We start from the raw sequence: 144,179 nt of genomic DNA, 5'->3' as shown, positions 1-144,179 counted from the left end.
CACTGGCATAACTACCAAATCCATTCCCTTGGGTGGCATGCTACACACTCCTAATAGAACCAAAACACCAGACATGGTAACAAAAGTGAACCCAAGGCAGAGAAGGGAACTAGACAAGTTCAGTGTTCCTGACCCCCCTGCCCCCGCCAAGCCCAGGGGAACAGGTCCCCTGCTAGATCACCCTCACTTCAGCCCTATGATCCTCTGTGGGGGATGTTAGACTTTCAGAGAGGCATGTGGTGTTTTTTTGTTGTTGTTTGTTTGCTTGCTTTTTTGAGACAGAGTTTCACTCTTATCATCCAGGCTGGAGTGCAATGGTGCTGCCATCGCAGCTCACTGCAACCTCTGCCTCCTGGGTTCAAGCGATTCTCCTGCCTCAGTCTCCCAAGTAGCTGGGATTATAGGTGCCTGCCATCATGCCTGACTAATTTTTTGTCCTTTTAGTAGAGATGGAGTTTCACCATATTGGCCAGACTAGTCTCAAACTCCAATCTCAGGTGATCCGTCCACCTTGGCCTCCTAAAACGCTGGGATTATAGACGTGAGTCACCGCTCCTGGCTGCATGTGTGTTTTGAAAACAAAACATATTCAATATTATGATAAAAGTGTATAGTTGGAAAACCAAATAAAAGTGCTTATTTTGAAATTTCAAATCATTTCTTTTCGTGTTTTTTTCCCAAGGGAGGCATGGATTTTGAGACATTGAGAAATGCTATTCAGATTTTATTTTTCTTTTTGCTTCTTATGAGAATTTGCCTGATGTTCCTGACAGAGCCAAGGTCTATATTGGCAGTGGGTGTCAAAACTCACTGGAAAGTTAAAAATCACATACACTACCAGCTTCTCAGGGTGCAAGGCGGGGAACCAGTCTCCATAGGATCCATGGCCCAAGGCACAGGAGCTCATGGCATTTGCCTCCACCCTTCCCTTCCTCAGTCTGCCTGTTTATGGAAACCATAATCTCAATGCCCATGGTGGCACATGAAGCTCAAGTCATGTGCCTAGAGAGGGAGTGGAAGGAGCTCTGGATAGGTCTGGATACAAGGAGAGTTGCCATCCTGGGATGGAGTGATTTTCCACACCAATCTCCTGAGAAAGAAGAAGGAAAGAGAGGGATGAAGGGGAGGGTATACTTGGCTTACTTAAGCCTTTTGCTAAGTAAACATAGAAAAATACAGTGAAACCAGACTTCATTACTATATCCAGAAAGTATTTTACATGATTAACTGCTTTTTAGTTTCCAAATCCTGGAAGACAACGCTGCAGAATACACTAACAGTTCTCAGAAAGCCCATAAGAAAGTTAAAAGGACATATGCTAGTAATATCAGGAAATGTTAATGCATACGTGTTTTAATGGTTTTTGTTGTTTCTTAAAATTATTTAATTAATTAAAGACAGAGTCTTGTTCTGTCACCAGGTTGGAGTGCAATGGTGCAATCTTGGCTCACCACAATCTCGGGTTCAAGAGATTGTCCTGCCTCGGCTTCCCTAGAAGCTGGGGCTACAGACAGCCACCACCACACTGGGATAATTTTTTTATTTTTAGTAGAGATGGGTTTTTACCGTGTTGGGGGCCAGGCTAGTCTGGAACTTCTGACCTCAGGTGATCCACTAGCTTTGGCCTTTCAAAGTGCTGGTATTATAGGTGTGAGCCACTGCACCTGGCCAATAATTATTTTAAATTTTTTGTGGGTACATCACGTTGTAATGTTGCTCATTCCATACAGAGGAATAAAGATGGGAGTCTTAACTATCTTTATCAGAGTAATCATTTGGATTTGACAAAAAGGATAATGAATTGGCCAGTTTCTATATCTGAGATTTACTGAGTATTTGAAGTCATTATTGGAATGAATGGTGATTCCAGAGAAGTGAAGACTAAAGATTGTATGGTCTCTGCATTCTCTACTGAAAAACAGAGCACTTACTTTACGTAGACTTGTCTTTCAATGACCCTGAGGATCCCCAGCTTGAGAAAGTACAGATCTGAGGGTGGGAATCTCCCTAGCTTCTGAGTGAGGTGAGCAACAGTTCTCACCATCCTCTCCCTACTATTGCAAAACCCACAGATGCTGAAACTTTACCATAGTAAACCTCTCTGGGGAGCCAAGAGGATTGTATATCCTTTCCTCCAGCAAGTAGTCAAAGAATTTACTATAGGCACCTAGATGTTCTGCCCTGTTTGGAGCTGCTGTCAGTTTCAGGCACAACCCTTACGTATTTCTTGATCCCCTAAATGGCAGTTACACTGCTAGGTTTGTGTCAGGAATTGGGTTTGCTCTCAGCTGCTAAGGAGATAGATGTTTGTGAGGTTTTGTTTGCTCTTGACTTTTCAGCCAATCAAGAGCAGAGGAAGTATATGGAAAAAAATTACAATCAGATATATAGGCATTTTTGGCTGGACACAGTGGCTCACAACTGTAATCCCAGCACTTTGGGAGGCTGAAGCGGGCAGATAACTTGAGGTCAGGAGTTCAAGACCAGCCTGGCCAACATGGGGAAACTGCGTCTTTATGAAATATACAAAAATTAGCCAGCTGTGATGGTGCATGCCTGTAATCCCAGCTACTCAGGAGGCTGAGGCAGGAGAATAGCTTGAGGTAGGCAGAGGCTGCAGTGAGCTGAGATCGCGCCATGGCACTCCAGCCGGGGTGACAGAGACTCCGTCTCAAAAAAAGAGAAAGCGAGAGATAGGTGTTTTTTGCCTATTAGAGATACACCACTAAGAGTATCAAGATAAGGTAATGAACTGCGGAAGATACGGGAGGAGGTGATGAATTCAAACGGAATAGGATTCATTTGCACCTGTTACAGGATATCCCTGGTGGCTAGGTCAGCTATATTTGTCCCCGTACTGAAAAAATGTGTGCCTCTCAGTGCAATTGTTACATTTAGATAGTTAAGACTTGCTACCTTTCAAAATATTTTAATCTATTTTATATTTCATAGCATCCAAATGTCATTATAATATTATAATAAAGAGATTTTTAAGAATAGGTCAAAATCACACAGATTGAATTCAAGAGCAGAAAACATTCAGCAGAGACTGGAAATCAGTGATTCTAACCCCACTCTACCTTTTTCATAATGACAAAGACATTTCATACAATCTCTCTGCATTAAAAGCTACTGCTTAGAACACTTATTCTGTGCTGGATACTGTGTTAGGCATGTATTAACTCATTTAAAAATTTTCTAAAATATTCTATTTTTATACCATTTTATAGATTTAAAAAATTGATGTTTAGAATGTTTAAGAAATTTGAGCAGGACTCCCAAGCACTGCCTGGTGTTGCTATGAGCAACTGGCAAAGGCACACGCTCTCGCCAACTTTGCAGAGGGAGGCTTGGAAAAGACTACCAAAATATACCGAAATCTTAAGATGCAATAATCAGATGGATATCATTAGATCTGCCTGTGCTTTCTAATCTGGCTTATTCCCTGATGGACCTCTCTGATGAATGAGGGATGTGCTTTCTTTAGAGAGCCAGATGTAGGTTAGGCAAGCTGTAGGAAATCTTGGCTTGTTCAGATTTTCCAGGCCTGTCCATTGACCTGGCAATCTTGTAAAAATAGATTCAGACACATGATTTCACTTTTTCCATATCTGAGTCAAGTTCCAACCAAGGAGTTCAAATTTTTGTGCTTAGGAGAACATCATGGAAATAAGCCAAATGAACTGTGATACTCCCAGCTTGCACTGTTGGTCCTACTCGAATTTATGCAGCGCTGCTCCTCTCAGATTTTGTTTTCTCTTTCTTGTCTCAGGATGAAATATGCAGAAAAATCTCCATAGTAATGAAGTAAGTAGAATATACACTAAAGGTCTTGGTCCCTTCTTTTTTTTTTTTGAGACGGAGTTTCGCTGGTTACCCAGGCTTGAGTGCAATGGGGCGATCTTGGCTCACTGCAACCTCCAGCTCCTGGGTTCAGGCAATTCTCCCACCTCAGCCTCCTGAGTAGCTAGGAGTACAGGCATGTGCCACCATGCCCAGCTAATTTTTTGTATTTTTAGTAGAGACAGGGTTTCACCATGTTGACCAGGATGCTCTCGATCTCTTGACCTCGTGATCCACCTACCTCGGCCTCCCAAAGTGCTGGGATTACAGGCTTCTTTTCTCAACCATAATGGAGAGAAAAGAAATGACCCCAAGGCTTCAGAAAAGCTCCCCATTGGGGACACTTATCAGTCCAGAGGCACATCATTTACTTTCCTTGTGTTCTGGTCATTCAGGAGTATGAGAAACCACCTTTGCAAAACTGTGACTGAGACAGTGAAAGAGATCTAACCTAACTGACTCCATCTTGGTTGTAACCTTTAAGCTGTCTTTGTTACTTCCTGGGTGTAGGCTGAAGTAACTTTGGGAGGAACTTAGTTTATAGTTTAAAACAAAGACAACAACAGCCCTTTCCCAAAACAAAGCTCCTTCTTGCCTGGGAACTAGACTGCCTTGTAGGACAGTCTACAAGATTAAAAATTATGTTTAGGAGTCATGCAGCTAGAGACTACAAAATTCCAACCCTTACTAAACTGCTCCTCAAATCAATGCTTATTTTGCAAACCCTGCAGTTGATGGATCAGCTGGCACCACCAGACTGATAAACTCGTTCATCTGGACTTATGACGCCAACCCAAGAACTGACTCATCCCAAGGGGACAGCTTCAACTTCCCATGATTTCATCTGCTACATCTGCTACTCCTGGCTCACCAGCTTCCTCTCACCCATGAAGTTGTCTTTAACAACTCTGATCCCCAATGCCCCAATGCTTGGGGAGACCGATTTGAGTAATAATAAAACTCCAGTCTTCCACAAAGCTGGCTTTGTGTGAATTACTCTTTCTCTATTGCAATTCCCCTGTCTTGATAAATTGGCTCTGTTTAGGCAGTGATCAAGGTGAACACACTGGGTGGTTACACACACATGGATGCCAAGTATCTAAAAATCCAAACTCCCTATGGTTTTGGTCACAAGATCCTCCACCTACTTTCCCCCACCATTTCCATGCTCTCTTGTTTCATTGCTATCTACTTAAATCCACAGCATTTACAAAAAAGTGGCTCTCTCTTCACAAGTGTGTGGCATTCAAGGAAAGTTCTCTAATTACTTATTTGTGATTTTTATAAATAAAATAAATGCTTTTTCATTGGTGTACATTGCTATTCCAGAAATGCCTGCCATGTGAAGGGGCAATGTATACATTTATATATGTAGATATGTATAATCTACATTTATTATCTTTATAAGATACATTAAAAGTCACATGCTTCAATCTTTTTGAAACCTCATATTTCTGAAGCATATAATTTATGACAAAATCATTTTCTAATACTGAATTCAAGTTGGTAAAAACCTGTAGTGAAACAACGTGGTGATGAGATTTGAAAACCTCAAAAAACATTTTTTTATTTCTAAATATTTTTAGAACAGCATTCCTCTTAAAATAAAATATTTATTTTTCAAACACGTATCTATTCATTTAACAAATATTTATTGAGTGTTTGGTATGTAGCTTGTCCACCTACCGCCTGCCAGGCAGGATGCTATGTAATAGAAGTACAATGACAAAAAGGCAACCCCTGCCCTCATGGAGTTTAGAGTCCAAAGAATGCTGTCATGTGGCAGATCAGAATCAAAGAACCACACTGATAATTACAATTAGAAGCTAATACAGACTATGAAAAAATCTCCAACAATCACCAGTAATTCAAACCATTTAAATGTAAATCATTTTCACAATAAACTATACTAGGTTGCATATAAATTGATGGTAAGTATTCAACTTGTTATTCAATAAATCCATTTAGATGTCTAATCAGCATCTAAACTTCAGTCAGTGTGTGAAACCAAGCTTCTTTTCTCCTATCCTTTTTATCTTTTTATTTTTATTTTTATTTTTTTTAGAGACAGAGTCTCACTCTGTCACCCAGGCTGGAGTGCAGTGGTATGATCATAGCTCATTGCAGCCTCAAACTCCTGGGCTCAAGGAATCTTCCCACCTCAGAGGCACAAGTCCCAGCTACTCAGCCAAACGAATTTTGTGGCTTTTTGGAGAGACAGGGTCTTGCTATGTTGCCCAGGCTGATCTCAAACTCCTGAACTCAAGGAATCATCCCTCCTTGGCCTCCCAAAGTGTTAGGATTACAGGTGCAAACCATCACATCCGGTCTCCTCCTGTCCAATTTTATCTTTTCAGTTGGTTAGGACAAACTTCCATATCATCTTCACTTCTCCTTCTCCTTCAATCCTTACATCCAACCCTTTAGCAAATCTGTGGCTCGCTCTTCAAAATACATGCAGAATCTGACCACCTCCCACTCCCATCATTGATATCACTGAGGTTTGGATTGTCAGAACATTAATGGTGTTAACATCTTGCCTGGATTTTTGCAATAACCTAAATGGCTTGCTTGCTTGCTTCTACATATTCCATCTTAAGAGCCTGTTCCCAAAGTAGCTGATGCAGTGAGCCTGTTAACAGTTAAGTCAGAGTGTGTCACTCCTCAGCTGAAGAAGTTCCCACCTCCCTCCCTTCCACCTCCCATTAAATTCAGAGTATAGTGACCTGCGTGTTCCTCCACAAGGCCTATTCCATTCTGACTTTACCTCTTGCTCCTCTGTCTCTCGCTCCCTCTTCGCTACCATCCTAGCCTCTTTGCTGGTCCAGGGACTCACCAAGTGCATTCCTGCTTCCAAGCCTTTGCTGCCGCTGTTCTACTTGCCTGGAATAGCCTGAGATATGCTTGGCTCACTCCCTCCTCACCCAAATGACCCCTTTTCAATGATGTTCGCCCTACATTTAATGGGATGATCTCTTTCCACCCTCACTGCCCAGCTCCCTGATTCCTCTTAATTTCCTCTCCTTTTCCTTTTTCCCTGGCACTTGGCACCTGTTATCATGTATGTAATTTTATATAAAATTATATTGTTTCTTTGTCCCTTTCTCCCACTAGAATCTAAGCTTCGTAAGGGCGGGAAACTTTGTCTTCATTCACCAATGTATCTTAGGCACTTAGAACAGTTCTTGATATATATTATGTGCTCAATAAATATTTTGCAAATAGATGAATGAAAGTTGGCAGGCAGGGTAGTGGAGTGGAAGAGTGCAGGCTTTCGGTAGGCAAACCTGAGTTCAAATACTTGCTCGGTCCTCTCGAGTTGGGTGAAATTAGCTGAGTTACTACTACTCTTAAGCCTCAGTTTCCCCAATGCAAAAATGTAAACAGTAGTGTCATTGTGAGAATTACATGTGAAGCACCTGGTGTGGCACAGGCTCTACAGATGTAGTTATTACCAATATCACAATATTTTATGTGAAATAGTTAAAAAAAATGCTACATTTTTCAGAGAATATACTAGAAATCACAAACATAGTTTTAATATTTAAAAATTATTGCTCACTTTGCCACCCCAGGTACTACCCAAAACGTTAAAGCTCATTCACAGCATCAGTTCTTCTGGATTCTTCTGTGGGAACTTCAGCAGTTCAGTTAGTTTCAAGAATAGAAAGCACCCACAGAGGAAACACACAATTCTCTGACAGCCGGGGCTCTTAACATCATGAACACCTAAGGACAACAAGATGGTCTCATTAATAGTAGTCAAAATTAGAAGAATAAAAAAGACAGGCCCATTTCTTCGGGCAAATAGTGTAATATTAGCAGATGACAGAAAACAGAGCAAAACATTCCATTTTGCTTTTCAGTTTTCTTTCAAGACGAATGGACTTTAGACCAAGAATGGCAGAACAAACATCAGTGAGAGGATATAGAAGCATCTGATGTGTGAGGTTGTAGAGAGAAAGGGATGCTTCTCTGAACCACATGACTCCCACAAATTAAAGTGGTAGACATCCAGGGAAACTTCTCTTGCATCTTGAAGCCACCTTTACTTACTTTTGACAAGTGAATTGAGGCCGGGAGCAGTGACTAACGCTTGTAAGCCCAGCAATTTGGGAGGCAATTTGGTGGATCACTTCTAGCCAGGAGTTCAAGACCAGCCTGGACAACATGATGAAACCCCCATATCTGCTAAAAATACAAAAATTAGTCGGGCAGGGTGGCATGCATCTGTAATCACACCTACTCAAGAGGCTGGAGCATGAGAATTGCTTGAACCAGGGAGGTAGAGGTTGCAGTAAACCAAGATTTCAACACTGTACTTCAGCCTGAGCAACAGAGCAAGACCCTATCTCAAAAAAAAAAAAAAAAAAGGAAGTGAATTGAGATATATTTGCTGAGAGACAGATAATAGTTGGACAGCTATCATTAAAAATTTTTAAATAAATTGCACATGCTCTAGGTTGGCTTTAAAACATATGTTAAAACCACTTGGAGGGGATAACAGAAACCCATGTAATCCATAAAGTCCAAGTTTATTCATTCATTCAAAAGTCACTTACTGACTCACTACCATGTACCAAGCACTCAGTAGATGTCTTTTGAATGAAAAAAAATATGCAGCTTCATGAAAATAACTGTATTCTTTTTTGGTAGCTAGTAAATAAAGGCAATGCCATAGCCGGAGTATAGCTGAATCTCCGATAGCATTTGACAAAGGCTTTTGAAAGACACTAATAAAGTGGCTATCTTCAGAACTGACTGAATGACAGCTCCCTGACCAATGCATGATGAAACTTGTAGGGGACTCTTCTGGCTTATTTATAGATCAGTAGGACACAGAGTGAGCCAAGGAGGTGACTTTTGTCTGATATTGAATTAGTCTATCCTCTCATAGTTACAAAGACAGATCTGATTGGGTAATTGACAAAGGAAAGAGGTTTAATCGGCTCATGGTTCTGCAGGCTGTAGAGAAAGCATGTTGCTGGCATCTGTTTGGCTTCTGGGGAGTCGTCCAGAAAATGACAATCATGGCATAAGGCAAAGGGGAAGCAGGCACCTCACATGGCCAGAGCAGGAAGAAGAGAGAGAGAGGGGAGAAGTGCTACACAGTTTTACACAAAGAGTGATAAGCGATAAGTGGGTTATCTGCTAATAACTCACTCACTACCAAGAGAACAGCGCCAGGAGGATGGAGCCAAACCATTCGTGAAAGACCACCCCCATGATCCAATGACTCCCACCAGACCCCACCTTCATCACTGGGAATTACAGTTCCACAGGAGATTTGGGTGGGGACATAGATCCAAGCCATGTCCGGTATGTAAGAGAAGTCCTATTCAGAGAGGATCCAGAGGCCATTCCATTCAGTGGAGGTCCCATCACCTGGAGTATTGAATTCAGTTCCTGGAACCACAATTGATATGAAAAAGAGTACTGTTAAGTTGAAGACAAGGACAAGATGCTGGGATGGAGTACAGAGAGGGTCCTAGGAAGAGAAGATGAAAAGAAAACCCCAGGTCCTTGCCCTGAGAGAAAAGAAGATTTGGGGATTCCATAATGACTGCCTCTGTCTTAGAAAGTGTGCTGCAGGGTGGGGTGGAATGGGAGGAAATGGCTGGACAGTTACTGAACATCTCTGAGTCAGGAACTCCTTGAGTGTATTATCTCATTTAATCCTCATCTTTAGGTTTTTTTGTTTTGTTTTGTTTTTGAGATGGGAGTCTCACTCTTTCACCCAGGCTGGAGTGCAGTGGCGTGATCTTCACTTATTGCAACCTCCACCTCCCAGGTTCAAGCAATTCTCCTGCCTCCGCCTCTACGTAGCTGGGATTACAGGTGTGTGTCATGACGCCCAGCTGATTTTTTTTTTTTTTTTTTTGAGACAGTTTCGCTCTTGTTGCCCAGGCTGACATGCAATGGCACTATCTCAGCTCACTGCAACCTCTGCCTCCCGGGTTCAAGCGATTTTCCTGCCTCGGTCTCTCAAGTAGCTGGGACTACAGGCATGCATCACCACACCTGGCTGATTTTTGTATTTTTAGCAGAGACAGGGTTTTGCCATGTTGGCCAGGCTGGTCTTGAACTTCTGACCACAGGGGATCCACCAGCCTCAGCCTCCCAAAGTGCTGGGATTACAGGCATGAGCCACCATGTCTGGCCATATTTAGCTTTTTAATGTATGGTCTCTGACGCATGCAAACACAAAACATCTCTTTTCAAAGTATGCCAGAAACACTGATGGACATCTCTGCTATGTGACCAGTCTCATTTTCCCAAGGCTCTGAATGACCACTCTTGTATAATTAATTCTTCTTGTTTGTAAAAGTTCTGAGCGGTGAAGGTCAGAGATGATTCAGAAGAGAAAACAAATAAGTACTCTATTCTTAAGAGCAAAAGTTTAACTAAGAGGCAGAGGTAGAGAGAAACTGCTCCCTGACGTCACAGAGGACTTTGTCATCTGAAAGGACACAGAGTGTAGCCTAAAATGTCACTTGTAGCCACCCAATCTCATATAAACGTATACTGATCACATAGTACAAGCCTGTGCAAAAGACATGAGAGCTGATTTCATAAATTTCAAAATGTCTGGTTCACTTTGGAAGTGAGAAAAATTGGTATGCCTATGTGGGAAAGTCAGCTCAATTACTCCAGTTCAGTAAAGATTTCTGAATCGGGCTCTTATTCCTTTAAAAACCATGCTTACCTACAAATTAGTTTTGGTTTATAGAAGCCCTCCTTAATAGCAATGTTCATGAAGAAAGGAATCCTTTCAGAGAGACCTCAGAAAATATATAAAAAGGTTCTTTGAAAGCTACCACATGTTGAAACTGACTTTTAATGAGTTGCTGCCAGCTGCAGTGAGCAGTTTAAGTAGATTCAATGACTTTTCTTTAATTTTAATATTTAATCGTTCACCTTTCCTAATTATTCTTAAGTAAATATTCTGAGCTTTCTGGTGTTCCCTTTATAAAGAAACGGTCAGCGTAAGAGGCAGAATTCTTTTTGCTTGGTAACTGTTGAAAGCAGATTCTGCACATCTGAAGTATAATGGCTAAAGAGAGCCATAGATAAAACCATAAGAAAACTGACCAAGAAAAAAAGATGTCAAAAGCATCACTTTATTAAACAGCTGTTTTAAATATCATGCTTTGATTCCTCAAGGGCGAATGTAGTGATAAATAATAGAAAAAGAGTAAAAACAAACAAAATATACCATGACAGAATAGAAAGGCGCTATGTTTTACTGAAGAAATCACTGCCCAGATTACCCTGTTCTGGGGGTGGCTGGAAATGGAGAATCACATTCCCAAAGCGATAGATCCCAGGATACCAGTCATGTATTCTTCTTCCTCTTTTTTTTTTTTTTTGAGATAGAGTTTTGCTCTTGTTGCCCAGGCTGGAGTACAATGGCATGATCTCGGTTCACTGCAACCTCTGCCTCCTGGGTTCAAGCAATTCTCCTGCCTCAGCCTCCCGAGTAGCTGGGATTATAGGCATGCACCACCACGCCCAGCTAATTTTGTATTTTTGGTAGAGATGGGGTTTCTCCATGTTGGTTTAGTAGAGATGGGTTTCTCCATGTTTGTCTTGATCTCCTGACCTCAGGTGATCCGCCCGCCTCAGCCTCCCAAAGTGCTAGGATTGCAGGTGTGAGCCACCCCACCTGGCCTCCAATCATGGATGATCCAACTGGTCCTCCTCCAGCTCACAAACTGGAATCAAGTAAATCCTTAACTTCCTCGGGGCTGCTCTTCGCTAATGCTGGCTTTTATTAAATATCTATTATATGCCAGGCATGGTACTAAGCGCTTTAAGTTCAAGATTGGACTTAGTTCTCACCATAGCCTCTGGAAGTGGATATTATTTTTATTCCCATTTCACAAAGACAAAGACTAAGGCTTAGAAATTCTGCCTAAGCCTGGTAAGTGGTGACTCAGTCCCAGAGCCCTAGTTCTTCACTGATACACCAAAATGTTTCTCTCGGCCAAGGTGCTTCCACCGAGGCCAGGTCCATGGATGTCTGAACTCAGCTAGTGATATTCTAACGAAAAAGAAAGTCCCAGGTAGGAAATGAGGCAGTGGGCTCTGCAATGTCTGTCTACTAAACCAGAGGAAACCCCTGCCAGGGGTAATCACAAGCCACAGGTGTAAAATCAGATCTTCCAGCACATTTCCCCACAGCCAGAGCCGCAGTCTCAGCCTGGCAGAAGAGCTCCAGGCTGGCCAAGGAAGCACTGAAAGAGAGAAGAATCTTGCAGTTTTCTGTTATTTCCATTTGTATTTTTTTATATTTCTGGGCTTTGTAAATCTGCCAGAAAAGCCTGAGAACAGCCTTAGGGCCCCTTTTGGCAGCACCCCTAGGAGTTGTTAGCCAAAAGCTCCAAACTCCTATCCTCATCACTGAGACTTGTCTGTTGGGAGTAGCTTAAAGATATTGTTTCAACCAAGATAATTAGTTTAGCAAAAGAGAGCCATTGTGGTTTAGAGAGCTCACCCTTGATTACTAGGTCACGATAAGGGTTGTTCTCTGCTTTTCTCCCTCGTGAGACCTTAGATAGTAGAGTACTTTCGACCTTGTGCAATAGATATCCTCTTTTCCATTGACAATAATGTGGGCAGAAAGGGGAGGGAGGCAGGAAGAAGTGAATATCCATTGTACCACTTTTCAGCACTCGAATTTACACCATCAGCCTTCACATAAGCCACAGGCATTTGCCCTTCTGTGGAGTCAGCAGGAAACTGTGACATGCCTAAGGCAAGCTATGGCCCTCTTGGAATGCACAGACAATTTTTTGTCCAAGCAATTTTATGACAAAAACTAGCCAAACCAATGAAGTTTGTTTCTTAGACATTTTTCTCCTTTCTTACCCTTAGGCATTCCATGCATAATCATTGCAGGAAATTCAGAAAATACAGGTAAACAAAAAGAACACAATAAAATTAAAACCACTCAAAATGCCACGATGCAAAGGTTATCATTAATAATTCTGTACAGATTCTTCCAAACTTGTTCTATTCAAATACAAACAAACAAAAGTCACCTCTTTTTAAAAATAAAATTGGATTACATTCTACCTATGGCTTTGTGACTTGCTTTTTACTTAACAACATATCAAATACAATTTTTCATATAAAAATAGAACTTTCTCTTATTTTACTGCTCTATCAATTGCAATATATGCTGTCATCATCTGTTAATCAGTCCACTGTGTCCAACATTTACATCGTTCCTCATTTTTCATTATTACTTTAAGCAACATCACAGCAAGCATCATTCATGTGTTTTTGAGCATTTGCCAGCTATTACTTCAAGATAAATTGCCAAAGCTCAAACCAGCTTGTGATTAAGGCTTCTGAAACACTGCCCTTGTGAAAAGTGAGATTCAGTAACAGTTTCACCAGCAATGATGGAAGCACCACAAAGCCCTTCTGGAAGAGCAGAGCAAACCAGTGAGCCCAAACATAAGCCCAGGAGAGGGATGAGGCAGTTTCACTGCTTTTCCAGGGGACCCCCCCACACACTGGGACTTTCACAATTCATGAATGATGATGTAAACAATTGTTACTATGTTGCCCCCACCCCAAACTTGTAAAATGAGGCAGTAACAGGGGTTATTATCCCCGAAGAGTGCAGGGTCCAGGGGTTTTCTGAGAATGAGTTGCTAACGCTAAGGAAGCAGAGTGAAAACCAGCCTTGGGTGTAAAAGCTTATCTGCAGTCATTGGTAAAAGCCGATGCTTCAGAGATGCAGAATTTGTTTATTAATCTAACACTCAAATTGCACTTATGTGCAAGCCACTCTCCTAACTGCTTTATAAATTTTAGATTATTTAATTCTCATAATAATTCTATAATAAAGCAGATACCATTTTTATCCTCATTTTCACAAGAAGAGGTTAAGTTACTTGTTAGAGTTAGCTCTAGAGTCCAACCACAAAGCAACATTGCCCATCAGAGATTATCTCTAATCCAACTAAGAGTATCCTCAACTACCCCTACCTACATGGGGGAATAAATATTCAACTTTCCAACCAAGCAGGAAGCACCAACTAACCAGTATTGCCATAGTGAACACAATGAAAGCCACACTTTGCACACAAGAAGTCACCTAATACCTAACATACCTAGAATACTTTTAGATAACAGCATGTTCCTTATACCTGGTTTAGCTCTAGCTTCATTTGCCACTTACTAATTTTAACTATTTATTTTCCTGGACAGATCCAATTTTTTTCTCAATAAATCATAACTGGACTATTCAAGATCTTATACTTTCCAAAGCCCTTGACATCTCATTTAATCCCCCAAACAACTAGTTTGGAAGGTACTGAGGCTTAGAAAGGCTAAGTGACTTGTTTGCGGTCTCTTGGTTGGATAAATAACAGAGGCCAGACGTGAACACATGTCTTCTAACTGCTACTTCCCATGCCATCGTAATCCACTTATCTCTGTAAGCTTGCAGCAGGCATTGAAACCAAGCTGAATATGAGGGAGTCTGTTGATATTTCAAAAGATACAGGTAGGTAGGTATACACACTACACACACACATACACACACTACACACACACACACACACACCATAATATTGCATGTATTTGGAATTCAATTATCTGGTGAGCTCACCTTCCAGAATTCAAGACTATCTGATCTTTTCTTTTTCTTCCTCAGTTCATTAATATCTTAAACACCTGTAGTATTTTGCCATAACTCTTTTTTTTTTTGAGACAGTCTGCTCTGTTGCGCTGGCTGGTGTGCAATGGTGTGATCTTGGCTCACTGCAACCTCTGCCTACTGGGTTCAAGGAATTCCCATGTCTCGGCCTCTTCGGCCACCAGGCCCAGCTAATTTTTTGTATTTTTAGTAGAGATGGGATTTCACTGTGCTAGCCAGTATGGTCTCGATCTCCTAACCTTGTGATCCACCCACCCTGGCGTCCCAAAGTGCTGGGATTACAGGCATGAGCCACTGTGCCCGGCCAACCGTAACTCGTTTTTTATATGACTGTCTCCCTCTCTAAGCTCCCCCAAGGGCTACACCAAGACCTCATTGCGCCATGTCTGATACAATGTCTGGTATGGAGAAAGGATTCAATAAATAGTTCATTGACTGAGTAAATAACGGGATGAATACTTGCATCTAAGAAGGCAGCATAAAATGATTGGCATAGCCACTGTTCACAGCATGAAGCCCATAGGAACTCCCTGTAGATTTGTTCTTGGACTCTCCCACCACGAGTTAGTTTTTATAGTATTAAGAAACTTGTTAGATGATTTCCAAATCAACCTGTGTTGGTTTGCTAGGGTTATTATAATAAAATATCACAGACTAAGTGGCTCAAACAACAGAATTTCATTTTCTCGCAGTTCTGGAGGCTAGAAGCCCAAGATCAAGGTGCAGCACGGTGGGTTTCTTCAGGAAGTGTCTGTCCCAGGCCTCTCTCTTGGGTTGTAGATGACTGTCTTCTCCCTGAGCCTGCATGTCATCTTCCCTCTGTCATTGTGTCTGAATTCTCCCTTCTTATAAGGAACAGTTACATAGGATGAGGGCCTATCCTAATGACCTCCTGTTAACTTAATTACCTCTGTAAAGACCCTACTTTAAAATACAGTCACATTCTGGGGTATTGTGGTTAGGACTTTATGAATTTTGGGTGGAACGCAAGTCAGCCCATAACACCATCTCTGTGATGCAAGTGAGAAAAGTGACAGCAGAGCTGGAACACGCAGTCACACAACAGCACAGAGAGAAGTGACATCCAATAACCTGAAACCAGGGGAGAGAACTGGGTGTGTGTGTGTGGGGGGGTGACATCGAGAACACAATGAAGACCAAGAACAAAATATTTACAAAAATGAAGACCAGGCTGGGCACGGTGGCTCATGCTTGTAATCCCAGCACTTTGGGAGGCCGAGGCGGGCAGGTCAATTGTGGCCAGGAGTTTGAGACCAGCCTGGCCAACATGGTGAAACCCCACCTCTACTAAAAATTTGAAAACATTAGCTGGGTGTGGTGATGGGTGCCATAATCTCAGCTACTTGGGAGGCTGAGTCAGGAGAATCATTTGAACCCAGGAGGTGGAGGTTGCACTGAGCCAAGATTGCACCATTGCACTACAGTCTGGGCAACAAGAGCAAAACTCCATCTCAAATAAATATGTAAGTAAAAATAAAGACCAAAGAACATAAAAGGAGACTAAACAAAGGGCAAAATACACAGATGTTCATGATAATGAACAGAGTCTTTAGTGAAATATTTGGTAATGTTCAGAACAGCAATTTAAAGAGTAGAAAGGCTGTAATACATTTTTTAAAAATGTGGTCCTTTAAGTGTGATATACAGATTTAAATATCACTTTTTAAAAGGTAAACCTCAAGGCACTTTGCAAGTTTCCCAGCACTTTGGGAGACTGAGGCGGGTGGATCACTTGAGTCCAGGAGTTTGAGACCAGCCTGGCCCACATGGTGAAATCCCATCTCTACAAAAAAACACAGAAAAATTAGCCAAGTGTGGTGGCATGGGCCTGTAGTCCCAACTACTTAGGAGGCTGAGGCACGAGGATCACTTGAATCTGAGAGAGGGAGGTTGCAGTGAGCTGAGATTGTGCCACTGCACTCTAGCCTTGGCAACAGAGTGAGACTTTGCCTCAAAAAGAAAGAAGGGAAGAAGGAAGGAAGAAGAGAGGGAAGGAAGGAAGGACAGAGGGAGGAAAGGAAGGTAGGAAGGAGGGAAGGAGGGAGGGAGGGAGGGAAGGAAGGAAGGAAGGAAGGAGGGAGGGACAGAGGAAAAGAAAGAAGGAGGGAAGGAGGAAGGGAGGGAGGGAAGGAAGGAAGGAAGGAAGGAAGGAAGGAAGGAAGGAAGGAAGGAAGGAAGGAAGGAAGGAAGGATCGATCTACTTAAAAAGACTGAATCCCTAATGGCTCCAGTGGTCCCTCAAAGTGAATTACCACAAATCATAGATTTGAAAATGGAAAAAATAAAATATCAGATAGTTCAAAAAAAGGTGAAAATAGCAGAAATAGACATATTCTATTCTTAATTTTTTTTCTGTTAGTTTTTCTTTGCCACCCACCTTCTAGGACAACTGCTTAAACATCCTGGAAGAATGAGTCACCACGTGTAAGGAAACCCAGGAGTACTGGTTTCTTGGAAGCCTTGCAGCTGACTCATATTTCATAGATTTTTGCCTTTAACAATTTTGTTTGGAAAAACGTTTTCACATTTCCCAAATCTACAGTATGTCTGTTAAGCAGACTTAAATTAACAGGATGAAATAGTACATAGCTTGTTAAAGCTGGAAAGTGTTATATTGTGTAGTTTTTGTAGCAAAAGATATTTTCACTTCATCATGTTGCCTCTTGTGTTCATTTTTTTAAACCATCACTATCATCAATAATTGTATTAATTAGTATTAATAATGCTAACTTCTCTAACAGATATACCAAAAATAGGTAAGGTTCAAACACAGCCACATAGAGTATTTTAGTGGGGACAGCTTGGTTCTTCCCTTGGCAACCTTAAAGCTTCCATATTTGGAAACTGGTCAAGTATGAGGATACATTCTATTACATGCAGGTAAGTCTTTTTATGTCGGATACTTCTGAATTCTTTCCTGAGTACATTAGGAGGTTGGAATTCGGTTTAGATTTATTGATATCCCTGAAACCTCTTCATGGGATTCTTCAATGTAGGCCAGGGTCTGGATAGCTAAAGTTGTTTCAAAGGATTCAATTCTGCCTCTCTTTGAATAGCCAAGAATTTCCATATCTGTTAAATAGCATTTACTTCATAGTATAAAGGAAAGGTTAAATGAAATAATGTGCACAGAGCACTTGGTACAGTGTTTGGAAATAAGGGCAGATAATGATCAATACACAGACTATGACCCTATACAAGCAGTGGTAGAAGGATACACATCCTGATGCTGGTGGTGATTTGTTCTTCTTGGTGGTACCATGAGTGCTTATTTCTTTTGCCCATCAATTTCTCTGTTTAAAGGAAATCTTTATAGCTTTATAGTAAGTAGAATTAGGAGATTATTTTTTCATCGCTCTTTACCCCTGAGATTTCCCTGTTAACTGGATAGTCCAAAATATCCAATCCTAGCTCTCCACTGGAAATTTAACAAGTGCTTAAATTTTTGTTAGTGACATAAAGATGTAGTAATAAAGTACATGGGGAAGAAAATGCTCACCTGGGAATGTAGTCTTTTTTTTTTTTTTTTTTTTTGCTTCAACGTTCTAAACTTAGAGGGGAAGTATTAACAACAGATTGTACTCATAGCAGCATTTTCCAATTAAGAAGAAATGGATCACTGACGAAAGTCTAAGTGACCCACATGTGCCTGAAATCCCCTGGCAGTTTCTCTTCTCATCCTGTGCCCGTTCTGAAGCCAAACTCAGCATTTTGCCACATCCCCCAAGTGAATCCAACACCACAGTGACTTTGTTAATAACAGCAATTGTACTGAAGAGGAGTTCTAGGGGAATTAAGGAAAAGAAATCACATCATCCACCACCCAGCAAACTTAAAAGAAAGTGAAGCTTGAAGATTTGCCCCCAAACTCCTTCCTCTCAAAAGTCCTGTGTATTGTCCTGGCATCGAATCCTGCCTTTGACTTTCTCCTCAGATACTGAAAAAGAAACCCTTGCATGTAGCCAGTAATGCCCTCCACAGACGACATCCATCACCACCACAACAAAAACAAAAAATAAATCAGATCAATAACTATGTAGTGTTGACAAGTCTGCCCCCGGTATGTTTGACCCTCCATCTAATGCAATTTATCACAATACTTACAATATTTACCCAGCACAACAGAGTGTGTTTGTATGTAAGAATGGGAGGTGTGGTGGTGGTGAAATTCTGCAGCAAAGAGAATATTATTTTCACCAGATGGGTAAATATACAAAAGGGTCATATATTCATAAACACACAGGGATAAATAGACAATATGAAAGTGACAGGGACTCTCTGAGTTCTGCTCTCAGCCTGTCCTTTTCCTGAGTTTTGGTTTCTGATGACAATGATCTGGGCATCCCTGAAGCCCCAGGTGATGGGACTGGGGTTTTTGACTTTAGTTCCCTCTGTGTGAGAGCCTGTACCTGTATGGCCTCTCAAAATTCAGGATTTTTACTAAAAGAGTAGATTTTAGATGCTCTAGATACCAAGAAAAAAAAATGGTCAACTATGTAAAATGATGGATATGTTAATTTGCTTGACTCTAACCATTTCACGATGTATATGCATATCAAATATGCATGTTGTGGCCTGGTGCAGTGGCGCACACCTGTAATCCCAGTGCTTTGGGAGGCTGAGGCAGGTAGATCACCTGAGGTCAGAAGTTCGAGACCAACCTGGCCAGCATGGAGAAACCTCATCTCTAGAAAAATACAGAATTAGTCCGGCATAGTGGCATATGCCCATAATCCCAGCTATTTGGAAGGCTGAGGCAGGAGAATCACTTGAACCTAGGAGGTGGAGGTTGCAGTGAGCTGAGATCCCACTATTGCACTCCAGCCTGGGCAACAAGAGCGAAACTCCATCTCAAAAAAAAAGAAAATATATATATATATATATATATATATACACACATATATATATAATTGTACACCTTAAATATATACAATCAAATAAATAAAACAATTGTAAAATTTCATCACAGTAGTTTCTGAAAACACATGGACCTCCAATGCAAATTGTTTTTTAAAAAACATTTTAAATCCCTAAAAAAGCCTTTCCTCTATATATGTGTGTATAACACATCTGATTAAGTTGAATTTTAATTGAAAATACAATTAAAGACGAAGACAATTTCTTTTTCTTCAGCAGCAGTGTGTCCTAATAGCATATAACACTGTCTAGAACACGAGAATAAGACTCACCTGATAGCTGTCATGAATCCAGGCTTTTTTCCAACTATTTACACCATCACTCGGCAACCATTTAGTAATTGTCCAGTGACTGTTTCCAAGTATGTGGGACTTGGCTTGTACAGTCAAATTGGGGAAAGAGGAAAACCTGCCCTACAAAATTTCCATCAAATAAGTCTAAACCCCAGACAAGTTTTGAGTCACTCTGACTCTACTTGGTTATTGAATTATATGGAAACTTTTCTCTACTCACTGGCACTGCTAAAACCTCCAGACAACTGGTTTCCAGTCTTATGGTGTGTTGTGCTGTTTCTCTTTCATTGCTTTTGAAACACAAGATAGTTTTATTTTCCACTTTCACTCTGCTGTTTTGGGGTTTCTAAATTTATATTTGCATACTATCTAGGTTATTCTTATTTTTAAATAAAGACAATGAAATTTTAGATTTTAATATTTGATCTCTTTTTAGCCATTGCTTCATAAAATATCAGCCACCCTGTCTGAGACAGTCACATTCCATGGTTGTCCCAGACGTACCCAATGAATACAGCTCCCCTGCAGTAAATAAGTGAGGGAGGACAGAGTGTTTGCCCTCAAGAGCTTCAGTCTCCCATTTTTCTGATTTTTCCCCATTATCAGCATCTTATCAGCATCAAAGCTTTACCCAGAGCACTTGTGCAGCTATTCTCTCTCCAGATCCCAGAAAAAAACAAAATTGAGCATTAAACAAGTTAATCTCTTAGAAGCATATGCAATTCAAAAGAGGCATAAAGAATTAAAAGAATTTATCAACTCTCCTATGGGAATAGTTCAAGTCCCAGAAAGAAAAGTTTTCAGGGAAAGAGCCTTAAATTTAGTTGGTTTCAACCTATTGGCCATTCCATACTCTGCACAGAGGGAGACAATACACTAGACTAGAAGCAATACTCTAAATTCTCTGACCCTCACCTGCTGCATCTGTACCTACTTTCAGAGCTGTGTAGAAAAATTTGGTTGTGTACACTTTAAAATGTAATATCTTATGAGTGCATATAAGAACTGGGGGAATCTGAAAAAGGTCTGTAGGCCTGTTAACAGTATTGTATCAGTGATGAGGCATGGTTTTGGTATTTTACCATAGCCATGTCACATGTTACCACTGGGGGAAGTTAGGTAAAGGGTATACTGGGCTCTTTGCGCTATTTTTTTTTTTCAATTTTCTGTGAGTCTATAACAATTTCAAAAATAATAACTGTGATCTATGCACTTTAGTTTTAAGAGCAATAGTGGCATCAGAAGTTCTGAAGTTAAGGTACAAAACATATGCAATTGGCAGTCTTCAAGAGTTTTGGACTTACAAGAATGACAATTTCATATGGCTTATCCTAATGCTGTAAAATTAATAAAGTGTAAAATGCAGTTATGCTTGGGGTTATTTCCAACAGACTTCTTTTTGCTAACCAGAAAACAAAAACCCCCACAAAATATGAACACTTTTTTTTTTGAGACAGACTCTCACTCTGTTACCAGGCTGGAGTGCAGCGGCACAATCTCGGTTCACTGCAACCTCCGACTCTCTGGTTCAAGTGAGTTTCCTGCCTCAGCCTCCCGAGTAGCTGGGATTACTGGCACGTGCCACAACACCAGGCTAATTTTTGTATTTTTACTAAAGATGGGGTTTTACCATGTTGGACAGGATGGTCTCCATCTCCTGACATCAGGTGATCCACCCATCTCAGCCTCGCAAAGTGCTGGGATTACAGGCATGAACCACCATGCCCAGCCTATGAACACTTTTTTTTAGTTGATTGTAATTTTAGAAAATAAATTATCCTCTATCTAGTTTCTTACTCTTTTTTTTTTTTGAGACAGTCTTCTTTCTCTGTCCCCCAAGCTGGAGTGCAGTGGCACCATCTTGGCTCACTGAAACCTCTGCCTCCCAGGTTCAAACAATTCTAGTGCCTCAGTCACCTGAGTAGCTGGGATTACACGCATGCGCCACCATGTCCAACTAGTGTGTGTGTGTGTGTGTGTGTGTGTGTGTGTATTTTTAGTAGAGAAAGGGTTTGCCATATTGCCCAGGCGGGTCTCAACTCCTGGTCTTAAGCAATGCTCCCGCCTTCATCTCCCAAAGTGCTGAGATTACAGGCAGGAGCCACTGCACCCAGTCTGGTTTCTTATTCCTGAGATGGAGCCTAGGAAATGGTTATAAGAGGTCTGAGAGAACAAGAAATTTTTTCTAACAGCAGTGCTGGCTTCTACTGCTTCTTGAACACAACACATGTGCCTGTGTTGACTGCTTCCCCATATATCTGCCTGGCTAACACTTTGACTCCTCTAAACCTTTGCTCAGATTTCAGCATCTCAGAGAGTCCTCCCCTAACTGCTCTGCTTAATACTTCTTGCAACCTGCACTTCACAACATCCCTACATTCAATTTGTCTTTCCTTCTTTCTTTGGAGACAAGGTCTTGCTGTGGTACCCAGGCTGGAGTGCAGTGGCGCAATCACGGAACACAACAGCCTAGACCTCTTGGGCTCAAGCAATCCTCCCACCGCAGCCTCTGGAGCCGCCTTTGGAGCAGCTGGGACTACACAACTTTTTTACTCTTATTTACTTCTCTTTTTCTTTTCCATGGCATTTATCACTTTTTTTTTTTGAGAGGAGTCTCACTCTGTCGCCCAAGCTGGAGTACAATGACGCGAATTTGGCTCACTGCAACCTCCGCCTCCCCAGTTAAAGCGATTCTCCTGTCTCAGCCTCCCGAGTAGCTGGGATTACAGGCCCATGCTGCCACACCCAGCTAATTTTTTGTATTTTAAGAGAGACGGGGTTTCACCGTGTTGCCCAAGCTGGTCTCAAACTCCTGAGCTCAGGCAATCCACCTGCCTTGGCCTCCCAAAATGCTGGGATTACAGGTGAGAGCCACTGCGCCCGGCCGCATTTACCACTGCGCCCAGCTGAATTTACCACTTGTAATTTACCACATGTAATTTAATTTTCTTACTTGCTATATCAGTTGCTTACTATGTGTCTTCCCTGCTAGAACATAAGCCTGTAAAGGGCAAGGGTCTTTGTCGAGTTTGTTCCCTGATTATCCAAAGCCCCTAGAACAGTGTCTGTAACATAAAAGAAGCTCAATAAACATTACAGAATAAACCGATTTATGGAGCTCTTGAAAAGGCAAGACACATCTAGTCTTCCAAGATCTTTCTATCTTCTGTAGTCATTCATTGACTACAGAAGTTGGTTGGTTCCAGATTCAGAGATAGCAAGAGAGGAAGACATTGAGTCATTTGATGAACTCCCTTCTATCAAAATAATCAATTGAAGATTTGATTCTAAATTTCTGTGCTCAATTTGTGGAAAACCTTGCTTGAATGCTATAAAACGCTGACTTTAGAATCTGAGGTGAGAGTTGACGATGAAATCTCTACAAAATAAGCCCATTGTCTGAGAGGAGATCCAGACAGATTTGGAGGATATGTCCTAATCCACTGCCACAGCCTGTTGATCTGAGCCACTGTGGCCAATCTGTTGCAGTTTTTTTGTCAATATCCCAAAGTAAAATATTGACCATGCCATGGTTCCTTTTCTTAAAATTGTTAATGTGGCCATAAGATAAAAATATCCTTGGACCTAACCAATAAATGGGGATTGTAATAGAGGCAGACCAAACTTAAAGATCAGGGCAACCACAAACCATGATGAAGGATGCTATTAATGTGACTTACTCATCTGGCAGGAAATATGGAAGTCAAACCTCCAAATCATAGAGCAAAGATCAATCTGACACAATCCTCAAATTTGAATCACTTGTGTGTAAACCCAAGTGAAGAGGAATTGCCTGGTTAATTCAAAAAGCATGCTTTATATATGAATGAGAGAGGATAATGCTACCTCGTGGCAGCCTCTGTTGGACACAGTTTATATCTAGTAAGTTACTGAATCCTTGCAACAACTCTTCGAGGTAGGTACAAAATGATTCCCCTTTTACAGAAGAGAAAACCAAATTGTGGAGTTTAAGGGAACTGTTCCAGATCACACAGCCAGGAAGACAGGATTTAAACCTTCGTGTCTGTAGCTTAGGAACCCATGCTCTCATCAATACACTACTGCCTTACAACACTCAAACAAGAGCAGATGATTCCTTAGGAGATGGTTATAAACAAACTTTGTGATCATCACACTAAGGAGACAAGACAGGAGGAAGTCATTGTGTTAATTATTACACAAATTGTCTTAATTTCAAGGAGTATGAAACACTGTTGTAAAGTCTTTGTTAGAGATTATTATTAATAGATAAGCAATGTTAACAGAATGTTATTTATTCCATCCTTAAGAAACAGACTTGCTGACCTCTCCAGATTTCTCCTAGACCTACGAATCTCTACACCTTAATAAACACCATGTGTTAGGATAACCGAACCAGCCTAGCTCCAAGCCCAGTGTTGTCCTCTACTATGAGTTGTTATCCAGCTAAGTTTATCCTGTGGGTTTGGGATAAGTCTGAATTGCATGGATTCTCTGTTATTGAAAGGCTGAGGTTTGTTCCTGTCTGGAAGTTTGTTCAAGTGTGAGTCCACTGATTGAGGGAGAGATTGTGGTTTGCCAGGGATGCGTGTAAAGAGGAAGTCCTTTCTTCAAACAGGCTTGTTTGTGTTTTTGAAAACTGTTAAGAGTTTATGTCCTGTTTCCATTCCCATGCCCAGCCCTCCCAAAGTAAACAAGTGACAAGTGGTGGTGGGAGAGTAGTGGTGATAGAGGGGTGGGGATGGAGGTGGAGGAAGGAAAGAGATTTCCCTAGGGCAAGAGGATTTTCAAAGAACCCAAATATAATTTGGAAATAAACTCAAGTGCCAAAACCAGATGGAGTTTACATCAAGATCAGCCCAATTTATAAACATAAACACAGACTCCTAAAAACTTTATTTACTGGTTCTAAAATGACCAGACACTGATGGATAGTCTTAGACTAAATTCCAGCTAAATTAGTGGCTAGAGGTCAATCCTTGGGCCATCAGTAGATGACCTCTTTATCCAATTTATTCCCCTTTATCTACCTGACCCTACCCACCAGCAGGGGAAACAGGTTTTTAACTTGCCCAGAAAATTCATTCGTTTGTGATATTTTCTAAAAGAACAGACCCAGAGCCTTCTTAATTCTGACTACAGCATTAAATACCCTGCAAGGTTAAAAAAATGCCCCCAAAATGCATAAAAATAAAATTTCAGAATTTAAACTACATCTGGAATATAAGCCAGTGTTGAGAATTTCCCTTCTTCCAAGTCTGCTCCCAAGATCTTAGCTGACCTTGCTTGGGTTAGAAAGTCCCCTTTCTACCAACAAGAATTCATTGTAATCCTTGATTCAGTAACATTGGAATTCACAAAAATATCCCTCTTATAAGCCTGTCTCTCAAAATACATACAACTGAAAACAGCAGTAATATGTGGTTCCCTCTTCAAAAGCAAGCAATTCTGTCGTATTAAATGTTCATCTACATGAAAAGCACTGGTCAAAAATTTGGCTTATTACATATTTAATTGTCTTCAGAATAAAAAAGACAGGGAATTACATTGCTTGGGATAGTTCTATCAACTGAATGTCAAAAAACTACTTATACACATTTTGGATAGTCTTAAAATGAATATGTATTACTTTTATAATTAAGAAAAAAATGAATTATTTCCATTTTTTGGTGGAGGAGAGCTACATCTCAGAGAATTCAAATTTTAAATACACCAATTTAATAATTAAAGTTGTGCCAATATAGGACTTTTATTGTTTCTAAAAATAAAGCCACAATATATGTTTACCCACTTCTAGGAATTTGCCCAGAAGATACACTTTCAATAATGCAAAACTACATATGTGTAACATTACTCATTGCTGTATATTTGTAATTACAAAATGTTGGAAACCACCTAAAGGGTTTTACATAGGAGACTGATGTAATGAATGATAAATCTACACAATGGAGTACTATGCAGCAATAAACTAGGATGAGGAAGATCTATAGATACGGAGTGACTTCCAGGATCTAGTCGAACTTTTTGTTTTGTTTTTCTGTGGTGGATTCTCCTTCTGTGGTCCAGGCTGGAGTGCAGTAGTGCGATCTTGGCTCACTGCAACCTCTGCCTCCTAGGTGCAAGCAATTCCCTGCCTCAGCCTCCAAAGTAACTGGAATTATAGGCGTCCACCACCATGACTGGTTAATTTTTGTATTTTTAGTAGAGACAGGGTTTCAACATGTTGGCCAGGCTGGTCTTGAACTCTTGACCTCATGATCCACCCGCCTTGGCCTCCCAAAGTGCTGGAATTACATGTGTGAGCCATACTGTCAAGTTTTTTAAAAAGTTCAAAAGAAAGAAAGGCGTGGTTGTAATCCCAACACTTTGGGATGCCAAGGTGGGAGAACTGTTTGAGCTTGGGGGAGTTTGAAATCAGCCTGGCAACATGGTGAGGATTTGTCTCTACAAAAAATAAAAAATTAGCCAAGTGTGATGTCACATGCCTGTGGTTCCAGCTGCTCAGGAGGCTGAGGCAGGAGGATTGCTTGAGCCTAGGAGGTTGAGGCTGCAGTGAGTCCTGTCTGAGCCACTGAACTCCAGCCTGGACAACAGAGCAAGACCCTGTCTCAAAAAAATAAATAAAAATAAATATTTAAAAATAAATAAAAGTTTCAAAGGAACATATAATATGCTTCTTTTTCATAAAAAAGAAAAATAAGAAAAATATATCTATTTGCCTATTTTTGCAAAAAATAAATACAGAAATAATAAACCAGAAACAGATGATTTTGGTCCTAAACACAGGGTGGATAGAAAAAGACAGAAAGAGGGGAGGGAAGACACCTCTTTTGAGTGTCCCTTTTCATCTAATTTTGGCTTTTAAAATCATGTTAATATTTTATGCACTAAAACAAATAAACTTGACTCAACAAAAATGGGGAAACTCCTTAACAGAATATAAATAGAAACAAATGAGCAGTCCTATATTTCAAATGAATAATGTAACTACGCTGAAGGGGAAAAACAAGTCCAAGTAATTCTGGAACAATATTCTGACTCTAAGTTCTTAGTCTGGAAACACTTCTGGAATTCTACTTGGTAGATTTCCTTCTTTAAGTTGTATTAGTTTGCAATTCTTACTTTTCATGTATTGCAGTATATGGAAAAATGTCTTGATGATGTTGGGAACCAAATTTGTCACTATTGGAGAAGGAAGACACAATTTTAAAATAGAAAATTGTTAAGAAAACCATGCAGTATTCGACAGTAATTGAATTTATGGTTTTCTTTCTCTTTCTCTTTTTCTCTCTCTTTCTTTCTTTCTTTCTTTCTTTCAGACAAAATCTCACTCTGTCACCTAGGTTGGAGTACAATGGCATGATCTCGGCTCACTGCAACCTCTGCCTCCCAGGTTCAAGCAATTCTCCTGCCTTAGCCTCCTGAGTAGCTGGGATTAGTGGCATTCACCACCATGCCTGGCTAATTTTTTGTATTTTTAGTAGAGACAGGGTTTCACCATGTTGGCCAGGCTGGTATTGAACTCCTGACCTCAAGTGATCCACCTGCCTTGGCCTCCCAAAATGCTAGGATTACAGGCATGAGCCAACACGCCCAGCCTAATTCATAGTTTTTATTCATGTGGTGTTAACTTTAAAAAAAAATCACATAATTCCCTAAGTTTGGAAAAGGAGGAAACTTTATTTTTTGTAAATGGTTACAGCCTGCAAAATGGTCATCCACAGGCTGAGAAGTGTTCCTCCAGTTAAATCAAAGAAGGCGAGAGGTTAGAGTAGCAGTTTTATGCTGAAGAGGTTGGCTAAACATACATATTCAACAGATCATGGGAGGAGCTATGAATATTAATGAAGGTGGTCCTGACACATGCTTATTGAGCAAATCTGCATGTAACATATGACTCATGTTCACTTGTGGGTGGAGACTTAACATTCAAAAATATTACAGTTATGTCTACTGGCATACCACCCTAAAAGTGCCTGTTCTTGTCAAATATGTTACAGTTGGGCCCTATACATCAAAAGATCTTTTCAGGTTACAAGGCACCCAAGTGAGCAATCTCTGTAAACCAGGCAGAATCAGTCCATGGTTGGTGGTCTCCCTATCAGAAGAAAGTTACTGAAATCAGGCCTTTGTCCAATCAAAGCTGTAGTTATGGCTGGTGGAACTGGGGTTTGTTAGCAAGTGTTTGTTAGCAAGATGAGTCGTAATTTTTTTTTAATATTGCTTATCTCAAAGCTAGTGCTTGAGGGGAAAAACAAAACAAACAAACAAACAAAAAAAAAAACTCTTGTGACAGTTAAAACAGTTTACACCAGGCTGGGGGTGGTGGCTCATGCCTGTAATCTCAGCACTTTGGGAGTCCAAGGCGGGCAGATCACGACGTCAGGAGCTTGAGACCAGCCTGACCAACATGGTGAAACCCCGTCTCTAATAAAAATACAAAAATTAGCCAGGTGTGGTGGCATATGCCTGTAATCCTAGCTACTCAGGAGGCTGAGACAGGAGAATTGCTTGAACCCGGGAGGTGCAAGTTGCAGTGAGTCCAGATAATGCCACTGCGCTCCAGCCTGGGTGACAAAGCAAGACTCCATCAAAAAAGCAAAAACAAAAAAGTTTAGTCTTTAAGTGTAAGGTACATTATTTTATTCTTACCTGGCATGGCCTTTTGTCCTGTATATAATTTGGTATCTCATTGCCAGAGTCTCTTCTGTCAGTCTTACGATCTCTGTTTTAACATTAATGCTGGTCCATTTTGTCTCAATCACAGAAGAGAGTGGGTAGAACGAGGCATGGCTGACCTCCCCTCCTCTCTCTCCTGGCAGTGGCCAGTAACTCAGTTTTAAGGTTTTTCTTGGGGTCCTCTTGGCCACAAGAGGGTCTGTTCTATTAGTGGGGGACTTAGGATTTTATTTTAAGTTTACAACATTTATGAATATAAAGGTAGATATAGGCAAAGAGACATAGACAAAGACTCCACTTTTGTTGACTGAAGGGGCCTAGATGTTATGATGCCCCAGAAGCAATTAGGGCACCAGTGCCCATCAATGGAACCACGGCTTTTTGGAGAAAGAGCTGATTCCGGAGTTAGTGCAGGAAAATTACAGCATAATCCTGAATTTTTTTTTTTTACTAGAAAATAAGAAAGTCCTCAAAAAATATTGGGGTGTGTCCAAAGAACCCAGAAGCCCACTTAAAGAAGCTCCTGTTGGCCAAATCTGGGACAATTTGAGTATTGAAATAAATAATGATCACAACATATTTTAATCCATTGGAATGAAAAAATTCATGAGTCTGTACAGATAAACAATAATAAATAAATAAGAAGAGAACACTTTTGCTTATAATAGCATGCAAAATAATGGAGTTTTTAAGAATCACTCTTTTTGCAACTACCATAGTAAAAAATGAATCAGGGAAGGCTTATTAATGGATACTGTTGGGTAAAAATTTAATGAGAAACAGGATATATGTACGGTCTCAAGTATCCTTCTACAAATAACTTATAAATTTCTAAGGGAAAACTATCTTTATAGAAGAGAAGCTTACTGAACACTAACTTCACCAAGTGATCAAATCTGGCATGGGTTAGTGATGGCACAGATGAACATCATGTGCTTTCAGATATGAAGCGCTGAGGACAAATATTACTAATGTAGTGTCCCTGCCAAAAATGCATTGTGTTAATCCAGTCATCTGGAAATGCCAGAAAAACCCAGTTGAGGGACGGGCTACAAAATAAATGACCTGGACTCTTCAAAACTATCAACATTGTTTGTTAAAGGCTGAGGAATTGTTGCACATTATAAGAGACCGAAGAGAAAAAAATACTTAATACGATGAATGATTCTTTCAGCTCCTAGACCAAAACAGAAAATATGACAAATTGTTGCAAATATGAAAAAAACTGATCGGTCCATAAACTAGATTATTTATAGCATTGTATCAACATTAAACCTACTGTGAGTTAATGTCCTTGATCTTTGCACACTAAAGTATTTAGGGTTAATGGGCATAATGACTACAATATACTCTCAGAAGTACAGGGGGAAATATAAAACTATATATAAATGTACATACTGAAAATTTTAATTGACATAGCTCAATAAAGGTTATAAAGAATTGTTTATACTATTCTTTTTTAAAATAGAAACAGGGTCTCACCATGTTGCCCAGGCTGGTCTTGAACTCCTGACCTCAAGTGATTTGCCCACTTCAGCCTCCCAAAAGTGCTAGGATTACAGTTGTTAGCCACAGTGCCTGGACTATACTATTCTCGCAAATTTTGGGTACATATAAAATCATTTTTAAATAATATTTTAAAATATAACTAACTTTATTGCTTACATTTTCACATTTTTAAAAATAAAACAAGTTTATTGTAAATATAGTCTACAAACTGGAAGTTATTAAGTAGATATACCAAATCCTCTACATTTCATGATCCATTAAATCACTGGTATTCATTCATTCAAAATGGCTTTACACATACATATTTCTTTTTTGATGGAATAATGAGTATGCAAAAAGGTGATATACTATTCCACAATCTCTGTGTAAAACAATGTAATTTTAATTTTTCTCTTTTTATTTTTATGTTAACAATTTAGCCTCTTTCAGACAAACTCAGAAGTAATGGGGAAATCCAGGGTTATTAAATCAGTTCAGGGTTGTAAGCATCCACCATTTGTCTTCCTATTGTGAGTTCTAAATTCCAGGTGATCTTACTTAGTTTCCAGGCCATGGTGGGGCAGGAGAACATTGATTAGAAAAATTGCCTCTATATAAAGCGTATTAACATTGTTGCTGTGTATCCAGAAATAGTGTCCCATTTGTGTCTTAACTTGCAGCTTCTCTGTATTGCATATTTTGCACTGCGTAAATTTTTCACCTAAATTCTACATATGAAGAAACTACATTAAAAAAAAAATCCAGCGGGAATAAACTAACATCTCAATTGGTTGTAAATAATAACCATAATTCAATTGAAATCCCAGTTTTCCTTGAAGTTCAGGTCACAAGATTTTTCATTATCTACAAAGCCTGTGTCCCTGGATGAACTTATCTTTATATCAGAGAAGAATCTGGAAAACTGCCAGTCTAGCAGCCCAAAACCCTGACCAATAGTATTGTCTCTAAAATAATTGCTAGGATCTCTTTGGTTCATAACTCTATGTTTGAAAAATTAAAGAAATACATATAGAGCGTGGAAAAAAAAAAACTTCAGGCAGTACAAAGAGCACAAAATTAAAATGTTATCTCTTTTTTTTTCTATTAATTCCTGCTCCCCTAGCCCAGATTTTATTATATAAATCAGGGGCTAATAAACTACAGCTCAAGGATCAAATCTAGCCCCCCACTTGTTTTTGTAAATAAAGTTTTATTGGAACATAGATGGTGTGGTTTGGGTCTGTGTCCCCACCTTAAATCTCATCTCCAATGGTAATCCCCACATGCTGAGGGAGGAAAGTGTTTGGATCATGGGGGCAGTTTTCCCCATGCTGTTCTCCTGATAGTGAGTGAGTTCTTCTGAGATCTGATTGTTTTATAAGGATCTGGCATTTCCCCTGCTTACACTCACTCCATCCTGTCACCTTGTGAAGAAAGTGCTTGCTTCCCCTTCTCCTGACCTGACCGTAAGTTTCCCAAGGCTTCCCCAGCCATTTGAAACTGTGAATCGATTAAACCTCTTTTCTTTGTAAATTACCTGGTCTCAGGTATTTATAGCCATGTGAAAACAGACTAATAGAACAGTCACTCTTACTCCTTTTTTGTATTATCTATGGCTGCTTTCTTGATGCCACAGGAGAGTGAATAGTTGTAACAGAGACTGTATGGCCTAACAAAGTTACCATCTAGTCCCTTATAGAAGTTTGCCAATCCCTGAAAAATGAAAACATACTACAAACATTGTTCTACCACTTGCTTTCTCATTTAACAATAGTGATACATTCAAGATATATATAGATCTACTTCTGTCTTTATTGAGATGGGACAATATTTGTTTAAACAACGAGACTTTTAGGTTGTTTTATGATTGCGATCATAAAAGGTGTCATTTTCATGCACTTGTGCAAAGCTCATCTGTTGGGACAGTTTTTACAGGTGAAATTACAGTGTAAAAGTTCTGTGCATTTTAAATCAGTATTGCCAGTTGTCAAATACAAAAAGTTTTGTGACAAAACTGATTTAGAGCTGATTCAATTCCCAAGTAAGAGATACTTCTTTTGTTCTCTTTTTTGTTTAGATAATTCGGTCAGAAAAATATAGTTAAAGATTCTGAGTGAGATAATAAATACAATAAGAAAGTTATAATCTGTCATGAGATTAGAGTTTAAAAAGCCAACAAAAGGCTGGGCGCGGTAGTTCACGCCTGTCCCAACACTTTGGGAGGCCAAGATGGGTGGATCACAAGGTCAGGAGTTCAAGACCAGCCTGGCCAAGATGTTGAAACCCAGTCTCTACTAAAAATACAAAAAGTAGCTTGGCACACGCCTGTAATCCCAGCTACTCGGGAGGCTGAGGCAGGAGAAGCACTTGAACTCAGGTGGCAGAGGTTGCAGTGGCCTGAGATCGTATCACTGCACTCCAGCCTGGGCATCAGAGTACTATTCCGTCTCTTAAAAAAAAAATAAACAACAACAAAAAAGAAGGTATAATATAACATCATCTCTGTGTGAAAATATAACTTTAAAATAATACATATTCATAGAAGTGAAAAAGAGAAAAGGTAATAATAAAAATTATGGCTTTTAGGGACTTAAGGAAAAGTAGAAAACTTTATTTTATAATTCTCCAGAAAAAGTCATTTACGTTTTGCCAAAATTACTTTGTACAGTAAGTTATACGTTAAGTAGACACTATTAAATTAAATAATGGTTTCAAATGTTGGTAAATATGTCTTTAGTTGCAAAATTTCAGCGACAGGCTGTACTTTTTCCTGATAAAAATCAAGCCCAGTAAGAAGTTCTACATCGCGGACCCGGGCAATGTGTGTTTTAAATCTTTCTTCAACCCAAAAAGCTTCTGGTGTACCTGCCTGGAAAAGAAAGAAAAGCACAATATTTTTTTTCTCACATTATTTTTCATGAACAGAAATATTTTTATTGCTTAAAAGTTGCCTTTTTGCCAATGATTTTTACTGCCTTAAATCTTAATTTGATGCAGGTAAATTGAGTTTTTAAACATAAAAAGAAACAAAAGTACAATAGCATAAAACACCATAGTCAAAATCTATCCGTTTTTATGTTTACTTCAGATATAAATTTTTTGATGAAATTAAATATTGCAGATGAAGTCCCCAGTGTGCCTCTGTTCAGAACTAAACATCTTTATATCAAGATGAATCAAGTCTGTTTTTTCAAACTTTTACTGTATGTCAAGATACAATATGACAAATCGATGAGTTTTCAAATTTATGTTAATATTATAAGTGGTATTCTGCAGTTTTTTTCATTCGGTATTACCATTTGTAATCTATAGTGATATATCTAGGTCTTAAGTCACTTGTTTGTGATATCTCCTCAGCTGTGGTTTGTGATATTTCCTCATTGAAATACAGCACGTTTTTCATTACATATTGATAAAATTTTTATGATTATAAATAATACTATAATAAGTAACTTGGCATATATCTCCTGTGTTCAAGAGCATTAGTTTCTAAGACATATTAATAAAATTGCTGGGCATAGATTACATTCAATTTTTTTTATTGACAGTCTCACTTTGTTGCTCAGGCTGGAGTGCAATGGCACCATCTCGACTCACTGTAACTTCGACCTCCCAGGTTCAAGCAATTCTCCTGCCTCAGCCTCCCAAGTAGCTGGGATTACAGGTGCCCACCACCATGCCCAGCTAATTTTTTTTGTATTTTTAGTAGAGACAGGGTTTCACCATGTTGGGCAGGCTGGTCTCGAACTCCTGACCTCAGGTAATCTGCCTGCCTCAGCCTTCCAAATTGCTGGGATTACAGGCGTGAGCCACCACAACTGGCCGCGTACATTCAATTTTAACTTTATCAGATATTAAACCTAGCAGTCCTCAGAGTCTTCATACCGATTTACAGTTCCATAGGCAGTGAAAGACAATTCCCATTTCCCCATATCTTTGTCAAACCATGGGTGTAAAATAGTGTTTTATGCCTGCTTACATTTTATTATGCTCTTGTTATAGTTGTGCATCCCTTCAGATATTTCTTGACTGTCAGATTTTGGATTTTTTTTTACAATATAAAAGTTAGTTCAATAATTTAGAAACATGGATTTCTACGACAGTCTTTATTCTTTATTATAAAGAATAATTTTCTGGTATTCGTATGATATTGCTAAAGTTCAGTTAACTTTTCATATAATTAGAAAGTTTCACAGCACTTTGGGAGGCCGAGGCGGGTGGATCACGAGGTCAGGAGATTGAGACCATCCTGGTCAACATGGTGAAGCCCCGTCTCTACTAAAAATACAAAAAATTAGCTGGGCATGGTGGCGCGTGCCTATAATCCCAGCTACTCAGGAGACTGAGGCAGGAGAATTGCCTGAACCCAGGAGGCAGAGGTTGCGGTGAGCCGAGATCGCGCCATTGCACTCCAGCCTGGGTAACAAGAGCGAAACTCCGTCTCAAAAAAAAAAAAAAAAAAGAAAGTTTCAAAGTTTGTTGAATTAGATTAATGTGTTTTCATGATTCTCATTTGACTTCAACACAGTGGTTTACTTGTTTAAGTATGCAAGCTTAATACAGACAGTCACTATCTGAGCCAGAGGAAGTGTAAGAGGAAATACTTTTTGTTCCTAACCTCTAAAGCACTTGTCTCTGTCAGATTCACAATGCGAGCTAACATTTTTTTTAATGCAGTATGTTAGTTTGAGTTCAATCTTTCAATGGGAATCTAATTCAAAGTCCCGTTATTCTGCCTTTACTATTGCACATTTCAGTAGCACCTAATATCCTTGATCACTTTTTTTCCATAACGTTTTCTCCCATTTGGTTTATATGACTCCACTCTTTCCTGATTTATTTGGCATCTGATCATCTTCCCTCTTTTAAATTTGAAGTGAAATGACCACAAAGCATAACACAAAACTATACCTATGCAGAGATGATACTTAAGCTGTTCAAACTGAGTCAGTCTCTGGCACCAACCAATCTAAACAGAAGCCAGCTGTAGAAACCACCCTCCTTGCACCAGTCCACGTCAATAGAATAGGTAGGCAATACAGTTTTATGAGCTACGTTTGATATACATATGTGTGTGTATTTGTATAAATACCTGTTACAGAATTGGGAGTATTGTATATCCCCAAAATACAACTCATTTGTTGAGACAATATTGATTTCAGCATTCTTCTGCCCTATCCACGTTCTTATTCTCTCTCCTTAGCCACTTACAGACCGGTGATTGCTGCCATCGTGCTAATGGAACCACTTTGTCAAGGATGACCTCACTGAGTGGGCTTTCCTTAGACTTTTCACTTAGTTAACTACCCTAAGCTTCTGAAGTTTTTCCTTTTTATCCATAGCTCTACTGTTTATTTGTTTGATGATACCTTCTGTTTCCTCAGCTGACTATACTTCCTGGAAGTATAGATATGTTCCTCAATTTGATTTGAGGTCTTGTCTTTCCATTTTCTCCCCTTTGGCAATTGTATTTCACGCCCATGATTTAATCCCAAATCGAGAGCTGCAGTTCTGATTTCTCCTCCAAGTTCCATACCTATATTTTCCAATATCTGCTGAGTAACTTACAATAATGAAAGTCACTTGGACTCATGGCTACATCTCATTTATCTGACAGAAATTTAACAATACAAAGATGACATGAAAGAGAAAAGGAAAAAGGAGGGAAGAAAAGATGGAAGGAACAAGGAAAGGACAAAATAAATGAGGAAATATGACCTATTTCCTTACACCAAGTGTGGGATAGAATTGTGAATCTACCATTCCTATAGCTTGATCTCAGTTCCCTCAAGCCTCTGAACAGTGAGAGTACATCCGTACATTGAGTAATTCAAATATTTAAAAGTACAGAGTTTTCATGCAATGCAATGCTTAAAGCAAGCCATCTGGTTTATTAGTATTAGGTGCATCAAAGCGCAATTACCTATCCAAATACTACTGGAAATATTGGCTGGTTTAGATGTACTAAGAAACAGTCTGTGAATGTACTATACTTTCTGGATGATTTGCATATAGGAGATTCAATTTCACTCTGTTGACTTTTATTTTTATTTTTTTGAGACAGAGTCTTGCTCTGTTGCCCAGGCTGGAGTGCAGTGGCATGACCTCTGCTCACTGTAACCTCCGCTTTCCAGTTTCAAGCAATTCTCCTCTCTTAGCCTGCCGAGTAGCTAGAATTACAGACAGGTACCACTACACCTGGCTAATTTTTGTATTTTTAGTAGAGACAAGGTCTCACCATGTTGGCCAGGCTGGTCTGAATCTCCTGGCCTCAGGTGATCCACCTGACTTGGCTTCCCAAAATGCTGGGATTACAGGCATGAGCCACTGCCTCTGGTCTTTGTTGACTTGAGAATGTAACTTCATTGTAAGATATAATTCCTATGTAATAGCCATCATTTTTTAATTGGGAAGCCTTGGGGTTTTATATAAATTATTTTGTTTAATCTTTACAAGCTTCATAAAAGGAGGTGAGTATTTTATACTTAGTAGATATAACAGATGAGGAAACAACATATTTACCCAAAGAGGCCAAGTCATTCACTGAAGCCAGGATGTCCAACTCCAAAATCCATGCATTTAAGATCTGTCTCATGCTATTTCTCATATATCCTCCTACATATTCAACTAGTCTATGAAACTGAAGACTGCCAAGAGCGAATACATCCTCCTCAAAACAAAAGATTATCTATCATATATATTTCCTGGTCAGTCATGCCTGGATTTTTAAGTGATCTTTGCCTCTCTCTCATTCTGCCTTCCCCTTCCCCATAGCTGATTGACAGCTACTCTTATTAACTTTGCAATCTTTTTATAATCATAGCTTGGCTTAAGTTTGCTTTATACTCATTGCGTTTGGTCTCATAATTATCTATATAGATGTCACATTCTTATTACTATACTGCAAATTCCTCCAACTCTTGGATATGTCCAATTCATTACTGACGATGTCCTATTCGATAGAGATAGTGCTCTATTAATTTTGGAGAGATCACTTCTACTTTGGATAATCAAGGAAAGCTTCACATAATTTGCACTTTACCTTGATGTGCAGGTGGAGTTTTTAGCAGGTAGAAAAGAAAGGAATTCTGGAGAAGAGAAGAACACGGGCAACAGTGATGCGGTAAGCAAACTCAAGATGCGTTCAAGTCATTTCAGGGGCTCTAATTGCCTGGAACATGAGCCTGTAAAGTCAACTGAGGATAAATTGTGAGAAGACGTAAGTACAGGCTCAAAGTTGTTTTCATTTGTTTCTTTGTATTTATTTATTTTTGTTCAGGATAATAAAAAGTTTTGGGGTGAGAGGCTATGACATAACGTAAGCTAAATTTTAAGATGAGTAAGTTGGTAGTAGTGCACACTGACAAACGACAAGAGGACAGGAGATCACAAATATACTTAAGATTCATTTTCAAGAGTCCTAATAGAAGGTCAAAAGGGCCCGGACCAGGGATAGCAAATAGTGTGTCTTCTTTGTGTACCCACTGTAATCACTCCATCATGGCTACCTAGAGCCTCTGTAATAATGAACTGTTTAATCCGGACTTCATGGTAAAGAGTACCACACTGTATCAGTCATTGATGTCTGCCATTGGAAGAGGAAGTAAAGAATAATGGCCTGCCCTCATCTCAACCAAATAAAATGCTGGCAGGAAAAGTAGGAAGGGTTTCAACTCAACAATATCTCCTGAGAGTTTCCTGTTTGGAAACTCTTCTTCCTCATTTTAGGACTATGAGTGGCTCACTCTTCCGCCTCTAAATTTGGCCACCTTCTTTAGACAATGTAAACACTCAACTAAAATCCTATCCGCCTGACCCAACTGAAATGTCACTCCGCCTGTCAGGAAGTAATTCTCCTTTGAAATTCTACTACAACAGTTTATCTGTTCCTCTCTTACACTTACACCACTTATCTCTTTCTTCTAATATTTTACTGGATTTCTAATTGCGAGTACCTCCTATAGCGCACAGCATGGTGAAGGCAGTCATGTGTTGAACACCTGAAAGAATATAGATTAATCCCAATCTGGCCTGGATCCCAAGTAATTCCCAGGCTCTAATTACCTATGGGACTTTCCATATCGATGCCCATTTCTACATTACTTAAAATGCCTAGCCTTAACCTATCCTATCTACCTGCCAAAACATTCTCATTCTTAACTTTCCTCTCTCTGTCTTTTTCCTAATTACCAACATTCAAATCTGATGCATCTTTGAGTTTCCTTTTGGGGTGGGGGCTCTTGCATCCAATCAGTTACTAAATCCTCTTCATTTTTCATACCCACCCTCCATGAAAGACTCTTCGTAGTCTTCTCAATATACTCAAATTCTATCCATCCTTTGGGGAACAGCCCTACTTGCACCTTATTTTATGAAATCTTTATTGATCATTCCAGCCAAATGTGATTTTAACTTCAAATACTAAGTCCTTTTAACATTAATTGTCAATTGATCCCAACTTTGCAACCTCTTTTACTTTTTAGAATAATTCTTGTATTATTGACTGACTAATTTGTGTGCCTATATCTCATATGTAAATTTAAGTTGTATATGAACTCTTTAAAGGCAGGGACAATTGTATTCCTCCTTTATGCATTCTAAAGAATTTCTATCCTGATACTGTGCACTTAATAGGCACTCGATATATTTGTTGAGAATGACTTCAGTAAAACTTAAGTTCCAGGATACATACATTTTCTCTAAGGAACTTATATGCAAGTTAAATTAACTATTTACATATACTCTGCCTTGATCTAAAAAAGATTTTGAGGTAGCCTAATAAATGATGTTTAAAAAAAGAACGTTACTGGAACGTGTGTGTGTGTGTGTGTGTGTGTGTGTGTCAATAATTTCACACCTCATGGCTCAGGCTGATGGAATTTTTATACTTACATACTCATTCAGAAGCATTAATTTAGTGCTAACATTAGAAGAACTTTAAGATTTGTGGCCAGAATAAAAGTAAGTTCTGGTGTTCTATTACACAGTAGAGTGGCTGTAGTTAGTAGCCATGTATTGTATATTTCAAGATAGCTAAAAGAGAGGACTCTGAGTGTTACTACCACAAAGAAATGATCAATGTTTAAAGTGGTAGATACATTAATTATCCTGATTTGATCATTATGCAAAATGCATGCATTTAAACATCATACTATATCCCATAAATATATGCAATTGTCATATGTCAGTTATAAATAAAAAAAGAAAAAAGATTAACAAGACTTCACCTCTTTCATTATTAGTAAATGTAAATGAAATGTATATAAATAAAATATATAAGATATGCATAGATGAACATCTGTTCATCTTTGCAGATATATGTTTAAATTGATATTAATTACATAGAGATCAATAGTCTAAGAAAAAGCCTAAAAATGAAGTAATCTGTGCTATAACTTTTCCCATGAAAAACCTAAAAAAATAAGTTTTAGTCAGAACCACTTTTATGAGAGTGCAAATGAGCTCTGACTCATTTTCTCAGGTCCTGGACCCTCCCAAAGCATACTCACAGGACAGCTCTCCACGTTGGTAGGTCGGTGAGGGATGATAAAGGGAAGGACGTCCAGCCACCCAGGGCAGTTTTCCGGTGTGTGGCTCTTGTTTTTACAACTGGTCAGCACCACAAAGTAGTGCGTTGGGATGGGAACATCAGTGTTGGCTACATGTCTTACAAACATAATTGAAAACATGTTTTGATGTTATTATACTTTTGCTTCTAAAGATAATAAATGTCTTTACACAGTTTTTTCATATATATGTAAAAATAAATATAGATATATATGTAAATATGCATATATAGAGAAACTATGTAAAGACATTGTATATATATATATATATATACTTTTGATTTTTTTTCCATAGAGATGGGTTATCATTTTGTTGCCCAACCTGGTCTTGAACTCCTGGGCTCAAATGATCCTCCCACCTCAGCCTCCCAAAGTGCTGGCATGACAGGTGTGAGCCACTGCACCAGGCCAACAAATGTCTTTATATGGTTTTAAAGAAATGCCAAAGTAAAAATATAGTAAAAGAAATTAACAAATAAAAAGCAGAAAGTCATACGTATTTTTTACTCCCATCAGCTTGTATAGAGATTTACAGTAGACGTCCAACCTTGGTCATTCTAACATTATGAAAGAATGTTAGAATACAAAAAAAAAAAAGCAGAGCATGGTATTCTGCTTCCTGCATTTCCTTGTTTTATTGACTTTATACTTCACAGTAGTGTTTTCTAATAGAGCAGAAGCTAAGAATGATTCCACCTCCTGCCGTGCACTTCCACAAAAAGTTTCACTCATTCTCTAACATTCTATCATCTACTGATGATAGAATGCTTCTTTTCACCTTTCAAAGGAAGTGATTCTGTGCTATGAACTTACAGTGCAGACATGGGGATAAACCCATGCAACTGATGTGACAGTACTTTGGTTTCAGATAATCAACATTCTAAGTGCAAAATCTGACTCCACCAAAGGAATACAAACTGATATAAATAGAAATATATTCCTGTGATTTAGAACATGGACTCAGAGCCAGGCTGTCTGGGTTCATATTCTAGCGTTACCACTTATTAGTTGCAGAATTTAGATAAGTTATTTAACCTCAGTTTTCTTATCTCTAACTGGGGGCTAATGGAACCTAACTAGGGTATCTTTGCAGATTATCTGATGTATATATAAGTTCTTTGAAAAGTACCTAGGATATAGTAAAATGCTGTCAAACTTATGATTATTAGGACTATTAAACTGTGAAAGGTAGAATCAATAATGAAATATTGATGCAGTATTCAAGCAACACTGAAAGAAGGGCATGGTAGTAGTCATAAATGTTACTTTATCAGAAGGTACAGGTAGAAATTATTGCTTTACATAATCTAGGCATAGACAGCACAATGGTTTAGTTTGATCCTTCATATGTTTTGATAATAAAGAGAAATGATGGATGAAACTTCTCTAAAACTCTATTACTGTGCTCCGCATTCAAAACTAATTCTTAGCAACCTGTGCTGACCAGGATTAGTACTGAGATGTACAGTTTAGTAAGGATTAGTTTTCTGCATGAAATTTACCTACACTATCTCCTGGGAAATGCTTTCATGAATTGTTCACTATTCTTGTAAAATTTACCTTAGTCTTTACTTGACTTTTTTTCATTTACTGTTGGATTGGTTTTACATTAATTGACAGTACATCAAGTTTTTCTCTACCTCCTCAGCCTTTACAAAAATTCATGTTATCTTTGCCCATTAGTTTAGGAATTTTCCAAAAAAAGGTTTTGCTGAACTTTTCCAGGAACTGTTTTCTTTGCCCATTGGCTTAATTTTTTGCCATAGAATTGTTTTGCAAAATATTTAGATAGATTAGATTGAACACAGTGAACAATAACATTTGCCTATGAATACATTACACAGTATTTAAAATACTGAGTTTTACTTAAAATATTGGAATTGTCCCTCATGAGGCCCTATTGATAAATCAAAAAGTCAGATCACTTACTCTGTAATTTCACCTGGAGCATCAAAACGGCCATCATAATTATAATCAAATATTGGTCCACTAACCACATTTACTCCATTTCTTTCTGTGGCATGTTTTATAAGAAGAACACTGTGGAAGTAGTCCCACATTTCTAAAAATAAAATAATAAAGTGTTTAAAATGTCTACTTCAATCGAACATGACAATATTTTCTATTATAGACAAGTCCATTTAAATACCGTGAAATTCTGCTTCAATAATTGTTAGCGGTGACTGGGTAATTCTCCAAAATAAGCTTCACAAGCAGAAATAAACAGCCACATTGATGATAGTTTTTTGTTGTTGTAGTTAAAATTATAAATATGTCTCCAAATTTCTCCCTCAGGCTGAGTTGCTTATGGGACAGTGAGTGTTAAAATGATCAGAACATACATGTTGCCTTATTAATTATTACGAAGGGGATGAACATTTACCTTTCATTAACTTTTAGTGAGTGGCAGTAAAATTTAGTTTTGCGAATAGCTTTTAATAATTAAATTAAAAGGTAAAAACAAATTATTAGAATTCTAGCAACAAGTCAAAATAAGTTGAACAGAAACTCTGTTTGGGATCCTTCCTGTACCTATATTTAAACCATTAGAAAAAAATGACCCTTAATATCAGGAACAAATTGCAATTTAAAAAAATATGTTAGTTTGGAAGTTCAGGGAGTCATTTAACTATTTTAAAATTAATACTTTAAATACATACTTACTTTTGAATTCTTCATACATAGGGACCAAATTACTTGTAATTAAAGCATCATATTGGCTATCAGAAGTTCTATTGATGGCTGCAAAACAAATGGATCTTGTTAGATCCAGCTATAAGAGAAAGTATGACATACTGCATAATAGGCCTATTACCATTACATATTAATATGAATTTATTAACAGTCAAAGCACAGAAATAGAACTTTCTAACAGAAGTCATCAATAATACAGGCAGTTTTATGCCTGTAGTGGGTTGAAGTGTGATCCCAAAAAAGATATATCCAAGTCCTAACCATTCTTTTCATCCTTGTGAATATAAACTTATTTGGAAATAGGTCTTTGCAGATGTAGCTAAGAGTCTCTAGACGAGATTATCTTGGATTTAGGGAGGGCTGTAAATCCAGTGACTGGTGTCTTAATAAGGAGAAGGAGATTTGGGAAGAGGAGAAGCACAAGGGAGAAGGTCCTGTGAAGGTGGTGGCAGAGGTTTGAGTGATAAAGCAAAGCCTGAAGCCACCTGCAGCTGGGAGAGGCAAAGAAGGATTCTCCCCTAGAGACTTTGAAAAGAGCATGGCCTGTCAACACCTTGACTTTAGCCTTCTGACCTCCAGAACTGTGAGACAATATATTTTTGTTTTAAGTCAACCTTTTTTTGGTCATTTGTTCCAGCAGCCTTAGGAAACAAACAGAATGTCAGATATAAATGCATAGTTATTTGATGTGTACAAAATAACAGTGCTATTATAGATAGCTCTCTTCAAAAATAAAACTTTCTGAAGAAAACAAGTTTTTACTTGATAGAGACTGATATGGTTTGGCTGTGTTCCCCCCGCAACCCAGTCTCATCTTGAATTGCAGTTCCCATGATTTCCACGTGTCATGGGAGGGACCTGGTGGGAGGTAATTTACGGGGGCAGGTTTTTCCATGCTGTTGCCATGGAAAAACTACATGACAGTGAATGAATCTCACAAGACCTGATGGTTTTATAAAGAGAAGTTCCCCTGTACATGCTCTCTGTTGCCTGCTGCCACGTAAGATGTCCCTTTGCTCTTCCTTAATCTTCTGTCATGATTGTGAGGTCTCGCCAGCCATGTGGAACACTGAGTCCATTAAACCTCTTTCTTTCCTTGATAAATTATCCAGTCTCAGGTATGCCTTTATTAGCAGCGTGAGAACAGACTATTACAGAGACTGCTGAAGGCAACACCACAAATCATGGGCTCTGAGGAGAGCACAGTGAGTGTTCAGCAAGTGTGCTCTGGAAGCAGACAGCCCAGGTGGGAACCCCAGCTCTGCTGCTCACAGCTGCAGCCCTCAGGCAAAGTGCTGCCTCCCTCTGTGCTTCCTTTGTCTCATGGCTTCTATCTCGTAGAATTATTGGGATGATTAAAAGCTGCAAACCTCTAAGTGTTTATTCGAATCCTTTTCCATTTGATTTCATTTTGGTAAGAACGTTTAACATGAGATCTACTCTGTTAACAATTTTTTAAGTATATAGTACAGTACTACTGACTCTAGGTACAATACTTTACAGAAGATCCCCAGAGCTTATTTATCTTGCTTAACTGAAAATTTATCCCTATTTAATTAATGGCACTCACTATTTATCCTTCCCTCAGCCCCTGGCAACCACCATTTCACTCTCTGATTCTATGAATTTGACTATTTTAGTTTCTGTAATATGTAAGACCATCAATAAAACCTGAGGACATTAAGAGAAATAAGGCAGTTGCAGAAACATAAATAGTGCACAATTTCACTGATGTGAGGTTTATATTAGAATACTTTTTATACTTAAACTATACTTGGATATCTTAACTAATTCTTTTTTTTTTTTTTTTTAGTTACTATTGAGGCAGTCTTGTTACCATGCCCAGGCTGATCTCAAACTCCTGGACTGAAGAGATCCTCCTGCCACAGCCTCCCGAGTAGGTGGGATTACAGACATGCACCATCCCGCCTGGTAACTAATTCTTCAATGAGAGGCCAATAAGCAGGCACTTTCACATGGTGTTTATAGTCCTCAAACTCCACAAAAAGCCTCCTCTACCTTTTTAACTAAGCCCTGAAAGTTGGAAAGGCAATCAACATAACATTACCTCTGTCTTAGAGGAAAATAAGAATTTGCTTATTTCTTTTAACTTCTATTTTTTTCTTTTAACTTTTAACAGTTCTTTTAAATTCTATTTTTAACAAATAATTGGAATTTATACTGGAGAGTCAGAAGAGAGTTTCATTTTGTCCTTAATTTTTTTTTTCTTTTAAACTCACAAGGTCTCACTATGTTGCCCAGTCTGGTCTCAAACTCCTGAGCCCAAGTGATCCACCTGCCTCGGCCTTTCAAAGCGCTGGGATTACAGATATGAGCCACTGTGTCCAGCTGTATCCTTAATTTTTTGAGACAAGGTGTTTAGTTATTAATTTTATTTCCTTGTCAGGCAAATATTTATACATTGAATAATATCTTATGGCCTAACAGATACAATTTGATATAGCAATTTCAAATATTTTATTAATAAAATGTTGCAACTTTTTTTTTCTTGAGACAGAGTGTCACTCTGTTACCCAGGCTGATGTCAGTGGCTCGATCTTAGCTCACTGCAGCCTCTACCTACCATTCTCATGCCTCAGCCTCCTGAATTACTGGGATTACATGTGCACGCCACCAAACCCGGATAATTTTTCTATTTTTAGTAGAGATAGGACAGGGTTTCATCATGTTGGCCGAGTTGTTCTCAAACTCCTGATCTCAGGTAATCCACCCACTTCCGCCTCCCAAAGTGCTGGGATAACGGGAGTGAGCCACCGCACCTGGCCTGTTGCAAATGTTTAATGTTTATTGCAGAGCTTACATAAATTTGGTATGCCCGATTATATCTAGATACATAAAACGTATCAGTTTATTTATCCTAAGTCTGTTAGGAGTTTTCAACTGATATGCTACTTGCTTTCATTAAGCATTTTTTCCCATTATAAATTTCAGAATCTTTAAATTACAAATCTCTAAGAAGGTGAAACTGCTGAAAATCTCATAGGCAAGTTAATGAAAAGTGACTTTTCCTGTTGCACAGGGAAGTGGCTTGAGTTTTAGGAAAATCACACTAGCTTTTGCAGGTTCCCAAGAGAGATCCTTTCTGAAAACAAGAACAACAAAAACGTAAAGTTCATTTGGCTGCTTTGCCTGCAGTTTAAAACTGTTAGCCATACAGCAGGAGCGACAGGCCAAAATTCCAGCCTGATTTCTCTTTTTTTCAATTATTATTTTATTATATTAAGTAATCCTCTCTGTATTGTTCCAATTTTAGGATATATTCTGCTGAAGCGAGCATCCGGCCTGATTTCTTTTCATAGGCACAGCTCCGTTCTCCAGGCAGACCTTAGCTTGGGCAGGAGCCAGGAGAAATGGGCTTTTAGAAGCTTGTGTTCTTCTGCAAAGAATCTTCAGTTTTAAAATTAAACTTAAACCTGCCGAACTCTCTAAACATCTGGGCCAGATGAGAGCTGCTGTGCAGGTCCCACTGCAAAATGTCTTAGTCTTTATTACAGCTGCTGTGCTGCTCTGGCCAGCCACAACCACTGGAAGCCTCTCAGGCAGCTAGCTTAGCCCAAGCAGGTAGTTTTGGTGGTGAGTATATGTTTAAGGCACATGCCCACATCCAGCTGATGAGAGCTTTCTAAGCTGCTGCTCTAAAAAAGAGTTCTACTAACCAGGAGGATAGAGGAAGCCGTGGGTGATATTCTTGTCTGCTAAATAGAAGGAACATTTTTGGCTCTCATAAGGAGGAACCCTGACATCAGCCCGCAGACAGTCTGGGACAGTGGGAGGAAGAGGCGATGTGTCTCCCTGTTGAAAGAGAGAGAGAAAAAATATTATGCCCACAATTGCGGCTCACCCATTGCCTTATATGGTTTGTCACTTCCCTAGAATGTTTTTCATTTAAGCTTTTCCTATTTTCCTAGTGAATCAGGTCTACGCAAGCAGTGGGAATGGGTGTCTTGAGCAGTGTTTTCTTCTGTGGTTTCCTTCTGGTTAAGGATATTGGGAGGGCAAATCAAATACACCTTGGAAAAAAATATTTGCACAGTGAAACCTGAATTGAAAGCAGAGGAATAATGGGAACTATGCCTAAAAACTAAAATCCTTTTCAAGATCTAACTTTTTTTAAAATTTTTATTTTTTTAATAGAGGCAGGGTTTCTCCATATTGGTCAGGCTGGTCTCGAACTCCCGACCTCAGGTGATCCAACCACCTCGGCCTCCCAAAGTGCTGGGATTACAAGCGTGAGCCATCACACTGGGCTCAAGATCTAGCTTTTATGTGATGATATATATTGTATTTGTAAATAAAAATTGAAAGTAAAATGTAATTTACTTTTAAAATACATATATAAACTAAGTATTAATATATAATTCTTCAACTGTTTAAGAACTTAGCAACCTAAGATTAATTCAAAGAGGGTGCAGTTGTCTAATCATAGTTTTGAATTTAAATAAATTTACAGTCATACTTCATTCATCATGAAATATAAGAATTTTTAAAATAATTTCTTAGGCCAGGTATGGTGGCTCTTGCCTGTAATCCCAACACTTTGGGAGGCAGAAGTGAGCAGATCACTTGAGGTCAAGAGTTCAAGACTAGGCTGGTCCAACATGGTGAAACCCCATCTCTACTAAAAATACAAAAATTAGCTGGGTAGCATGGTGGGGATCTGTAATCCCAGCTACCCAGGAGGCTGAGGCAGGAGAATTGCTTGAATCTGGGAGGCAGAGGTTGCAGTCAGCTCAGATCATGCCACTGCACTCCAGCTTGGGCAACAGAGCGAGACTCTGTCTTAAAAAATAATAATAACAATTTATTTCTAACCCTATTTAAAGACTAGTACAATAATTTATTCACCAAGAGGACATCCTATAAATGTGATCTCTGACTCAAGTATTTAAGGCAATACCATATTATGTGGTCATTGTATTTTGATTAGCATATAATCATGGGTAAGTGTGAACATTTAGCTATTTATTTATTTTTCTCAGACATGTTGATTTGTATGCTCTCTACTGCCCACAATGGATATCCTTCTTAACAAAACTTGAAATAATTTATAAAAAATGAAGGTTAAGTTAAATTAGGATGACCTTCCTTTATTCACTGCATTGTGCTCAAAGCAAAATTAGCTATGTTGTCTAAAACCTATTAGTTCAATTCACAAAGGAGGAGGCAACATACATGGTGTGCTGTCTTTGTAGCCAGGAGAGCACCATGCTGAGGTATAGAACAGGTGGGAGCTGAAAATGAGAAAAGTCCAGAGAAAGCAAAGCAGAGTCTCTACCTTCCAACATAATACAAAGCTCCAGCTGGAAAAGATACAGAAGATGAGTAAACTTCCCAACTTGATCGAACACATACATTTATCTTGCTCCCTTCTAAAATTCTATTAAGAGGACAGTAATAATAAAGACATATAAGAGAGAACAGGGAATATTCAGAAATGGTAATTAGATAAATAACAAATGGATTTAGTACACCAGTAAACACTGACTACCAAGAGCTTAGGTTTGTGGAAAGCACCTAGAAAGTCTGACTGTAGAACCCCAGAAGGGTAGAACTTGGCGTCCAAAAGCAGGAGTTTGCATAAGGCTGGAAATAGAGGATAGAGTGAAAGTCTGCAAAAAGGGCTAGACAGCATGTTTACTCTCTGGAGAGTTTAAACCAGAGGAATGATCAGATTAAAAGACACAGGGCATAGCCAAGAGCAGGTGAAACATACTGAAAGCAATGAAATTAAATAAAACTCTATATACTGAATGACAAGACTCCTCAGTCTCATTGCCCATACAGCCTGAAAATTGTATATGCTGAGTCAGATTCGAAGTATCCTCTCTTTGGAAAACAAACCAGCCTGAAAGGAAACTAGAAACTGTCAGTTTGAAGTCCTCAACAAAAGGACTGGTTCTCTTCCTGATCAACCTATGGTGACACAGTTCTGAGTTCAGTATACAGTCCTGAGTGAAACTTATAGACTGGAAACCTAGCCATGTAGTTTAGTGCCTAACCCTTAAAATAGAAGCTGACAGCCAAGAACCACTAGGCACTGGGGAATAAGGGAGAAGAAAAAGACAATGCAGAAGGCAGAAGAAAACTCTTTTCTCAGAAAGCTGAGAGTATGTACAGCATCCATAAAGAAGAAACAGAAGGCAATCTGTAAAAAGGGAAAAGATAACAGAAAGAGCTCCTGGGATTTCAAAATATGACAGCAAAAAGAAGACACAATAAGATCTAGAGGATAAGGTTGCATACATGTCTCAAAATGTGGAATTAAAGACAAAGAGATGGGAAAATCAGAAAAATCCAAACGCATTAGAGAACTGGCCTAGGAAGTCTAGGTTCTGTCGCCCAGGCTCTGGAGTGCAGTGGTGCAATCTTGGCTCACTGCTACCTCTGCCTCCTGAGTTCACCTGATGCTCCTGCCTCAGCTCCCCATGTAGCTGGATTACAGGCATGCACCACCATGCCCAGCTAATTTTTGTATTTTTAGTAGAAACGGGGTTTTGCCATGTTGGCCAGGCTGGTCTCGAACTCCTGACCTCAGGTGATCCATCTGCCTCAGCTTCCCAAAGTGCTGGGATTTCAGGCATGAGCCACTGTGCTCAGCCTGCCTTATCAATTTTGAAGAAAAATTATTTCTAACATTCTGAAGCCAGCCAAAACATTAATTAAGTGTATAGGCAGAATAAAAACATATTGAGACACACAAACTCTCAAGAATATGTCTTCCCTTTTTCCTTTCTCAGGAAGCTCCTGAGTGATACAGTCCACCAAAACAAGAAATAAACCAAGAAACACAAAGACATTTGCGCTAAATGTGTTGCATGAGTTCTCACCTTTTATTTCACTTTCCTTCAGGTGCCTGAGTCTGGAAAGCTAAAAGCATTTGTTTATATTCTTTCAAAAACATATCATAGTGTACAGTTCTGAGTGACCAGGTTTCTCCACTTCGTATAAGGTCCATATAAGTATGTTGTAAAACCGAAGAATAAGGAATAGTGACTGTTGACTGAGTTGGCCCCGTAGAACCCTGGTGTATTGTGAGTTTGATATTTCCTAACACACATCTTTATCGTTGTACTCAAACATTGCCCATTAGTAAGTTTTACTTGAAGAAATACACAGTGTATAAATATAGCCCATAATGTAAGGAAATTGAGATGCCTATATTTAACAGTTAAAATCATAAAAATGGTAACGAAGAAAGTTTATTGTCATTTTTCATGAGGCTGTGTCTGTAAAAGTTGTGCTCAAACAACTCAGTTGGTTAAAATGTTTACCGTGTTCTCAAAGTAACTTAGACTTTGGGCTAAGGGAAATGAGCTGGGATAGCTTCAGCCAGAAAGTACTAAAAAAAAAGGTCACATTTTCTGCTACACGAAAATCTTGAAATTTATTTCTTACATACCAAACTTGAACCCTCAAATAAAAATGCATCAGTGCTAGGAATGAGAATGTGGCCTTCTTTATCCAGGCAGGATTACACAATAGGCAGCCCTCTAGAAGGATGGAGGGGAGGTAAGGGCAGGTCCTTTCTATAATAAAGAAGGCTTTAGTGAACCACTCCCACTCCCACCCCACACATAAACAGCTTCAATCCTGCCATCCGGTCAGAGTTCCCTGGACTTTTTGAAGCCAGGGGATAAAAAGTCAGAAGATCAATAAATAGAATTCAAACACTGAGATGAAATATGAACTTCTTAGCTCTCAAAATCTTTCTGGAGAAGTAAATAATGAGCGCAGACAGGAACGTGAGCCGCTTGTACTTTTAGTCTGGCATTGAAACAAAACAGAACTTGAACAGAGGATAGAATTATTTCTATTGAAGTTACAGATGCTTCTTAAACTGTAGGCTGAATGTACAAGCTAAAACCTACTTATTTGAATATGAGATAGTTACAATTTTGCCTTACGGTAAGGATAATAACTATGTATGTTTTTAATTATTTGGTTGAATAATTTTTTATAGGGAAAAATAATTTTTCATACTTCAAAAATGTTTGCACAACACAATAATGCCCCTATTTTAAAGACTCACAAAATAATCTTTAGAAAGAAGAATAAAGGCTTTTTAACATGGAATGATATGGAGATTGACACATAGATAGGACTATAGATAGATAAATAGAAAGATAGAGATAGGCAGATAGACAGATACATAAATACATAGGGAGAGAGAGGGACATTTTTCAAAGTACACTGTGAAAAGTTATTTGATTTCATATTAAATTCTGCAACATCTGCTTTAAACAATAATCACAATTCTTGCTCTTATTTTCAATTTTTCACCTAGCCACAGAAACACTAGTTTATATCTTCCTTCTGAACAGGCCCAGAGGCAAACTCTACGTACAGCCTGAACAACCTTAACGGTTTTGAAACAGCTGTTCTAGGACCGTGATTTCAAATCACAACTACTTCCCCACAACTCTTCTGAGATAACAATAAAAATCAGAAAACCCACCAAAACCACAGAAAAACAAAAGCTCCATAAAACTTAAAGGCTCAGGCCAATTGGGTTCATGTTCCAAAAAGTGCTTATTTAAAGCCTGATTTTTTTGAAACACAGAGCTGATTTACAACATTTTAATGTGAATCCCAAAACATCCTTGTATGTAATTTTCTTGAACCACAACACACTAACAGAGTAATTTCTGAATTAGAAAGCAGAAAATTGCTAGAATTCCATCCTGTCACATGGATGGAGAAATACACAAGTACTTCTGTGGGATCAGTGAAAGGACAGGAAATTTGGTAACAAAGAAGCTAGTTTTAAAACAATAACAAAGAAGAATTGTACTAAAATCCTAGTCTGAGTCCACTTAGAATCTCTCTGCCTTTGGTTTCCGACGAAGCTCGTAAAAATTCAGGAATGCAAGACAGCAGGGGAAAAGTATTAAAAACATAAACACTCCCTTTAATGCCACACAATCCCTCATACCTGGAATTTTCAAAACAGAGAATTAAGTAATGGGACTGACCCTGAGAATACCACTCTTCTCGAAAACAATAACAAAATAGAAGTTATTTTAAGGAACGTTTTATGTTGAAGAAAATCACGAACTGAACATTGTGCATATTAAGAAAGTAATGTGGCCACCAACTGGACATGTGAACTCAGGTAACTGTTGGTAAAATATTTGTCCACATTGGGAAACAAACATTAGTACTGTTACTAGTGACCCCAACTGAACCATTGACAGCAACAGAGCTGGCTCTTAGAATATACAAAGTTTTAATTAGTAATAGGAAAATATGCTTATTTTTCTCCAAAAATCTTGAATGGGAACAGGAAGAGTAGATAAACTGAGGCCACCCATTATTTCCTTTCCAAAAAAGAGGTGGTACTCTTAGCAAAACAGTGACAGCTGTAAGTTTGTCATCAGTCTCTGGATCTAAAACACTAAGATTTTCTCTGTAAAAACAGCTCCCTGATTATTTTCTCCTTTGGTGGGTGGCATAGCTTTGTCTTTAAAAGTCTAAAAATAATGGTTGTGGTTAATTCATTCAATGCATTTCATTCAATAAGCATTTACTGGGCCATTCTATTGTACTGAGGATGCATTAAATAAAAACATCCCTGCCCCTTCTTGTGTTTGGACTGACTTTTGGCATACTTTAAGTTTTGTTGCTGTTTTTTGTTTTGTTTTGTTTTGTTTTGTTTTGAGACCAAGTTTCACTCTTGTTGCCCAGGCTGGAGTACAATGGCACAATCTTGACTCACTGCAACCTCCTCCTCCCAGGTTCAAGCGATTCTCCTGCCTCAGCCTCCCAAGTAGCTGGAATTACAGGCATGTGCCACCCTGCCTGGCTAATTTTGTATTTTTAATAGAGACGGGTTTCACTATGTTGGCCAGGCTGGTAAACTCCTGACATCAGGCAACCCGCCCACCTCGGCGTCCCAAAGTGCTGGGATTACAGGTGTGAGCCACTGTGCCTGGCCCTAAGTTTTGTTTTAATTTACATTTTTCTTATTGCTAATGAGATTCAATTGTTTGGCTTCTATCCTTTGTTCATGTAGTAACTAAAATGCTTGTCATTCTGTTGTTGATTGGTAAAAATTTATTAGCTATTCTGAATCTAATTACAATTCTGGATATTCCTAACTTGTTTCTTATGTGCAATGCAAATGTATTGTTCCATCTCCAACATTGTTATTTTGTCACACATTAATGTTAATGTAGTCAAATTAATCAATTTCCTCTGCATTTTTAATGTTGTTCTTCCTTTGTCCCAAGAAAGCCTTCTCTATCCCAAGATCATAAAGATATGCACAAAGGGAATACGGACTTGCTGTTCTATTTATGTCTACAAATCCACCAACATTTTAATTTTTTGTGGTTTGAGGTAGGGATCTACTATTTTCTTCCTGAAGGGTAGTCAACTGTCCTTGCACTACTTAGTGCAAGAGAGTTTGCCAGACAGTGAAGAGGGAAGGGGCTTTAAACAAGTGGACCTCAACCTCAGCCTGTAGATCTGTGACATAATGCATCTGTCCATGTAAATCTAGCCTGACTTACTAGTGCTACATCCTTCAGAGAAGGACTGCATCTTATTCACCTTGTATATCTAGTGCCTACTATAACACACAACAAATAGTAAAGTACTTGTTAAATAATCAAATAAATACAAAGCCCTTTATAATCTAGTTATCATCACCTTCTATGTGCAACCACAATATACTTGGGGAAGGTTAAATGAATAGTATACCCCTGTACTCCCCATTGCTTCTGTTTAAAATGTTCTTTTCTACCTGCCTCACCTATTGGCCAATTGGCCTGTAAACATTTTCCATTTTCTCCAGGCAAAACATAATGTGTTCCTCTTTTGCACCCATGTAGCTCCTATAAAAACCTTTTATACTACTTGCACATTGTCTTACAAGGTATAGGCCAGTGAGTTCCCTCCCTTGGATCTCTACTGTAAAACAAGATTCAATTCTTAGAATATTAAAGGATTATAAATATTTCTTGCCTCCATGGATCAATGGACTCAGGGACTTACCAACTGGGGGACTGTGTATGAACTCCACATGGGCATCCTCATAGCTTTTCCAAATCCACTGACATATTCCCTGTGGTAAAGGAGACAGTGGTCCATGTTCTTCTGCAGTACCCTAGGCCTCCCAAATGGCAAATTTACTTTCACTGTTGCTGTTACTAAAATTAAAATAACATAAAATAAAAAGATTCATGAAATTAGCAAATGCTTCTTTGCATGTAATAACTACCCATATAACTACCACTCTCATGACTCATTATATGATAAGTACTCTAACAAATATTTTACATATTTATCCTTTCAATTCTTAAAACAATCCTATGTATAATTAATAATAATAATAATAATAATGTTATTACTCCATTTTACAGATTATAAAATTAAGGCTTAGATAAGTAAGTTGGCCAAGCAAGAGCCTAAGCAAGAATCTGAAGCCTGCCCTCTGTGATTCCTTATATTTTACAGCTCAGAGGACGTATATGAAGAGGTAAAACCTTCAAAATCAAAAGTATATACTTTGTAACAAAGATGACCTGCTTTAGTAACTGTCATAGAAAAGATGTTGGAATTTTATGAACATATGTCTTATAATCGGAATGTTTATGTCTCTCTAAAATGTTTATGTTGAAATCCCAATCCCAAAGTTGATGGTATTAGGAGGTGGGACCTTTAGGAGGTGATTAGGTCATGAGCAAGATTAGTGCTGTTATCAGAGAGACCCCAGGGATACCTTCACTTCTTCCACTATATGAGCTCAGAGTGAGAAGTCCCTTTATGAGAAATCAGGCCCTCATCAGAAACTAAATCTTCTGGCAATGTGATCTTGGACTTCCCAGCCTCCAGAACTATGAGAAGTAATTTCTGTGGTACCATAGCTACCTAGTCTATGGTATCTTGTTATGTTAGGTTGGAGCATAAGTAACTGCGATTTTTCCCATTACTTTTGAGGCCAAGTCTTGCTCTGTTACCCAAGCTGGAGTGCAGTGGTGTGATCTTGGCTCACTGCAGCTTCCACCTCCTGGGTTCAAACAATTCTCCTACCTCAGCCTCCTGAGTAAGTGGGATTACAAGGGCACATTACCATGCCTAGCTAATTTTTTTTTTTTTTTTTTTTTTTTTTAGTAGAGATGGGGCTTCACCATGTTGGCCAGGATGGTCTTGAACTCCTCACCTCAAATGATCTGTCTGCCTTAACCTCCAAAATTGCTGGGATTATAGGCGTAAGCCATCATGCCCTGTCAGGTTTTGCCATTATTTTTAAAAGAAAAAAACTACAATTACTTTTGCACCAACCTAATAGCAACCTGAATGGACTAAAACATTTTAATGCATTTATTTACTTTTACTTGTATGCTTCTTAAAAATCGATCAGTTAGTGATGCATTAAAAACCTGCAGGCTATTCATACCATGGGAATAACACATGGCAGATTATAAGATTATCAAAACAACTAATACATTTACTAAGCTCTTAACTATAGGCCAGGCACTTATATTAACTCATATAATCTTCATAGCGACTCTATAAAGTAGGTATTCCCATTTTATAAGTGATGAATCTGAAGCAGAGTGAATTTATACAAGAATACTTAAAAGATAACAGGTAATAAAATATTGCTACAAGCCAGGCACAATTATAAACTCTTTCCATGTATTAACTTTAAAAATTTTTACAACTACATGAGGTGAGTGCAGTTATTACAGATGAGGAGACTGAGGCACAAAGAGGATAAGTGATTTGCCCCAGATTAGACAACCAGGAAGCACAGAGGTAGGACTCAAACTCAGGCAGTTCAGTATGCTTACATCTAAGGAAAGGAAATAGAGGGTTGCAGATGAGTCACAGCCACTTCAAGGAATTCATTATGTTCCTGGAATCACTGGAAATGCCCCATGCTTGTACTATTATCATTATATCTGTTGTGGGTTGTTTTCTTTTTTTAACCTTCTGTATATTGGCAATAAAATCTTTATGTTCAAGAACCTCTGTCAGCTTATTTTGGAGAGTCCTAAAAGGGCAATGCTGTGTTTTGTTAGGTCTAAATATCAAAGACTTAACATGTTTTCTATTGACTTACATTCTTCTTGGGTGAGATTTAGCATATGATTCACTTGTTCAAGCTGAGTACTCTGCAAGATAATGGGGGATGGGAAAGGGAAATAAGTCAAAGTAACAATACGTGTTTTAAAGGGTAATCAAGATTATTTCTGTAGTAATCAATTAAGTGTTGTACTATCAAAGAAGTTAGGCTAAGCTTAGATTCTAATTCTGCCACTATTAAAAAATATACTGCTGCTCCCTGCATCATTTGTGTGTGTGTGTGTGTGTGTGTGTGTGTGTGTGAGAGAGAGAGAGAGAGAGAGAGAGAGAGAATTTGCAAAAATACAATTGATAATGGGGCAAAGCATTCTGATCACTGCTGGAATCAATGACTAAGTTGGGTGGGATGGCAACATCCTAGTGCTCCTTAAGCTTTCATATGCACACAATCACTTGAAGGTTTTGTTAAAACATGGATTCTGGTTCCGTAAACCTAGGGTAGGGCTTGAGACTCTGCGTCTCTAGCCAATTTGCAAGTGATGCAGATGCTGGTCCTGGGACCACACTTTGAATAGCAAGAGGCATTCTTTACATGGAACTTGGAGTTTGCAGTCAGATAGACCAAGCTTTTCTGGCTTTGGACAATTTACCTAACTTCTCTGAGCATGCTTTATCTCTAAAATGAGAACTAACATACCCACTATGTAATGTTATTATTGACTTTTACGGCAATTTGATTGAGGTTATCAGGAGCAGTCAGTAGGAAACCCGCCTCCTTACTCTGATCTTTGTGGTGAGTTTGATTTTCATTGAGAAGTTTGCTAAGCTTTTGTCCCTTAAAGCCCCTTTGGTTGATTATTTATTTATTTCTGTGGTATAATGCTATTTTGAAGATTAGAGATCGTGATGTTTTCACCTACTTCTCACTATAAGGAAAAATTCTTACCTGAGGCAGCAGGTGTTTTTATTTAACTCTACAAACACATTTGGAACTTGGAATCAAATGTCCCTTGACATTAACTTTAGCTTGATGGACTCCTGATAACTGGGCTCCAATTTCACTCTGAAACCCCAACTCCATCCAGATGCTCTGATTCTCACAAACAGGCTTGGTCTTTATATATTGAGCTCCGGTTATGACTCCTTGCCCTTGGGGACTCTCCTAGCACTAAAACCTCACCTTATTGAAAGTCTCCTGGGATCTGAAGTCCTGCTGCTGAACTCAGCCTGATCTACTAAAAAGACCTTCCCTGTCAACCGTCAGCCAGATTCTTCCCTGCTGCCCAAAGGAATACCCCACAGGACCTACCCTAGTGAGTGTGTCAAACAGCAGCTTACAATCCCTACATCCTCCCAGTTTTTTCTGCTCTACATAACCAGGCATGAACTTCTGATTCATAAATTACAGGAAGAATGGTTTATAAGGGAAATTGGAAACAGCTCAAAGATGACTATATTGAAAGGTGAAGGACAGTTAGCTTATAATGACATTAACAATGACCAAACAGTGCTTTCCAGTTTACAAAGCATGTTTCCATACTTAATCTTATAATGTATGCATGCTCACTTCCTGTTTCCAGTTAAGGTTCAGAGAAACCATGTATATTTACTACGTAAGTATGCAAGCCAGAACACAAACCTGGTTGTCGCCACCACAGTTTTTGACTACCAGGTTAAGAATAGCTTGCCCCTTTACATTCTTATGGATGCATGAAGTTGTTACTTACATTTTGTAGGTGAGGGCATAAACAGTCCAAAGAATCTGTGGGCTCTGGATTAGTAAAGCCACAAACAGAAAATTTTGACACCTCCTCTGCATGCGATGGCTCATAAAAAGGCACCTTCAGAAGATGGTTTAAACTACCATGGGTTCCATTGTTTGGTGCTGGTTGAATGCGTAGAAGATCTGTTTTTAAAAACATTAATTCAAATTTGCTTTAAATTGGAAAGCAACAACTCCTCTATGGGAGATGGGAAGAAACAAGCATCTGCTCTTTCACTACCTTTACTAAATTCTGCTGTAAGGAAGCTGCGGAGTGCATATGCCATTCAGTTTACTGGTTTTTCTTCTCCATGGTTTCAAACACTTAGTCTTTCTAAAGAATAGGAACTACCTGTGTGTGGCAGTGCACCCGTAGTCCTGGCTACTCAAGAGGCTGAGGCAAGAGGGTTGATTGATCCTGGGAGTTTGAGGCCAGCCTAGGCGACAAACTGCGACCCCATCTCTAGAAATCAATAAGGAATGGGAGCAGTCACTGCTGATGAGTCAGAGGAACTTTCATGAATGGCTTCTGTTTCTCCAAAGAAAAGCTTCCCTAAATAATCACTTTGTTTCTTAAGCATATCATGATTTGCCGGCATAAAAAGCCATATTCTTAATAAAAACAAGTGTAAAGAAATTAAATAATTTATAATCTTCCTTGTAGTATATTTACTTATATATAAAAGCTCTCTAAAGACAGACACTTTTAAAAAAAATGGAACTCGTGAATTCTGCTTAATATTCAGAGAGCTTTTTTCTATGAAAATACATAATACGGCTGGTCCGAGTGCAGTGGTGTTTACAGCTAATTGATCACAACCGGTTACAGATTTCTTTGTTCCTTCTCCACTCCCACTGCTTCACTTGACTAGCCTTAATATAAAAAAAAAAAAGAAAATACATGATACAAAACATATTCGTAAGTTTCTATGAAACATACAAATATTTCACCAACATAGCCTTTTAAGTAATTCCTGCTGACCGCCTGCCACCTAACAGATCTCTCCTGGGAATGAAGTCCTGTCTAGTTCCTTCTAGCCAGTTCTGCAAAGGGCCAACCGTCCAGACCATAAACCTTGCTGTGAGGAACAAGAATGTAAGTTGTTAAGGCTACAATACACCATTTTAAAAAATAGATACTTTTGATCTCTAAGTCACATTCAATTACCACAAGCCAATGACAAGATTAAGAGAGACAGTTGTAAGCAGGTTTATGTCCAAATTTCTAAAGCTAACAGTGAAATTGCAACTTCTTCATTGCCTTGGTAGATAAATAAATGGTTTGTTGATACAATGTCCTACAGCAAGCATGAAGGTAGGAAGGGAGGCTAGGCATCTGAAAATCCTAATGCTTTAAGGTTTTTAAACATTGAGTATAATAACAAGTGTCTCTCCAACTCTTCGCCCATGTTTTTATGCCAGAGAGCTTCTCTTCGCAATTACAAGAAAATGTTTGTGTTTTTAGGTATGTTTGTCTTGCTTTGAAAAGTTGGAAGTGTAATTTACCTAAATTTCATTAAATTAAATTAAATTATCATCTAGTAACTAATAGAAAAGGTTGGTCTTCTGAGATGTACAGTTTATCATTACTGGCTTGGAGTGGTGGCTCATTCCTGTAATCCTGGCACTTTGGGAGGCCAGGTGGGCAGATCACTTGAGGTCAGGAGTTTGAGTTCAGCCTGGCCACCATGGTGAAACACCGTCTCTACAAAAAATACAAAAAAAAAGTAGCCGGGCATGGTGGTTCATGCTTATAATCCCAGCTTCTCAGGAGGCTGAGACAGGAGAGTCACTTGAACCTGGGAGGCGGAGGTTGCAGTGAGCTGGGATCACACCACTGCACTCCAGCCTGAGTGACAAAGCAAGACTCCATCTCAAAAATAAAAATAAAGTTTACCATTACTAGTAAAACAAAAATAATTCACTCTTATAGTTGAATAATTCTGAATAATGAATAATTGTTTCTCATGTTTTTTACTTTCTGCCTTCTCACTACAGAGTATTCAGCCTCTGGGATTCAGTTTGCTACCAATTTCAAATGACATATATTTAAAACTGTCCACATTTTGCTTGTCAATTTATTTAAATATACTTACCACACATTAGGTTATAGACTTCAATATTTTCAAATGGTTCAACTTCAGTCTTCTCTTTAAAACTGGGTCCATGTGCCAGAAAGATAGCCTAGATAGTAATAGTCATATTGCTATTACATGTCATTTAAAATTAAAAATATATATAGGAAGAGACGCAGTTTTCATTCTGAAACTATTCTCCTATTTGTTTTAGGTCTCTGTAAGGACTTTTTTGTTCAGTTTTGTAAACAATTCTCATATTATTTCCACCTGTGATGTTGTACCAATCCCAATCAAATATAATCAATGCTATCTTTTTTGTTGTTTTTTTTTTTTTTTGAGGCGGAGTTTCGCTCTTGTTACCCAGGCTGGAGTGCAATGGTGCGATCTCGGCTCACCGCAACCTCTGCCTCCTGGGTTCAAGCAATTCTCCTGCCTCAGCCTCCTGAGTAGCTGGGATTACAGGCATGTGCCACCGTGCCCAGCTAAGTTTTTGTATTTTTAGTAGAGACGCGGTTTCACCATGTTGACCAGGATGGTCTTGATCTCTTGACCTCATGATCCACCTGCCTCAGCCTCCCAAAGTGAATCAATGCTAACTTTACTTCTATCTCTACCCACCTCTGAAGCACCTTATGTACCAACAAAGCAGGAGAATATGAACAATAGCACACAACCACTATCAGCATAATTTACAGCATGTGCACAATATTTAGTAGAAATTTAATCATATAACATCATATTACCTTTTCATATTGTTTCACATCCATAATCAAATATGTTAATACATGATAAAACATGTTAACTTTGTTTTTAGATGAAGTCTCACTCTGTCGCCCAGCCTAGAGTGTGATTTCTGCTCACTGAAGCCTCTGCTTCCTGAGTAGCTGGGGTTAGAGGTGTGGGCTACCACGCCCAGCTAATTTTTTTGTAGAGACAGGGTTTCAACATGTTGGCTAGGCTGGTCTTGAACTCCTGGCCTCAAGTGATCCTCCCACCTCAGCCTCCCAAAGTGCTGGGATTACAGGCATGAGTCACCACACCCAGCCAAATGTTGACATTTTTAAACACTGAATTTTGGTGCAACTTCCTGACACTCTTATACTTCTCTGTTTTCCTTTTGGGACAGAATGACCTAAACATTTTGGTTTACATTGAATTAATCAATGTTAACTTGATTATGTTATTTATAACAGATCAAATTGTTTTAGACTGTAAACAGAAGAAAAGTATCAAACATAGGTAAGCAATTATGTTTCGATAACAGGTGTGTATATACATATATATATATATATATATATATATATATGTAATCAAAGAATTGGAGGCATAGATTTGTCTTACAATAATTAATTTAACTATTATATAGTACCCCAATATAGTAAAGCTCTTTTTCTAGAGATTTTTTTCGGAATATTTACAAAAAGATCTAACTCACCATGACAATGTTATAATAAAAGGAAACATTCATAAAAAGCCTAACACATTTTGTTTTAATTTGTAAAGGAGTGTGTGTGTGGCTGTGTGTCTGTGTGTTACATATGGAAATAGATGAGATAATCAGGTTGCAAAGCTTTACGTATGGGGAATTATCAGCTGCATTCTACTCATAGACTCTGGTGCACTCCCAATTTTGGGCCTTTACAGGGGCTGTTTCTTCTTCCTGGGACGCTTGTCTCCTGAATATTTGAAGGGCGAATTCTTTTATTTCCTTCAAGTCTCTGTTCAATGTCAACTCAATGACTCTTACTCTTTCCACCCTATTTAAAGTTGCATACTGCTTCCAGGGTACCTCAAAATACTCCCAACTCCTTTCTTATTCTCCTTTACTTTTTCTTTATTTCCCATAGCGCTTATCAGCTGACATAGCAAATAATATATTAATTTATTATTCCTATTGTCTGTACCCTCCCTTAGAATAAAAGCTTCATGAGGGCAGGATCTTAATCTGTTTTGTTCATAGATGTATTCAAGAGTCTTGAACATAGCCTATAATAAAATAGGTGTGCAATACATACATATCTTTTTTAAAAAAGTAATAGCTAGGCTTAACACCTGAGTAATGAAATTATCTGTAGGACAAACTCCCATGATGGATGTTTATCTATGTAACAAACCTGCACATTCTGCACATGCACCTCTGAACTTAAAAGTTAAAAAAAAAGCAGTAAGTTACCTCCATGCTCTTAAACTCATTGTTATAACCATGGTTGCCTCCTCCACAATATGTGCTTGATTTACTCCTATAAAGAAAAAATGTTATTACATGTTGATCAATGTATTGATATGAGACCATATTGTAAGCTTTAATGAATTTCATATAGTTTCTGCTTTTATGTAAGTAAATTTTTCTATCAACAGTGGCATAAATATATTTATTTTCATGCTCAAATTCATAACCATAATGGAAGAAACAGAAGGGTAGGAGAGAAGAAAGGAAAATTCCAGGATCTATAAATAGAATTTAAAAGTTTCTGCCTGTTAGATACCAACTAAAGGCTAATAATAAAGGTACAGATTTTTTTTTTTAAGTCAAGGCCTCGCTCTCTTGCCAGGCTGGAGTGCAGTGGCATGATCTCAGCTCACTGCAACCTCTGCCTCCCAGTTTCAAGCAATTCATTCTCCTTCCTCAGCCTCCCAAGTAGCTGGGACTATAGGCGTGCACCACCACATCAGGCTAATTTTTGTGTGTGTGTATTTTTAGTAGAGACGGGGTTCCACCATGTTAGCTAGGCTGGTCTTGATCTCCTGACCTCATGATCTGCTTGACTTCGCCTCCCAAAGTGCTGGGATTATAGGCATGAGCCACTGTGCCTGGCCAGCACAGATTTCTTAAAAAATGCATTTGTCTTCAAATTCATGTGTGTACCTTTACACATCAATGACTACATGCTGAAGAATAATTTGGTTAACATGTTATTTTAGCATTTCAATGCTTTAGAAATAAATCTTTGCAACTGGGGAAAAAATATCAATTTCTGTTTACCAATGAAGATGTCTAGGAAAATAATATGAAAGCATGAATAAAGAAGAGGCAGGGCAACTTAATTATAATCCAGTCATGGGTTGCTTCAGGCAGGAATATGTTCTGAGAAATGAATTCTTATGCAAGTTCATCCTTGTGGGAACATCACAGAGTGCACTTGCACAAACCTGGATGGTGCAGCGGACTACACGTCTGGGCTATGTGATCTAGCCTATGGCTCCTAGCTACAAACCTGTACAGCATATTACTGTACTGAATACTGTAGGCCGTTGTAACATAATGGTAAGTAGCTGTGTATCTAACCACATGTAAACATAGAAAAGTTATAGTAGAAATATATTAAAATCTTATGGGAGCACCATCACATAAGCAGTTCGTTGTTGACCAAAATGTTGTTTTATACAACATGTAACTACTTGGTAAAAAGAAGCTAGTATATTCTGTAAGTTCAGAGATTATTATTATTATTATCTTTACCTTTTGTGATTTTCTTCCATAGGCTGTTTTATTTGAATAACTTTTCAAATTTAATTAATTTGCTTTTGCCTACATTTTAATACTTTTTTAAATTGAGCGGTGTTAACAATTTTATAAGTAGCTGGTTTTCATATTTGGAAAATAGTGATAAATGATCCTAGATCTTTTAAAGCAACAATGTTATACTGGGTCAAATTTGGTCTCTGAAGGGAATGAAGGACTCCTATTTCCCAAGGCTGGTCCTAAAAGGTTTCTCTCATGTGCTTCCCCACCCTGACCTCTCACCCCAGGGGCAAATACACACACACACACACACACACACACACACACACACACACAAACTCATCCAGGGTTTCTGTTGTTTTTACACTGACAGCTCAACTAAGAACAGGACAGTAATTTAGTGTCTTTAAAAAATCAACATTAAAAAAATCATAACTGACTCTAATTCAGTTTAAATAGAAAACAAAAATCACAAATTAAAAAATAAATCACAACTCTGACTACTCCACACTCACTCAACTCTACCCAGTAGAGGGAAGAAAAGAGAGGTCAGGTAAGTACCTGGAATGGGGAAAGCAAGACGAGTCCTGCTTCATAAAGATATTAGATTTGATACCCTAAGGATGTCACGTCATGTCCTTATCTTAGTTAATTCCAATAAAATTGCTGGCATAGGGTAAAACTATGCCAACAATAGGCTTTATTTATTTATTTATTTATTTATTTATTTATTTATTTATTTTTGAGACAGAGTCTCACTCTGTCACCCAGGCTGGAGTGCAGTGGTGTAATCTCAGCTCACTGCAACTTCCACCTCCTGGGTTCAAGCGATTCTCCTGCCTCAGCTTCCCGAGTAGCTGGGACTACAGGCATGGGACATGACATCCAGCTAATTTATTTGTATTTTTAGCAGAGACAGGGTTTTGCCATGTTGGCCAGGCTGGTCTGGAACTCCTGACCTCAAGTGATTTGCCTACCTTGGCCTCCCAAACTGCTGGGATTACAAGTGTGAGCCACCACACCCAGCCCCAACAATAGCTTTTAATAAGTGTTTTTATTCTCAGCTGGGCATGTAATCGCAGGATTCTCAGCTCACAGCTGTAATCCTAGCACTTTGGGAATCCAAGGCGGTGGATCGCTGGAGCCTAGGAGCTTGAGACCAGCCTCCACTGCATAGCAAGACTCCATCTCTATTTTTTAATTATAAATAAATATGCTTTTTTAACATCTTTAGATAAATAAATAAATGTTTTTATTCTTACTGCATAGATATTTGGTTACCCAATGTTACTGGAATTATTTAGTAGGAGCTTTAAATTCTGCGTGGAAAGCTAGAACTTTCATTAATGAAAGAAACAAAAAGGTTTTCTGAACTAAGTTTTCTAGTAAATTTTCTAATGTTCATTCTATGGTTATTTTTCTATTTTCAGAAACATCTGTTTTTTTAAAAAATAAGTTTCCGTCTCCTAATCCAGCTCAATTTAAATACTATAGTAAATATCGCAAAATTTCATTCAGAAGCAAAGATTAAAATATTGTTTGAAAAGCTCTATTTTTCTATTTATTTCCAAGTAAAAACTTTGGGAATTTGCTCTCTAACTGTTCATGTCTTCTGATCATTAAATTGGCTCTGGAAGTTACATATGGAACAACAGTAGCTGGCACTTGGAAAATGAGTTGATTTTATCTGTCATAATTTTGCTCAACTTCCAAGTCCTGTATGAAATATTTTGGAACAAATTCTCCATTATCTTCCCCATGTCTAATTAACACAGTTGAAATCAAGGTGGGGTTCTCTACCGCAGCTGGGTAATGACACAGGTGGGAGATGAGCAAGGCCTCTCTCCTGATGCCAGATCAGTTGCCAAGCCCTGGCTTCCTGTGCGTTTCTCTCCTGTTTGTTCTTTCCTTTCCTCTTTTACTGCCACCATATTTTTTAAGACAGAGTCTCACTGCCCATCCTGGAGTGCAATGGTGTGATCCTGGCTCACTGCAAGCTCCGCCTCCCAGGTTCAAGCGATTCTCCTGCCTCAGCCTCCTGAGGAGCTGGGATTACAGGCGCCTGCCACCACGCCTGACTGATTTTTATATTTTTAGTAGAGACGAGGTTTCACCATGTTGGCCAGGCTGGTCTCAAACTCCTGACCTTAGGTGATTCACCCACCTCAACCTCCCAAAGTACTGGGATTATAGGCGTGAGCCACCACACCTGGCCTACTGCCACCATTCTAAGCTGGATCCTCATTACCTCTGACCTAAACAAGTTCCCGATAGATCATCCTGCCTTCAGAACTTCTGAATCTTCCCTCTCAGACACACACGCTCACACACACACACACACACACACACACACCTAATCTTATTTAACATTGCTGGAAATAAAAGCCCATGTTTTAATGAGAACAAACGTAGGACTGAATACGATAAAAGCAAGACTATCCTAAGAACTATGGCTTCTCAGTGAACCATAATACCTTCCCAGTGGTACACTCCAACCAGTTTCACCATCCCCCTAGCTTCATGGGCTCCCCTGGGGCTGCTATCATGCCCAAGAATGGGCCACTACATAGCTTTCTAACAAGTTTTCCTGTTTCACACTATACTAGGGGTCCCCAAACTGTGGGCCATGGACCGGTACCTGCCTGTGGCCTGTAAGGAACCAGGCCCATACAGCAGGAGGTGAGTGGTAGGCCAGTGAGCATTACCACCTGAGCTCCATCTCCTGTGAGATCAGCAGTGGCATTAGATTCTCATAGAAGCATGAACCCTATTGTGAACTACACATGCAAGGAATATAAGTTGTGTGCTCCTTCTGAGAATCTAATGATGATCTCCCATTGCCCCCATATAGGATCATCCAGTTGCAGGAAAACAAGTTCAGAGCTCCCATAGATTCTATAGTATGGCAAGTTGTATATTTATTTCATTATATATTACAATGTAATAATAACAGAAATAAAGTGCACAATAAATGTCATGTGCTTGAATCATTCTGAAACCATCCCTCCTTCCCACCTCATCCCTGGAAAAACTGTCTTCCATGAAACCAGTCCCTGGTGTCAAAAGGGTTGGGGACCACTGCACTAGACCATCCTAGTTCATGTAGCACCTCAAAGGAACTCTCCAGAAACAAATATCATTATATTCACCTCAAGCCACCTATATCTATCAACGGCCTACTTTCTTTGAGATCAAAGTCACGCTCCTTAGTCATTTCAGATAAGGTCCTTCATACACATGAAGGCTTCATGCACTCAGTGCTCCAGAAATACAGAACTACTTGCAACTGCTGAAAGCTAGTTCTTCCATTTGGAAATCTACCTCCTTCTCCTTACCCTTCCTTTTTCTAGAGCGGCTGCTCACTTTAAAAAGGTGCTGAGGCCAGGTGCGATGGCTGATGCCTGTAATTCCAGAACTTTGGGAAGCCGAAGTGGGTGGATCACAAGATCAAGAGATCGAGACTATCATAGCCAACATGGTGAAACTCCATCTCTACTAAAAATACAAAAATTAGCTGGGTATGCTGGTGCGTGCCTGTAATCCCAGCTACTCGGGAGGCTGAGGCAGGAGAATGGCTTGAACCCAGGGGTCAGAGATTGCAGTGAGCCAAGAACATACCACTGCACTCCAGCCTGGCAACAGAGCAAGAATCCATCTCAAAAAAAACAAAAAACAAAAAAACAGAAGGTGCCTTTTGGCAGTGTTCAAGCCTTGGCAAGCAGATGGTACTCTTGGAAAAAAAAAAAAACCAAACAGGTCCCCTTCCTCTTGCCATTGCAGCCCCATTAAGGCTTGGTGAGCTAAGCAAAGATTCGCTCTCCACTCCCACTCACCTTGTTGGCAGGATGCCACTGTAAAACGTGCAGACTGCACAGCGCAGACCTGGCAATATGTATAGCAATATATATCCTATCCCATCATGAGTCTTCCAAACCCCGATCAGCAACCACCCCTATCAGGAAGCATTGTCTGATGCTACTTGACATTCGCACCTGGGTCTGTAATTTTTGCTTACTTGAGTCTTGTATTTGGTTCTAGTGTAGTACTTATCCCACCTGATTATCACTGTTATCTTCCTACCTGGACAAAATCCTTTGCTTGGGCACTTTGTTGGTTATCTCTAGTTCTTAAACAGGTACCTGAATGTATTTGTTGGTTGCTGTTCCAAAATGAAAAGCTAAAATTCACATTGTTTTGAAAAAGCACCTTAGAGGAGCGGGGCTGGACAAAAGAAAAAAGAAGCACTTTAATAAGACTTCTACTACATCAAAACATTAGGTTTCCCCAAATTAGTAAAATCTAACACATTTTAGGCAAAATAAAGATGAAGATAATGATGAAAATAGAGTATACAAACTGTTGAAATTTGTTATAATTGTGCAAAGGGGATCTAGTCTAATTATCAAATAATGCATATTATTACTAAAGATGATGTACTTTCACTAGAAAATAAGCAGCCAGAGGCTTGTGTTTTAAGAGTTGGAGAGAGAGTGAACCCAGGATTTTATCAGATTAGATGCTTCACTTGCTCTCTTGTTTAGGCTGTATTCCAAATTTCCTTTGATGTAAGTAAGTTTACTTTGTATGTTAATGGAAAGAAGATAATAAAACTAGGCTAATCTTGTGTTACACATGAGGAAAATGAGACTCTAAGATATTAATTTTTCCAAGTTCCCACAACCTAGCTAGGTGGGGAGCTCAGCCTTGAACTATTGGGCTACAGCTCTTTTAACATTTCAGTGCTGGTTTTTAAAAGAACAAACAGCTCATTTGAGATTGGGTATTAATGCATGATACCCAGAGGTATGTGGGTGGCTGAACTCTCACTTTATAGCCCTTTCTCATTCTGTACCAGTGACCTAATTTCTTTGGTCTCAGACTCTTAACAGTAAATACTTGGAGAACATATCCCCATTTAAATATATATTTGTTTATTTATTACATACCTAAATTACTAAAAATTGTGCATATTTACTATTAGAGCTTAATTTGGTTCACATATTTAAGGAAAATACTTTCTAGAAAATGTCCTGAGCCACAGCACAGCTGACCATCTATACAAAGGGCTAATAAACTTCGATCCCAAAGAGAGGAGTCAGTGCCATCTAGTGAACTAGTGTGAAACTGCACTCTCCGGAAGAGCAGGAGTTTCCAGGTAGTTTTGTAGAACAGGCTTAGGCAAATCCCCAGTTCCTTATCCCTTGAGGAAAATTGAGGAGCCTAATTCCCTTCTCCCTTGTCCCTTGTCTTCTTGCATCTTTTCCTTTTCCTTTTCCTCTTTCCTTCCCTTCCCCTTCCTCTTCCCCTCCCCTTTCCTGCCCTCCCTTCCCTTCTTCCCGTCCTTTCATTTCCTTTCTTTCCTTCCTTCCTTTTTTTTTTTGATGGAATCGTGATCTGTTGCCCAGGCAGGAGTGCAGTGGTACAATCTCGGCTCACTGTAACCTCCGCCTCCCAGATTCAAGCAATTCTCCTGCCTCAGCCTCCTGAGTAGCTGGGATTACAGGCACCCACCGTGATGCCCAGCTAATTTTTGTATTTTTAGTAGAGATGGTGTTTCACTATGTTGTCTAGGCTGCTCTCGAACCCTGGCCTCAAGTGATCTGCCTGCATCAGCCTCCCAAAGTGTCATCTCCTTTTCCTTGTCAAACATATGTCTTAGCCACTGTATTGCCATTGTCATTCTATCCCCTTGGCATTATATTTATACATATTAAATAGGCCAGAAAATGCCATAAAGTCCAAATACTTTTTATATCTACTTAGGCATGAGGAAAAAAATGCTGGTATGAAATACACAAATAGGGATGATCAGTTTGGCTATCACAAAGTGTATGTTTATTTGTTTGGTGGCTTATTTTCAGTTTTCTCCACTGTAATACATGCCCCATGAGAGCAGGAATCAGGTCTGTATCTCAAATGTCTAGAATGGGGCCTGGCACATACATGGCAAGCATACAATAAAATGTTGTTGAATCAATGAATTCATTGGTTATTTAAGATGGAGTGAGTCATAATGGTTTTTGTTTTCTCTAAGCACATTTATATTTTTGCAAACGTTCAATAATCAACAAAAATTACAATTAGAAAGAGAAATAAGAAATAAGTGTTATAACAAATTCATTAGCTTGGTCTTATAGCTGTATATGTGCTCTTTCATAACAACCACAAAGATGACAAAGGTCTTAAAGAGTTTGGGAGGTCGAGGCGGGCAGATCACCTCAGGCTGGAAGTTCAAGACCAGGCTGACCAACATGGAGAAAGCTCATTTCTACTAAAAACACAAAAAATTAGCCAGGCTCAGTGGCGTGTGCCTGTAATTCCAGCTACTCAGGAGGCTGAGAAGAATGGCTTGCCCAGGAGGCGGAGGTAGCAGTGAGCAGAGATTGTGCCATTGCACTCCAGCCTGGGCAATAAGAATGAAATACTGTCTCAAAACAAGAGTTGTCTAATCAATCACTCACTATCAGGCTGAAAAACAATGGATGCCATCTGCCTGCTGCCTTAATGGACACCACAATGGGGATAGGAAGGTACTGGCACTTACAGTCTCCAGACACAATCTTAGCCTTACTCCTCATTCTTACCTATTTTGTGAAGATAAGAATGCTAACATCAGCAATCTAATAACAATAACTTCAAATGCAGAAGTGCTAAATAGCATGCAAAAGGTCAAGAAAATGTCAATGCTCAAGAAAATTCACAGTGATGATAATAGCAGGGTAAGGTTAAGTAGACTAACAATGACAGATGGTTGTTTAAGGCATTACAAGATAAGTAAACAGATACACGAACCTCACAGCCAGCCACTGTCGATCCACAAAGAGATGAACTTTGTCTATTCTGACATTTTTGGCATAGTGTAGTCGCTTTGGCAAATCAGGAGTCAAATAGGGTTTGAAATGCTGATCTGGTTTTTGGCACTGAAAAATGAGTAATTATTTACTTGTGATACATAAGATACGCAAATTAATTCTAAAATTTCATCTTCTAAGTCAATTTATGAAGCACCTTTCAAAAGTAAGGGGATTTAAGCTTGGCTAATACAATAAGAATATTAAACCTATTATCAATGTGGTCAGATTCCTTAGTTATTACTTTTATTGTTGAAAGGATAATCAGGTTGCAATTAAAAATTCTGATTTAAATTGTGAGTTAATGTTTTCAGTTTTTATTCTTATATATTATAACTATATAATATATAATATATATACATAACCACAATAAATTACTCTCTTTTTTAACAGAAAATGGACAGAAGTCTAGATTTAGAGTGACGACAACAACTTCTGAGTCTCAATTACATATAAAAATATATACCTTATTAGTAGATATGAGTAAAAAATTAAAAATTAGTTTAATGGCATCAAAAAGTCCTTTCCAACAGACTCAATTTATCTTTTAAATAACCTACATTTGCTTAGTTTTCCAATCAAGTCAATGGCTTTTGAAACCTATTATAGTCTCCCTATTTGTGAAAAATCCGTGGATTCCTTACAAATTGGAGTAAAATTTTGTTTCTTTAATAATTATGACTGTAACTATATGGCACATTTTAAAACTATAGAAGTGTAGATTACATTGATATCCAGTTGTGTAAAAAAAATCAGAAGCAGAACTAAAAAGGAACTTTCCTCATGACTGTTTTGAGAAACCAGAAAAAACATAAACAAAGGAAATGAAATTTTTTCTACTTTCTCATTTTCTCATTTATTTTAAACCACAATATCTCATAGATATTAACAAGTGTGAGGGGGCCGGGGGTGGTGGTTCACACCTGTAATCCCAGCACTTTGGGAGGCCGAGGCGGGTGGATCACGAGGTCAAGAGATCAAGACCATCCTGGTTAACATGGTGAAACCCCGTCTCTACTAAAAATACAAAAATTAGCTGGGCATGGTGGTGCGTGCCTGTAATCCCAGCTACTTGAGAGGCTGAGGCAGGAGAATTGCCTGAACCTAGGAGGCGGAGGTTGCAGTGAGCCGAGAATACGCCATTGCACTCCAGCCTGGGTAACAAGAGTGAAACTTCATCTCAAAAAAAAAAAAAAAAAAGATATTAACAAGTGTGTGTCACTATTGTCTCAGTTTAGATAAGAAAAATAAGAGAAACTATAAAACACATAATTTACACAAACAAAATATAGGAAATAGGAGAGCAAGGTGAGTTTGTAGAATGAAAGAGGAAAACAAAAGTATATATTGCACACGTTTTGCCAGTTTTTTTCTTGCCTATTTTGGTATATTTTCCAGGCTTCTTATGCTTCTCCTGTTTTATTTATCACTACTTCTTTCTTCAGCCAGTATTTTTGTAACTTCCAGGCAGGCACATGGTGGCAGCTGCTGAGTATGCAGCTTCCCCCAAGGTGCGAGGGACTAACTACAACTTGTCCCTGTGTGTGATCCATCACACTTCCCTGTAGCCAGAGGAAATCTAGAGAAAACTGAAGGCATGCTGCCTACCTACAAAGAAGCAGCAGTGATTCTGCCAGGCACAGTGCCTCACGCCTATAATCCCAGCACTTTGGGAAGCCGAGACGGGTGGATCATGAGGCCAGGAGTTCGATACCAGCCTGTCCAACATGGTGAAACCCCATCTGTACTTAAAATACAAAAATTAGCTGGGTGTGGTGGCAGGTGCCTGTAATCCCAGCTACTTGGGAGTCTGAGGCAGGAGAATCACTTGAACTCAGGAGGCCAAGGTTGTAGTGAGCCAAGATCGTGCCACTGCACCCCAGCCTGGGTGATAGAGCGAGACTTCATCTCAAAAGAAAAAAAAAGTACCAGTGATTCTTTGCATTTGAGAATTTGGAATGAAGTCTCCAGAGTTGGATACAATTTTTGCCTTTTTGTTTGTTTGTTTGAGACAGAGTCTTGATCTATCACCCAGGCTGGAGTACAGTGGCATGATCTCTGCTCACTGCAACCTCTGCCTCCCAGGTCAGGGGTTCTCCTGCCTCTCAGTCTCCAGAGTAGCTGGTATTACAGGGAGCTGCCACCTCACCTGGCTAAATTTTTTTTTTTTTTTCGAGGCAGAGTTTCGCTCTTGTTACTCAGGCTGGAGTGCTTCCTGGGTTCAGGCAATTCTGCCTCAGCCTCCTGAGTAGCTGGGATTACAGGCACGCACCATCATGCCCAGCTAAATTTTTTTGTATTTTTAGTAGAGACGGGATTTCACCATGTTGACCAGGATGGTCTCGATCTCTTGACCTCGTGGTCCACCCACCTCAGCCTCCCAAAGTGCTGGGATTACAGGCGTGAGCCACCGCGCCCGGCCCTAAATTTTTGTATTTTTAGTAGAGATGGGGTTTCACCATGTTGGCCAGGCTGGCCTCAAACTCGTAACTTCAAGTGATTTACCCGCCCCAGCCTCCCAAAGTGCTGGGATTACAGGCATGAACCACTGCATCTGGTCTAGTTTTTGACATTTTATCTCAGAAACAGTTGGTAGTGATGTCTCTCATAGTCAGAGCGCTGTCTCATGCAGTCAGAGTGCTGTGGAACTTAAAACGTTGCCACTTCATGCTTGGTTATGTCTGTCCAAAATAAGCTCAATATAGGCCCACAGAACAGCACCGCTGGGAATACTATGCTACCATATGAAATATTTTCCTGGAAAGGGTGGACTATGTGAGATGGTAGTCCATTTCTTTGGGGCTCTGTAGCTCCAAGCCCAGTCCGTATCTGTGATGCCATGCAATGCATTTCCAAAGCCCGCAGTACCTAATCCCCTTGCACCACTGGGATTGTTAGAGATTTGCCCTTCCTCACCAACAGAGTTTCTGCTATAGGGATCAAGAGGTGATGAAGCAAAAAGAAAACAGTATGTGGATTTAGAGAGGCCACGTGTTGCTAATTCTTAACTATGCATTCACTCAGCATGAACACATTGCATGTATACACTTTACCAGAAGGGGGGGCAAGAATTCTACAGTGTTTACTCAAGATCAGCATACTAAAAGGTATTGAGAGGAAAATAGTGATCATCACTCTTCTGCTCTAATGGTCATTCTACTTGAAACTTGCAGTGGGTCCCAGATTATATTAACCACTCTTTGCTCAGGGTTTATCTTCAGTCCTTCACACTCCATCCTCAGAGATTGTACTCCACAGGCACACTTTGGAGATATTTTGGACTCAGTTCCAGATCACCGCAATAAAGCAAGTTGTATCAATTGGTTTCCCAATGCACATAAAAGTCATGTTTACGCTACATTGTAATCTTTTAAGTGTGCAACAGCATTATGTCTAAAAAGTACATACCTGAATTTAAAAATACTTAATTGCTAAAAATGCCAGTGATCCTCTGAGCCTTCAGTGAATTGTCATCTTTTTGCTGGTAGAAGATCTTGCTTCAATGTTGAAGGCTGTTGACTCATCAAAATGGTGGTTGCTGAAGGCTGGGGTGGCGGTGGGAATTTCTTAAAATGACACAACAATGAGGTTCTCTGCATCAATGGACTCCGCCTTTGACAAAGTAGTCCTCTATAGCATGTGAAACCCGTTTTACAGTATTTTACCCATGGTAGAACTTCCTTCAAATTGGAGTCAATCCTCTCAAGTCCTCTCAAAGCTGCTGCTGTATCCACCACGTTTATGGAATATTTTAAATCCTTTGTTTTCTTTTCGGCAGTGTTGACAGCATCTTCACAGGGTTAGATTCCATCTCAAGAAACCACCTTCTTTGCTCATCCCTAAGAAGAAACTCTTCTTCTGTTCAAGCTGGATCGTGAGATTGCAGCAATTCAGTCACAGCTTCAGGCCCACTCCTAATTCTAATTCTCTTGCTACTTTGACCACAACTGCAGTTACTTCCTCTACTGAAGTCAGGAACCCCTCAAAGTTGTCCAGGAAGGTTGGAATCAACTTCTTCCAAACTCCTATTAATGCTGACATTTTGACGTCCCACAAATCACACATGATTTTAATGGTATCTAGAAAGGTGAAATTATTTCCAGAAGGTTTTCAATTTATAATATTTCGCTCAAATCAATCAGAGGAATAATTATTTATGACAGCTATAGTCTTATGAAATGGATTTCTTAAAGAATAAGACTTGAGAGTTAAAATCGCTCCTTGATCCATGGCCTGCAGAATAGATGCTGTGTTCACAGACATGAAAACATCCATCTCCTTGTACATCTCCTTCACAGCTCTTGGGTGACCAGGTACATTCTCAACAAGCAGCAATCTTTTGAAAGGAATCTTTTTTTTTTCTGAGCAGAAAGTCTCAACAGTGAGTTTAAAATATTCAGTAAACCATGCTGCAAACGGATGAGCTGTCATCCAGGCTTCGTCATTCCATTTACAGAGCGCAGGTAGAGTCGATTTAGCCTAATTCCTAAGGGCCCTAGGATTTTCAGAATGGTATACGAGCATTGGCTTCAACGTCAAGTCACCACCTGCATTAGCCCCTAATAAAAGAGTCTGCCTGTCCTTTGAAAGTTTTGAAGCCAACCATTGACTTTTCTTCACTAGCTAGGAAAATCCTGGATGGCATCTTCTTCCAGTGGAAGGCTGGTTCCTCTACAATTGAAAATACGTTGTTTAGTGTGGCCATTATCATCGGTGATCTTAGCTAGATATTCAGGATAACTTTTTGCAGCCTCTATGTCATCACAAATACTTGCTGCTTCACGTTGCACTTTTATGTTATGGAGAAGACTTCTTTTTTTTAGACAATGTCTCAGTCTTTCACTCAGTTTGGAGTGCAGTGGCACAATCTCAGCTCACTGCAACTTCCGCCTTCCGGATTCAAGCAATTCTCCTGCCTCAGCCTCCCAAGTAGCTGGAATTACAGGCACCCATCACCATACCCAGTTAAGTTTTTTTTGTATTTTTAGTAGAGACAGGGTTTCACCATGTTGGCCAGGATGGTCTCGAACTCCTAACCTCTAGTGATCTATCTGCCTCAGCCTCCCAAAGTGCTAGGATTACAGACGTGAGCCACTGTGCCTGGCCAGGAGGCTTCTTTTCTTAAACATCAGAAACCTCTGCTAGCTTTAAACTTTTCCTCGGCAACTTCTTCACCTGCACAGCCTTCATAAAATTGAAGAGGGAGTTAGGGTCTAGCTCTGAATTCGCCTTTGGCTTAAAAGATAGTTGTGGCTGTTTGATCTTCTATCCGGACCAGAAAACCGTTTTAAAACTTTCTCCACGTCAGCAGTGAGGCTGCTTCACTTTCTTATCATTTATGTGTTCACCAGAATAGCACTTCTCATTTCCTGCAAAAACTTTTCCTTTGCGTTAACAATTTGTCTAATTGGTGCAACAGGTGTAGCTTTCGGTCCATCTCAACTTTCGACATGCCTTCCTCATTAAGCTTAATCATTTCTAGCTTTTGATTTAAAATGAGAAATGTTTAACTAGTCCTTTTACTTTAACGTTTAGAAGCCATTGTAGCATTACTAATTGGCCTAATTTTAATATTGTTATGTCTCAAGGAATAGAGAGTACAGAAGACAGGAGGAGATAGGGAACAGCCAGTTTGTGGCGCAATCAGCACACACATAACATTTATCTGTTAAATTTGTCATCTTCTATGGGTAGGGCTCATGGTGCCCCAAAACAATTACAATAGTAACATCAAAGATAACTGATCACAGATCACCAGAGCCTATATAATAATAATGAAAATTTTGAAATATTGTGAGAATTAACAAGAGGTGACACAGAGACATGAAGTGGGCACATGCTGTTGAAAAAATGGTTCTGAATAGACGTGCTCAATACAGAGTTGCCACAAAACCTTCAATTTGTAAAAAATGCAATATCTGCAAAGCACAATGCAGTGAAGCACAATAAACCAAGGTAAGCCTGTAACTGCATACCTCCTGTACTCAAATAGTTACAGTTGCATTGCAAACAATAGTGAACTCATTAATTTCATGTAATAGATACATATTTGTGAATATACTTAAAATATGTAACTATAAAAACTATTCCACTGTGATTTTGTTTGCATTTTTCTGAGAATTAATGAAGCTGAGTATTTTTTCACGTTTGCTGGCCACTTATATGTCTTCTTTTGAGAAGTGTCTGTTCGTGTCTTTTGCCCACTTTTTAATGTGGTTATTTGTTTTTCGCTTGTTGATTTGTTTTAATTTCCTGTAGATTCTGGATATTAGGCCTTCGCTGGATGTGTAGTTTGTGACTATCTTCTCCCATTCTATAGGCTTTCTGTTGGCTCTGTTGATAGTTTCTTTGGCTATGCAGAAAGAAGCTCTTATTTTAATTAGGTCTCATCTGTCTAATTTTTGCTTTGTTGCAATTGGTTTTAGAGACTTAGCCAAAAATTATTTGCCAAGGCCCATGTCAAGAAGAATATTTCCTACATTGCCTTCCAGGATTTTTACAGTTTGAGGTCTTACATTTAAATCTTTAATCCATTTTGAGTTAATTTTTGTATATGGCAAAAGGTAGGAGTCCAGTTTCAATCTTCATGTGTCTGGGTAGTTATCCCAGCACCATTTATTAAATAAGGAGTCCTTTCCCATTGCTTGTATTTGTCAGCAAATTGAAACCACAATGAGATACCATCTCACACTAGTGAGAATGGCCACCACTAAAAGTCAAAACATAATAGATGCTGGTGAGGCTGGAGAGAAAAGGAACACTTATATACTGTTGGTGGAAGTGTAAATTAGTCCAGCCACTGTGGAAAGCAGTCTAGAGATTTCTCAAAGATACCCAGCAATCCCATTACTGGACATATACACCCACCACCCCCCACAAAGGAAACCATTCTACCAAAAAGACACATACACTCATGTTTATTGCTGCACTATTCACAGTACAAAGACATGGAATCAACCCAGGTGCTCAACAATGGTAGACTGGATAAAGAAAATGTGGTACATATACATTGTGGAATACTATGCAGCCATAAAAAGAAAGAAATCATGTCCTTTGCAGCACCATGAATGGAGCTAAAGGCCATAATCCCAAGCAAATTAATGCAGGAACAAAAAAACAAATACCGCATGTTCTCACTTATAAGTAGGATCTAAACGTTGAACACACATGAACATAAGTACGGGACAATATACTCTGTGAACTACTAGAGGGCAGAGGGGTTGGGTAGGTTTAAAAAACTACTTATTGAATACAATGCTCACTACCAGAATGATAGGATCCATATTCCAAACCTCAGATTCACACAATATTCCCATGTAACAAATCTGTACATATACCCTCTGTATCTAAAATGAAAGTTGATTTTTTTTAAAAGTTAATAAAAACAAACATAGGCTGTGTGTGGTGGTTCACGCCTGTAATCCCAGCACTTTGGGAAGCCGAGGCGAGTGGATCACAAAGTCAAGAGATCGTGACTATCCTGGCCAACATGGTGAAAACCTGTCTCTACTAAAAATACAACAATTAGCTGGGCATGATGGTGCATGCCAGTAGTTCCAGCTACTTAGGAGGCTGAGGCAGGAGAATGGCTTGAACCCAGGAGGAAGATGTTGTAGTGAGCTGAGATTATACCACTCCACTCCAACCTGGTGACAGAGACTCCTTCTCAAAAAAAATGCAAAAAAAAAAAAAAAAAAAAAAGCCCAGCAAACATTGTAAAGGTAAAATAAATATAAATAAATAAATAAAACTATTATAGAAGACCATTCCAGGTCTTTCCAGGAGTAGTAAATTACACTTTCAAAAATATTGCTTTAAGATAACCAGAAGTTTCTCTACTCATTCACTTAAAATTTGGGACGTGGGAACCAATCAAAAGCAGTTGCAATTACTCTTAGTGGGTAAAGAGATTATCTTTTTGATTTGTAAAAAAAAGATCTGTGAGAGGTGTAATTCACTCTCCTCTTATATTAGTCACACAAAAAACGAGAAAGATGATGCTACCTGAAGCTCAATAAGGCAACGCTTTTGAATGGGACATTAGCCCTTTCAATATACACCAGGATTTAGTGCTGCTATTACTGCAAACTTATTTCTGTGGATGTGTCAGCTCCAAAATGAAAACAACTAATATAAAAGCAACTAACATGCATATAAAATAATGTTGATGGAAAGTTTAAAAAATAAATTCCAAGTAGCTTAGACTTAGAAAAGTAGAATATGAATTTCTCAAAACCCAGATTAAAGTCATTGCATTAGCTTAAATATATGTATTAAGAATATTGTATACTTACACTGAGGTTTCTAACAATTTCTTCAGAATTAACTGTTTCAAAAGAAAAAGACATAAATGACATTACAATTGATACTGAACAATTACAAAGAATGTGAACTACTTGAATTTCACACATTCATTTATTAATAACTATGATCTGATATAATTAGATTAAAAATTATTTCAAGCAAAGAATTATTTTAGCATTTAGAACAGAGTAGGATATATTTCAACCTAACAATATTAGATATTACCATAGACTTTATAGACTATACTTAAGCATGGGAATTTCACACTTATTTCCGTGTGGTCTTCTCAAGGAGTAAGCAGTCAGCAGAGGGTCTGATAAACCCAACATCCTCTCAGAATTAGGGGACTATGGTTATTCATTTTCAGTTTTACCCTTTTTTTCATATAGATGCCTTCATACTTACAACTAAAAAAGTCATGAGGTATATTACGAGCCCGGATGCGGGGGGCCGGCCCTTCGTACATGTAGAAGAAGTTTATTCTTGGAAAATAATCAGTCATGTATTCCATCTGGTTACAATAAGTTTGGTCCATTCCTGAATCAAAAAATAATCATAATAATCCACTGAACGTATACAAATGGCAACGATTGATTTCTGTCCTATTTGATTTCTGTCAAATAGAAGACATTTTATGTTACAGCTCTCAAACCAAGTTTCACTGAGAATTTGTGCAATTCACCCTATTACTTCACTCTGGCAGAAAATTGTGGCAGTAGAAAACGGCCATATTTGAGGGAAGAACGGATGGGAATTATAAACAGATCATTTATTCAATGTATAATAGATTAATGGAAGTAATTTCAAGAAGAAAATCCTCTGTAGGAGGCTAATTAAAGCTTTAAAATATCTGATTTGTATGTAAGAAAACATAATACATTTTTAAATCTAAAAAGCAAGATGGGCTTTTATAGGTCAATACACTAAGAGAATAAAGTTTCAAAAATAATTACTTTTAAAAGTACATTATTCAGGCTGTGCTCTGTGGCACACACCTGTAATCCTAACACTTTGGGAGGCCAAGGTGGGCAGATCACTTGAAGACAGGAGATTGAGACCAGCTTGGCCAACATGGTAAGCCCCGTCTCTACCAAAAAATTAAAAAATTAGCCAGGTGTGGTGGTGTGCACCTGAGGTCTCAGCTTCTCGGGAGGCTTAGGCACAAGAATCATTTGAACTTTGAAGGTGGAGGTTGTAGTGAGCCAAGATCATGCCACTACACTCCAGCCTACGTAACAGAGCAAGACTCCGTCTCAAAACAAAAGTACAAAGTAATTTAAATTTATATAAGGAGTATGTGCTATAAAAAGATTTGGTAGTTAATCTTTTTTATTTGAAAATTCTTCAGACTTCATATACATTTTTATTTTTTTTGGGAGACAGAGTCTTGCTCTGCAGCCCCAGCTGGAGTGGAATGGTGTGATCTTACATCACTGCAGCCTCCGCCTTCTGGGTTCAAGCAATTCTCCTGTCTTAGCCTCCTGAGTAGCTGGGACTACAGGTGTGTGCCACCATATCCAGCTAATTTTGTATTTTTAGTAGAGACAGGGTTTCACCATGTTGGCCAGGCTGGTCTCGAACTCCTGACCTCAGGTGATCCACCTGCCTCAGTCTCCCAAAGTGCTGGGATTACAGGCATGAGCCATGGTGCCTGGCTTGCATATACATTTTTATTTTAATTAATTTATTTGAACAAAATGTACTTAAACAGGTTTATCTTTAATTTTAAAAAGATAGGGCAAAGTGTTAGGGAAACATCTTAGAAATTTTAAAAATACGTTTCTATGTTTATCATTATCTGGATGCTCTAAAATATGAACAAAAGTTCTGCAGACACACTCTTTTTCCTCCTCATGCCTCATGGCTGGTCCCAGATACTGGGATTGACTTTAAATGCTGTTCTCAAGAAGGCAATTTGACCACCCTAGCTAGGAAGGATCTACTCCATATCTAGGCAAATACCTAGCATTGAGTAGACACTTAGAAAATATCTGTAGAATGAGCACATATATACTTCAAAACTGTTTGAATGTATTTTGTGTGAGGTGGGAAAGGATGTGCCCACTGTTTCAATGCCTTTAACATTCACGTTCATCAAAATCAATAGTTAACCTCAAGTAGAGAAATGTGAGGTGACACTAACTTTAAAGACAGAAAGCTATGAATAAACACACATCTATTTACATAACTAAAAAAAAAAAAAACACATGGTGTGGCAAAACTTGCCGATTACATGGCTGGAAAGAAGGCCCCAAAGCACTTCTTAGATTTTAATAACAACCCGGCCACATCCCTGTTAAATATCATTAACTCCACTTTTACAAAACATAGCATCTATGGGTAGGTTTCGGGGGTATTAGAATAATTAAACTAGAACACTTAATGTGGTCCTCTTTTCCTCACATCTATCACAGTTCATTCCTTGCTTCTTCAACAGACTTTAGGTCTGGAAGTAGAGACTTTAAAATATCACTCTTATTTGTGTATGATTCCTGAATTGATAAAATATAGTCAATGGCAAAATAAGAATTTGTTTAAAAAGCATACCGTGGTCAGCCAAAAGGATTATATTGACACAGTTGTGCAAGTTCCGCTGCTTCAGGCCTTCCATCAACATCCCGAAAGCACCATCTACTAACTGTAAGGCTTTAATTACCTAAAAAATAATGTGGAGTGAAGGTTGTTGTAACAAATTGTTTTAATTAGCCAAACTGTTATCTAATCGAGTAAAAATTAAACACCTCTCCTTCTCTGAAATGGCTGGTTTTGAAACAGAACATCAGAGCCCAGCACTAGCACCCATTCTACCACATTCATCAATTACCAATTCCCTAAATTTCTATAAACAGAAATCTAAACTGTGTTTCTTACAGAGGAAGATAAACTGCTGGCTAATAAATATGTGAAACCATGTTGAATGTCAACAAACACTATTCAACTGTAAAGATTTTCACAGTGATGCTTCATGTTAGAGAGACATGTGGAGAGATACTTCTGAGAGTCTAAGGGTCACACACATTCCAGAGGGTCATGTGACAATAGGTTACCAGAGAGTTAAAAAGAGCATCTGTCACCCAATAATTCTACTTCTTTTTTAAAGAAGTATTTGAGCATTTGTCCTAAGTCAACACTGTCTCTCCCCACTTTCTCTTGCTTCCTCCAGGTCACCTCCCTTATTACAGTGCTTCAATGCTTCTCATTGTACTTTTTCTAGCCTGTAAGGCCCTGCAAGGCCCTGCAGGATTTGGTGCCTGACTTCTTCTCTGGGCTTCCTCTTAGCCCTCTTCCCTGTTCCACAGTGCTGGAGACATTGGTGGGAGATAATCCTCATAGTTTGTCCAACAGCTCTGGCACAGCATAGCACAAATAAGGGTGAGCTGCTACTATTATTCTTAACATTATCACGTTGTCTACTTGCTGAGCCATCTAGCCATTTGTTTGTCAGACCATTTATTCATTATATATGTTCCTACAGTGTGCACAGCTCCTTCCTCAATAAGAGCATTTGTAAATTTTTTTTTTTTTTTTTTTGAGATGGAGTTTTTTTGCTCTTGTTGCCCAGGCTGGAGTGCAATGGCGCTATCTCGGCTCACCGCAACCTCTGCCTCCTGGGTTCAGGCAATTCTCCTGCCTCAGCCTCCTGAGTAGCTGGGATTACAGTCATGTGCCACCATGCCCAGCTAATTTTTTATATTTTTAGAAGAGATGGGGTTTCACCATGTTGACCAGGATGGTCTCGATCTCTTGACCTCATGATCCACCTGCCTCAGCCTCCCAAAGTGCTGGGATTACAGGCGTGAGCCACCGGACTAGCCCAAGCATTTGTAAATTTTATTTCCTTTTTGTCACTCAGAGGAGAGTCCCCTAAGCAGCCCAAATCTGCACCCTACTCTTGACTAGATTGAGACTGCCTAGATAGATATCTTGGGGGAAATTCTGATCTTTTCCTTTGCAGCACTTTTCAAAATTATACTTTAAATGAACTTGGGTTTTAAGCCAGAGCACTGGATGGAAAAAAAAAAGGAAATGGTGCCTGATCTTAAATCAGCTCCAGAGCTGCAACGAATGCAAATAGAGTGTCCCTTCTCAAGTGACAAATCATATCAAACATGGCTAACAGTTAAAATAGAAAAGACGGGGCGGGCCTGGTGACTCATGCCTGTAATCCCAGCACTTTGCGGGACTGAGGTGGGTGGATCACCTGAGGTCAGGAGTTCAAGACCAGCCTGACCAATATGGTGAAACCCTGTCTCTACTAAAAAGACAAAAATTAGCCGGGCGTGGTGGCTCATGCCTGTAATCCCAGCTACTTGGGAGGCTGAGCCAAGAGAATTGCTTGAACCTGGGACGTGGAAGTTGCAGTGAGCTGAAATTGTACCACTGTACTCCAGCCTGGGTGACAGAGCGAGACCACATCTCAAAAAAAAAAAAAAAAAAAGAAAGAAAAGAAGACATTAGATAGTTCACCGTTAGAGTAACCTGAAAAAGCATACAATTCTGTGATACAGTCTAGAGTAGAGCAGGAATACAACAGAGGCCCAAGGCTTAAAAGTGGTGAGGCTTGAATGAGACCCTATATTAGGATTCATTTTGGCCTAATAGGAAGGAAGGAAAAAATAAAAGGCTTTTCTGAGAAATGGCAAAGGCATGCTGCCAGAATAAATATGCTTGTGTTCCAGTTGAGGACAATTGTTAAGTGAGTTTCCATCAGGTGGGAAATGCCTTACTCATGGCAGCCTTTGCAATTTTCCATTGTGGGTCCAAGACAATTAGAGGCTTTAGTGAAGTTTAGAAGATAGAATGGCTTTTTTGTTGTTGTTGTTAAAAGCAATACTTAAGGACTATATTTGTGTAGTAAAATCATAACAGAATGGTCTAGATAATGAATAAACTTATATTAAAGAGTCCAATTCAACAATAATGGGAGCCTAGAAGGGAAATAACTCTGCCTGAGGCAGTAATATGTTAAGTCCAATTATCAGGAACTTATGAATGAACTGTGGGAGAGGAGACAGCTGGATATACCAGAATGGACTTGCAGGTGACTTAGCCTGAAACGCACCACATTAGTATGAGCTCGCTTGTATAGTATCTAGCGCCGATGTTTTCATTATATGCAACAACAGTGCCGCGTCTACGCATTCAATGAGGGTTTTTCAAATGATTCAAGATATAGTTAATAAGGCAGTTGTCCTTCTAGACTTTCAACCCTTTCATGGTTAAGAAGGCAGTTAACCATGGCATCCCTTTTATTCTTTTAACTGTTTTGACCTTCCTGTGTATGTATCAAATACGTGTATCCTTAGTAGAAATTAAAGAATACTATTTTGTTTTGTAGGTTAGAGTTAGATGAATTTACATTTAAAAACAACAACAACAACACACACACACACACACACACACACACAACTTACTCTGGCACTGACTGGTCCACCTGCATGTCCAGAAGAATCAGGTTCTTCAAAATACATGGTATAAAAACTGGGTCTAGGGGTAAAATTGAAACAAATATATTGCCAATTTGTAATAAATGTACAGGCTGGATTGGGGGATTTTGTAGATGGCGGGCTTGCTGGCTGTGGCCTTTTCTTTCTCTCTAACCTCCTCCTCTTTGTTCAGACCCTGTGGTTCTACTTGGCTCCAGCAAGGATAGGTCTCTTAACAGAAACAAGACCATCCCAGGTAGAGGTATTGGTACACCCCTGTTGTGAAACTCTGTTTTGTTCTTGCAGATAAGACCACTTTTGTTGTGCCCCAGTCCTTTCTGTTTCCTGGTTTTTGACTTTTTGCTGATTCTTGGTTCTGTCACACCACGTTCTTTCTTCTGGTGTCTGGTTTCTGATGTACTGTTTACCTGGAGCTCCTAGTTAGCCTTCTCTCACTCCAGTCTGTTGCCGTGGGCTTGATGGTGTACCTCTGGGTCTTTGAGTCAGACCTTATAACCGAGTGTCAGACCTGCTCCCAGTTCTGCTCCATTCCATATCTGGCTCTGGTTCTGTGATATTTGCCTCTGCTCTTTGGTACTGGCTCTATCTCTGCTGTTCAATAGTGTCAACTACGTTTTTGAAAACAGAAGTTACTAGCTCTCAGAAATAATTTCCTTTTTTTTTTGAGACAAGAGTCTCACTGTGTCACCCAGGCTAGAGGACAGTGGCATAACCATAGCTCACTGCAGCCTCAAACTCCTGGGCTCAAGTGATTCTCCCGCCTCAGCCTCCCAAGTAGCTAGGATTATAACTGTGAACCACCACGCCCAGCTAATTTCTTTACATTTTTTTAGAGACAGGGTCTCACTGTGTTGTCCAGTCTGGTCTGGGATTCCTGGGCCCAAGTGAGCCTCCTGCCTCAACCTCCCAAAGTGCTGGGATTAAAGGAGTGAAAGCCTCTGACCAGCCAGGAACAATTCATGAAAAGTGCCCATTAAAAGGCAATGCCATGTTGTTTCAAAAATAGCCCAAAAATTGCCATTTAAAGTAAAGAAATAACTTCATTTTTTAACCATGTAAATGCCACTATGCCAGCACTTTTCTGACACTAGACTTTACCTTTCAGCTTTGGGCAGGTCCAGCCATTTTAACAATGTAGAAATCCTCTTTTCATATGGAACACTTCTGAAAAAATAGGGTAGAAATAATCCTTTAAAATGAATCAAATCAAGAATAACTCCATTACATTCCTATTCAGAGAGGTTAATATCTTCAGCTATCCACTTTGTGTCCCTATATAATCACAATATTGAAAGGGATTAAGTAGGATTTCAAGGGATTTCTGTTCATAGATACACTTGCAGCACTATAAATGAAATGTAGATTGTTTTATTTCCCCCTCACCTTTCTCTCCTTTAGTTTTCCCAACTAAAATAAAAGACAAATGATTATGATCCATTCGCTCCATTTTAAAAACGTGTGCATATACATATGTTGAACCTCTATTGCTGGACACTATTTGTTCATTCAAAACAGAATTTATCAGTGAGAAAACCAAAGGTGACATTCTAGTGGAGGAAGACAAGTAACAAAAATAGACCTAATTTAAAAATAAATTATACAGTGTATTAAAAGGTGATAAATGCTATGGACAAAAAAAATCTAGAGCACAGTAACAGGGATGAAGGTGATTTGGAATTTTAAATCTTAGTGTAACTGGGGCAAGACAATATTGAGAAGGTAATTTTTCAATAGCGGCTGGAAGGCAGTAAAAGAGTAGGCATTCGGATCCATGAAGCAAATCATCTCAGGGAGGGTGAACAGCCAGTGCAACGTCCTGCAGCAGAAGCGAGCCTAGTAGATTGAAGCCCACCAAGGAGTTCAGAGTGAGCACCCCAGGGAGTAGCAGAAGATAAGGTCTGAGAGCTAAGCGAACAGCCGAGGTCATGCCACGTAGGGCTTTGTGGGCTTTTACTCTGAGTGACACAAGGAGCCATTGAAGTTTTTGGTGCAAAAGAATGCCATAATTGGACTTGCATTTAATTTAATAAATTTATTTATTTATTTGAGACAGATCTCGCTCTGTCGCCTAGGTTGGACTACAGGAGCCCCTGACCACAGCGCACTGCAACCTCTGTCTCCTGAGTTTAAACGATTCTCCTGCCTCAGCCTCTGGAGTAGCCAGGATTACAGGCAATGCGCCACCATGCCCAGCTAATTTTTGTGTTTTTAGTAGAGACGGGGTTTCACCATGTTGGCCAGGCTGGTCTCAAATTCCTGACCTCAAGTGATTAGCCAACCTCAGCCTCCCAAACTGTTGGGATTATAGGCATGAGCCACCCTATTCGGCCAGACTTGCATTTTAAAGGAATCCCTCTGGTGGGTGGGATGAGACTAGATTATAAAGGATAAGAAGCAGAGAAATGAGTAAAGAGGCAACTGCAATAGTACAGCCGAGAGATAATAGCTCAAACCAGAGTGGTAATTCTAGAGGTTATAAAAAGTTCTCAGGCTATGTAGATTTTTAATTAGAGCCAAAAGCATTTACTGAAAGACTGCTTGAGTGATATAGAGAAGAGGAATCAATGGTGACTCCCAAGATTTTTAGCTCAAACGACTGGATTAATAGAATTGCCACCAAGATTAAGATGAAAAAAAAAATCCTGATCATTTCTGCCTAGCTGGGAGAATATCTGGAAGTGCTTCACTACCCATTGTAAGGCAGGTATATGGAAGGAAAGGAGCCACTTATAGCCACTTCTGATCCGGGCCAAAAGTAGGTAGCAGCTTTTAAACCTTGATAGATTGCTGTCAGCCACATCTGTAAGAAGAGAAAATTTAGAATAAGTGAAACTCGATAATTACCTTGGGCAGGAATGGTGTACCTGCCTAGAAACTAAACAAGATTAATAGTTGCAGCATGTATTAAAATAGAAATTTAACCATTGTAGCAATTAAAAGATATAATTATCTAAGAATCTGCCTCAAAAATCAAAAACATAGCAAGGTACAAAGAAGCAAAATCATTTTTTTTTTAACTGGTAAAATTGGATGGTTCCTTTCTCCCTTTAAAAGAATTACAAAACAGAATGAGGAAAAACACTAACAATAATCTTTCTGAGTAATTTCTAGATAGATACATTTATAATCCAACATGCACATTTAAACAAAAGCTGTTTGAATTAACAACCACAAATGTTTTAAAAATTCAAGTTATAAATAGTGGTGAAACACCTTCCCACCCTCAGCCCTTAGAAACTAGATGGGTGACATAGAACTCAAAGTGGGGTGAGAAGTGTGACCTCCTGTCACATTGAGAAATGGCAGTTACTTCAGTTGCCACGTGTATAATGCTACATACTGGTTGCCCTTGCCACCAGGCTGGATTATTTTGCTCCTTTGAAGAAAGTGAAAAATTCTTGTTGAGATTTACATCATACATATTATTGTCAATGATGCCATGTGATTCCGGATACAAGCCCTAAAATGATAATTTCAAAAAAGATGTAAGATAAAATATTAGTAAAATATAAATTTAAATTAAAATAGCACACAATCTATTACTCATATCTAGGAAAGATACTATACACCTTTCAACGTAAAACACATGGACCTGAACTTAAATATCAGGAGATATAGTCATCCCTTGGCTTCCATTAGTTTCATGACCTCCCTCAGGCACCAAAATCAGAAGATCTTCAAGTCTCTGATAGAAAATGGCTTGGGATTTGCATATAACCTATGCATACCCTCCTGTATATTTTAATCATCTCTAAATTACTTATAATAGCTAATACAATGCACAGGTTATGTCAATCATTGTATTGTTTAGGGAATAGTGACAAGAAAAGTCTGTACATATTCAGTAAAAATGCAGTTTTTTTCCAAATATTTTTCCTTCCTTCCTTCCTTCCTTCTTTCCTTCCTTCCTTCCTTCCTTCCTTCCTTCCTTCCTTCCTTCCTTCCTTCCTTCCTTCCTTCTTTCCTTCCTTTCTCTTTCCTTCTTTTAGGTTTGGGGTACATGTGAAAGTTTGTCACTTAGGAACAAACCCTGTGCAAGGGGTAAACATGTGTCATGAGAGTTTATTGTACATACCCAGGTACTAAGATCAGTACCCAATAGTTCTCTTTTCTGCTCCTTTCCCTCCTCCCACCTTCCCTCTTCAAGTAGACCCAGTGTCTGTTGTTTCCTCTTTGCGTTAATAAGTTCTTATCATTTAGCTCTCACTTATAAGTAACAACATGTGGTATTTCGTTTGCTAAGGATGATAGTGTCCAGCTCCATCTATGGCCCCACAAAAAAAGATCTTGTTTTTGTATGGCTGCATATTACATGGTGTATATATGTACCACATTTTCTTTATCCAGTCTGTCATTGATGGACATTTAGGTTGATTCCATTCAAATATATTTTCATCCCAGAGTTAGTTGAATCCATGGATTCAGAACCCACACATATGGAAGGCCAAGTGTGTATATATATCTATATATTTTCTTTTAAATTTTTTACCTGCATGCCAGTATATATATATATATGTACATATATATATATGTGTGTGTGTATATGTGTATATATGTGTGTATATATATATGTGTGTGTATATATATATATATTTTTTTCTAGTTTACCATGGTTTATAGCAGCAAATAAATTACATTAGGCTGATGGCTTGTGCTGATGGTGTTAATATAACTTTTGTGTGCTAAAAAACTGTTTAACTGTTTGTTAAAGATTCACATAGTAGAGTAATGGTTAGCCACTGGTTATATTATCAATAATAGCAAGAAATTTACTAGATAGAAGCTTTCTATATATCAAATATCTCGACAAAATTGAATTAAAGGGTGTTACCAGCATTTTAAAGGCAGCCTGCCCAGTCTCCATCCACCTTCCCTGCCATCCATCCATCTATCCAATCCCACATATTTATTTAATCATTCCACACGTTTCTATTGAATGCCTATGGATTTTAGGGTCATTATTTTAGAACATCACCACGTATATGAATATCTATGCATACATGTGTATAAAATATATAAATGGTAAATTAGTAGCACTTTTGCATAATCCATTATTTTATGTATACACATACATATATGTAGTATGTAGTATGTATTTATATTTATGTGTATACAGTCAATTATTATTATTCATAGTAGTTATATTCTATAAAGTTGTCATGAACACTGAATTAATGATTACTAAACCATTACTCCTAGGAAAAATACAGAGTTATGTTCCTGAGATCCTCTGGTTACAACATTTTTTGTCTTCTAATCAATACATAACCTTCTTTTATAAGTGTTTCTGTTTAAAGTCACCTTATTTATATATATTGTTGGTTCACTATAACTCATGCCTGAGCAAAGTTTACCTAACACACATACTTCCTCTGTAAGGCAATTCACAGCCTTCTTGCTCTTAGGGATAGCAGAAAGCACTTTGGTACTATACAAGGGGACAATTTTAACTAGTGACATGACCCAAGAAAAAGCATGAGCATATAAAAAGTATAGCATTCGATAGACAGTAAGATTGTGAAAATGTTACTTGTTTATAATGTTACAGCTAAAACAAGAAAGCAGAATGTCTCCTGGTTAGACCTTAGCTAGGAACATGTGACATGTGCATTGGGAAACTCAACTTTTTATGCTTCTTTGTGATGGCTGCAAATGACCACAAATGCACTATACTTATTGATTTGGAGGCTAGAAATAAATTTTAGTGAGTAGACAAACCCACAAACGTTGAATCTGCAAATAATGAGAATACACATACATTTGTATAGGGGTTAAAATTTAAATGTCATAGTTACTGTTCCATAGTAACAAAAGACTAAAACCCAAAGTAATAAAGACACAAATATCCTTTGAGGCAGAAGGTGCCTTAAAATGTGTTCTAAATCTATCCATCTTAAATAACTTAATTTTTATTTAAGCTCATTTTAATCATTCTACCTACATCTTTTTATACACTAAGGTAATTCGCTTGCTTTTATTGATTTATTTAAAGAGATGTAGACAGTGTTAATTCATTTATGAAAAATAAGTTCTATCAAGTTAATTACAATGAAAAGACTAGGAAAGAATGAAATTTTCCACATCAAAGTAGTTGTCCCTCTATATAGCTTACTGTTCTCAGCCAACCTTCAGATAAACAAAGGGCAATCAAAAGACCAGAGGAAAATGGTATTTCTCACATCAAAGGGTCTGTTTTGGGTTCGACACAGGTGAGTTAACCTAAGGCTGGACATTTACTCATAGCTCGTGCCTCACAGCTCTGGAGTGGCCTCACATTGAGCCATGACTTTCCAGCCTGAATTGAGCCATGAACTATCCCCACATGTGCTTGATTCTCAATTCAGGGTAAGACACTGAAATCAGCCGGTTCCTGCCCAAGCATGTCTGTCTTATGTGATCAGTTCTGGTCTTTGGCCTGTCTTACCACTGGGTCAGGCACTTACCGTGACAATGGTGTAATGATTTGGGAAGGTTTTGGTAGGATACACAGCTCTCATGTATTTTGAATGAATTCCACACGTTTCTACAACAGAATATGATGAGAAATTAGGAAGTTGTTTCTTCTTCAGTTTTCGGATAACTAACAATCTGAACGTGAAATTCTCCCAGAAAAATAGAAAACAAACTAAAAAGTGGATTGAAGAGGGAAAGAGGTTGAAATTCTGGCCTCTAAGCTTCCTGCATTCCAAGGAATGTCAGCCTTTTAGGAGAGGAATGAGCTAAATCAAGGTGTGTAGATTTTTTCTGGAAGAGCCAGTGATACACATGTTAGGCTTTGCAAGGCGATATGGTCTTTGTTGCAACAATTCCGCTCTGCCATTGAGGCCCCAAAGCACGTGTAGACAATACAAAAACAAAAGAACATGGCCATGTTTTAATAGAACTTTCTTTATGGACATTGACAACTGAATTTCAGGTAATTTTTACATGTCACGAAATATCCTTCCTTTCTTCTGAGCATTTAAAAATGTAAAACAGACTAGGCCCAGTGGCTCACGCCTATAACTCCAGCCCTTTGGAGGCTGAGGCAGGCAGATCACTTGAGCTCAAGAGTTTGAGACCAACCTGAGCAACACAGTGAAAAGCTCCTCTCTACCTAAAAATAAAAAGTTAGCTGGGCATCATGGCATGCACCTGCGTAGTGCCAGCTACTCTGGAGGCTGAGGTGGGAGGGCTGTTTGAGCCAAGGAGACAGAGTCTGTCATTGAACCACTGCACTTCAGCCTGGGTGACAGAGTGAAATCCTGTTTCAAATAAATAAATAAATAAAATATTTCTAAAATAAGTAAAACAATTCTCAGTATATACGGCAGGTCATACACAAACGAGCAGAGGGAACCAGCTTTGGCCTACAGGTTACAGTTTGTTGACCCCTGAGCTAAATGTACTCTCTATCATACACTGCCAGCTTTGTTTGCTTTATATAGCATTGGCATCTAGCTGATAGTTCTTACGTGCAAAGTATCTAATATAACAAAAGTCAACACTACTGTCTAGATTGAAAACGGATTTGACTTGTTCAACTGCATAAGACCCTGTCATGTAGCACTGTTTACAAATTAAGCTAACTTGACTGCTCCTTACTTGTAGTACAGTTTCCATTTGACCAGGGAAGTTTCCTTTGATCTGTTTTTCACAAAGTATGGCAGTAATTTCGCTTCATTGCTCTGTTGTTTTCAATCTGTGCAATAACCCTGTTTAAAGAGGTCAGAACCGCTGGGACACATTGCTACTTCCTCTGCAGCAGCGATGTACAAGGAATTTTCCACACCAAAATTGTGTTGCCTCTACTTCTAAAATAAGCTTCACTATTATAGATTCTCTTTAGGTCAAAACAAAACATGAAATTGTTGTCCAAAAGGTCACAAGCTTTTCTGCTGAACACAATGAGTGTTTTTGGGATTAGTCTCCTTCCCAGTCTCTGATCCAGGAATTTACTCCTTCAGAAACTTCTAGGGCCCCATATCAAGTCCACTACATAAGATTCTCTGATGCGGGTTGGAAGGTAGGAGATGAAGGAAAGGAAGTTCAAAAAATCTTTTTTCTTTCTTTCTTTCCCTCTTTCTTTCTTTCTTTCTTTCTTTCTTTCTTTCTTTCTTTCTTTCTTTCTTTCTTTCTCTCCTTCTTTCTTTCTTCCTTCCTTCCCTCCCTCCCTCCCACCCTCCTTCCTTCCTTCCCTCTCTCTCTCTCTCTTTCTTTCTTTTCTTCTTTTTTTTGGAGTCTTGCTCTGTCACCCAGACTGGAGTGCAGTGGTGCGATCTCAGCTCACTGCAGCTCCTGCCCCTGCGTTCAAGTGATATACCTGCTTTAGCCTCCACAGTAGCTGGGACTACTGGTGCCTACCACCAAGCCCAGCTAATTTTTGTATTTTTTTTAGTGGAGATGGGATTTTGTTATTTTGGCCAGACTGGTCTCAAACTCCTGGCCTCAAGTGATCCACCTGCTTCAGCCTCCCAAAGTGCTGGGATTACAGTGTAAGCCCCTGCACCCGGCCAAAAATGTACATTTTTAACAAGCACCCTAGGTCATCCTAATGTATTCAAGCTTGAGAACTGCTCGAGGGCTTTATAAAACAACTTAAGATTAAAATAACCTTCATTTTTCTTTTTTAGTCAATACCACCAATAAGTAAATCTTGATCTCAATTAGGGAAAGACATTTAATATTGTTAAGAAGTTATATGACAAGAAAATAAAATGAGATCTAGTCCACTTATGCAATTAAAATAATTTGAGAAAATAGTCATACAATGAACAGATACATAGAGTCAGTTTCTGTTTTAATTTCCTTGAAAGATGGGTGACAAACTCAAATTCCTAAATGAGTAAAGCTAGGGTATAAAATAAAATGCAAACTAAGCTACCAGTATTGTAAAATACTGGTAGGTGTTGTACACCTACTCTAGTTACGTGATGTCATAAACAGGATACATCTGCTGACTCTCTATAGAGTCAAGCTACCATTTTGTATCACCTGCCCTTGAACCACAGCTACTGAAGAAAGCCCACAAAAAGCACAGTCTGCTACAATTGTTTCTTCTAAATATGAATAATTTAAGTTAGGCTTGAACAGACTACTTCTGGAAAGACTCAATAAACCAATTAGTTATTGCCTTCGCAAAGGAAAAGTAGGAAGATCAGGAAAGAGGTTCATTCATTTATTTTGCTATATAGCCTTGAACATTGCTTTAAAATGTTTATGTGTATGTTTTACTTCTAAAAAAATTTTTTAAAGTACCAAACAAAAATATCTGAAAATGTAAATGAGATAAGTCCATGCAACTAGGTTTATGGTAACCAGAAACTCTAAGAAGCAGCAGAAGTCTAAACGGGTGAGTAGGTAAAGCAACCAAAGAATGTACAGATCAAAACTACAATGTAGGCCAGGTGTGGTGACTCACTTCCGCAATCCCAGCACATTGGGAAGCCAAGGCCGGCATCATCTGAGGTCAGGAGTTCAAGATCAGCCTGGCCAACATGGTGAAACTTTGTCTCTCCTAAAATACAACAAATGAGCTGGGCACGGTGGCACATGCCTGTAATCCCAGCTACTCGGGAGGCTGAGGCAGGCGAATCGCTTGAACTCAGGAGGCAGAGGCTGCGATGTGCAGAGATCATGCCGCTGTACTCCAGCCTGAGCAACAGAGTGAGACTCTGTCTAAAAAAAAAAAAAGCTGAAAATAAGTACTTTCATTTTATATCTAATTTAGTAGAATAACTTCTTAGATTAGCCATAATATTGGCCTGTATCATTTCTAGCACTCAAAAAAATAGAGAATAATAAATTCTGCAGGGGCTTCAGTCTTCCCAAAGTTGCTGATATGCCTTCAAGCCCTTGGCACATAAAGAAGAATGGTCAAAAGAGAGCAGAGAGGAATGATGTTAGCAAGATGACAGAATAGGAAATCTTGGAAGACTTCCCACAGCAGACACAATCATTCAGTAGCCACACATAAACCAATTCCATCTGTGAGAAACCCAGAAACTACTTGAGAGGCTCCTGCTTACCAGGCAAGTATAAAACCAGTTACATTGAAACCAGTAGGAAAAGCAGAACCATTTCTCTGACATAATACTCATCCCAGAACAGTGCTATATGATCAGAAGAGAACTCTCAACTTTTAGCTTCTCCCCAAGGAGGGAAAAAATTGGACCACACATCAAACACTCCAGTTTTTCCAAGTGGTATCTGAGAAATTGGCTAGAAGATCTGAGACCCAACATGTATTAGTCCTCTGGGTGCTACAGAGAACAAAGAGGAGCTTTGAACTAGCACGCAGGCACTCACCACAGCTTCTCCTGATAAATCAGGCAATAACCCCAACTCCCAGCTTCTCCCAGGGGAGGAAAAGAGTTGCACTAAGTGTCCAATGCCCCAACTTTTCCAGGGACTGCCCAAAGGACTGGCTTTTTCTGTTTTGCTTGTATTGAAGCACTAATGGAATCCAGTATACCCTAGTCACCTGGGAGGCCAGTAAGAAAAAACACAGTGGTTTGATGTAGCATGTTAGTCACCACAGCCCCTCTCTCTGGTGTGGCACAAATGGGGAAAAAAGCAAAAAACAAAAACAACAAAACAAAACAAAATCCAGATCCCAACTTATCTCTGGGGAAAGAATTGGACAAGACGTCTAGTGATTCAAAGTCTCTGGTGACTGCCGAAGGAGTTGGCTTCAGTTTCACTTATCTTGGAGCACGAATGGGACCAATGTACTCTAGACACTTGAGGCCCCTAAGAACAAAGAAACAAGGTTGGACTAGCATGAAGGTTTAAGGGGCCTCCAGAATCCCTGATCAGGCCAACTGGTGAGGGTTTCTCCTATCTATGAAAACCTAGAAAGGTGGCTGTTTTGTCCAATGTGCAAATGCCAACACAAAGAGCAAAGGAAAATGAAGAAATGGGGAAATACGTTCAAAACAAAGAAACAAGATAAATCAGAAATTGACCTGAATGAAGCAGTGATACAATTTTCCTAACAGACATTTCAAAATAATTGTCATAAAGACACTCATTGAGGTGATGAGAACAATGCATGAATAAACTGAAAATTTCAACCAAGACAGGCAAACTCGGACTGGCCTCTTAAAACCATTCAGGCAAAGGAGCAAAAAGAAAAAAGAACAAAAGGAGTGATGAAACATTAAGAGAACTTTGAGACACCAACAAGTGGACTAATATACCCATGATGAGATTTTCAGGAGAAGAAAAAGAGGAAGAACCAGAAAGTTTTTTCAAAGAAATAATGGCTAAAAACTCCCAAATCTAGCAGGGAAAAAATGGGCAGTCAGATCCAGGAAGGTTGAAAAATTCTAAACACAATTAGCATAAAGAAATCCACACCAAGACTAATTATAATCAAATGTCAAAAGTCAAAGACAATGAATGTTGAAGGCAGCAAAATAAAAGCAACCCACGATATACAAGAGAAGCCCTATAAAACTATCAGCAGGGTGCTTTTTCTTTTTTCATGTAGAAACCTTACATAACATTCAACCCAGCTCAACACATTTTTTTTAAGTATGCATGGAACATTCTCCAGGATAGAGCACAGAACAAGTCTTAATGTATTTAAGAAAATCATACCAAGTATTTTCTCCAACTACAGTGGAATAAAACTAGAAATTTGTATTAGAAGGAAAACTTAAAAATTTAGAAATTATGTTACACACTTGAACAACCAACGCATCAAAGAAGAAATCAAAGGTGCAATTAGAAAGTATCTTGAAACAAGACGAACGAACATGAAAATGGGATGCAGCAAAAGCAGCACTAAAATGCAAGTTATAACAATAAATGCCTACATTAAGAAAGAAAAACAATTTTAAATAAACAACTTAACTTTGCACCTCAAGGAACAGAAAAAGGAACAAACTGAATCCAAGGTTAGCAGAAAGAAGAAAACAAGATTAAAGAAGAAATGAAATAGAGAATAGAGAAACAATAGAATAAATCAATGAAACCAACATCTGGTTTTTCAAAAAGGTAAACAAAATTGACATACTTTTAACTAGACCGAGAAAAAGAGAGAGAAAACTCAAATAAAATCAGAAAGAGAAGATTACAATTGATACTGCAGATATAAAAAGGTTTGTAAGAGAATGCTACGAATGATTATATGCCAACAAACTGGATAACCTAGTAGAAATGGATAAATTCATAGAAATATACAGTGTACCAAGACTGAATCTTAAATAAATAGAAAGTCTGGATAAACCTATAAACAATAAGGAGATTGAATCAATAACTAAAATCCTCCCAAGAAAAAGACCAGGACCAGATGGCTTCATTGACAATTTCTCTACCAAATATTTGAAGAACTAATGCCAATTCTTCTCGAACTCTTCCAAAAAACTGAAGATAAGGGAATGCTTTCAAATTCACAAGTCTAGCATTACCCTGATAAAAAAGCTATACGGACATCAGAAGAAAAGATAATTTCAGGTTAATATTTCTGATGAAAATAGATGCAAATATCTTCAACAAAATACTAGCAAACAAAATTCAAAAACACAATGAAAAGATTATACACCATGATCATGTGGGATTTATCCCACATGGGGTGCAAGGATGTTCAACATATGTAAATCAATTAATGTGATACATCACATTAACGAATGAAGGATAAAAATTACATGAGCACTTCAATAGAAGAAGGAAAAGCATTTGATAAAATTCAACACCCTTTCATGATAAAAGCTCTTAATAAACTAGGAATACAGTCATGCATGGATTGCTTAAAGACAGGGATACATTCCTAGAAATGTGTATTTAGACAATTCCATCATTGTGCAAACATAACAGGGTGTACTTAAACAAACCTAGATGGTAAAGCCTACTATGCACCTAGGCTTATGTGGTAAAGTCTGTTAATCCTAGGCTACAAATCTGTATAGCATGTTGTTCTACCTCATACTGTAGGCAATTGTAACATAGTGGTATTTATATATTTAATCCTATCTATCTAAATATAGAAAAGGTACAGTAAAAACATGATATAATGCAGACCACTTATCGTGAATGAGGACTGCAAGACTGGAAGTTGCTCTGAGTAAGTCAGTAAGTGAGTGGTGAGTGAATGTGAAAATCTAGAACATTACCGTAAACTACCATGGACTTTATAAACACTGCATACTTAGGATACACTACATTTATGGAAACGTATTTTTTCAATAGTCAATTAACCTTAGCTTACTGTAACTTTTCTATTTTATGAACTTTTAATTTTTTTAACTTTTTGACTCTTTTGTAATAATGCTGACTTTAAGACACAAACACATTGCACTGTTGTACAAAAATATTTTCTTTCTTTGTATCTTTATAAGCTTTTGTTTTTTAATTTTTTGTTTTTACTTTTTAAATGTTTTTGTCAAAAACTAAGACACAAACGCACACATCAGCCCACCCCCACATGGTGTCAAGGTCATAATATCACTGTCTTCTACCTCCACCTCTGGCCCCACTGAAAGGTCTTTAGGGGCAATAATAGGCATGGAGCTGTCATATTCTATGATAACAGTACCTTCTTCTGAAGTACCTCCTGAAAGACCTGCCTGAGGCTGTTTTTATAGTTAACATTTTTAGTAAGTAGGAGTACACTCTAAAATAACGTACAAAGTGTACGTGTAGTATAAGCTTGGCACAGTGGCTCATGTCTGTAATCCCAGCACTTTGGAAGGCCAAGGTAGGAAGATCAGCTGAACCCAGGAGTTTGAGACCAGTCTGGGCAACATAGTAAGATCCCATCACTTAAAAAAAAGTATGGTATAGTAAATACATAAACCAGAAATGGTCATTTATTATAATTATCAAGTATGATGCAATGTACATAAATGTATATACTATAATTTTTTATGACTGGCAGTGCAGTAGGTTTGTCTTGACCAGCATCACCAGAAACGTGTGAATAATGCATTGCACTATGACATTATAATGGCTTTGACATCACTAGGTGATAGGATTTTTTTTTTTTAAAACAAGATATCACTCTGTTACCCAGGCTAGAGTGCAGTGGTGTGATGATAGCTCACTGCAACCTTGAACTCCTAGGCTCAAGGGATCCTTCTGCCTCAGCCTCTTGAGTAGCTGGGACTACTGGCACACCCCATTGTGCTCAGCTTATTTATTTTATTTTTTTTTTGGTAGAGATAGGGTTTCACTTTGTTGCCCAGGCTAATCTTGAACTCCTGGGCGCAAGCAATCCTCCTTCCTTGGCCTTCTGAAGTGTTGGGATTGCAGGTAAGAGCAACCATACCCAGCTGGTGATAGGAATTTCTCAACTCCATTATAATTTATGGGACCACCATTATATATGCAGTCTGTTGTTGACTGAAACATTGTTATGTGGCACATGGCTGTGGAGAAAAATTACCTCAACATAATAAAGATTATATGAAAAGTCCACAACTAACAACCTATTCAATGGTGAAAAACTTAAAGTTTTTCCACCTAAGATTAGGAACAAAGCAAGAATGTCCACTCATCTAGCCTGAGCAATTAGGCAAGAAAAAAAAAGGCATCCAAATAGGAAAGAAAGAAGTAAACTTGTCCCTGTTTGCAGGAGGTGTGATATTATCAACTGAAAGCTCTAAATAAATTTATTTAGAACTAATAAATGCAGTAGAGTTGCAGGATTCACAATCAACATACAAAAATCAGTTGCCTTTCTATGTACTAATAATTAACTATTCAATCTCATTTATAAACACTGAAAATAATGAAATTCTTATAAATAAATTTAACCAAGAAAATGAAAGATTTGTGTATGAAAACTATAAAATATGGGTAAAAGAAATTAAGGTGGACACAAACAAATGGAAAGACACCTCATGTCATGACTGGAAGACTTCATATTGTTAAGATGCTCCTATTACTCAAAACAGTTTGCAGGTTCAATGCAATCTTTATCAAAACCATAATGACATTTTTACAGAAATAGAAAAAAATTTAAGTTTATAAGATCCCAAATAACCACAACATTCTTGAAAAAGAACAAATCTGAAGACATCAAAGCTTCTGATTTCAAAATATATTAAAAGTCTTCAGTAATTAACATGTTACTGGCATAAAAACAGATACATAGACCAATGAAAAAGAATAGGGAGCCCAGGCTGGGCACAGTGGCCCACAACTGTAATCTCAGCACTTTGGGAGGCCAAGGCAAGCTTAAACTCAGGAGTTCAAGACCAGCCTGGACAACATGGCAAAACCTCATCTGTACAAAAAATACAAAAATTGGCCAGTCATTGTGGTGTGTGGTGCCTGTAATCTCAGCTACTCAGGAGGCAGAGGTTATCATTTAAATTTAGGAGGCAGAGGTGACAGTGAGCTGAGATCACACCATTGCACACTCTGCCTGAGTGACAGAATGAGACCCTATCTCAGAAAAAAAAAGAGAGCCCAGAAATAAATCCATGCATATATAGTCAACCAGTCTTCAAAAAGAGTGCCAAGAATACACAATGGGGAAAGAATAGCTAACTCAACAAATGGTGTTAGAAACTGGATATCCACATGCAGAAAAATGAACTTGAACCCTGATCTGATACCATACACAAAAATCAACTCAAAGTACATTAAAGATTTGAAATAAGACCTGAAACTATAAATCTTCTAGAAGAAAACATAGGGGAAAATCTGAATGACGTTGGTCTTGGCAATGGTTTCATGAATATGATGACAAAAGCATAGGCAATGAAAGCAAAAATAGACATACAGGACTACAACAAACTAAAAAGCTTCTGTACAACAAAGGAAACCATCAATAGAATGAAAAGGCAACCTATGATATTTCAAACTGTATCTCTAATAAGGAGTTAATTTCCAAAATATATAAGGAACTTCTATAACTTGAGAGCAGACAATCTGATAGTCTCATTAAAAAATGGGCTAATGACCTGAATAGATATTTCTTCAAAGAAGAAAGATATCGTGCATCTCTAAAGATATACAAACATCCAATAGGTAAATGAAAGTTGCTCAATGTCACTAATCATCAGAAAAATGTGTAACAAAGCAAAGTGAGGCCAGGCACAGGGGTTCACACCTGTAATCCCAGCACTTTGGGAGGCTGAGATGGGAGGGAAACATAGCAAGACTTCATCTCTAAAATAATAACAACAATTAAAAATTGTTGGTTTCCAGGGGCTGGGTAAAGGGGAAATTCAGAATTGTTAATCAATGGGTATGAAATTTCAGTTTTAGAAAATGAGTAAATTCTAGAGATCCAGTGTACAGCATTGTGCCTATAGATAATAATACTGCATTGTACACTGAAAAAAATCTGTTAAGAGGGTAGATCTCATGTTATGCATTCTTAACAAAATTTAAAAAGCAGACAGCACATGACATCTGCTGTGGCCCATATAAGAGCTCTACTGTTCATGAATGCCAACCTTGCAAACTCTAATCTCCAAAACTCTGCATATGTCACCTGTGGGGTCTTTGCTGTCTACCTGCTACTTCTGGTCCTATTTGATACACAGTTTCCCATCCAACTTTTCAAGAAGCCTTTCTTCTAAATAGGCCAAATCGACTCTATCCCACTTGACAATTTCCTTATCTTGCCCTAGCCTTGTTTATCTGCTACCACCTGCACTAAGAAAGACAATGTTCTTGGGCCGGGCACAGTGGTTCACGCCTGTAATCCCAGCACTTTGGGAGGCCGAGATGGGTGGATCACCTGAGGTCAGGAGTTCAAGACCAGCCTGGCCATCATGGTGAAACCCCATCTTAAAAAAAAAAAAAAAACTTGAAGGAAAAGAAAAACAATAAACCAGTAAAACTGACATGAAATTTGAGAGCTTCAGGGATATAAAACAGGGCCTAGAAAAGGGAAGAAAGAAACTCCAGGGCCATGAAGAGTGTGGGCCCTTGGGTTAGCTCTCCGTTTCTAACTTTACCACTTCTTAGCACTGTGTCCTTGGATACTCAACTTCTCTTTTAAAATATATATATATATTATATAATTAAATATACATATGTTATATAATTAAATATACATATAATTATATATAATTTATAATATATATATAATTAAATAGAGACAAGGTCTCACTATGTTGCCCACACTGGTCTCAAACTCCTGAGCTCAAGGGATCTTCCAGCCTCCGCCTCCCAAAGTGCTAGGATTACAGGCATGAGCTACCACATCCAGCCTCAACTTCTCTTTATTACTACCTTTATTAAATTGTGTGAAGTCCAAGTATCCTAACACAGAAGTACATTATAATAAAGCTAATAATAAAATAATTATAACAATAACTTAAAACCACCCTGTTAGAGCTCTAAGTCCAGGCCTGGCCATTTTAGCCTTGGTGACCTGCACGTTCACTCTGAATGGTCTCCAGGAACCAGAAGGTCTGAAGCAACCACAAGTAGCCAGGTGGCCACAGAAGGAAGTAAAACAAGTTGTTCCTGCCTCAACTAATTGCTCTACAACCCGCATCCATTATTCCTGTTCAGCCTTGCAAAAATCTCCCCCTGGACATTGGGTTTCTCAAGACCCTCACCGTTGTAACTGTGTAATCTACCGCACCCTCCCCTCTGACTGCAACTGATACTTCCCACGCTTGTGATCATGCCTGATTGTAATAAATGACCCCTACCTTGTAACCATGCATCTGTGATATCCTCCCCCTCCCCAAGATAGGTTACCACCTTTAGTTGAGCATTTGCTCCAACCTATAAAACCAATTCCCTCTCCTACCCTCTTTGCCTAACTTCTTTCTGCGATTTGGCCCACTTGCACCCAGGCACGAAATAAACAGCCTTGTTGCCCACACAAAGCCTGCCTGGTAGTCTCTTTGCGCAAGCGGTACGCGTGACACATCCAATGTACGCCACATGTCAAATAGCTATTTTTAAAATGCTACGTGCACATTCTCACAGTAATCTATCAGGTGGGAAGTCACCATTTCACAGACGAAGAGGCTGGGGCACTAAAAGGTGAAGGAAAGTTACCCAAGACCTCACAGCTAGCAAGATGTAGAGCCAGGTTGTAGGCAGTTTCATTCTGGAACTGAAATAGATCCTGGATTTGATATCTCCTGAAGTGGTGGGAGGTGCTGGGTCTGCCTACCCCACCAGGCTCCTTCTGGATCCGGTCCTTGTTATATCCACCTTGCTAAGACCCAGAATCCAGGTCTGACAAACATCACTTTCAAGGCAGTACACACAAACAGATTTCCACAGGACAGAAGTTACCTTCAAATACAAAACAAATCAAAATAAACAAACAAAAGGATGAGCATGCTACCAAAATAAAGGTAGGAGACACAGAAAGTGTGAAAATACTTTTCCAACAGAAAGAAGATACCATGTGGTAAAGTCAGAGAGGATCTAGGCTCAGACAAACCATTAAGGTTAAAAGTCAGAAAAAAAGTTGCATCATCCAGATGTTGACTATGTGTCTTTACCATTTGCAGGCCACTAGTTATAGAAGACTTACTCAGTTTATTGATATTTGGCATTAAAGAATCCCATGTATCTAAATATTCCGCTCTAAATCCATCCATAGAAAACAAGATAACTGGTGGCAGGTCAAACCTGAAAATGAAAACAAAATGTGTCCATTGTTTTGATTGTTTAAAAATATATACCTTTCTTTGCTACTTACAATTCTCTAAGTTAGAAAATTCTTAGAAAGTAGAGTAAGAAAATAGTTCTGGGTTAAGTAATGATCACTAAATGCTACCATCTTTTGGAGATCATTTGGATATGGAATTTACAAATTCTATAGTTTTGAGATGTTTTATTATTCTAAAACTCCACATTTTTTGACTTTTTCTTCTAGGACTTCAGGATATTTATATATATCTCAAAGGCATTGAAATCTTTTTTTAGACCTGTCTTTCAGGCAAAATAATTGGGGTAACTTTTGGGCCATCACCAAACACTGTAATTTTGTTTATTTTTATTTATTTATTTTTTTTGAGACGGAGTTTCACTCTTGTTACCCAGACTGGAGTGCAATCGCTCGATCTTGGCTCACCGCAACCTCCGCCTCCTGGGTTCAGGCAATTCTCCTGCCTCAGCCTCCCGAGTAGCTTGGATTACAGGCACGCGCCACCATGCCCAGCTAATTTTTTGTATTTTTAGTAGAGACGGGGTTTCACCATGTTGACCAGGATGGTCTCGATCTCTTGACCTCGTGATCCACCCGCCTCGGCCTCCCAAAGTGCTGGGATTACAGGCTTGAGCCACCACGCCCGGCCAATTTTGTTTATTTTTATTTTTAAGTTTTTTTTTCAGACGCAGTTTCACTCTGTCATCTAGGCTGGAGTATAGTGGCACAATCTCAGCTCACTGCAATCTCCGCCTCCTTGATTCAACCAATTCTTGTTCCTCAGCCTCCCAAGTAGCTGGCATACACCACCACACCCAGCTAAATTTTAGTAGAGACCAGGTTTCACCATGTTGCCCAGGCTAGTCTCCAACTCCTGACCTCAAGTGATCTGCCCACCTCGGCCTCCAAAGAGCTGAGATTACAGCCGTGAGCCACGGCACCTGGCCTAAAATTTTACTTCTCTGATACACACACATATTTCACAGATGTATAGTTTGATAAATTTTCACTAACTGAACTCCACTGAGTAGTCATCATCCAGATGAAGAAACAGAATATGATCAGGCTGCTTCTGCTTCCTCTGGTCACTAAACTTTGCAAACCACACCCCACCAAGAATGATCAATATCTTGATTTCCAACAGCATAGATTAGCTTTGTCTGTTTATGTACTTACATTTATATGCAAATCAAATCACATTCTTTTACTTGACATTATATTTGAGATTCCTCGGATGCCAGGCATGGTGGGTCATGCCTGTAATCCAAGAACTTTGGAGACCAAGGTGGGTGGATCACCTGAGGTCGGGAGTTCAAGACCAGCCTGACCAACATGGTGAAACCCCGTATTTAAAAAAAAAAAAAGAGAGAGATTCCTCCATACTGTTGTTGCAGGTAATTATGGATCACTCATTCCCACGGCTAATATTCCAATGAAAGAATAAACCAGAACTTATTCTACTGTTCATGGACACTCGAGTACTTTCCAATTTGGAAAATTATTAGGTTTCCAGACCTAAGAGAGCCTGTGGTTTAAAGCCATTGACATGAAATTCTAAATCAGGAATGTATTATGACACAAATCAGAACAGTGATTGTCTTTGGCACGTTAAGGGTGGGAAGGAACATGAGACATATTTCTGGGATTGTGGAAATATTCTATATGTTGGAAATATTCTATATTGGTGAGTTACATAGCTTCATGAATTTCCAAATTGCATTATACTATACACCTAAGACCATTTCAATGTGTACGAATTAGGATACCTCAATTTAAAAATAAAAATGGAAAACTGGAACTGTTTGAACTGCAGCGTGCAGAAAATTTACTAAGAAATTAAAGTGGCCTAATTGCAATTTACGTGGGAACACACTTCTTTGTTTATAAAGTCATTAACATAACTCTGATTAAAAATTTTGTATTCATAAATATGCCATTAAAATAACCTTGAAGATTTAAGACAGGGTCAACTGTCTGTGGGATCAAGAGTGGAATCCAAAGAGTCAATGCACCCCTTTTTTAATGGCCAGCTTGCCTGTTCAAGCTAATTAGAGAGTAAATTTTACATTCTGCTGACATGAGCATTCCTGTAGCTAAAACATCCTTAATTATTTCCTAAAGATAAATTTATAAAGATCACATTTCCTGGTCTTGGGACAAACTTTCAAAGGAGACTAAAATATTCTCACAATTCAAATTCATTCCTAACAGTTTATATTAACTTATATAGTACTTTCATAAACAAGACAGGTGGTTGGGACTTCATGCAAATCATGATGTATTGGTTATTTCATGGAGTAAAAGTTGTATCTTCTTTTTATTTTTATTTCTCTGATTGCTAAACAACTTGAGCATTGCCTCCATATCATTTTTACTGCCTGTGATGAAGCTCAAAGAAGAGCTCACTCCATGTCAAGAACTGTCATCTCACATCTAGTATTTCACCAGGATCAGGCAGCTTACCCAGGTGACCCACTGCAAGTAGGGGCAGAGCTAGGCTATTGGCTCACATCTGTCTGATTTAAGAGTCTAAGCTCCTTACTAAACTATGACCACTAGCAAAACAGTAAAGCAAACAAGCAAAAAGAAATACTAGCATAAATGTCTGGCAAGAGGGCTTTATGTAATGTCTTCAGCCACTAAAATTTTTACCAGCAAATATTATTTATAGTGAGCAGAATCATCACTGTCCATTTTCTATGCAGGGATGGAAGGTATGAGCCAAGATGACTTCAATGGAATAAAGGGACTTAGTGGATAGCAGGCGACGGTCAGTGTTCTACTGGCCACCACTACCACCCCTTTCCTTACCAGGTTCCTTTCTAGTCTTGTCTTGCTTCGAGGTTGCCAAATCAGTCCTGTAATTTCTCTGGGATGCTGCTCCAGCTCTCAGATCCTCAGGTGGACAGTGATTTGCCAGTTTGGAGTAGGGCATTCTAACTAATCATTTGGGCTTAGTTGTCTAGGTTTACAAAGACTTTAGTAAAAACCTTCCTGCTCACCTACTGTCTTTCTCCTCCCAGTTATCAACAGGAGGAGGAGTCTTGGTGCCTCAAACAATTCTTCCCCTTATTCACCCCCTTACCCCTTCTTCTGGTGAATTGCACAGTGTTAACAGGCTCAGCCTATGACTTGAGGGAGTGTCATGCCGCGGACACTCTGGGTCCTTGCTGCCTGGGTTTGCTTCCTGCCTCCAGCAACCACTAGTAATGCAGCACTGGGCGAGTGATTTCACAGCTTTTGCCTCATCTCATTCTTTGTAAAATAAGGATGGAGATAATAGAGCCTACCTCAAAGGGTTTTTATAAGGACTAATGTATAAGATGACTATGGTGCAAGGAATATATTGGCACATAATAAGAACTATGTGAATGTTAGCTTGTATTACTATGCTCTTTAGAGATGAATTGACAGTGTAATTTGAACCACGAGAAAAGGCCATGGGCACACCTTAATAGATTCAAGTATCAGGTTCATCTAATAAAACAAATGACTAAAGAAAAATTTCACTAGAAAAATATTAACAATTTCTTGAGTACCTCTTATGTATCCTGCACTAGAACTAACATTAATGTACCATTTGATAACTCACCAAGCATCCTTCCTTGCTTTAGGTCATTTAATCCTCACCTGAGATCTTCTGACCCTGACATTGTTGTTATTTCAGTTTCATAGGTGAAGCTCAGAGAAGTGATTACTGCAAAAGACCTACAGGCAAAATCAGGACTCAAACTCATCTCATTTTACTCTAATCCTTTACTCTTCCACCGACCAGGTGTGAAGAGGGCAGCTGAATCTGAGCTACAAACCAAAATCGCATGGGACAAAAACAGGTGCCTTATCCATAAACATTTTAAAAATGAAATAACACTATTTAAAAATGCCTCCACTGGGCCAGACACAGCAGCTCATGCCTGTAAGCCCAGCACTTTGGGAGGCTAAGATGTGAGGATCACTTGAGCCCAGAAGTTCGAGACCAGCCTGGGCAACAGGGAAAAACACTGTCTCTACAAAAAATACAAAAAGTAGCTGGGAATGGTGGCACATGCTTGTGGTCCCAGCTACTTGGGAGACTGAGGTGAGGGGATTGCTTGAGTCTAGGAGGTGGTGGCTGCTGTGAGCTGTAATCACACCACTGCACTCCAACCTGGGCAACAGAATGAGGCCCTGTCTTGAAAAAAAGAATACCTCCACTGGTCAGCACCGAATAGTAGTTCATTCCCAGAATTCTGGGAAGCAGGGCAGGAGGATCACTTGAGTTCAGAAGTTTGAGTCCAGCCTGGGCAACATAGTAAGACCCTGTCTCTAGAAGAAAATACAAAAAATTTTAGCTGCGTGTGGCGGCCCATGCCTGTATTCTCAAATACTTAGGAGGCTGAGATGGGAGGATAGTTTGAGCCCAGGAATTTGAGGCTTCAGTGAGCTATGATCATGTCACTGCATTCCAGCCTGGATAACAGAGTGAGACCCTATCTTTTAATAATAATAATAATAAACTTAAATTTAAAAACTGCCTCTATCAATTCTTTCTAAAGCCAAGTATTCCTTTCTATTTCATCCACCTTACCACCATTCTTCCACTACTTGGCCCAGAAAAAGTGTGAAGGGCAGAGAGGTGGATGGAGAAAAGGGGAATCCATGCTGGCTTGAGGTGATGCATAGGAGGGGTGGGTAGGGGTGTCACCTCACGTGTTTATCACCTGTGCCTAATGACAAAGCCCTCCTCATTCACCCTTCAGGGGACTTTCTTTCATTTCAAGGCCTGCACAAACCTCTTCCCCTGCCCTTAATAAGAAGAAATTTGAGGTGCCAAGATGTTAACAGAAAAGAGTTCTGGACGGATATGGTGGCTCATGCCTGTAATCCTGACAATTTGGGAGGCCAAGGAGGGAGGATTGCTTGAGGCCAGGAGATCAAGATCAACCTAGGCAACATGGTGAGACCCTATCTTTATTAAAACAAGACAGAAATTAAGTTATTTTAAAAAGGAGGCCGGGCACGGTGGCTCAAGCCTGTAATCCCAGCACTTTGGGAGGCCGAGGTGGGCAGATCACGAGGTCGAGAGATCGAGATCATCCTGGCCAACATGGTGGAACCCCGTCTCTACTAAAAGTACAAAAATTAGCTGGGGGTGGTGGCGTGAGCCTGTAGTCCCAGCTACTTGGGAGGCTGAGGCAGAGGTTGCAGTGAGTCGAGATTGTGCCACTGTACTCCAGCTTGGCGCCTGGTGACAGGGTGAGACTCTGTCTCAAAAATAAAAGAAGGAAAAGGAATTCTGGCAGAAGTGATTTCAATCTAGATCTTTGGAGTGTTACTTATTTAATATTCCAACCAATTTTTTAAAGTCATTACTGTGGCTGGGTATAGTGGCTCATGCCTGGAATCCCAGCACTTTGGGAGGCCAAGGCGAGTGGATCACTGAAACTCAAGAGTTTGAGACCAGCCTGGGCAACATAGTGAAACCTCATCTCTCTATAAAAAAAGAGAGAGAGGGAGAGAAAAATAAAAAATTAGCCAAGCCTGGTGGCATGCCTGTAGTCCTAGCTACTCAGGAGGCTGAGGTGGGGAGGATCACCTGAGTCCGGGAGGTCAAAGCTACAGTGAACTGTGACTGCACCACTGCACTCTAGTCTTGGCAGCAGAGCAAGACCCTATCTCTAAAACAAAAACTAAATAAAATTGTTGTTGTAAGACGTGAATATAATACATTAATATGAAAGGGCTTTGTAAAAAATAAAGCAAACAAAAGTCCATTAGGACTTGGAAGCTGCAAGAAATCTAATCCTTTGTGAACAATTCTGTTTTGAAATATATACGAAGTGGAGGAAATTCCACTCTGTATATCAGCTAACTACATTCTCCTGTGCACCTTTGTTAGAGGAAAATAAAAATCCCTGTATCAGTCATGCTCACCCTTCTGGACACTGAGACTGCTGGGCTGTGTCACAGTTTTCTTCCAGCCACGAGGTTTCTCCTGAAAAGCATAAGATTGAAATCTTTATACATGCTGCACCACAGACAAGAAAAGAGAAGCAAGTGTTCAATTGACATGATCTTCCCAAACTACCTAATTTGTGTTACTCCCATGACTAATTTCTCCCAAAACACGTAAAGTGCATTTTCACTTGTTGGCAAAGGCAGTGTCTCTAGTGACTTGCAGAGACCAGTCATCTGTACTAACTGAATACCAGGAAGTCTATCTTTACCAAGAGAAACAGAGGGGATTCTTTTTTTATTATTATTATTTTGAGATGGTGTTTCACTGTTGTTGCCTAGGCTGGAGTGCAATGGTGTGATCTCAGCTCACTGCAACCTCTGCCTCCCGAGTTCAAGAGATCCTCCTGCTTCAGCTTCCCAAGTACCTGGGACCACAGGCATGTGCCACTACACCAGGCTAATTTTGTATTTTTTGTATTGTTTAGTAGAGACAGGGTTTCACCATGTTGGTCAGGCTGGTCTCAAGCTCCTGACCTCAAGTGATCCACTGCGTCAGCCTCCCAAAGTGCTGGGATTACAGGCATGAGCCACCACACCTGGCCCCAAAGGGGATTCTTTTAAATAAAAACAAGATAATTATTCTCTTCTTGATAACTTTTTCCCCTCAATAACAGTATTTTCCCAACTGCTAGAATAAATGGATTTAATAAATTGATTTAATAACTATAGACGTATAGTCTAAAAAATAGAAAAAGGAAAGTATCAAAAAAAAAAGAAAGAAAGAAATAGCCAACAAGAATAACTGATATCAATTGGGGAAATTTAACAAATGTTTAAAAACAAAAATCAGCAAAACCAAAAAAATTTGCTACATGAATATTTCTCATTGTAGAACATTCTAGCTAATTAGTGAAGTAGAAATGACACACTATGAACGTCACTACCTGCAACCCTCAGTGGATCTAGGCAATGATTATCAATGGCTAACATATCCCAGAAAAGACACCTGCAGACACGATGTACCTCCTGATGGAAATAATCTTTATCGTTTTAGATATGTACTTAAAATATGTATCTAAATACATATTTTAGATGAATGATACTCTAGGTTTTGCTTTGAAACAATCTAAAATTATGGAAGAGAGGTTGGGGGTAATACTGAGTATACGTTATTAAAGGAAAAAACCTAAAACGTGGAAATAGGCAAGAAGACTGATCACTAGACTTCATTTTAATGTCATTCTGGGAATGATCTAAAAAGCCCAACAATGTATTATCCAATTACCAAGTGGTATGTATCTTTATCCAGCTTACTCTTTATTATTCATTTTACAAGTTATTTAAGAGTAATAGGTAACTAGTAGAAAACAAAAAGCAGCATAACTGATTTATGCCTGATAGCAAATAAATTGTCCTATAGAAATGCAATTCATTTTTGTCCCACCAAAGATACAGTTTTAGTGATTTTATTCCAACATTCTTTCAGTCTTACATACATATTTTGTAGCTTAGTTTCTTATTCTCTTTGAACCAGCTTTAATTCTAGTTGGTTAACTTACAAATGCTTTAGTAAATCTTTGATGTGTTCAATTTGCATTCAAAATTATACTTTGTCAATGTATGACAAGATTGGTCATAAATTGCTAACTGCAGCAAATAGATGACGGACTTAGAAAACATCACAATATTCTCTCTACCTCTGTATGTGGTAGAAATTTATCATAAAGCTTTTAGAATTCTAAGCCTAACAAAATATAAAAGTCATTAACTGGTTTCTCATACGAAAATGATTCAATTCTCTCAGACTACTCTCAGAAGATACAATTTTGACAAAAACTCTCAAACTACTCTAGGAAGATACATTCTTGACAAAAATCACTTAACTTTTTTTATTCTAAAAGCTGTAGGCACATTTAACATTTTAAAATATTAAGTGTTAAATCCTCAGAGTGATAAAGCATTTATATTATTTTAAAAAATAAATTAAAATGATTACATTAACTCCATCAGAGTAACCAGTGAATTCAACAACAACAACAAAAATTACTGCATGGCCTAAAGATCCATCCTGAGATTAAAAAGTTCGAAGTCACCAAATTGGAGCAGAAGAAGGGAGACTGGCGAGGTCAGAGGTAACATGGTCAGTGAATTTATTAGAGAAAGAAGCAGACTCGAACCTATACTTGCCTTGTGAAATTAAAGAAATTTTTAAATGATGCGATATTGAATAGTAAATTCTGAGCAATTATTATTTTTAAAAAGGAGTTATCATTTCAGGCTTTTCCAATAACTCTTTTCAGCTGATTTGCAATTATATTTTGTATAAAAACTGATTTGTCCATTGGTACAAAACTAATTTTCTACTAGCAGATTATAGTTAAGGTTTCTACTATAACATTTTCCTCCTATTTCAGAAATCAGAATCCAACCTAATCTCTTTTTTGTCAAAAGTATTAAAATTGCCAGCTCTGTTTGGTGTGAGGTTATAAAAAGGGATTGATAGCTTAAAAAATTTGGTTGAGATACATATATATATATGTATATGCATTTTTCATAAATGTCATCAGATGTTCGGAGGAATTGGTGAATTTTTTTTAAGTCGCATCACTTATAAAGTGGGAAGTGGGTAGAATAAGGAGTTGAATAACCTGAATTCTAATCTTGACTCTACATTAATAGAATAAGGAGTTGAATAACCTGAATTCTAATCTTGACTCTACATTAACTCCTTGAGGATCCTTAGCAATTTAAACCATTGAGGACACATTTGTTTTGGAAATAACAACACTGGTTTAAAAAGATGATATCTGAACTAGATAACCTCATTCTCTATGTTTGAACTTTAGGATCTGCCATTCAGTGTCTGAAACTACAACTGTGTCTGGCAAGGTCATCGTATTGAAAAAGACCTTCCCTTACGGACAAATACGGAATTTAAGATCTCTCTTCTATATCTATGCTGTGAGCTCTCCTCCTCTATGGTTAAAAACACATTTCATTCCACAGTAAATGTATTTGATCTTTTCTACATGGAGTAACTAAAAATTCTCTGACTTGTTTTAATTTTTGCAGCCTAGCATAGCTCTAGGAAACTCGCAGAGTTCGTCTGAACTCACGGGGCAATGAGTCAACATCCTTCTGCTTACCTTGGCACACACTCTTATAGTCAGCACAGCAGTCTTCCCTCTGCGAACAGTCATCTGAACAAGAGCAAAGGCTGGCCTCTAATCTGGTCTCTCCACAACGAAATTTATTGCACGTCCACATTCGAGCTGTAAAATGATACAATTCAATTCTGAGCATTAAAGTTTCCAATATAAAATGCAAATTTCATTTCTTTATTCCTATATTATAATAATACAATCAAATTCTTGGTTTATCTGTATTAATAAATGAAAACACATAATGCTAAATGAGGGGCAAACCACCTGGTTTCTTCATTAGCTGGGTGGCAGGGAGAAATGCAGCTTTATAAACCACAACCCAGGTTTACTTAGCAGGTACACTGCGAGCTTGGAGAAGATCTGAACACAGGTCCTATTGCTACCCGAGAGCAGGAGCTCCCCGAGGTGAAGCATCACAGGCCATGACTGATTATTGCCACCCAAGAGTGGCTTTGTCCAGCCTTGTCTAAGGACAGGCACAAGGAAGAAAAGGTGACAGACAGGAGAAGTAACAGGAGCAGTCATGTCTATGAGAATGTAGGCAGGTCAAGGTACTGCTCAGTGAAAAGTGACAGCAGTGATAAAGAAGCTCCCACCCACGCCTCAGGGGTTCCCTCTGGCTATGGACTTAGCATGAGAACAGTTTCAATAAATCCCATAGCTAAAAGCAGCCAGAGGCTGGAGGAAGGTGGCTTGGCACTGCCGCCTGCTAGGAAATAGTGACTAAAATCAACGTCAGCCTTGGGCTGAGACAAACACTCTCAATAGCTAATTTCTGTCCACTCCAGTTATACATAGATTTCTTCCTTCCCCAGCATTTCTCATTTACATAGAAAGAAAAGATTTTTGGAGATTAAGTAAAGGGAACACAGAGCTCTATCTGTACTAGGTTATCCTCTCCCTCTTGCCCTTTTCAGGGAACATAATGTAAAGAACTCTACTGTTCTAATCTTCACTTTCCTCCAGCCACTAGACACCCCACCCACCGCCACCATCTTCCCAGATTATTTAGGGAGTTAAACATTGCAAGCCGTCTTCTCCACCTAGAGAACAGTGTTTCTCAAATTGTGCCCTGTGGAACACTGGAATCAGAATGATCAAGAATCACCAACTTTTCAAGTGAGTTTTACACTCCTCGAAGTTTGAGAACCACTGCAAACGAAACAAAATGTTGAACTTAAGCCGTAGTAAAACTCCATTGAAGCATACGTGATGAGACAGTGTTTCATTTACCATAGCCTGTTATTCCTCAACCTCAGTTAAATAAAGTGTGAATTCTGTATTTAACATTATTAAGGGGGAAATGATAATAAGACCGTGTCTAAGTGTTACAGGTTGAGTTGCATCCTGTAAAAAGATGTTGAAATCCCAACCCCCATTACTAGTGAATGTGACCTTATTTAGAAATGGTTCCAAATAACTTGCAGAGGCCCAGCACTTTGGAATGTCAAGGTGGTGGGATTACTTGAGGCCAGGAGTTCAAGACCAGCCTGGCCAACATGGAGAAACCTTGTCTCTACCAAAAATACAAAAATTAGCCAGGCTTGGTAGCACACACCTGTAGTCCCAGCTATTCAGGAGGCGGAGGCAGGAGAATTGCTTGAACCCAGGAGGTGGAGGTTGCAGTGCACTAAGATCATGCCAATGCACTCTGGCAACAGAGTAGACTCTGTTTAAAAAAAAAATACTTGCCGATGATCAAGTAAAATAAGGTCATTAAGGTGAGCCTTAATCCAATAAGACTGGTGTTCTTATTCAAAGGAAAATTTTAAATATAGACACAGACAGAGGGAAGACTATGTGAAGAAACACAGACTATGTGAAGTTGAAGGCAGAGCCTGGAGCTGTGCTGCCATAAACTGAAGATTACCAGCAACCCACCAGAAGCTAGGGGAGAGGCATGGAGCGGATTCTCTCTTGAAGTCCTGAGGAGGACCCAACCCTGTCAACACCTAGAAGCTGGACTTTCAGCCTCCAGAACTGTGAGATAACAAAATTCTGTTGGCTAAGATACCCAGTCTGTGGTCTTTTGTTATGACAGCCCTAGGGGACTAATACACAAAGTACGTAGGTGAAAATTTGGACACAGGCCCGGTACAGTGGTTCATGCCTATAATCCCATCACTTTGGGAGGCCAAGGTGGGAAAATTGCTTGAGCTCAGGAGTTCAAGACCAACCTGGGCAATATGGTGATACCCTGTCTCTACAAAAAAATTAAAAACAATTAGCCAGGCATGGTGGTGCATGCCTGTGTTCCCAGCTACTCGGGATGTTGACGTGAAAGGATTAACTGGACCCAGGAAAGCAAGTCTGGAGTTGACCATGATCATGCCACTGCACTCCAGCCTGGGCAATAGAGTAACAAACACCCTGTCTCAAAAAAAAAAAAAAGGAAGGAAGAAAAGAAAAAAATTGACGCGTATTAATGGTAGCACAACCAACATGCTAATAAACTTATTCTCAGAACTCGTACTTGATTCCACACAGGTGTCTTCAAAATCCCAGCAGCAATCGCCTCGGTCTGTACAAGCCACATCACACCGGCAGTTCTCCAGGCCTCTAAATGATGCATCAAAGCACTTCTTCCTGCAGCTGCCTAGAAAGTAAAGCAAATAAAGGCCCCAACGTTTTGGAGCTATTCAATATCTCATACCTAAGCAGTGGAAGCACACATCACAGACTATGACAGACAGCTAGATGATTTTTATGGTGCTGCAGGATCTGCCAATACAATGTAATAAATAATGACACTGATAAGGCCAGATGCAATGGCTCACACCTATAATACCAGCACTTTGTGAGGCCAAGGCAGGAGAATCACTTGAGGTCAGGAGTTTGAGACCAGCCTGGCTAACATGGCAAAACCCCATCTCAACTAAAAATGCAAAACTTAGCCAGACAAGGTGGTGCATGCCTGTGGTCCCAGCTACTTGAGAGGCTGAGGCAGGAGAATTGTTTGAGCCCGGGAAGCAGAGGTTGCAGTGAGCCAAGATTGTGCCACAGAACTCTAGCCTGGGTGATGAAGCAAGACTCCGTCTCAATAATAATAATCAAAACAATAATGACATTGATATGTACAAGGAGTACATGGGAGCATCATAGAGGTGGGACAAAAACTAGCAAGGGGATTCAAGGACACCACTGAGTCCTGGGAAAGGATCAAGATTTTAAAAATCAGTGAAGCTAAGGAAGACCTATTTGGAGAATAGCATATAGGTTATGATGACTAAGAGGCAGAGTTCAAAGGTAGAGGTGGAGTAGTGTGAGGAAAGGTGCACGTGTCATACTAAGAAGCTTAAAGCCTAATCTTTGGTAGCCAGAAGCCACTGAAGAGTAAGCAGAGGGTCATGAATTAGATCCGTGTTTCAGAAAGTCACCCTGGAAAACAGGTGAGCTGGGTAGGGATGGAAACTCTTGAACTAAGCAAAAGATTTTAACCCAAGCCAAAAATGATAAGGGCCTAAAGGAAGATAGTAACAGGAGACTTAAGGAAGATGTAAATAGAGCTAAGGGAAATTAAAGTGCAATTAGTTTGAGTTCAGCTTTATATAAAAAGTGAGGAGGAATGAGCCAAGGATGACTTCGAAAATGCAAGACTAAGGCACTGAAAAAGAGGAAGTCCAGTTTTCCAGGTATTTCAGCAAATACACATTTAGGAGGGAGTCTGAATATTTGAGTCTGAAGTTCAGGAAAGAGAGACATAAACTAAAGATACTGACTTGGAATCATCAACTTATCAGCAATGAGAAGCAATGGGAATTCTGCAGTTCTCATTATGCAAGGAGTGTATGCCCAGCTAAATACTGTTTTTCCTTGCTATACATTCCCATTGAAAAGTGTCTGTAATTCTCTATGATACTTGCTCTCTGCTTTGCATTCTAAAGCAGTAATTTGAAGGCAAGGAGGGTATAATAACATGTCTGTGAAAAGTCAACCATGCACAACTTGCTTCTATCCTTTGACAACTACTGCATAGTTTTAAATTAATTTGTTTACTTATTCATTCTATGAATATTTATTTTAGCATCATTATGTTTCAGGCACTGTTCTGGGCATTGCAGATTAAGTGATAAATAATGCAGACATCATCGTAGAGCCTTTATATTAATGAAAATTTTTAAGTGGTAACTTCAAAGTTACAGCAAATAACACATAGTAATGGGACAAGTGGCCAGCTATATGGGGAAAGGAATCTCTTGATAGTCTTGCCTCACAATATATACAAAAAAATAATTTCAGGAGCTTAACAAAATATAAATGTCTTATGAGCTAAGTGGTTAAGGACAGCATTTTAGAATACTTATTTTCAAAATATACAAAGGATCACTAATCAGAAATTTATTAAAATACCAAATTTATTAAAAGCAACACTGGATGCTATAAGACAGGAAAGTCATACCTTCAGATTTCTAGAAAAACAAATTATTTCCATCTTAGAATTCAATACCTAGCCAAACTGTCAAGTATTAGGTTAGAATGATATGTCTTTACATAGACAAAGATTCAAGTTATCTCTCACATGCATCCTTTTTTAGGAAGCTACCAAGTTGTTTAACAAAGTAAGAAAATGTAATAAGAAGAAAGAGATTTTAAAATCATGGGATGTAACACAATAGATGGGCAAATGAAATACCAACCATGCACCCGACCAGGAGAGAAACCAACATGGATTAGAGCAACAGGACAGATAAATAGAAACTAAAATAAAAGACTTCATGCTACACCCAACTTCACACTGCCAGAAACCAGAAAGCTGAATTATGGCAATGGTTGGTGGAGACATGAGGTGAGGTGAAGGTAGGGTAGGCTGCAGAAGCCATTCTACAAAGCAATCTGGGAACTACTTACCTGAGTTAAGAAGATGAAAGCCCTAATATCCTGAAACTTCATTCCTTGGTCTATGGCAAGACAGTTATCACACAGGTTTGTAAGGAACCTGCAGGATTTCTGTGGTAGTGAGGAGCTAAAGCCAACGTGGGTGTTCAGCACCAGGAGAGGGCATTGGTTGGTTGGCAAGCTGGGTACAAGCCAAAGAGTAGTGCACAATAGAAGCATAAGAACAGATGTATACATAGCAATTCTGCTTGGTCTCAAAAAGTGCTCAATGAAACACTAGAAAAAAAAATTATGTAGATTTAAATATATCACAACCATTTACATAAATGGCCTTTATGTTTTTTCACACTCGTCTTAAGAAACGATTCTGCCCTTGGTTTCTAGAACACAATAGTGACCTGGCTTTCCTCTCACACTCCTGGATACTCCTTCCTAGTCTTCTGTGCTTTCCCCCTTCACCTTCCCAATTCTTCAAGGTTGTTCTACCCCAGTCTCATGATTTAAATCTCACATATGACATATGCTGATAAGCACCACAGTGCATGCCAGGCAGGACTTCACTTCTAAAGCCAGCTTCATATGTTCAATGATATTCTTGACACTTGGACATCCAGCAGAAATAGCAAATTTAACAGGTCCAAAACTGAGTTCCTGATTTTTCTCCCCAAACCAGCTTCTTCTACAATCTGCCCCAACTCAATTATGAAAGTTCATATTTCCAGATGTTCATGCAAAAATTCTGGGGTCATTCTTGACTCCTCTTTCTTACTCCAAATTCAATCTTTCAATAAAATCTATCTACCTCATCACAACAAATCCAGAATCCAAATACTTCTTACCAGCTACAATGCTACCATCCTGGTTTAAGACTTAAGGCTTGCCCAGATTATTGCAATAATCTCCTGATTGGTCTGTCTATTTTGCTCTCACTCTATCAACTATTCATAACACAGAAGACCTAGAGATTCTGTTAAAAAGCAGTATCTGGCAACCACTTCTTATGACACTCAGAATGAAAGCTGAAGACCATGCTTTGACATGCCAACCTTTACTTGATCAGGCTCCTCTTTATTTAGTAGATCTCATTTTACGACCAGCTCCCAGCAGTCCTTTCAGTTCTAGTTCAAGTTCATGGCCTCCTTGTTTTTCCTTAAATGAAACATGCCAGGCAAGGTTCTGCCTTTGGCCTTTGCACTTGATAGTCCTTCTGACCTGGAATGTTCTTCCCCAACCTATCCCTACGTTTCTGTCTCACTTCTTCAGTCATTATTCAAACTTTATTTCACACACACACACATACACACACACACACACACACACGACTCTGATTCCTTTTTCACGGCTTTATTTCTTAGCACTTTATCTTATTTATATAGATATAGTTTATTTATATTTTTATTGTCTGCCTTGCGTGCTAAAATATAAACCCCTGGAAGGATTTTGTCTGTTGTCTTCACCACTTTATCTCCAATAATTGTAATAATACCAAGCACATAGTGTTCAATAAAAAGTATGTGTAGTCATTGACAGTAAGTCTATAAGCACATGCACAAACATTGAAATAAATACATATTGCCTATGGAGGGTGAGTTAACTAGAGTGGAAAATGGTGAAAATGACCCAGGGTTGGGGTTGAGGAGGATAGATGTGGTGGAAAATGAGTATAAAGAGGCTGCCTATGTTAAGGATGCTGGCACAAAGGGGTTGGAGTCGGTACCAATGCCCTGCTGGGAGAGAAAGGGTGTGATGCCACGTAGGGCTGATTGACTCGGATGAAAGGAAGAGTACAAGGAAAAATAACTCTGGGAAACCAGCCAATGGGTGCACCAAAGTGAATGAAAGAGCTGGAACAAAAAGAGGTTTCGTTCAGACATTAGATATGCCTTTTGCAATCAATTTATGTTGACTTAGCCAAGAAATGATGCCCATTTGTGTGCTCTAACATAAAAAAATACCACTGAAATGGCCTGTCGACATTTCTTTGATCAAGGACTGGCACCATGGTCCAGAACACAACAGCCAAGTGACCAAAAGAAGATAGTAATCTTCCAGCAGTTATTCAGCTTTTCAGTTCTACTGTGTTCCCGGGTCATACTAGGGAAGCTGAGTGTTTCTCAAGTGGTTACATGACCGGAAAATTGTCAGTTAACCCTACCGAGGCTTCCTAATGCTGAAGCAATGAAGCTTCCTCCACTGGAGTCACACCAGGTTTTAGTCAAATTTATAAAGGGGACCAGAGCTTTGTGCAGTGGTAGTATAGCAGCCAATGAGGTTTATCCAAGGCATGATTATTGCTCATAAAAATTTTCAGAAGACAAAAATGGGGTGAGGGTCCTGGGTACAGTGGCTCACACCTGTACTCCCTGTGCTTCGAGAGGTCAAGTCAGGAGGATCGCTTACATCCAGGAGTTTGAGACCAGCCTGGACAACATAGTGAGACCCCATGTCTACACAAAATTTAAAAATTATCCAGGTGTGGTAGTGCAGGACTGTATACCAGGTACTCGGGGAGCTGAGGTGAAAGAATCACTTGAGCCCAGGAAGTCAAGGCCACAGTAGGCTATGATCACGCCACTGTACTCAGCCTGAGCAACAGAGTGAGACCTTGTCTCAAAAAACAAACAACAAAAAGTTTTGTACATGAAAGATCTAGCAACTGGCCTCATACTTAGTAAAAGTACAAAAACAATATGTAAAAAGATTATAGATAATTTTTTATACTGTCATTTGTAAGTGGTGCATTTACTATTCATAGTGATGAAATACAGCAAAAGCAATGTGAGGTATTTTTATACTCCGGGACATATTTCTCCTATTTTTCTTTGCTTTCTATGAGAAAAAAATTTTTGAAGATTTTATTATGCACTACTTTTCAAGAATTTGGCACTGCCCACTCAAGAACCAGGAGATTTTAGAGGTGGAACAAACCTAGCATAGGGCCAAGGTACAGGGTGGTGGCAGGAGGTCACAGAAAGAAGCAACAAAGACTTTCAAGACCGAGTGGCTAGATACTTTGTCATCAGATGTTGACAATGACAGTGGGAGCAGAATGAAAAGTCTGTGGTCCACTGACCAAAGTCCATTATAAAGATCAAGAAGGGCCAGGAGTGGTGACTCACACCTGTAATCCCAGCACTTTGGGAAGCTGAGGTGGGTGGATCACTTAAGCCCAGGAGTTTGAGACCAGCCTGGGCAACATAATGAAACCCCATCTCTACTAAAACTGCAAAAATTAGCAGGGTACAATGACGCAACTACTACTTGAAAGGTTCAGGTATGGGAGGATCACCCAAGGCCAGCGAGGAGCTACAATGAGCTGAGATTGTGCCACTGCACTCCAGCCTGAGAGACAGTGAGACCCTGCCAAAAAAAAAAAAAGTTGGGGGGGTGGTGAAGAAAGGTAAGAGAAAAACACTGGAATGATAATGAATCTCAAAGGAGCAGGGTGCAAAAGTAAAGTCCAGAAAGTACAGTGGGCAATGCCAACCATGGATGTGGGCTTCCAATGAGTAGAGTGGAGAGAGGGAGATGCCTAGAAGCAGAATGCTGCATGGGGAACAGTGGAGGCTTGGGATGGGAGATAAACTGAACCAAGAGAAGAAATAAGGGAATGTTCTGAGAAAAGGCTGAGGGGTATACAGAGGGGTATACCTTGGTTTTCCGGTTTCCTGAGTCCAAGCCCCAGTCCTAATCCAAGTGACATGATCACCAACAAGGCAAGAAGAACCTATTGCAGAAAAGAAAAAGTAACTTTTATAATTTTTTTAAAAATTGCAAAGATACAATAAGCACCCTTTCTCAGTACTCTCTCTAAGTACCTGCAGTGTGCCAGTTACGCCAGATACCAGATGCCACAATGATCTGGTGTCTGGCATTACTAGAGGCATAGTATTTTATTTAATACTTGAAAATAAGAAAAAATATTTCAGAAGAATTTAAATATATCATGTATATACAGATATACATATATTACAGATTTTTAAATTCAAACACATGTACCATTCAAATGCAATGGACTTTACTGCAAAATGAGTTAAAGTTAAGAATTAAAACTATCAAACTATTTTTCTGGGTCATTTTTTCTTTTCTTTTCTTTTTTATTTCTTTTTTTTTTTTTTTGAGATGGAGTTTTGCTCTTGTTGCCCAGGCTGGAGTGCAATTGCGTGATCTTGGCTTACTGCAACCTCTGCCTCCCAGGTTCAAGCGATTCTCCTGCCTCACCTACCGAGTTAGCTGGTATTAAAGGCATTTGCCACCATGTCCAGGTAATTTTGTTTTTTTTAGTAGAGTGGGGTTTCTCCATGTTGGTCAGGCTGGTCTCAAACTCCTGACCTTAGGTGATCCACCAGACTCAGCCTCCCAAAGTGTTGAGATTACGGGCGTGAGCCACCGTGCCTGACCCATTTTATTTTTCTTTTAAAACCAGGCTCCCATTTGCAGATGATTTCTTGAAAAGCACTCCAACACTATCAAATCGTTAACTGCCCCATTCTAAGGGAGCAGGGCTTTTTTTTTTCCACTCTATCACAGGATGATGATAATATTTAACATATATAAAAATATAGCGTCCAAATAGTCGCAGGTCATTTATTGAAAAGCACTCCAACACTATGAAATCCTTAACTGCCTCATTCTAAGGGAGCAGGGCTTTTTTTTTCTACTCTATCGCAGGATGATGATAATATTTAACATAATAAAAATATGGTGTCCAAGCAGTTAACTGGCAAATGATCTGCTTTGGTCTTCTATTCATGCAAACCACTTAGGGTAATTTGGAAACTGCCTGACCAAAGATTGTTTGTGTCATTCTTTATCGCTCTGCTGACAAAGCCCTTAGGTGTAACGGACTTTATGCTATGATTAGATTAAACTATGATATAATTAAAGAGACTTCTATCTGCCCTCTTCGCTCGTCTATGAAGTTCAGTGATAAGCATGCTGGATGACAGGGCTTGAATACTGTATGTTGTCATAAAGAATGGCAAAAAGACACAATCAAATTACTTAGGATAAGTATTTTACAATAGACTTGGTTATAGTTTAAGACACAAAAAATCAGATTTCGCTCAGATAATTAAGAACTACATAAAGTATTATTTTTTGAGGGTTATTTTCATTCTGAAAGTCAGCTGGAACATTAACACATCTAATGTTTACAATGGAAGTGAATTCAACGATTGGGAAGCTATTTAAATACTAAGAAAATTCTCATATGAAGTCTCAAAGTTAGCCCAGGGGTCAGTGACCTCTCAGTATGTATTCATTCAGTGGAGAGAATGGAGAGGAGAAAATGAACATTAGTTTACTAAATAACACTATTAGCGGTTCATCCATCATCATGCTGCTCAGAAGACATAGGTGACTGAGACTAGTCACTAAAAAGCAGAAAAACAACATTGGGAAACTCCTTCTGGTAAACCTCACACATCATAGACTTACAAATGAACATATTTTGGTTTATCTTTGGTACTTTCACTGTTCAAACTTTCTAGAAAAATCCACATCTAACTATTCTTAAGATGCTTTAAAACTTTGCAATGTTTAATCTTAGAATCTGTTTCTTCATGATTTTGTATTTGTTCCACGTATTTGTGGCTTGTTTTCTACATTATTCTGTAAGCATCTTGAGAGTAAAAGTCTTATTTTTATTTATTTATTTATTTATTATTTTTTAGAGTTGGAGGTCTCACTATATTGACCAGGCTGGTCTGGAACTCCTGGCCTCAAACGATCCTCTTATCTCGGCCTCCTAAAGTGCTGGAATTATAGGCACTGGCCACTGTGCCCGGCCTAAGAGATTTATTTTTAAGCTTTTATAATCATTTACAATAATCATTTATTATAAATAGGTAAGTCCAAAAAACTTCTTGATATTGAGGTACACATGTATCTTAAACTGTTATACCGTGCACAAAGTGAGGAGAATTCTCTGGACGTCGAAAACGTTTGGCTTTAGCTGGGCTAAACAAAGAGTGCTAGAAACAGCAGATACCTTTAAAATTTTTAAATGAAACTTTAGTAAAAATTTGAAGACATCAGGGTAGTTTTGAAAAAAAGGATTTAAAAATATTAAACTTCATTACATATACCCAAAACCACTAGAAAGATACAAAGAAGGGAAATCAATGATGCGTAAATTTTGCTGTGGAAGATTTTGTAATTTCCTGAATTGATAAGCTAGGATAAATATAATAAATAGACCTATGAACCCAACACTTTGGGAGGCTGAGATGGGAGAATCACTTGAGGCCAAGAGTTCGAGACTAGCCTTGTCAACATACTGAGACCTCATCTCTACAAAAGATTTAAAAATTAGCTAGGCATAGTGGCACATGCTCTAAGTCCCAGGTACTCAGCAGGCTGAGATGGGAAGATCACTTGAGCCCGAGTTGGAAGCTGCAGTGAGTCACGATCATGCCACTGTCTTCCAGCCTAGGCAACACAGTGAGATCATGTGTCAAAAATATATATATTAGCAGAAGAACTGCAAAGAGCACTCTGAAATTCCCAGAAGGATTAAGGATAAATGGAATATATTGAGGATTTACTTTGTCACTGGGCTTAATGCTTACACACATTGTTTTTCATTGTTTTATTTACTTCTTGAAACAATTCTAGAGAGACAGAGAATAGTGGTGATGTTAAAGTATGGGATATAGGGAAAAGCTGAGGCCGGATAGGTGTGAAAAAATAATGCAGGTGGTTTTGGTTTAAGGTACTGAATGAGGAATCAGGAAGCGGGCATTTGAAACAGGCTAGTGCGCGGGTACACACGCATAGTCCCCAGTTACTAAAGAAGCTGAGTGGAAGGATCACTTGAGCCCAGGGGTCAGGACCAGCCTGGGCAACATAGTGAGCCCTCACTCTCTAAAAATATACATATTAACAAAATAATAAGGTAAAGAAATTGTGTGACAGAGACTGGGCAAAAAGTCAGAGCTAGTAGATTACTTGGAATTCTTGGCTGGGATATGACTCTTAAAACCACCAGAAGCCAGATGTGGTGGTTCATTCTTGCAGTCCCATCACTTTGGGAGGTAAAGGCATGTGGATCACTTGATTCAGGAGTTTGAGAGCAGCCTGGGCAACACGACAAAACCCAGTCTTAAAAAAATAGAAAGGAGAAAAAAATTAAAAAAACACACAAAAACTTAGCTGAGCCCCATGGCATGTACTTGTGGTCCCAGCTACTTGGGAGGCTGAGGCAGGAGGCTCACTTGAGCCTGGGAAACAGAGGTTGCAGTGAGGTGAGATCCCAACAGCGGGAAACCCTGTCTCAAAAACAAAATTAAAATTAAAAAGATGATTAGAGAACATGAGGGTTTTCTTCTTTGTCCATTTTTTAAATTATACTTTAAGTTCTGGGGTACATGTGCAGAAAGTACAGGTTTGTTACGTAGGTATGCATGTGCCATGGCAGTTTGCTGCACCCATCAACCTATCATCTATCATCTACATTAGGTATTTCTCCTAATACTATCCCTCCCCCAACCCCACCCCCTAACAGGCCCCAGGGTGTGATGTTCCCCTCCCTGTGTTCATGTGTTCTCACTGAGAATACAAGATTTCTTAAGAGATCTTATATAGGGTTTGGTGAAGCTTGTGTTGTAATTTTCACTAGAATAAAAATAATTTGTTGGCTAAGAATGCAGATAAGGGAAAACGTCAAAAAAAATGAAAATGTCAATGTCATGGTGGAAGCAAGGGGAAAGAATAATTCAGAATGAGAAGGTACCAGGCAGGCATTGTTGTTATGAACACTCAAGTGGATGCAGAACGAGGAGGACTGACTTTTGAGTGGGGAGCTTAGTACAGTAGAAACAAACAGAAACAAAGGAATGATTGGGGTCTGAGAAAAATGAAGCAATGAAGTGAGCCCTCTTTTCCCCAAAAGTTTAATGGCAAAGGGAAAAAAGGAGTAATAGAATCAAGGAAGCGGGTGAGCATATTTCTGGAGTAAAAAGAAAAGGAAAAAATTTTTAAATTAAGAAAAAAAAAATCAAGGAAAGATTTTTTTGGAAGGTGAGGGGTGGTGGCAGGAGATCTTACCACATAAAAGGACAAAAAAGAGAAAATAGGCAAAACAGACTATCTCTAGGAGTGAAGTAAAATAGCATAAAATTGTTGGTTCAGCAAATAATAGGATACAAGTATTTTAATTTCTCACTTCTTTGTCTTAAAATACTTGTAAATACAATTTAAAGATAAATACAAGATTTATTTACTTGTAAATACCTGTACATTTATCTACTTTAAAATACTTGTAAATACAATTTAAAGATAAATAAAATAATACAATTTATTTTAATATAACAAGAATAATACAATTAATTTCATTAATCTCAAAAGTTGGACTCCATGACAGAACGTTTTGGAGCACTGATTTTTTTGCTTGATTATAACTACCTCTCAATCACTTTTTTAAGTTGCATGAGTATTTTAAGACAAGGAAGTGAGAAATTAAAATAGTTGTATCCTATTATTTGTTACCTTAACTTGTTACCATAATTTCTTACTTATAAAATAAGATTTCAGATACTAACTTGCATTAGAGTTTTCATAAGAGATAATACTGAATACAGTTACTTAAAAGTTTACATTTTAATAGCAATACAAATCTAAATGGGAAGTCATACACTTTTAACATTTGTCACAAAGCTAGAACGACTCAAAAAAGAAACTGTACTTACAAAACAAGCTATTTTATATTTCTTAAGAGTGTTCTTCTTAGCAGGTTGTTCTGCTGCTAAAGTCAGCATAGATTCCATTGTCCTGGTAGCTTTCTAGACCTGTTTTATCAGAATACAATCGTGCTCCTGCCTTCCTCTAGTCTGGCAAAGAGAAACTGTATGAGTTATATAGCTGTGCCTGGCTTTTAAATGTTTAGGAAGATCACAGCTCTTCAGTGATTGGGCAATCCAGAGAGAGGAAAAATGCTGTAATAACAATAGTGTGAAAAGATTAAAGTTCATTTCTAGTATATTGCAGACAGCTGTTCCTTTTTTCCTTATAACTTTCACTAAATACTAATCAAGACATATATAACAAGAATAATACAATCAACAAATTTTAATACAATTTGATCATGTGTTTTCTTTAAAAATAACCCCAAACGCAAAGCCTTGTGCCAGAAATTTCAGACTTTCTGTTTCTCTGCAAACTTCATAGCAGCTGAAAATCCACATAGCAAAACATGTGCTTTGACTGCAATAGAAATTCTGAAACTCTATCGAACCAATATCAAGTACTTAGTTCTGTGATGATTATGTCTTGAATTTTGCAGTGTTTACAATTTGACAAGTTTTTATACACATTAGCTCAAGTCAAACTTAACAATATCCCATATAAACATTTTATTCTTGTTTTTAGGTGAGCAAATTAAGGCTCCAGTTATTTAAATTATTATATATGACTATTGCTCAAAGTTACTTGTTTACTACATGCCAGAACTAGAACTGATACCAAAGACTTCTACCTCCCCAAATCCAAACAATTTTCACTAATCAATGTAAATTCACTATTTTCTAACTATCTAGACTGGGGCAACCTAGCGTGTGTGCTCCAAGCTGAAAAGGGGCTAGAGCTTTGTGATTAAAGAAGCTAAATTAATAATAGTGTTGGCCAAAGAGAGTTTTAGCAAATAGTGAATGTTAAGCTCTTCTAGTTTCAGTGGCCCTAAGCCAGTGATTCTCAAAGTGTGGTTCCATGGAACATGAGTTCTATGATAACCCTCTCGGTTAAATAAAGCTTGGGTACCCTTCTTTAATGAAAAGATTGTTGAAATCCTGTAGACTGCAGTATACTCTTTGGAAAACTATTCTAACTAAATTCTTCCAACCCTAAAAGCAGTGAGAAAAAAATATGAAAAGAATATATTGTAATATAAATACAATGACTGAGTCACTACTCTAAGTAAACACATCTAAATCTTGGTATTTAGCCACAATTTCTGAAAATCATTTCTAAATGCTCTTTACGTTATTAAAGTCCACTCAAAATCTGGGCTCAGTGCAGTGGCTCATGACTACAATCCCAGCACTTTGAGAGGCCAAGGGGAAAGGACTGCTTGAGTCCAGGAGTTTGAGACCAGCCTGGGCAACAAAGGAAGATTCTGTCTCTACAACAACAACAAAAATTAGCCAGGCATGGTGGCACATGCCTATAGTCCCAGCTACTGGAGAGGCTGAGGCGTGAGGATCCCTTGAGGCCAGAGTTTGAGGCTACAGTGAGCCATAACAGATATACAAACAAATACAGACAAATTTCAGACAAAGACATGAGAGGGTACACTCAGGCAGAACAGACTCAAAATGCACTCAAAACTTGATCTTCCCCATCTCTACTAAAAATACAAAAAATTAGCTGGGCATGGTGGTGCGTGCCTGTAATCCCAGCTACTCAGGAGGCTGAGGCAGGAGAATTGCCTGAACCCAGGAGGCGGAGGTTGCGGTGAGCCGAGATCGCACCATTGCACTCCAGCCTGGGTAACAAGAGCGAAACTCCATCTCAAAAAAAAAAAAAAAAAAACCTGATCTTAACAAAATGCAAAGTGGGTGTAGGCCAGCCCTATTGCTTCCCTAGAAGTACCAGGCAAATGGCTTAACAAGCCCAGATAGGAAAACAATAGGCTCCCGGCATAGAATTTGGTTTCACCCTTTGAGCATGTCCACCCCAGTCTCTGTTGTTTTCGGGGAGGGAGAGGGACATGCGGTTTTTCACATGAGATAGCCCTCAGGAAAGTCCCCAGGAAAATCTCACCTGGCAGCTGCTGGGAATCTCCCGAACACTATCTTGTCAGAAGCCAATGGCTGATGAACAGAGCACTGTCCCAGTGGCTCCTGGCTGGCTCACCAAATTTGTTCCTGGATCAAACCAAGGGTGGGGTTGTTTATTTTCGCAGTCCAATAATGAGATGCAGATGAACTGAGAAAGAAGAGAGTTTATTTCTGCAACTAGGCACAAGGCTGTAAAAATATCACCAGGCCAACTCAAAATTAAAAAGTTATATATACCTTCCGAGCTCTATGACTACATGTAAGTGTGCATTCATCTTAAGACATAAATGATTAATTTCTTCTAATCTATAACTAAGGTCTGAGTCTTGGAGACCTTCCTCTGGAGCCTCAGGAAATTTAAAATTTACTTAATCCACATGGGTTCAGGTGCCAGAGATGATCACCCTTATCTTGTCTCCTGCTAAGTTATAGAGGTCTGGGGAGTTCCTTTAGGCCCTCAATAAAACTTGTTTCATCCTAAATGGATCCTGGTATGAGGAGTGTGAGTATTCCTTCATTATCTTGTCATGCTTCAAGGCCCAGGAAGGCCTGGGCAAGTATCTTGGTAGGCCTTTGTCACTTGTTCCAGCCTTTGTGTAAGGGCATTGGCTCTCTCAGCTTTTAATATTTAACCTAACTATTCAGTCAGTGCTGAAACAGTTGTTATGGAGGCCTGCCTGTTCAGCGTTTGTGAGCCCTGGCCTGCCACATGATCACACCACTGCACTCCAGCCTGAGAGAAAGAGCAAGGCCCTGTATCAAAAAATTTTAAAAAGCTAGATGTGGTGGCTTACACCTGCAATCCCAACACATTGGGTAGCTGAGGCAGGAGGATTGCTTGAGTCCAAGAGTTCAAGACCAGCCTGGGCAACAAGGCAAAACCCTATCTCTACTAAAAATTCCAAAAATTGTCCATGTGTGTCCTGTAGTCCCAGCTACTCGGGAGGCTGAAGTGGGTGGATCACTTAAGGCTAGGAGGTTGAGATCATGCCCCTGCACTCCAGCCTGGGCAACAAGAGTGAGACCCTGTCTCAAAAATACTTTAAAAAATAAAAAAAATAAATATAAATAAAAAATAAATCTGCAGTGTGAGAGTCACATTTCCTTTTCTGGCTTTGTGGGTTTTTTCCTTGGTCCAGTATACCCCCCACTTCACCAGTTCCACCTTTACCTGTAACCAGCAGAAGCATCGGCATTAGTTGTTGATACAGAGGAATTCATTTTAGAACTAGAAGATCCCACAAAGACAACCAAATCCAGGTTTTATTTCTTTCCAAGAACCACATGGACTATCATGTGTTTAAAAACCAGAATAAAAAAATTTGAATAATTTAGGCACCTGATTCTCCACACTGGATGAACTTAGAGAAGTACTCAGAGAAGTTTGGGTTTTTTTTTCTTTTAAATTTTTTATTGTTCTAATTCTGAAGCCCAGGCTCCACTTCAGTTTAATGATCTTCTGTAGTTTTGGCTAGGGCAGCAGTATTTTTCAAATATCCTGGCAGGGTCAAACCTGTAATCCCAGCACTTTGGAAGGCCAAGACAGGTGGATCACCTGGGATCAGGAGTTTGAAAGCAGCCTAGCCAATGTCGTGAAACCCCATCTCTACTAAAAATACAAAAATTAGCCAGGCATGGTGGGAGATACCTCTAATCCCAGGTACCTGGGAGGCTGAGGCATGAGAATCAGTTGAACCTGGGAGGTGGAAGTTTTGGTGACCTGAGATTATGCCACTGCACTCCAGCCTGGGCAACAGAGTGAGACTTTGTTTCTAAATAAACAAATAAAAATAAAAATATCCCTCCTAGTGATCTGATATGTAGTCCAGGGCAGTCTAAACACTTTACATTCAAATTCTTTTCTGCAAACATTTGGTTATGATTCTAATCAGACTTTCAAATTTTACAGATAAGGTCAGAGGACCAAAAAAGGGACTTGGTCACTTATGAGAGAGTCTTTCAGTTAGTGATATCTCAGAAGTGAAATACCACCAGGTTCCTACTTTAGAGTATTTTGAATCATACTGATTTTTTAAAAACAAAGACCAAACCTAGGTCATAATTTGTCTCAAATTTAGGCGATTCCTAAGATGTGTGGTTTTTATCTAATCATTTGATATGTGCCTTCCATTTCTATGGGTTCTGATTGCTTACTTACACTCATGGCAGTGCACCTACTCTGTCTTACCTCCAGTTCCTGGGAATCCTACTTTTCCTCCCTGCTGAGATAATTAGTTGTGTGTGTCAACTTGGCTAGTCCTTAGTATCCAGTTATTTAATCAAACACGAATCTAGGGTGATGTTGTGATGATATTTTTAGATGTGGTAACAACTACAATTAACTGGCTTTAAGAAAAGGAAATTGTCTTTAATAATGAGTGTGCCTCATCCAATCAGTTGAAATCCCTATGAGGAAAAACAGGCTTATCAGAGAAAAAATTCATTCCCAAAATAGTAGCATTAGCCTCAGTTGCCAGCCTGCCCTGTCCTACAGATTTTGGACATTACCTCCCCACCACAATCAGGTGAGCCTGGGCTTCAGAATTAGAAAAATTAAAAATTAGTGCAGCCTCCAACTTCACCAATTCCACCTATAGGCCTAACCAGTGAAAGCATCAACATTAGTTGTTGACCTTAACTTGCTTCTTTCAATCTAGGCTAAAGTCCAATGAGCTATCCATTGCACCACAGAGCCTGCTCTTAACCTGGTTCTGACACTCCAATTGCCCTTTCAGATGCTCTTTCTAGTATCTTCCAGGATGTAACTTGATTCTATACCAGTTTTGTCTACCAAGTGTATTAGTCCATTTTCACAGTGCTATAAAGAACTACCGGAGGCTGGGTAATTTACAAAGAAAAGGGCTTTAATTGACTCACAGTTCCACATGGCTGGGGAGGCCTCAGGAAACTGACAATCATGGCAGAAGGCAAAGGGGAAGGAAGAACCTTCTTCACATGGTGGCAGGAGAGAGAAGAGAACGTGTGCATAGGAGGTACCGTGAAACACTTATAAAACCATCATACCCTATGAGAATTCACTATCACGAGAACAGCATGGGGGACACCACCCCCAGAATCCAATCACTTCCCTCCCTCGACATGTGGGAATTACAATTCAAGATGACATTTGGGTGGGGTTACAAAGCCTAACTATATCACCAAGGTACTACTGACTCTCACTCTGTATCTTGACTAAGTGATTCCTTATGTCCCACACTGCCAGAATTTCTCTTCTCTCTTCCTTCATCCTCATCCCTTATCCCCTTTCTTTTTGTAATTTAAAAAAAAAGTGTGGGTACATAGTAAGTATGTACCCTTTCAACCCTGAAAAACACACAAAAAATTCCTAGATGGGGAAGTCAGGGGGCCTTTGATAAAGGCTTAGCTTTTAAGTGTCTGTCTCTATCACAAGTTAATTGATTCTGTACATTGAATTCTTCATTTTTGAGAATTATTAGAAATTATTAGATTATCTCTAGATCACCAAATTTTGGATATTATAATAGAGACACATCCTAGTCCTTCAGGTCCTGAGCTCAACAAACCTCAAAGACTTTGCCTATGTAAAATATAAGTAAGTATAGTGAAGATGGTTGGCATTGCCAAGTCCTTAGCCACATTTTCAGCCCTAACAATTCCTCTAAACCCCAACCTCTTTGGAGTCTTGCAACTTCTAGAAACTTATTCCTGGCTGGATGCAGTGGCTCACACCTGTAATCCCAGTACTTTGGAAGGCTGAGGCAGGAGGATTGCTTAAGGCCAGTTTGAGATCCACCAGGGCAACATAGTGAGACCCTGTCTGTATAAAAAATAAAAAATTATTCAGGAGTTGTGGTGCATGCCTGTAGTCCTAGCTGTTGCTATTCACTTGGGGTGTCTGAAAAAATATTAAAGATACTAACTTTTAGGAAAAGTTATAGATTAATTTCAAACCTTTTGGAAGGCCAAAAGGCTTTACTGGGGCAGGCTGAAAGCAGGCAGTGGGCTGGTCTATTAAGTTAGGGAGAAAATGGGGACAAGGCTTTTCCCAGTTTAAGTCTGCTTACCCCACATCCCTGTCTCCACTCTAACTGTTTACTCATGTTAACTTTGTGCTGGATGGCTCTCTCAGTGGGAGATCAAAGGGGAATTAGCTGTGAATCGTGTTTACTCTGGGCCTGGAACCTAAAGCTTTTATCATTCCTATAACCACTCTTTTAACCATGTTAATTATCCACAAGTGTGTTAACTTAGAACCTCTGTTGTAAATGTGTAATGGACAGAGGGTCTGAGTCGACTCGTTGCATTTTAGCTTCGGAAAGCAGCCAACGGCCATCCCTAGCCCACTTGAAACACTGTGATGGTGTGAGAATGCATTCATTCATCCATCGTTGAGTCAGGGTCTGCAGGTCGGACTTCCACAGACTGTGTCCCACGTCTCACCTAGCTACTTGGGAGGCTGAGGTGGGAGAATGCAGGGAACATTACTTGAGCCTAGGAGTTTGGGGCTGTAGTGAGCTATGATGGCACCACTCCATTCCATCATGAGCACCAGAGTAAGATGACCATCTAAACAAAATGAAAGAAAGACACATTCCTAACAGTTCACCTGATCAATGGACACAAGCCAAAACCACACCTTCAATGCAACTTAGACTTTGGAATAGACGGCCTATGTCACTTACATTCTAAGTTAACTGGACCTTGAAAGTGTTGCTATTCTTCTTCAACTTCAGAACAATCTGTACCTTCTTTTATTTCCTTCTTCAACTTCAGAACAACCTGTATCTTCTTCGTTCTGAAAGCTTCATTCTGAACATTTTAATACTTAATGGCCTAGAACACATGCATTCTGAGAGGCAGCTACCATTTCATCACCCGTCAATGAAAACCATAAACATTCCTCATGTTACAGAAGGTCACAGTGTCCACAGAATTCTGGCAGCTTTTCTAAAATCACAGTAAACCCATTTGATGTTGTCTCAGAAAAGCCCCAGGGGCCTGCCAACACCAACTTCCTTAAGCCTCAGGAAGCTGCCCTTCCTGGTTCTAGTGCTAGAGCCTGGGTGGTAGGTGGACAAGTTAGACTGTGAGAGAGCCCAGAGAAACTAATCACACTGAGGAGGGTGGTGGAGGTGAGCAGGTACAGGCTCAGGTCCAACAGCAAAAGGAAGAAGGAGTCCACAAAGGAAGGGAAACCACAAATAATAACATAATAGCAGAGATAGATGGGAAGGTGACTAACTTCAGGGAGGTCCAGTCATGAGGAGAAAGCAGAAAAATCTACAAGGAGATTAGCAAGCACACAAGGCAATCAGAAAGGTAACCAGGTAGGTGGTTAGTATAGGAAGGACAGAAGCTAATCCTCAGCAAGTGGAGATCCAACATCAAAGCTGAATTGAGGACTGGCTGTCTCAGTAAGACTGGTGTCAGCAGTGCCAAACCAGGTCTGAGAGACAATGGTACATATCAGGAGACAGGGCAAACACCTCAGCATGGAATAGAAAGCCCAAGTTTTTGGGACTGAAATATAAGTAAAATGGATAAGTGACTAGTCCAAACAATAACTATGGCAAAGCGGAATCAATCACAGATTGATACCAGTGTTTGCCAGTAACTGTGTGTGTGACAAGATATTTTGTGACTAAATAAGTAAAAATCTCATTACTGATCAGCACAATGAACATCTATAATCAATTTGGAGATGAGGAACCTGATGTGAGGAATCTGTTGTGTAGCAATTGTTTTCTACTGTACGATCAGCAACTAAGGTTGTCTCTGGGTCCTGGGAGACCGTTCCTCTTACTTCCCCTCAAGTATAGACATCTTACCTAGTAGTGTCAGACTTCTAGGAGGCTTTTCTTGTTCATTTTGAAACTCAGAAATAATTTGATTTCCATACATTTTCCAGGTTTTCACAGGCTCTTCTCATTTTTAGTGTACTCATGAGGGCCTCATTTATGACCCAGATTCTAGAGATGTCTCCAGAAGAGACATTCTAAAACAACCATTCTGCCTGGGCTCTTTGAGGTAGAGCTCAGTGCCACAGTGCCCCACGGTGCCCATCCATGACTCAGAAGGTACAGGCCATGTACTGTTTACATCTCTGAACATGGCACGAATCAAGTTATTTCCCAAACCTTTAAATTTCTCTCTTTGTGTTGACTCACCATGTCAGCTCCACGGTGTCAGGGACTAGGTCAGTTTGGGCTTGCAGTTTTGCTCTAGTATTTAGCATGGTGGCCAACACCTAGAAGACATTCAATAAACACTTGCTGAATAAATTTTGTTATGGTTTCAGAAATAAAATTAGAAGTCTAAGCTACCACATACATAAATGTCCAGTAAACCCAATTGTTGGAAATTATGATAACTTTCTTAGGTTTAACCTAAGAGTTATCTCTTTAGGTGGTCCAAATCTTTCTCTACATCCAGCATTGCAGAAATAGCTATTACCTCAAAGGAAGTCTTGTCCGTAAAATAAACGCACTTTGGATTTTTGTTGTTGTTGTTGTTGTTTTGAGACGGAGTCTCACTCTGTCGCCAGGCTGGAGTGCTGTGGCGCGATCTCAGCTACCTGCAACCTCCACCTCCTGGGTTCAAGCTGGATGTGTTTTTATTCTACACAAAGTAATGAATAATGACCAAGTACCACCCAGTACCATACTTTATGCCAGGTGTTAGGAAATGCAGGCATGTTCAGTTTCTGTATCTACTTTAAAGAGCTTTAGTCTAGTGAAAGAAGTAGACATTTTAAACCATAATATAGTGTAATATGTGCAATACTAGTGGTGCTAATAAAATCCCAGGGGGAAAGAGTAGGAAATAGAAATTTTTCTACAGAAAGGGATTTAGAAAGATACCTGTGTGCGTTTGCTCAGACTGCTGTGAACAGCATAGTATAAACTGGGGTGATTCGAGTGTGAGCAAACTGAAAGCTGAGAATTCAGGCTTCTTGTTCCATTTGGCTGCAAGAAGGTTGGTAGCCAGCCAGAACTTTACCCACTTACTTGTAAGAGATTGGATGTGTCTTCCTTGGTGATTCAGACCAGCCTACGAGGAAAGAGCTGATGATACTAACTTCTGGGATTCTCCAAGAAACAATGGCCCGGACGACACGATAACGGTGCTCAAAATTGACAAGCCCTGCCCAGCTGCTCAGAGTTTCCAGTTGGCTCTTTAGTCCCTCACTCTAAATCATAACAGGATAAGGACAGACTCCAGACAGCTGAAGAAAGCCTGTAACAAGGGCAATAGAAACCAAATTGTGTAAACAAGAGTTATTTGGAGATAACAAGAAAATATGCAGAGAAAAAAACCTTTAAAAAAAAACTATCGGCCGGGCGCTGTGGCTCAAGCCTGTAATCCCAGCACTTTGGGAGGCCGAGGCGGGTGGATCACGAGGTCAAGAGGTTGAGACCATCCTGGTCAACATGGTGAAACCCCGTCTCTACTAAAAATACAAAAAAAATTAGCTGGGCATGGTGGCGCGTGCCTGTAATCCCAGCTACTCTGGAGGCTGAGGCAGGAGAATTGCCTGAACCCAGGAGGCGGAGGTTGTCAGTGAGCCGAGATCGCGCCATTGCACTCCAACCTGGGTAACAAGAGCAAAACTCAGTCTCAAAAAAAAAAAAAAAAACTATCATTCATATTGATAAATATAGAAGACTGGGCACAGTGGTTCACACCTGTAACCCTAATTTGGGAGGCTGAGGTGGGAGGATCATTTGAGCCCAGGAGTTTGAGACACACTAGCAACATAGGGAGACCCTATCTTTATTAAAAAAAAATAAGAAAAAAAAATTAGCCAGGCATAATGGCACATGCCTGTAGTCCCAACTACTCAGGAAACTGAGACGAGGGAATCACTTCAGCTCAGAAGGTCAAGGCTGCAGTGAGCCATGCTCGCACCACTGCACCCCAGCCTAGGCAACAGAGTCAGGCCTAGTCTCAAAAGAAAAAAAAAGAAAGCAAAACAAAACAAAAAGATATAAGAAAAAAATGTATAAAACAGGCAAAAATAAATGAAGCTTCAGAGAAAATAAAAATTTTTAGTTATCAGATATATGGTAGCAGAGATTAGGAATATTACATGAGAGGTTCAGTGGAGTCCTAGAAATACAAAACCAAAAACATGGAGGGGGAAATAACCAATGAAGTAATTCAAGGAAATTTCCTAGAACTGAAGGTCATGAGTAACAAGACTGAGGGGCTCATTGTTTTCCTAGAATAATGGATAGAAAATAAACAGCCATCAAGGCACTTTGTAGTGAGATTTCAGAACACTGGGCAAGGCAGATTCCTGAGTTCTTATAAGAGAAAACAGGTAACATGTACTATCTCAAAAATAGAAAGGGCTTAGCTTTTCAATATCCACAATATTAATAAAAGCAATAAGGGTGGACACAGTGGCTCATGCCTGTAATCCCAACACTTCAGGGGGTCAAGGCGGGAGGATCACTGAAGCCCAGGAGATTGAGACCATCCTATGCAACATAGCAAGACACCGTCTCTACAAAAATAAATAAATAAATAAATTAGCCAGTCATGTGGCACACATTTGTGGTCCCAGCTACTGAGGAAAGGGAAATGAGGGAGCTAAAGTGGGAGGATCACTTGAGCTTGAGAGGTCAAGGCTGCATGGAACTGTGATCATGCTACTGCACTCCAGCCTAGGTGACAGAGTGAGACCATGTCTCAGAAACAAAATGCATCTTTCAATAATTAAATGATTTCAAGGTCATATACTAATAACCCAGCTAAAGGTTATGGGAATTCCTAAATTCCTTTTATAGATAGAGAAGAGGAAGGAAGGGGGCGAGGAGAGAAAGGCAGGAAGGCAGGAAGGAAGGAGAAGAAAAGACAACACAAACATGGGACAAATAACCTCCCTGAGTAAGCTCCCAACCCACAAGATAATCTTATGTATTTATATATTTACATATTTATGTTTTGAGACAGGGTCTCACTAAGTGACCCAGTCTGGGGTGCAGGGGTGTGGTCATGGCTCACTGCAGCCTTCTCCCAGTCTCAATAGCTCAATCGATCCTCTTTACTCAGCCTCCTGAGTAGCTGGGAATACAGCCTGGTGCTACCACACCTGGATAATTTTTTTTTTTTTTTTTTTTGAGATGGAGTCTTACTCTGTAGCCCAGGCTGGAGTGCAGTGGCACAATCTCGACTCACTGCAACCTTCGTCTCCCGGGTCCTGGTTCAAGCAATTCTACCTCAGCCTCCCTTGTAGCTGGGATTACAGGCACAAGCCACTATGCCCAGCTAATTTTTGTATTTTTTAGTAGAGATGGGGTTTCATCATGTTGGCCAGTCTTGAACTCCTGACCTTGTGATCTGCCTGCCTCAGCCTCCCAAAGTTCTGGAATTACAGGTGTGAGCCACCGTGCCCAGACATTTTTTTTTATTTTTCAAGAAAAATACATCTATGCGCTACCACATCCGGCTAATATTTCTATTTTCTCAAAAAATCAGCCGGGTGTGGTAACGCATAGCTGTAGGGCATAGGGTCTCCCTGTGTTGCCCAGGCTGGTCTCATACTCCTAGGCTCATGGGATCCTCCTGCCTTGCCCTTCCAAAGTGCTAGGATTACGTGCCTGAGCCACCGCACCCTGCCAAGGTAATCTTTTAATGACAGCAAAATCTGTGACCAATGTAATCAGAAAGTAGCTTTAAAATGAAAGGGCAGGGGAGAAGGTTTACCATTGTTGGGGTCATGAATTATGCAGAACTAATTCCAGAATTTTGCCCTCAGGCCTAAGGAGACAGTCACTGAGAAAAGGGGCTGAAACACAGGCGTGCAAGCTGAGAGCCCCGTGTTTGGCCCTATGGAAAATGAGCAGGAATGTCTCTTTGGCTTTTTCTCTCTGAATTTTAATCTAAAAGGAAAAAAAAAAATAAGGGAAGGAATGGGAAGATAAGGAGCCTTTAATGATTTCTTACATTTCTCTTGCTAATTTTCCTCCACCTACATTCTGGCCCAAGGATACTCTTGGATTCAAATCTCATTTTCATAGCCACTGCTTCTTGTGAAGCATTGATGGGGGTAAAGTTTGTATATAAAGTAGTCTAGCACTCCCTTGAGAGGCTAATCAATATAAGAGATGTTCAAAAGTACAGGGCAGACTTTACCAGCTTCTCCCTCCCACAAACCAAAAGAGTGTTACATGAAAGAGCTTTTATTTAGAGAGTTAAGGGAATAGGTTAGGTTAGTCACGGTGGATCACACCTGTAATCCCAGCACTTTGGGAGGCCAAAGGAGAGTGGACCACTTGAGGTCAGGGGTTCAAGACCCACCAGGCCAACATGGTAAAACCCTATCTCTACTAAAAATACAAAATTTAGCCTGGTGGGTTGGCATGTGCCTGTAATTCCAGCTACTCAGGAGGCTGAGGTAGAGGGATTGCTTGAACCTGGGAGGCGGAAGTTGCAGTGAGCTGAGATTGTGCCACTGCACTTCAGCCTGGGCAACAGAGTGAGACATCAACTCAAAAGAAAAAAAAAAAAAAGAGAGAGAGAGAGAATAGATTAAATATTGTCATGTTGCCCCACAAGATAAATGGATGTTGGGCCACCACTGGCCTTCCAGATGTCTTGGACTCAATCCATTGTTTAGAAAAGGCCTTACAATGTCCTCGGTCATGGAAAACCTGTGGGTAACTTTCCACATACGTTCTGAAGGGATAGATCAAAGTCAGAGGTATGGGTGGCATTCTCTTGTTTATTTATTCAATGAATATTTAGGGGAGTTTATTATGTGGCAAAGGAGTGAACAAAGAGACCCAAATTCCTGCCCACGTAGATCTTACCTTCTCATGGCAGAAAGAATATAGACAATAAACAAAGAGTAGAAACTATCTTTAACTTGCTAGCCATACAAAAGCAGATGGCAGACCAGAACTACCTTACAGGCTTTAGTCTGTCAATCACTGATCTAAAACAGTGGAAGCACAGAGTTGCCACTTACTGAGATGGGAACAACTTCTGAGAGGAGCAGACTGGGGCAAATGGCAGAGTAGATTAGCCAGAGGTCGGATAATCTACCGGGGTTGAGTTGAGTTAGAAACAGTGAGGATGAAGACCATCACCTCACAGCAATGGGAAGGTCTATTTCAGTGATGGATTCGTTTCTTAAGAGAAGTATTAATTTTTATTCTCATTTTCATCATACGCCTGAAAGTTTATTTTACTGCCAGTTTAATGTCTATCTACAAATTTAAGTTTAGTGATTCCACAACCAAAAAAAGATCATGTTTTAAAGGTTACAAGTCCATTTACTTAATATTTCTTTCTCAACACCAAGCTTCACTTGTCATACCTTCTTCAATTGCTTAATTCGTTTGACTGGTTGAGCAAACCATATGCAATATGGAAGTCAGTATATCTTCTCTGTGTGTGTGCGTACATGCATGTAATTTTATAGAAGAAAGGAAGCCATTGTTTAGAAAGAATGCATCGGATTTTTTTTCAGTTTGTCAATGGGAAAGGTCAAATAAAGCTATTTCTGTTGGTTTTGTTTTGGTTTTAACAGCATTCTGAGGCAGTCATATTTCCCTTGGGGAAATATTAGTAGAAGCATTTCTAACTTGGAAAGAACATAATCTCACGTTTCCAAATCATATCTAATATATTGATCCATTTGTCAAATATATTTATATTCATCAAAAATTAATATCAGAATCCCAGGGGAAGTCTTCTAGATATTTTGTAAATATCAGGTATGAGGAAGACATAGTAACTATTATGGTTGTTTGGATTTGTTTTTACTTAGAATTGTGTGTGTGGGTGTGTGTGTGTGTGTGTGTAGATATATAGTGAGATGATATCTATATGAGATGATATATCTATATTAGTCCTTCTTTTGGGATTTTCAGAAACAAATGTACACAGTCTGAACTACCGTCAACATTTTATTTGTATAAGCCATTCAATATGCATAGAGTGGAAGGTATTTTGTGGCAAAATGAAGGAGGGAAAGTAAGAACAAGTCGCTTGAGTTAAATAAATTTGAATGTGAGTCTGTGGGAAACGGAAGCCAAACAAAGTTTAGAGCAGAGTAACATGATGAAAAACATGCTTTAGGAATATGTGTTTGGTTCTGGAGAATGAAATGAACCAGAATGAGGAGAGATGAAGGCAGAGGGGCCAGGTAGGTATAGCTGTCATATTTCTGATGAGAGGTAATAAAACCAGATCAAAGCAATGGAAACAGAAAATAGGAGTGGGTTTGAGAAATGTTGTGAAGGCAGCACCGCTGAGCTCAGAGAATAATTCTAAACCCAAGTAACTAGGAAAAAAGTCAAGCCATTAGAAGAGAGAGGCAGGAGGTACCAGGATGGGAGCCTAGTTTTCTAGAAAGATAAGTTTGGATTTTAAGTTACTGATACTGAGTTATTTATGAAACATGTATTGGAAATCTTCAGCATCAAAAGCAAAGAGAATCTTCTTGGAGAGGAGTGAATTTAAAAAGTTCCTACTTAAAAAGATGTATATTACTCATCTGGCATACTGGCTCACTCCTCTAATCCCAGCACTGGGATTCTGAGGCAGGAGGATACTTTGAAGCCAGAGTTTGGGACCAGCCAGGGCAAGAGAGCAAGACTCCATCTCTGCAAAATTTTAAAACTTAGCTAAGCATGGTCATGGGTGCCTGTAGTTCCAGCTACTTGGGAGTCTGAAATGAGAGGACTGCTTAGGCCCAGAAGTTTGAGGCTGCAGTGAGCTAAGATCATGCCACTGCACTCCAGCCTGGCCAACAGAGTGAGATTTTCTCTCTCCCTGTGCTGCCCAGGCTGGTAGCAAATTCCTGGCCAAAAGCAATCCTCCCACCTCAGCCTCTCAAAAAGTATTACTTTATAATAAATGGCATAACAAGTCAAATATCTCTTCCATTTTTCTTAGGCAACCATTGTTGACACTTTGACATTATATTAGTTTTCCACGACTGCTATAGCAAATTACCACAAACTTAGTGGCTTAGAGCAACACAAATGTGTTATTTTACTGTTCCAATGTTTGTAAGTCCCATACAGAACTCATTAGGCTAAAAATCAAGGTGTCCACAAGGCTGGATTCCTTTCTAGAGGCTCTAGGGAAAAATCTGTTTTATTGTCTTCGGATTTCTTTTTTCTAAGAATTATGTGTGTGTATATATGTGTGCGTGTGCGTGTCTGTGTGTGTGTGTGTGTGTGTGTGTATTATATATACATACTGTTTGTCTGTTTCTGGCTTCTAGAAGCTATCCACACATTCCTTAGCTAATAGCTACCTTCCACCACCTTCAAGGTCAGTAACCTTGTGTCTCTCTGGCCACTCTTCCCTAGCCACATCTCCTTCTAACCCTCCTCAAAAGAGGCATTTACCCTTCCTCATTTTTTCTGTTCTATTCACAAAAGACTGCGTATCTACTTTTCTTTGCCCACTGATTCAAATGCTAATCTTTTCCTGAAATGCCCTCTCAGACTTACCCAGAAACAATGTTTTGCCCAATAGCTGGGCACTCCTTAGCCCAAATAAGTTGACACATGAAATTAACCATCACAGCAAGTTTGACTGAGTCCTGGGTAGTGAACCATTGCTCAGAGATGGCAGAAGGAGTGTGGAAGATGGTACTGGGACGTGGGGCTTCTCTTCACCAGAGACCAGGAATGCTGGAAGCCAGGTTTTTTTTTTTTTTTTTTTGGCTGGTAGAGTAAGAAGTAAAGTGAACCAACATGAGAACAGAAACTCCAAGGTCAGTGCTGGAGATGAGTACTGTAAATGGAATGGAGATGGCACCAAGACATGGAAGAGTCTGAGAAGCCCCTGTGTCAAGCTTGCTAAGTGGCCTCAGTCTATGTATGTAGTATTCACGCACATATGCACACATACACATAAAAACATATAAGCATACACAAAAACACACACAAGTGCGCACACACACATACTAACAAATGGACTCTGTTGTTAGCCTAGGTTCACATCCTAATACTGCTACTTTCTGTGCCAGTCCCTTAGTCTCTTGAAACTTTAGTTTTACCATCTGCAAAACAGCTCATTCCTTTGGAAAGGAAAATGTGCTTAAAGGATCCACTCTAGTACCAAGTATAGAGTAAGTGACTTCTAAGAGGGAGCTCTTGGTCACTTAGGACTTTTATGGTGATTCCCTTACTCTGTTAGATGACTGGGCCCATCAACAGTTTCCATTACATAGCAGAACTATGATATAAATTAAAAGGTGGGAGGCAATCCTTACTTCAGGGATAAGACCTTTAAAAGAGAAATTTAAGCTTTGTTTAATGCATACAGTTAAAGGGGAACTTATCCTGATAGATATGATGCTGGGAAGAATATTATTGGGAAGTCATTTAAAGTAACCCTGCAAAGGAACGTCACCTAACCAGCTCAGCGTTTGTGTATGTGTTGGAGTGTGGGAGTAGGTGTAGGGGAGGCTGTATAGTAATGAGTATTGTGTGACCCTGTAAAACTTTTACCTTTAGGCCTGGAGCAGTGGCTCATACCTATAATCCCAGTGCTTTGGGAGGCTGAGGCAGGAGGATCACTTGAGCCCATGAGTTTGAGACCAGCCTGGAGAACATAGTGAGATCCAATCTCCAAAGAAATCTTTTTTTAAAATTAGTCAGGTGTGGTGGCATGCACCTGTAGTCCTAGCTATTCAGGAGTCTGAGGCAGGAGGATCCCTGGAACCCAGGGATTCAAGATTACAGTGAGCCATGATGGCACCACTGTACCCCAGGCTTGGCAACAAAGAGAGGCCCTGTCTAAACCAAGCCAAAACAAAACAAAAAGCAGACAAAAGCAGTTTACCCTTGACCAAAAAGAGATCTGGCCTTTGCCCTTGACTTGGGATGTCACCCTTAATAGAAGCATTTCTGTTTGATCGGAAGTCTTGGCTATCTTGGTTGTATCCAGACGGCCTAACAATATGCTTTGGAATGAGGGGATTTGGTATGGGCATGAATATGTGTTTTGGCTTGCCTGGGGATCTTGAAAGGCTAACAATGTGACTTGGTCTTGTGTGTGGTTGGGTCTTGAGGTATCAGCTTCAACTCTGGAGGGACTGGAAAACAGCTCAGCAATATGGACAGTGAACCACACTTACATGATGGTGCCCTAATAAAAATCTCTGGGCACCAAAGCTCAGGTAAGCTTCCCTGACTAGTAATATAATATCTCTCTATATAGCTCCACATGAAATATATGTGTAATCCTATTGGTTGTTTCTCTGGAGAACCCTGCCTAATAGAGTTGCCCTCTTTAAAGCCACTGAACACTGATCCCTTAGCCAATGGGATTTTTGTGATCTTAACCAATGAAATTTTCATTTCAGAACCTAGGTTATTTTTCAGTTTCAATGTTAGTTCATAGTTTTTTTTATTCTTTCATTCATTTATTCCAAACATGTTTATTAACCACCTACTATAGGTGAGGCATTATACAGAATTTGGAATAGAAAACCTAAAGATACAGATGCCCTTAAGTTACTTACATGCTGATGGCATATGCTGAGTGCTTCCCTACTCTCTACTCACATCGCCAAAAGCCCTAAGCTGCTTTATCTCCATCATCAGCATCCAGGGTTTCCAGCTTCCCATTGGAGTTCCACTAGGGAGATAGGTATATCCCCTGACCCTCAAATCCAAACAGTATTTCTTCTAAACCAAGTGTTATTTCTTTTTCCTGTCTTTCCCATAGATCAGTTTATTATTTACCAGCCCAAGCAGTCAACTCATTTGCTGCCAACTTAGACTACTCATCCTGGCTTCCAGGGCCCCACAGGTCTGAAAGGTGTGTAACCTGGCCTCATTCTCCAGAGTAAGGTTGAGCCTACTTTTTGTCAGGCCAGCAGCACTAACAATAATCTGATGATAATCAGCTTTTCTCAAGAGACAAACTAGGTGCTCTCACTTTGTTCCAGTCCTGCGAGCCACCTCTACCCACTTTCTGCCTCTACTTGTTTCCTAAAACTTCTGACTTGGCTCCTAGACCCAATGAGATGGAATAATTCCCTTGACCTCAGCCCCCTTCATGGGCAGGAACTGGAGTGGCTCGTTTCACTCAGCCTGCAGTCCGTGGATGGCTAAGCATTTACAGCTCACTGATGGGTCAGGGTGTCCTGCACCTGCCCTTTTTGATTATTCAGTGTCCAGGAAGAATCAGGTAGTGTATGCAGTGTATGAAGGGTAGTGTATGCGATAAAAGTGTCTCTCAGCAGGATGGGAAATTGGAAAGGGGATGGTGCAGGAAGTAGGTGATCTTTCCCTGATGCCGACCCATCTGAAGTTAACCAGGTCTATCTATTGTCTCCGATGCTCAGCTGCATGTATTTCTGATGTTCAGCGGCTTGCATCCGTGACCACTTGCATCAGCTGCTTGTATTGCTCTGCTAGCCAAAATCTTTTCAATGGGCACAGGATGGGGGCAGGGCGGGCCAAAAAAGCAATCATTTGGGTAGGAAAACAGGTCAGTTGTTTTCACTTAAAGCTGAGGTTCCAGGCTTGAGAGTGGAGTTTAGCTGGAGAGCCAAGCCATTCTGTATCACCCACAAGGAGCCTCTACCTTGCACTAGTTTGATTTAGCACACTTTTACTTTTGCTTCCCTTCTTCCTCACCCTTGGCTCGATCTGCTTTAGCTGCTCCAGGTAGTTAATTATTCTTTCTAACGAAGCCTTGGTTATTTCTGAGGAATGCTAGGACAATTGATATGCTGCTCATTCAAGCGTATCTTCAACCAGTCCTTTTTTTTTTTTTTTTTTTTTGTATGTTCTCTTTTCATTCTGGTGATCATCGCAGTGGTTTCATATTTTCTTCTGAGAAAAGTATAAACCATTTTATAGAAATACCAAGCTAAAGACTTACAGAAATACATAAACTGAACTGACTGGTCCTTGGTTATGCCATAACAAAATGAACAGAGCCACCTCATTCTTGTCACTAAGAACTGGTTTGGAGAAAACCAGCTTTCAAATTCAAGTATTTGAAGGGACTTGCTGGCTTTCTTTATTAGTCTTACTCTTATTTGCAAATGCAGTTTGTTTCAGTTATTTTTTAATTTTCAAACTTTTCTTCATAGAGACAGAGTCTCACTGTGTCGCCTAGGCTGGTTTCAAACTTCCAGGCTCAAGTCATCCTCCTGCCTCTGCCTCCCAAGTACTGGAATTACAGGTGTGAGCCACTGCAACTGGCTGCGTTTCTTTCTTTATTTCATGTTTGTTGCTTTACTTTCACTAATTTTTTTAAATGTTGAAATAATTGGAAACCAGCAGAAAAGCTGGAGATATCAATGCAAAGAACAATTTTCTTTCTGAACTATTTTAGAGTTCAGGGAGAAACTATGGTTTCACATCCTCCTTCCTGCAGTTTGTACATACTCTTTTTTAAAAAATATTAAAAAAAATTTTTTTAATCTTTTTAAAAAAATTATTTACAAATAGAGATGGGGTCTCCCTATGTTGACCAGGCTGGTCTTGAATGCCTGGCTTCAAGGGATTCTCCCACCTTGGCCTCCCAAAGTGCTAGGATTACAGGGGTGAGCCACTGCATCTGGTCAGTTGGTACATATTCTATAAATAAAGACATTTTCCTACATAACCACAATATTACCAACAAAATCAGGGGATTAACATTAATATATATCTACCATCAAATCTTCAGATCCCATTCAGACCCCCCCCCTTTTTTTTTGAGATGGGGTCTTACTCTGTCTCCCATGCTAGAGTGTGGTGCAGTCTCAGCTCAGCTCACTGCAACCTCTGCCTCCTGGGTTCAAGGAATTTTCATGCCTCAGCCTCCCAAGTAGCTGG

The 144,179-nt window shown here is 39.2% G+C and overlaps 1 protein-coding gene, 1 long non-coding RNA gene and 1 pseudogene across 4 annotated transcripts; 1 reads left to right on the top strand and 2 right to left on the bottom strand.

Moving 5' to 3' along the window:
* Positions 1 to 32,485: 32,485 nt before the first annotated feature.
* On the bottom strand, positions 32,486 to 124,463 carry ENPP3 (ectonucleotide pyrophosphatase/phosphodiesterase 3). 3 transcript variants are annotated; one of them, XM_035296727.3, is made up of 25 exons: positions 124,303 to 124,463; positions 119,264 to 119,339; positions 113,250 to 113,372; positions 110,759 to 110,884; positions 107,589 to 107,649; positions 101,559 to 101,656; positions 89,557 to 89,636; positions 86,454 to 86,573; positions 85,804 to 85,913; positions 84,212 to 84,277; positions 83,081 to 83,153; positions 80,214 to 80,322; positions 78,072 to 78,203; positions 77,657 to 77,688; positions 69,304 to 69,431; positions 61,222 to 61,288; positions 59,067 to 59,154; positions 56,936 to 57,114; positions 55,246 to 55,297; positions 53,172 to 53,326; positions 45,833 to 45,968; positions 42,126 to 42,203; positions 41,391 to 41,523; positions 39,405 to 39,561; positions 32,486 to 32,764 (listed from the first exon to the last, which is right to left on the bottom strand). In XM_035296727.3, the coding sequence occupies exons 1-25, from the start codon at positions 124,378 to 124,380 to the stop codon at positions 32,594 to 32,596; spliced, it is 2,628 nt and encodes an 875-aa protein (XP_035152618.2). In that variant the 5' UTR covers positions 124,381 to 124,463; the 3' UTR covers positions 32,486 to 32,593. The 3 variants fall into 3 exon arrangements, with proteins under 3 accessions (XP_035152618.2, XP_054110413.1, XP_054110412.2); XM_054254437.2 differs by lacking the exon at positions 32,486 to 32,764 and adding an exon at positions 36,936 to 37,091; XM_054254438.2 differs by lacking the exons at positions 101,559 to 101,656; positions 107,589 to 107,649; positions 110,759 to 110,884; ... (1 more) ...; positions 119,264 to 119,339; positions 124,303 to 124,463 and adding an exon at positions 92,514 to 92,823.
* On the top strand, positions 117,850 to 117,931 carry LOC144582410 (U4 spliceosomal RNA; annotated as a pseudogene).
* Positions 124,464 to 126,402: 1,939 nt separating the features above from the next.
* Positions 126,403 to 133,510, bottom strand: LOC118152988 (uncharacterized). The gene is made up of 3 exons (XR_004742084.3): positions 133,377 to 133,510; positions 132,537 to 132,616; positions 126,403 to 126,535 (listed from the first exon to the last, which is right to left on the bottom strand). It is a non-coding gene; the product is annotated as an uncharacterized LOC118152988 (long non-coding RNA).
* Between the last annotated feature and the right edge of the window lie 10,669 nt (positions 133,511 to 144,179).

Source organism: Callithrix jacchus, chromosome 4, assembly GCF_049354715.1.
Source record: "Callithrix jacchus isolate 240 chromosome 4, calJac240_pri, whole genome shotgun sequence".
In the NCBI taxonomy this organism is placed as follows: domain Eukaryota; kingdom Metazoa; phylum Chordata; class Mammalia; order Primates; family Cebidae; genus Callithrix; species Callithrix jacchus.
This window is presented reverse-complemented; position numbering and strand designations above follow the sequence as displayed.

Bases quoted from the DNA above. Each gene is read 5' to 3' on its own strand.
- ENPP3 (XM_035296727.3), bottom strand. From the start codon at position 124,380: ATGGAATCTATGCTGACTTTAGCAGCAGAACAACCTGCTAAGAAGAAC. The intron at 84,278-85,803 runs GTAGTGAAGCAC...CTATTTTTTCAG, and splicing joins ATATACCTGCCTTACAATGG to AAGTGTTCCATATGAAAAGA. The intron at 61,289-69,303 runs GTTCGTGTATCT...TTTTCTTTATAG, and splicing joins CGACAGTGGCTGGCTGTGAG to GAGTAAATCAAGCACATATT.